The following is a 118,885-nucleotide window of genomic DNA, read 5'->3' as shown; positions in this document are numbered from 1 at the left end:
AACAGGCTCCAAACCATTTTGGACCCGTGATACTTTTTTTAACAGGCAGACCATGTGTCAGGGGCGTACCCAGGATCAAAACTAGGGGGGAGGACCCCCTCCCCCGTCTGGTTGCAATCCCAGAACTTTTCTCACGTGCAGATCTCGCCAGGAACGTTTCCTCGGGTGTACGCCGGCCCAGTCCACCCGCAAGTGGCACAGGTCAGCCGCGCAGGCTGCGCGCCCACGTGGTTCTCAAGCCCTTTTCCTGCGCGTGCTTCCTCGGAAGTAAAAGACCCCCCCCTTCGATCTCCAGAGTTCAGCAGAGCCTCCTTCCCAGGAAAAGGCTCCCGCACCCTCCACTCTCGCCTCGCCACCAGCCGGCGGGCAGCGGCACTGTCCCAGCTACATCCCCTTCGCCCCTCCCCGCCTTCAAGACGGCTTTGTCGGAGGCGCAGCGATCTGCGCCCCGAGAAGCGCACGGGGTCGGGCAGCTGGGCTGGCTGAGCGGGTACTGTCCTCCCCTCCCTGGCTCGTGTGCTCAGCCCTCAGAGCGCAACAGGGTCCTAGCACCTCCAGAGGGGCGCTGGAGGCGCGAAGGCACCAAGCCCCTGCTCCGCCTCACTTACCTCCCATTTCTCCCCTCCCCGGACTCTGCCTCTAGGGGGGGGCAGCTGCCCCCCCCCTGCGTACGCCCATGCCCTGTGGGGAATGTAGCAAGGCTTTGGGTTGCACAGGATGGATCCTTTAAAAAAGGAAGAAAAACGAAATGCCCATAAATAATCATGCCTATGTTACATATTCTGTACACCGCCCCGGTATGTTTCTGACGAAGGGCGGTATAAAAACGTGGAACAAACAAATGATACTCCCAAGCAAAACATTCGGCGTGCACAAGGAGGGAGGGGATTCTTCCCTTGTTTTTTTGGGTTCTCATGCGCAGCACACCACGCCGCCAGGATGTAGAAATCGGAGGGGGCGAAAGGAACACCAGGGGGTGGAGTTGGGGAAAGTTCAGGCATGTGACTCGGAGGCTGCTGCTGCTGCTCTTGCTGACATTACATCACAGCAACTCGCGCGGAGCGGCTGTCGCCAGCCCGAAGTCAATAGTGCGCCGCTGAGCTTCGTGCGCTCGGCGCTGATCGCACCCTCGCCCGCTTGCCGTGGGCCTTCCTGGGGGGCCGGAACTCGCTGCCTGCTCCCGACCTGCCCCTCTTTCTCCCGAGAGGGGGGCTTCTGGTTGCCCTGTCGCCTCCCCTTCCGGGGCTGCCGGCGCGCCTGGAGCTGCTGTTGCTGACGCGGGTAACTTCTTTCTTTACGCGATCGCCCTGGGCAACCGGGGAGTTTGGTGGCGCCCGCTCGAGAGAGCGCATTTTCACCCACCGAGGGGCGTCCCGCCGCCGCTCTGCGCTCCCCTTCGTGGCGGCGCCAAACTCGAGGAACCGGCGTCAAGCCACCTGTTGGCGCTCGGGCAGCGTACACACGTGCGCCTAGATGCGTGGCGATAAGAGAGGGCGCTTGGTGCTTTTCTTTCCCCGGATTGCTTTTTGATTGCAGTGTTACGGAAGCACAAGTAAAGAACGGCTTTATTTGTCCGATTTGCGGAAAGAAACATTTTCAAAAAATGGCTTTGAAAGAGATAAATGAATGTGCACATTCGGATACCCCATTTTTGGATGTATATTTAAAAAAGGGAGGGAGATTGGTTAAAAGGAGTGTATGGAACGCTGGCACTAGTGATTGTACAAAACACATGCCTTTGAGTTGCTGTATGATTTACACTGCAGTTGGAAATACATGCACTTACCTGGGAGTAAACCTTTTTTTTTTTTTTAACACAGTGGCTCTTCTGAGTGAACATTGGGTGAACATTGGGTGTTGGAGAAAACACTTATCCAGCAACATCTTATCACATGACATGTGCAGGAAGATGTCTGTTCCCTTGTATTTGTCTTCTTGTAGAACGGCCAGCTGCTTTGCATCCAGAAGGTCCTGGCATAGGGCTGGGAGAGACTCGCTGTCTGAAACCCTGGAGAGTTGCTGCTAGTTACGGTAGCATATTGACAGTACTGAGCTAGATGGATCAGTAGTCCAGTCTCAGCATCAGGCAGATTTCTGTTTTCCTATACAGTATATACCGTAGTAGTCATCACGATTTGCAATTTTAAAACTTTGACACTTCTGACACTAGGGAGCTCACAAGACCTGGAGAGATGTGCCTTTGTGCAGTCAGCTTCTTGTCTATATGAGTTTTTAGGAGGTTTGTGTGAAAAGCCCCATCAGGAATTTGTTGTTCAGTCATGTCTGACTCTTCGTGACCCCATGGACCAGAGCACGCCAGGCCCGCCTATCCTTCACTGCCTCCCGCAGTTTGGCCAAACTCATGTTAGTAGCTTCGAGAACACTGTCCAACCATCTCATCCTCTGTCGTCCCCTTCTCCTTGTGCCCTCCATCTTTCCCAACATCAGGGTCTTTTCTAGGGAGTCTTCTCTTCTCATGAGGTGGCCAAAGTACTGGAGCCTCAACTTCAGGATATGTCCTTCTAGTGAGCACTCAGGGCTAATTTCTTTAAGAATGGATAGGTTTGATCTTCTTGCAGTCCATGGGACTCTCAAGAGTCTCCTCCAGCACCATAATTCAAAAGCATCAATTCTTCGGCAATCAGCCTTCTTTATGGTCCAGCTCTCACTTCCGTACATTACTACTGGGAAAACCATAGCTTTAACTATATGGACCTTTGTCGGCAAGGTGATGTCTTTGCTTTTTAAGATGCTGTCTAGGTTTGTCATTGCTTTTCTCCCAAGAAGCAGGCGTCTTTTAATTTCGTGACTGTTGTCACCATCTACAGTGATCATGGAATCCAAGAAAGTGAAATCTCTCACTGCCTCCATTTCTTCCCCTTCTATTTGCCAGGAGGTGATGGGACCAGTGACCATGATCTTAGTTTTTTTGATGTTGAGCTTCAGACCATATTTTGCGCTCTCCTCTTTCACCCTCATTAAAAGGTTCTTTAATTCCTCCCCACTTTCTGCCATCAAGGTTGTGTCATCAGCCTATCTGAGGTTGTTGATATTTTTTCCGGCAATCTTAATTCCGGTTTGGGATTCATCCAGCCCAGCCTTTCGCATGATGAATTCTGCATATAAGTTAAATAAGCAGGGAGACAATATACAGCCTTGTCGTACTCCTTTCCCAATTTTGAACCAATCAGTTGTTCCATATCCAGTTCTAACTGTAGCTTCTTGTCCCACATAGAGCTTTCTCAGGAGACGGATGAGGTGATCAGGCACTCCCATTTCTTTAAGAACTTGCCATACATGGTGATGGTCTTTTGCTCAGGACCCACCAAAACCTGCACCACACGGCTTCTGCTTCAGCCTGGGAAACCAGTCGTGAACTCTTTGCTCAGTCGTGAACTCAGTAGGTGGCCTTATCTGTCTATCTCCCTGGAGTTGTACAGTAATTGCGTTGCACTTTACTCACCAAGAAATGGCAGAGAAGAAATTAATATTTAAGCGGAGAGGCAAGGTTAAATATGGAAGATTGTAAGATGCAGATATTAACCAGCTATCAATGTGTGGATGCTAGCTGGAGGCCTGGTCTTTGTATTTGGGAGGCTTAAATAGGGGACAATGGCTAGTAGCCATAATGGCTAAATGGAAATTTCATCTTCAGAGGCAGTATTTCTTAGAATATCAGTTTCTTTGAGTGGGGGGGCAACAGTAGGGGAAGGCTACTGGACAGACATAGCCTAATGTTTGTTATCTGTGCCCTGGTAACGTCCGGGTTAGATTACTGCAATGAGTTATAAGCGGGGCTGCCTTTGAAGACAGTTCAGAAATGGCAGCTGGTGCAGAATTCAGTGGTCAAGTTTCTCACCAGGGGAAGACAATCTGAGCAAAATCTTGTCAAAACTGTATCAGCTACCAATCAGTTTCTGGGATCAAGTGAAAGTGCTGGTTTTGACCTATATAGCCCCAGGACCCCAATACCTCAAGGACTGCCTCTCCCCACATGAAACAATTTGGATCCTGCATGCTCTTTTCTGTCGGAGGTAAAAAGGGTGGCAACATGAGGATGGGACTTCTCAGTGGTGGCTCCTCATTTATGGAATGCTTTCCTCAGGGAGGTATGCCTGGCCCCATCACTATCTGTTTTAACGGGCCTGGGAAAAACATTGTTATTCATCTGGATCACACACACACACATGCACACACACACACACACACACACTTTAGGTTGTTTTCAATCCATGTTTTATTACTCATTTTTGTAAGTCACTTTGAGTTTCACTTTTCTGGAAAAAAACAAATAACAATAATTTGTTTCAGGGTTTCCCAGAGACATTTGTTAGACCACTGTGGGATGCAGGATTCTGGACCTTTGGTCTGATCCAGCAGGGTTCTCTTCTTACATTAAGTGGTGACCAACCTTTGTTTGGCATGTGCTGTGTACCGAAATCAATTCCATGTACATTATGGTAGCTGACTCTAGTTGAACAAGCTGTGGAACAAGCAGCAGTGCTCTGAATGAACCTAGACACTTGGAGCTCCATGAAACCACCTGCTTATTCAGCATCCAGAGGATCATAGAATTGTAGAGTTGGAAGGGGTCCCAAGGGTAATCTAGTCCAACCCCCTACAATGCAGGAATCTCAACTGGATCATACATGACAGATGGCCATCCAACCTCTGCTTTAAAACCTCCAATGAAGGAGAGTCCACCACCTCCTTCCTTGTAACTTGAAGCCACTGGTTTGTGTCCTAGCATCTGGAGCAGAAGAAAACAAGCTTGCTCCATTCTCCATGTGACTGCACTTTAGATATTTGTAGATGGCTCTCATATCTCCTCTCAGTCTCCTGTTTTCCAGGCCCAAAATACGCAACTCCCTCAACTGTTCTTCATAAGGCTAGATTTCCAGACATCTGATCATCTTGGTCACCCTCTGCACACGTTTCAGCTTGTTAATAGCCTTCTTACATTGTGGTGCCCACACTCTTACCTGATTTTCTTGCACCAGACTTAAACTGATGTTAGGCGATGTCTGGTCTTCACTGAGTATTCATTTTGAGTTGCTTGCAGAGTGATTAAATGTCTTCCCATTAATCCTACACTTTTTAGTGCATTTCCCCATCTTTGCATTTCCCCCTCATTTTACTGACTGCAAAAGTCTGTTGTTCTTAAAGTGGATTTGTTGCACCAGAGCACTTTAAATCAACTTTAGTTGCGCAAACCTAAATTTCCAGTATGCAATTAGTTTCCTTCCATAAACTAGGTTATCTGATGTGCATTTGATGGGAATTTGAGAAAGGCCTCCTCAGGGGCTGTAACCAGACTTTGGAACTCCTTACTGAGGAAGTGTCACTTATCTATTTATCTTGTTAGTGACCTTCCACCAGCAGACAACCCCCTTTTTATTTAAACAGACATTTTGGTTTATCTCCAGCTCTTTGTTTAACCTGTACTGTATTTTGATTGTGTTTCAGCTGGCTTAAAAAAAAAAATACGCCCATTTGGTGACAAACAGTGGGAAAGGGATTTTGCTTTCATATCACACTTGTCTGCTTTTCAAAAGCATCAGGCTGACCACTGCTAGAACCCTGGACCAGATGGACCTTTGGTCTGATCCAGCCCTTCCTAAGGTCATTCTCCCTTCCATTTAGTAGATCCGTATGTTGGGCAGATCTGTACTTTATGCAACAGGGGTAAGAACAGCTGGTCTGCAAGCAGGATATGGCCTATGGGAGCTTCCCCATCTGGCCTGTGCAGTAATTAGACTTTAAAAAAGGTTTCCATTAGTGCCAATGGGAGCTATTTTTTAAGCCTAATTGCTGCTCAGTGGGAATTTTTTGGTTTGTGAGGGTTGCAGCTAGAGGCAGGAGAGTTAACCCTCCTCCCGTGTACTTCCGCTATGCCCTTGCTGAAAATTGTCGTTAGACTTGAAAACCTGCTTCCAGGTTTTCCTAACCCTGTGGCTGACCTTGTATCAGAGATGTCATTAGGAGATGGCCTGAGGCTGCTGAACCTACTGGGCCCCAAATCTCTTGCCCCTCTTCTCAAACTGTTTTAATACCTTTGCTTACATGCTCCTGAGCATGCTGCAAAGCACAGTGCCATTCCAGCCTCCCAACATCTTAATTTGCATCTGTACATACAATTCAACATATATAACGTATATATGGTAAATATGCGTTGGGGCTTGCGTTCTGAATCTTTTTAGTATCTAGCAAAGTATGTTGCTATACAGCGGGGATGGGGAACCTATGGCCCTCCAAATCCTGCTGAACTTCAACTCCCGTCAGCCCCAGCCAGCATCCCCAGGGATGGTGGGAACTGTAGTTCAGCAACATCTGGAGGCCACTGGTTCCCATCCCTACTGCACAGAGGTAGCCACAGGGTTAGGAATGCCTGAAAACAGGACTACTCTGTTTTTGTCTTTGGGTCCTCCTGTGATTTTGAGCTGCCTTCCTATCTCTCCACCAACTTTCCTGTTGCTCCTGGGTGTTATTACTGCTCCTTTCCTGCTGGAAATGGGTAGGTGTGTCTTGTAATTCTTAAACAACAGCAGGGTGCCATTTCAAACCACTCTTCTTTCAATATGAAGATCATTCAGGTATTTTCTTTTCTGATTGCCTAGCAGTTCTGTGACACTCATCCTCCACACGCACAGGCCCGGACTCAGTTTGTTCACATCCTTCTCCCTCACCTCCACTTTTATTGGCTCCATTTTTGCCACCTCCAGGCTCCCATGGAGGAAGAAGGCCCTCCAGGGCCTTCTGGGTAGTGGTGCCCTCCCTGTGGAACAGGGGTATAATAAAATGATGATGATTATGTTTAATCCTGTCTTTGTACTGGTGTGACTATTGCGGCTATTCTAATTAGGCAGACCAATAATTGTGTGTGTGTGTTTCTATTCCTTGGTCCAGACGGCATGAAGCAGTCAGCTGAGGACCCCAGTGTCCATCCTCCATAGGAAAAGCTAGTAGTTGTAGCAAGATAACTAATATGCAAGGCCCATTCCCAAATATATCCTCCTAGTCAGCAACTGACGTAATGTCTTGTGGAAGAGAGGAGATACTCTTGCTAGGCCTTGAAACCTCCCCTGCTGGATCCTCCCAGCACTGCATCTGTCTTTTATGTTTGAATGAGCCCCCAACTCAAGTGTGCTGTTCCTCGCATGTTAGACGCTTCTGATCACTTCATAATGAAGAATACGTCTCCCCACACATGCAGGCTTTTATATCCTTGGACACTGTCAGATTAGCAGGTTCTCTATTTGTACATCCTGTCTATATTTTGATTCTGTAATTTTAATAACGTAGTATTTAAAAATAAATCATTTGACTCAGGGCTTTGTCCAGAGGTAAGGGCTTGAGCCTACCTCCAAAATAAGTGTGTGTGTGTGGGGGGGGGGACAACGACGATGACATTTAAGGGGAGGGGAGGGAAACCGCGCACGGGGGGGGGGGTAGATTCTGCTAGAGCCCACATAGCAGACAGATCACACAGGTCTAGATTTCAAAGGGGAGTCTCATCTTATTAAGATGCACTTGACACTTCTTAAGTCTTAATTATCCAGTTTAAGTGGAAGGAGATGATATATCCTTCCATTGTTTATTATTCTCATGTTTCCTTCATCCACATGCGGCTTTCAGTGTTATGAGGTGTGCAGGACATAAAGGAAAAACTTAGCACATATTATTTCTAGCTTTTGTGAAAGCAATACAATGATGTGGTTATTTGATTTTAGTTTCCATTTTATTACACTAGAGATGGGGAACCTGTGGCCTTCCAGATGTTTTGAGGCAACAGCTCCCATTATCCCTAACCATTGGGCCTGCTGATTGTGACTGATGGGGCTTGGGAGTCCAACAACATCTGGAGGGCTACTGGTTCCCCATTTCTATGGCTGCTGCAATGCAACAGTGTTTTACACCAGCAAGGGCTGGTGATCTACCAGAGCTATGGAAATAAAAGAAGTTGTTTTAACCTGCTGTGGCAACTTGCTGGATGAAGTAGGTAAAGCCTTATCATACACGAGACATCAGGAAGGGCAGGGCATTGAGAGAAACAGAGCAACGCTCCAAGTAATTGAAGCCATCCTGGAGAAATTCAAGGCTCTTGTTTCTCGTCTGGTGGGTGTGTCTTGAGTGCAGCCCTGTCACTGGCTGGCTTGGAGCCAAGGACACTCAGCTTGACTTGCGGGACTGTTTTCTAGCAGGCAGTTTGTTGTGATGTCAGATGTTGTGAGAAGGGAACGCAACTTGGCCGGGCAAAGTCTGCAGAAAGTTCTTCTTCACATTTGGCCTTGTGCCACTGGCAATTAGGACTATGCACATTCCCTGGCTCACAGATGGGCTTCTCCCACTTTCTAGCCATCATTCTCCTTATACCTAATATGGAACTTTTAAAGTTCTCATATTTTTGTTCCTTCACCCCCCACCTCCTCCACTAACTTCTCTTATGGACTTCAGCAGCCAGGCTAGTTTTTCCCCCCATGTCCCTCTCTTCAGTGTTCAGTCAGTAGACCAAATGAGCAGCCCCATGTAGAGTGTATTGTAGTAATCTAACCTGGAAGCATCTAGGGCATGGTTGACAAAGGTTAGTTTGCGTGGTGCTTCCCAAACACCCAACAATCAGCTGGGTGGCACTGGGACACGGTGTGCAATGTGCTTTGCAAGCTCTATGCTAGGCACTTCCCAAGCGCCAAGCTTAGGGCTTGCAAAGCCCTTTGCACAGTGCTTCCCAATTGCCCGGCAACCACCTGATTGGAGGCACTCATAACTGGCAATGCCCGCAAAGCCCCTTTGGGCCAGACCCCACTGCTACCTCCAAATCTGTGAACTGGAGGTCCCCCACACCTGCACAACATCATTAATCATCCACTCTACTCAATTCATTGCAAGTGGACCCTCATCCAATAAATATTTACAAGCAGAACCGTAGTGTAGCAAACACCCAGTCTCCCACAAAGCAGTCCTATATAGACGTATATTTGTGGGCAACAGCCCTATCCCCACCCAGGCTGCCCTCCACCCTATTTAAGCTCTCACATGTCCCCATGTATAAGAACATAAGCGCATCACACAGGAAGACCTCACTCACTCACATGCAGTCTTTCTCTCTCACACACAGATACGCTCATCCCACGCTCATCCCTATCACTGTGCTGGGCTTGAGGGAAGAGTTTAAACCTCTCTTGCCAGCCCAGGGCTGTGGTGGGTGAATTCTCCATTGCAGCACTTGCTGGATTTCCCCATGTGCTGGCCTTGGTGGGGAGGTTTAAACTGCCTCCAGGACCAGATTAAATATATGCCTCTCGGGTTTGGAGCTTTTGCACCCGCTTGTGGGCTTTCCCTCAACATCTGGTTAGCCATTGCAAGAGCAGAATGCAGGACTATTGAGGTCTTTGCCCTGATCCAGCAGGTTTTTAACATTTACAGGTTGTCCCAGGGCAAATGGTACAAGAGTGCACTGATGGCAGAACAGCTGAGTTCACATGGATCAGCGTTGAGGCTTGCTTCTAGCTTTTTCCGCAGCCCGGCGTTTTCCCTGACTTATTATTTCCCCGACTATTGGCTGTCCTTGTCAACATGCCTCAAGCTGCTTTGTGGAGGATGGGAGGAGGTAGGGACCATTCTTGGGTGTCCCAGCCCACACCCCTGCTTTTCTCTCAAGGGAAGAGCACTAATGTGATTTTTCCTGTTTGAATCCCTTGACAAAGTTGTCAAAGTCATGATTGCATTTCCTGCTGTCCGTCCAAAGGTCAGCGCTGATAGTGGAGTCGGACCTGGCTCTGAGCTGAGCCAAGAACCTAAGGTTACTACAGTTCACTTTCAAAAGTGCAGACCCTCCTCTTCTCTCTCTGGGCCCCCTTAGCTACCTAAGCAGCAAATGAGCTTTGTCAACCAGATGAAGGGAAACATGCATCTGTGTGAGCATTTGTGACTTTGTATTTCATGGTTTTGGAGTGGGAGAGGCAGCCCTTGTATCCTAACTGTGGGAGCAAAGGGTGGAGCAGAGAAAGGGAGATGGAAACAGTCCGCAGAAGACACTTAAGTTACACAGTTAATTTGACAATAAGGTATTCTTAAATTTCCAGAGTTGCAGTTGTGGTTATGTTTCATAAGGCTCTTAATTTTAAGATATTTTTGAAACTGAAACAAACACTAAACTGGTGAGCTTTTATAAAAATAGCAACATCCTCATTTGTTAATTTATTGAAGTGCTTTTTCTGCAGCAGCTGATTATACCTGATTTAAGCTTATAGTTCCCTGCTTTTAAACGGTGTCTTTACTGCAAGCCTTTTCTCCTCCATTTTGGTAGCTGTTAAAAGAGTCTTGCTGGGTTAAACCAAAAACCCATAAGGTCCAGCATTTTCTTTCTAACCAGTTATCTGCCTCTGGAAAACTCACAAGCAAGACATGAAGACAGCAGTCTTCTTTTGATCTTTTATCGCCATGTCTAATATTCAGATGTATGCTGTCCTTGAATATGGAAGCTTGAGTTAGCTATGATTAATAGCTCCTCACAGGTATATCTTCCATAAACAAGGAGCCGTACATTGTACTACTTTCCTGCCCTGTGCTTCAAGCTCTTAAAGTCCTTGTGCTTTGTATTATAGTTGATTGAAGTGGCTGGGCTACATCTCCTTCTCCTGCCAGCAGCCCCTGCCAGACTGTGCCAGGAGAACCAGGAAGAGGCCTCACAACAAGCCTGTGACTGGGGCTGATCCATGCACCACTGTGCCACAACCCTTTCCTGCAAGATGTTGCTGGAGCTGTGACATGCATGCAGAGACATTGTTGTTATTATTATAATTTATTATATCCATTGGTCACTTTATAAAAGCAAAGGTCTCAAAATGATTTAACAAGATAAAATGTGTACAGATGAAAACAAACACTGGGGGGGGGATGTAAGATTAAAAATTGCCCATCCTAAAATATATTCTTCTGTCACAGGTGCATCCAAGTCTTGCAGACCAGCCAGCCAGAAACAATCTGCCCAGCCTATGGCAGTTTTCTAGAGTGCGTTCCCCTAAACCCAGCAAGAAAATAACAGAAAAGGACACAAGAGTTGGGGGAGAGGTGGTATTTAGCAAGGGTGGGGAACCTCGGGCCCAGAGGCCACATATGGCCCTCCAAGTCTCCCTGTCTGGCCCTTGCTCTCCTGCAAATCCCCTCTCTTATAACATGCCGGTTACTGGCCCTGCTTTTAGTTCTCCTTAAATGTTTTTGACTGGTGGGAATGTGTCCTTGAAGCCTGATAATGTCTCTTCCTTGCCTGGATGGAGGATAGAGAGGCATGCGTCTTAGTGTTCACTGAAACTAGCTTTCTGTACAGAGGTAAAATTTACCTCAGTTGCTCCACCCTCTTTTGCCTGTGCCCCCACCTGGTACTGTCATGTGGCCCCAGAAGGGAGTGTGGTTCTGGGGCTGAAGAAGGTTCCCTGGCCCTGGTGTATGGGGTTTTGCAATATTAAGGGCAGTGGAAGCAGAAGACTTAGAGGGCACATAGAGGTGGAGGGAAAGCAATATGGAGCGGGGACATAGGGGTCCTGCAGTGTCAGGGAGAAGGTCTAAAGGGTCTGGCCAGCTAAAGATTGTGGATGTCTGGCCTTCTAGGGGTCTCTTGTAGTTGTGGAGCAGGAAGAGTTTTGTTGACAGGTGCAGCTGTTCCTGACCCATGTGACACCGCAGGAAAACACTTCTGCTGTTGCATGTGACCCTGTCTTACAAACATTAAAAGCACTTTAAAACCCCTTTAGGTCAGGAATAACAATGTTGACTGGAGTTGGGTGATGGAGCCAGTATCTTGCCCTCAGATGAGCTTACAGTTGGAGCCTGTGCAACAAAATAAGAGGCAGTCAAGCTCAAGTGCTGGCAATTGTGGTTGTGCCACATTTTGGCTCCTGAGGTGGATCACAAAATAGCTCCCACCTCCCCACCAGGGAAGAAGCAGTGAATGAAGGTCTATATCAGGGACAAGGAGGGAAGAAAGATCTGCATTGGGATCTGTTGCTCCCATGGATCCTGCCGCCTGAGGCAGTTGCCTCACCTTGCCTCTGCAGGCAAGTAAGCCATCCGCTACAAGCACTGGCTGGGATTCAGGGAATTCCTGTTTGAGAAACAGCCAGAAAGATTACCACAAGAACAATCCCTTCTTTTCCCTCTCTTTCTGTCCATTGGAGGACTAAGTAAATCCTGCAGGCAGAGAGGGGAGGAAATACTGTCTGTTCTAGGATCTGCTTGTGACTGTGTACACCCAATACCTTAAAAGCACCTGCGAAACACATTTCCCTCAGAATATTCTGGGCACTGTACTGTAGTTTATTAAGGGTTGATGGGACATGGAGCTTTGTGAGAGGTAAACTCCAGTTCCCAGAATTCTTTGAGGGTGGAAATGTGATATGAATGTGCTTTGAAGGTGTAGTAGTATATATGCAGCATCTATCTACTATAAAATTACCAATTGTCACCTCTCTTTTAGCTCCTTTGAGTTTCTGCCCAGGACACATATGCAGTGAGGGGCAGAAGAGGAGGTGACCCATTGATTGAAAGAGTCACAAGCAGCAGGTTTTTGTTTAAGGATGAGGTGAAAAGAACTAAATGTTGGTTCTGGATTTCTGCTGTAAAACGGGCTTATCTCCTTTTACTGGAAGGTGTGGGATGAGGATTGCTTTTACTCTGGGGGGGGAAAGTGTTTTCAGTCAAAAGGTGCCTTTCAGCTCCTGTGAATCTCATGTCATGTTCAGCTAGGGGAAAGTTGACTTTTGTGTTCTGTGAAACAACTGAAAGAATAGCACTGACATTTGCTTCAATCTTTCTTTCCTGATGGAAGTTAGCAAGGAACTTGGCTGCTGCTGTTATTTTTATAGGCCTCAGATCTGCATAGCAGTTTGCAAAGTACAAGCCGAAAGATCCTTGCCCCACAGAACTTAAAATCTAAAATTCAACATGGGAAACAACATAGGAAGGGGAAGCAGGAGTAAATGGAGAACTTCCTTCCTTCCTTCCTTCCTTCCTTCCTTCCTTCTCTTCAAGAATAAAAATCGCCCCAAGGCTGTTTGCATAAAATACAACAATAAAACTCAATGGGAAACCTTTAAAAACATCTCAACTAAACAATCCCATTTTATTAAAACTAGCAATTCCAAAATAAAATAATAATAATACATGCAATTATTTCAGTTGCATGTGCAATGTGTAAGTGAAAAAATTAGCTGTGCAATAAGCCACAAATGGAACCTTCTGCAGCAGGATATAATGAATAGAGTATGGTAGCTATCTGGCTGTTAGTTCTCATCTCTGTGTTATGAAGTATGTTTCCCAGTCATTCCTAGAGAAGACTTCCTAGCTTTTTAAAGAAAGATTACTGTTAAGGCTGCAATTTTGTGTACTCTCAATTGTGGGTAAGCACAGCTGAAATACTGTAAGTGAAATTTACTTCTGAGTAAATATGCTTAGTGTTCGACTGTGTATCTGTTAGGAAATGAACAAAAATGTTCTTAATCATGTACAGTTCTTCCTAACTTTACTCCTACTTCCCCCTTGAAATTATCTGTAATCTTGAAACTTCCTTTCTTTAAATAGGATTCCTTGTGTTTATCCAGTGACAGCTCTTGCAGGAAATGATTTGGTTTCTATTAAAATCTTGGTGTGTGTCAAGTAGAAACCCTCTTATCAAGGGGTTGGCTACTAAAATGTTTCCATTTTGCTTTGCATCTCTTAGGTAGGGAACCAGAGGCCCTAAAGATGTTGCTGGACTACAGTTCCCATCATCCTTGGAGGTGACACCCAGCAACATCTTGAGAGACACAGGTCACATTTTCGAGGAATTTCTTAAGAAGTAGCTGCCTTGTGGGATCAACTTTAAATGTCTCCCACGGGTGGCGGCTGCTTCCAAGTGGCAGGTATTTGCAGTGGTGAGGAGAAAATGGCCCCTTCTGTGTGAGCTGCTGCACATGCATTCCTTGCTGCAAAAAGCTGTGAAGAGCAGTAGAGCAGCATCTGTGCAGTGTCTGTTCCATGTGCATAGGACATCACCCCTAACGGTACTGTTTTATTAAAAATGTGAATAAGGCTAACGTGTCGCGAGGCCATAGCATGGGAGCAGCCTTTAAAAAATAGTAATAATACTTTTAAAAGTTGTTGTTCAGTCGTTCAGTCGTGTCCGACTCTTCGTGACCCCATGGACCAGAGCACGCCAGGCACCCCTATCCTCCACTGCCTCCCGCAGTTTGGCCAAACTCATGCTAGTTGCTTCGAGAACACTGTCCAACCATCTCATCCTCTGTCGTCCCCTTCTCCTTGTGCCCTCCATCTTTCCCAACATCAGGGTCTTTTCCAGGGAGTCTTCTCTTCTCATGAGGTGGCCCAAAGTACTTCCCCCCAAAACCCAGAATTGTTTCTGTTGGGGATAATTCATACTGAAATTCCCAGGTGTCAAAACAAGGTTATTTATGTATGCCACTACTGCGGCCTGTGTTTTGTTAGCCCCAAAATGGAAAAGGAGCGAGGTCCCAACCAAAGAAGAACGGCAACTTAAGCTGACGGGATGTGCACAGCTTGCAGATCTAACATGCAGAATAAGAGAACAAGAAAAACATGTACGTTTAGGGAAGATTGGAAAATGTTTATTGAATATATGGGGGGAAATTGTGTACACTTGAAAACATTGGTAGCATTAAGATAAATTCAACAGTGTAAATAAGTTTTGATGGATGTAATAATGCAATACTGAATGGTTTGGTTTATGTAGAATATGCAGGGATTTAAGATATGCAAAATGAACCATGGAAAGAGAAGAAGGGGAGTCATTGATATTTTAAGGATGTTTAAATGAGTATTTTAAATTGTAAAACAGAAAATGTAATAAAAAATATGTGTGTGTGTGCGTGTGTGTATGTGAGAGAGAGTGTGAGTGTAATAATAATAATAATAATAATAATAATATGTTGCTGAATTTTGAATTAGAAATGAAGCAAAGCTTTAAGTTTTGAGAGATAAAGCAATTAATAGTGCAACACGTGAAAAATAATCCCTGCATGGAATGCACTATGATTTCAATGGGGCCAGGATCTTTTTCTACTGAATACTTGTTAAAGACTTTTTATAATTTGTCCTGAGTCTGTTGGGATGGGGAACCCTTTCAAGCTAGGGGATTCAGAAACAGCCTCTGCTCCAGCTTTGCATGCTATACAGAGGATGTTTGGGAGATTCATAGAATCATAGTGTCTCCAGAGTTAACTTCTCTCCCCAGTATTCTACCACCGCAAGTTTGGGTCACAAATATTTAAAAGTAGTACATTGTTACTTCTGAATAGTTTGAGGGTGGTGGATTAGAACAGTTCCAAAAAAGTTTTGAGGAAAAAAGGGGAGAGATCAAGAGGAACAAATTGACAGAGAGCCGTGTGAGAACATTTAGCTTCCCTATGGTAGATCCTCAAGAGGAAGTGAGGAAGTCTTTTAGGAAGCTTGTGAAAATTTTTGCTGGGTGGCATAAAAATAAGAGAAATTGTCCAGAGCAAAATGAAAATGTTTGTGACTATGTCTTCTGCTATGCATCCTTAACCTCATATTTTCCTCCATTAGCATTCGCCTCTGCCAGTAGCATTTCAGTAATTACTATGGATGGGCAATATATTGATATATCATCCAAAACTGTTTGAAGACCATATCATGCTCTCAGTTGCAGTGGGGGACCATTGTCTCATTGGCAGTGTTGAAATAAGCAGTTCATTCACAGTTGGCTTTGGTACATGGAGTGGAGGGGGAAGCCATCTTGTTCTTTGCATTAGGCCGCAAAATGCCTTTGGCTTGTCCTGTCTTACAGTCCTGTTAGGATTGCTTCCATCAGTACAAGAGATTCTGAGACCAGCAGGAGCAGAGGAATGAAGTGCAGGAAGAGGAATGTTGGCTGAGACAAAACTAGCCTGTGGGGAGATTTTCTATGGGGAAAGGCAAAATCCAGGGCAAAATTGCACAAACTCCATTGCATTTTACTTTTCTCCCTGACAGTTTTCTCTAAAGTTGAAAAGCAGCTTTTAAAAATGAAGGACAGGTGGGAGACTGTCCTGCACAACAAAAAGAGACATGGGAGCTATTTACTTTTCTCCTTTGTGCTATTTTTTTCCCAGTCAGGGAAGCCCAACATAAGCTGTTTTTCTCCTTATGGCGGTGGGGAACAAATGGGGGCCTGTTCTTTTTCACCTGTGTGATGTAAAGCAGCTGGGAGGCAAATTTATGGCATGGGGAACAGCCCCAAAGGGAATGAACAGCTTCTCAATCAATCATTTTATTTGTATGCCACCTTTCCAAAGTTAAAACCATGCTCAAGGTGGCTTAACAACATATAAAAAATCACATAACTGCAAACAGAAGTCATCAACAATAAACCCAACAAACAAAGCTGATGCTCTGCTCAAAACTGTAGTCTCCTGTAGATCTCTTTCAGTTAAAACAAAACATCAGAGGAGAGATTATATACGGCTGCTTGTTGACTTGTCATTTGGTCCTTAAGAGAATTAGCTATGAGAACAAACCCCAAGTCTATATTGAAAATAAATAATGAAGGAATAGATCCAACTCTGTTCACCCCCAGCTAGCATGGACCATGGTCAAGCATGATGGGAGCTGTAGTCCAGCAACATTTGAGGAGCCACAAGTTAGCCACTCGCGAACATAACCTTTTCTCTGAAGGGAAGAGGAGTCATTTTGTGGCTAGGGTTGTGGATGGTGGCCACAGGATGAAACATATTGGGTTGTTTTGGTAGCACCATGTGCCTGAAGCAACAAAATTTGCTGTACTTAGGACTTTTGCTCTCTGAGTTGTTCCGCTGTATCTAGGAGGGGTTGGGGCTGGTGCCAACATAACTTGGAAGTACTTGGCGCCTGAGCTGAGACACAAATGTGACCACAGACCAAGGGATATATGCTTCCCTCAGCCTTTCACCTACATTTACTTCCCCATGGGGCTATGCTTTTCATTCTAGTTGCGCTTTTGAGAGGAAGGCTTCCTAACATTCTGTACATTTTGCCTCTGGGGCTGGCACTGTCAACAACTTGGCAAGGCAGTGGTCACCAACTTTCCAGTTTACAGGTACTCTTAATGCAACAGTACTGAACTGCAGTAAATGTAATTAAATTAAATCTGATTGCTGCAAATGTACATAGAGCTCTACATATTTTAACTGGATTCCAATAATATATTTTAGCAAAAAGCTGGTGGAATTCTCAACAGCAGGGTGGGAAGCATTAGTGTTGCATATTCTTATTCTATTGCTCTCAGTGTGACACGTTGCATCTCTTGGTAGGACCTGGCAACTCTCCTGTAGGATGAGCCAACTGCTGCCATCTGAGATCTGCGCCCAAGTGAGAGACTTGAGAGATCCTGATTTGTCCTGGTTGGGCAGTTAGATATTGATTAGATGAAAATGGTTTGAATCTTCTGCAAGCTTTTTGACCCCTACAATAGGGTGTATGCTGTTGTCGTTGTCAAAGTTATTGATAATTTAGAATAAAAGAATCATACTTAAGGGCTGTTCTATATCCAGATGTGCTGATTTTAAACCCATTAGTGGCCTGCCTAAAATAGCAAAACAAATCCTTTCTGTTCATTTGATTTGACTCTGAGAATTGCAGATTTCAGGCAAAGTAAACAGTAAAACATTTTAGTTAGGCATTGGTCTCTGTTGCTAAATGCTTTAAATTTTAAAATTAATTGTATATTTTCATTTTCAGTGTATGTTGGACTAGTCTAACTCTGGTCATTGTTTTACAGATAAAAATATGAAAAGGGGTCTCTAACATGGATTCTATAGCTCAAGAACAACCTTACACAACCTGGTACCCTCCAGTCATTTTGGACTACAATTCCCATCAGCCCCAACCTCCATGGCTGTGCTGACTAGGACTGGTGGGAGTTATAGTCCAAAACATCTGAAGGCCACCAGGTTAAGCAAAGCTGCTCCAGCAATACAGCAATACATTATTATTTTTGCATTGCCTTCCCATCTCTGTGAGCTGGATTTTCTGTGTACTCTGTTTCTGAACCAGCAAGAACATTGTGCAGGTTTTGCATTTGTCTATTGCGCATCACGGCCTCACTGTCAGGCTGCACATTAGATCTGCCAGCACCATGCCACACATCTCTGCACTGAAGAAGTGTCATGCTACTACAAGTGCATGGAACATGGGATGTGGGGTGCTAAGTAACACTTGATTTTTCCCCCTTCTTATTTCACGACAGTGCCTTCCAATTGAAATAACAAATACCTTTTGTTTCAGATACGACAGCTGCGGAGCACTCCAAATTTTGGAAATTTGGGGCTGGCAACCCTAGATACGCATCAACAAACTGCAACTGCTTGTGGATCCACAAAGGTAAAATGAGAATGCAGCATTTTGAAAAAAAAAATTCAGTACTGTACCCAGTTATTTTTTTCTAGGTGCCAGTACTCACCATGAAGTTGTTACAGTAAGTGTCACACTTTTTAACGATGAAAAAAAGAGGTCCCGGTACAGCGTACACTTGAGTACCTCCTAAAAAAAAAAGCACTGGCTGTACATAACTTCTTAGCAACAAGTTCCTTGAAACTGTAGCCAGTTTCCTCTGCAGCAGCAAAAAGACACTTCTAGGTTAGACCAATCACAGACCTGGTGTATCCTTTAAGAAGGCTGCAGATGGAGAGCCAGTGTGGTGTAGTGGTTAAGAGCGGTAGACTCATAATCTGGAGAACCGGGTTCGCGTCTCCACTCCTCCACATGCAGCTGCTGGGTGACCTTGGGCTAGTCACACTTCTCTGAAGTCTCTCAGCCCCACTCACCTCACAGAGTGTTTGTTGTGGGGGAGGAAGGGAAAGGAGAACGTTAGCCGCTTTGAGACTCCTTCGCGTAGTGTTAAAGCGGGATATCAAATCCAAACTCTTCTTCTTCTTTTTTTAAAAAAAGAAGGCTGCAGATGCTTCTTAGTCAGCTCTTCAGACATATAGAATTGTGCAGATCCTCTCAGGTGTTTAGATCAGTAGAAGGGACCAGGAAGGAAAGAATTTTAATTTACCTCTCACAGAGGAAGTCTGGCCATTTTCGCTCCAAAGTATTGACAGGCATTTAAGGTTGATTGAACAGCTATGAACTAGGCAGGAAAGTGAATCAGACTGGACTGGCTTACAGACAGGGAAATAAACCAAATAAGACCAGCTAGATTTGTTAGCACTCAAAGTGGAATTTGGACACTTTTAAAATGGAGGTCAGAAATGTCGGATCGGCTGCCATAAGCCAGGCTAACCACTTCATTTGGGCAAGAATCCCTCTTTCAGCCTGTGTTCGGGGCTGTGAAAATGCAGTGGAATATCTACAGCCTCAGAGACTTTTTACATCTCTTTCCCAATGGTGCCTTATCTGGCTACCCAAGTCAATCAAGGACTTGAAGCCCTCCTGCTGCCAAAAACTGCTCTTGTGGGTTAAAATGACCATTTAGCAGTGAGTTTCTCTTTGACTGTTTGAGTTGGCCTCCTTGGTTGATTGATGACATGTCAGTTTTGAAATCTCACTAGGCAAGCATCTTTGCCCTTCTCTTTGGCTCCACTTGTCTGGCCCTCCTCCGTGTTTACTGGAACATATTAGTTGGCCCCAAAGTTGCTTAATTTCTGTGCTGATGCCAGCAGAAGACCAAATTATGTGGTTCAGATTTTTAGGTGCAGAAATTAAAACCTTTCTCTATTTTAATATATCTAGTATCTATATTTTATTCCAACAGCACTTTGGGAACTACTACTACTACTACTACTAATAATAATAATAATAATAATAAATTTTATTTATATCCTGCCCTCCCCAGCCAAGACCGGGCTCAGGACGGCTAACACTAGGTGTAAAAACAATTGATTAAAATACAACTTAAAAACAAGATTAAGATACAACATTAAAATGCATCCTAATTTCAGTAGAAACTCAAATCAAAAACTGTTTGGGGAAGAAAACTGACAGTTTTTAAAGGGAAGAGCTTTAATAGTGCCATCCTGGTTTTATTAATATTGTTTTAATTCTATTAGAGTTTAATTACCGGTACTTTTAAACCATTATCTTTTATATGTTTTTAGCTTTTTGGATTTCCCCCCTGTGTTTTAATTTGTGTAGGAATACAAATAAATATAATCGGGGCTTTTTTCCAGCTGGAATTCTAAGAGAACGAGGGAGGCATTCATGGTATGGCCTGGCATCTCTTTTTCTAGAAAAATAGCACTGAATATAATACAGTCAAACCTCGGAACTCTAATGTAATCCGTTCCGGAAGACCATTTGAGTTCCGAAATGTTCGAGTTCCGAGGAATGTTTGAAAACCGGAACACCTACTTCCAGTTTTCAGAGTTCGGGAACTGAAACGTTCGGCAACGGAGCCACTTGAGTTCTGAGGTTTGACTGTAATAATAATAATAATAATAATAATAATAATAATAATAATAATACTTTTACAATATGGGAGGCTTTTCTTTAAAACAGGGACATTTTGGTTAAATGATCCACAAAATACTTTTCACATTGGATCTCTGAAGCAAGCATGCAGGGGTCAGTGCCTCTTGACCAGAAGGCCAGTTTGCTTCACTGGACAGAACTGGACTAGAAACAATGGTTTTATTTAACATCCTGTGCTCATCAAGGCCTATTTTAATTACTTTGCAGGGATATAAGACATTTTGCAATCTTTGTCTAACAAACTCTGTTCTTCAGTTATTCACCTTACTTGCCGTTTCAGAAGCCTCCATGAAAATGAAATTGTCATACACAGGAAGCTTGCCTGACCCCTTTGCTTTTTCACTGGTTTACCATCTGGTTAAATTTGCCCTCCTTGGATGGTCTTTTTATTAGCAGCATTGATTTACACTGTTTTAATCACCTGCTTTAGTGTCTCTTTTTGTTCTGACCAGTTTATAATTGTTCTAGTTTTGTTGTTTTTTTTAAAGAGAATTTATTGTTAGCTGCCTTGAGTGCTATATTTCTAGTGGAAAGTGGAATATAAATTATGCCACTCAATAATATGTAAAATAATCAAACTGAACAGAACAAAAAAGTAGTTTGAGAAATCAGATGTCAAAGGAGGCAAATCACCTTTTAAATCAGATGCCTCCTCTTTGAAAGGGGGATGGTGGCAATTGTGAAGGAACAGCTATTAGAGTGGGTGGCAGTCTTGGCTGGTACTGTTGCACAGGAATAGTGTAAAAATGTCTGGCTGGTATCTCTGGTAATTGTGTTTTTCTTTTCTTCTGCTTCCAGTTTCCTCCAGGGCCTTCTCCATTTTGTGAGGCTATTGTAACAATGGATTCACGTGTCTTAAGCTTCGCTATAATCATGCTTTAGAGACAAGAAGGACATGAGGAGCCCCACAAGGGCAACCATCATGGGTCCCACACAGCTCGTGGCACAGAATCATGGGAAGAAGGCATGTGCTTTTGGCATGGAGGAGAAAGGATTTGCACTTTTCCATGGTTCAGAGATTCCACCTGAGCACATAGGTGAGACCCAGACCCTTGTTTCAGCCACTCAGCGCAAATGTTTTGAGCAGAGTTTAAACTTGGAAATTTATATATTACACCAAACAAGGTGACAGACGGAAGTACTGTAGTGGAATTAATCTGCACTGTACCACCTCAGATTGAAAGTGTGTGTGTGTGTGTGTGTGTGTGTGTGTGTGTCATTTCTTTAAATGCTTCCTCACAATTTTTGTTTAAGTGCACAACTACCTGCAGGAAGTAAATGATGGAGAGAAAAGTTTAGCTGTGAATAGGGCCTACTCTTGAGTCAATGCACTCTTTGTGTCTAGGTTTGAGAAAGTGATGGGGAACTGTGTGGGAGGCAGAAAAAGAGGGAAGCTGGAGACATGCTCGTTCCCCATTTACTTCTTTTTTGTTGTTTCAAAAGCCTGCATAAACTCTTTGCCCAGAGGAACAACAACAAAAAAATGTGTGCAGCATAGGAAGCAATGGGTGGGAGTCAACGCTACACTATTACGAGTGTTTCATCTGCACAAACATTTCAGCTTCTTAGATGGAACAAGCCCTTGTCTCCTTCCCTCACACACTCTTCTGGGGATTCTCCCGACCCCATTCCCAGCCAATTTCGGGGCAGACAGGGCAGGAAGGTGGTGGGATATGTTATGCAAACAGAAGTCCTTGCTCAGGGCTTCTGCTGACAGGATTCCTTAGGTGAATCCCACCCAATGTATTTCTCAACCAATCATAAAAGCTATAGCTAACTTCAGCTAGGGAGGAAAAGCTATAGCTGACTTCAGCTAAGGAGGAAGGAACAATGCTGCCCTCTGGTGACTGGCCTACTGAAAGAAACTCTGAACCATGTTAGGAGAGCAAACCTTTTAAAGTGTAGTTAGTCTAAAATTCCAACGTATTTTGCCCTTCCTCACACTCCACACTTAGCTTGGGGACCCCCAGAGTCCTAAGACCGTATGGTATTAACTGTCAGTTTCTGGCAAGTCCTTTATTCCTGAAAGAGGAAGTTCGGGACGCTTCTTGTCACAGGGTTTGTTTGCATGCTTATACAATTGTACCTTGTTTTGCGACCGGGATTCCGGAGCCCCGGCCGCTAGCCGAAAAGGACGCAGGGCAAAGTGTGCAAAGCGGTTTGTGCTTCTGTGCATGTGCGAAGCATGATTTAGCGCTTCTGCGCATGCATGAGCGGCAAACCCGGAAGTAACCCATTCCGGTACTTCAGGGTTTGCCGCAGACGTTCGCTGGAATGGATGTTAGATGAGGTGGACGTTCGTGGAGGTATTACACATCCTTTTTAATTGTTATGTTTTATTGTTTGAATTGACTCTGAGAAATATTAGTGTAACCCTATGGCTCTGGAACTGTGTGAGAAAGACTTTGCTAAACTAGAGGAGTAGGAATCTGCACCCTTTTTCGGCCTAGGCCCTTACGTGCTTTTATTGGACTGAGATGTGAAGTTTGAGGTTTCTCTGTGCTCAGACTTTTGTGAGGAAGGACTGCTGTAATTTACCTTACGAGGCATGGTCTTCCTTTGTTTTCTGGATGTAATCTTACAGCCTCTCTTTCCCCACCCCTTTCATCCTTCTCTGTGTTTACAGAAACCCCCCCTCTGAAACGGAAGAAGGGGCCAGCCCCCAAGATGCTTGGCAATGAGGTGTGCAGAGTGTGTGGGGACAAGGCCTCAGGCTTCCACTACAATGTCCTCAGCTGCGAGGGCTGCAAGGGCTTTTTCCGACGCAGCGTCATCAAGGGTGCCCAGTATGTTTGCAAGAACGGCGGCAGGTGTGAGATGGACATGTACATGCGGCGGAAGTGTCAGGAGTGCCGGTTGCGCAAATGCCACGAGGCAGGCATGCGAGAGCAATGTAGGTGACAAGAGCAGGGATATGAGGGCAGAGAATGTGTAGGAGCAATAAGGTGCTCCTTATTGCAATATTCCATCTTATGCATAAAAAAATTCAGTGACTATTTGTTAATAGAATCCAGTGTATGCTCATAAAAGGTGTAAATATGTATAATAATATATGCTTAAGTTGAAAATATAATACAGTATTCCAATTTTCACTGAGTTCAGAGGGTGGTATTCAACTAAGTTTGACTCACGAGACTCATTAAAACAAACAGGACTAAGTTAGGTATATTAGGCAAGTTGAAAGATGGGCAATCTCAAGAAGGGTGAGGGGATGAGCAGGTAAATGTAAGGAAATATGAAGAGGGATAGATTTAGGAAGGGCACAATAAGGATAGCCTTTTAATGCCTTTAGGCAGCTGTACATACACAATGGGGGGAATCTTTCACAGCCATGAGATCTAGAAAGTTGTATTTAAAAGGGGGGGTGCGGAGAGCAGAAAGTCTCAGGAGACCTGATTTTTGCCCTGATGAGGTGGATGACAACCCCAAGTCTAGGAAACAATAAATGTTGAAACAAAATAGGAAATTCTTTCCAGTAGCACCTTAGAGACCAACTGAGTTTGTTCTTGGTATGAGCTTTCGTGTGCACACGAAAGCTCATATCAAGAACAAACTCAGTTGGTCTCTAAGGTGCTACTGGAAAGAATTTCCTATTTTGTTTCGACTATGGCAGACCAACACGGCTACCCATTGCGTAGGTGTCCAAAGCTTTCACTAATTTAGTGATTGCGCACTTCGTGTAACCAGCTGTCGCCTCACTGCTTTCTTTCTGTGCTGTATTTTAAGGTGTTCTCTCTGAAGAACAAATCCAGCTGAAGAAGCTTAAGAAGCAGGAAGACGATCAGTCTCGGATGGTAGTTGTGCGCCAGAGCTCATTATCCCCCCCGAACACCCCTCCTAAAATGACACCGGAGCAGCTTGACATGATAGAAAAGCTTGTGGCAGCTCAGCAGCAGTGTAATCAGCGCTCCTTCACAGACAGGCTCAAAGTGACGGTAAAAGCACAGTTTAGGTGGGGCTCTAAACTAGAGGGGGAAAACAGACATCGTCTACCTTCAGTAAAGCTCCCCTTTGAATAACTTAAGTTGGCATGTTCATCAAATTTTATGTAGGGGTGTGGTGGGGGTTATATCCCATACTCAACTGGGATGGTGTCATTTTCTGATATAGTTGTACTTTGGCTCCCAAACACCTTGGGAGTCGAACATTCCGGCTTCCGAAAACTGGAAGTGAGTGTTCTGGTTTTTGAGCATTCTTTTGGAAGCTGAACATCCGACGGGACTTCCATGGCTTCTGATTGGCTGCAGGAGCTTCCTGCAGCCAATCAGAAGCCACGCTTTGGAAGTCGAACATTTCGGAAGTCGAACGGACTTCCGGAACTGATTCTGTTCGACTTCCGAGGTGCGACTGTACTTCTTATTGATTCTTGAATTGCAGGGGGTTGGACTAGATGACCCTTGTATCCCTTCCAACTCTACGATTCTATGATTCTCATGGATCCCAAAGGGTCCTGCATATCCCAGGTATTAAGGCCCAAGCTTGTAGACCCTTGGAGGAGCTTGTTTTCAGCTTAGAGCAGATGGGGTCAGAATGCTGGTGCCCAATGGAATTGTGGATTTAAGGTGCTGACCATGCATCATGTGGCTTTTGGGGTTCTGGAATAACTATCCATAGACTGCTGAACAGGGTTAGGGTTTGGATTGGGTCTATATAAGAGATGTGAGGTGATGTAGAAGAAGTGGGATATTTCTCATTCATTTCAGGAGACTTTTTGCTTTTTCCTCCCAACCTTTATCAGACTCTTTCTTCCTTTTCTCCCTATGGCTTTCCCATGAAAACTTCAGCCATGGCCTCAGATTTCAGATCCTCTTCACCGCGAAGCACGACAGCAGCGTTTTGCTCATTTTACGGAGCTGGCAATCATTTCTGTACAGGAGATTGTGGACTTTGCAAAGCAGTTGCCAGGTTTCCTGGAGCTCACCAGGGAAGATCAGATTGCTCTTCTGAAAACATCTACAATAGAGGTAGGACCTACACCCTACCGCTCTCATCAAAAGGAATGGCAGCTGTCACTGCAGTCATAAACAATGGTGACACCTGGCTGGGGAAAGCTTGTCAGGGCAGGGCAGAATGTGCCCAGCTAACGTGCTGCCCTACAGACTCCCGTTGTGCCCTACAGCCCCCACCCCACTCATGCCTAGCTACGCTACTGGCATCTGCCCCCAACTGAATGGCAGGTACCTGGATTGCCACTTCAAGTAGAGAGGCAGCTACAGGGGACAACTTTGGCAGGTGTTACTATTGAGGTGGATGGGTTTGGTGTCATACCCATTTCCTGTAACAATGGCATTAAACTGTGAGTAAATTTGATTAATCAAATGTAGGAATTGCTCACCAAATTGTAATTTAGATAATAAAGGTTTTCAAAATGCTCAGGAGCATTTTTAAGTCTTCATGTGACACCTGGTTCTTTGCTGAGACAATACTCTTCTACAGCAGCTCTTTTGGAGCTGTCCATGGTCCTGGTTGCTGTTTACTGGAACCTACCATGACGCGGGTGGTGCTGTGGGTTAAACCACAGAGCCTAGGGCTTGCTGATCAGAAGGTCTGCGGTTCGACGGGGTGAGCTCCTGTTGCTCTGTCCCAGCTCCTGCCCACCTAGCAGTTCGAAAGCACGTCAAAGTGCAAGTAGAGAAATAGGTACCGCACCAGCGGGAAGGAAAATAGCATTTCCTTGCGCTGCTCTGGTTCACCAGAAGTGGCTTAGTCATGCTGGCCACATGACCCAGAAGCTGTACGCCGGCTCCCTCGGCCAGTAATGCGAGATGAGCGCCGCAACCCCAGAGTCGGACACGACTGGACCTAATGGTCAGGGGTCCCTTTACCTTTACCATGACTAAGTTAGTAGTAAATTGATTTGTCTTGAACTGACTGACTTTGGACTGACCTACTTAACTGGACGCAATTTACTGTAACCCGACCTGCCTTGTAATTTGATCTACTTAACTGGACCTGACTTTTGCCTGCCTCTTCCCTTGAAGGCCACAAATCTTGAAAATTCCCTTCTGTGAGCACTTAATAGGATCCAGGCCACTGTGTACTATCTTACTGAGGGCTATTGGTGCAGGGATGTGTCCTGCTAGTTTATTGCCAGACATTTAATGACTTCTGTTTTCTACATGTAAGGTGATGCTATTGGAGACATCTCGGCGCTACAGTCCAGAAACAGAATGCATCACTTTTTTGAAGGACTTGAGTTATAATCGGGATGACTTTGCCAAAGCTGGTGAGCTAAACACAGTTTAGAGTATCAAGGAGATCTTTTTTTCTTCACTGTGGGCAGCCTTTTTTTAATGCTGAAAAAACAAAGTCCAGACTCTGCTCCAAAAGAAGTTAGGCTCTAAGTGATTGAACTTGGCATTTTTACTCTCAGCTGCACCTTTTAATATGGAAATTTCCACTATGGTTCATTCTATCCTGCTTTTGGAATTCCTGAGTGATTCCAGTGGGGTTGGAGTTCTCTTGTACTTGAAAATAATTTTTTTTTTAAGGCTTAAAGGACTCCGTTTCGCTATTTTATTTATTTAATATATTAAATTTATTTAATTTATTTATGTACCACTTGATTGTTAGAAACCTCAAAGCAATTTACAAGAAGATAAAACAAGAAAATCAATAAAAAAATTACAACTGTACTTTAAAACATACAAACGTTAAAATACAAAAGTTAGGACTCCTAGTGGTGCAGCAATAAAACTGTTAGCACATTTGCAAAGCGAAGCAAGGTCTGGTATGGTTTCAAATGGGATGGAGAACCACTTGGGGGTTAGACTACATGACTTGGGTGCCTTCCAACTCTACGATTCTATGACTCTACTAAAACTCATTAAAATTAAGCAGCACTGGGTAGCCTTTACAGTTATTCTAATTGGAACTAGTGTCACAGTGCCAGGAATATAAGGTAGCAACTACTGAACAAAAACATGGGAAAGAATAGATCACCATTAAGATTCAAAATGCCTTCAATTTTTTTTAAAAAATGTTTCGCAATACATTAAGGCAATGTCAACTTTTAACTTCCTGCTTCCCCCCCCCCCCAGGCCTCCAGTTTGAGTTCATCAACCCCATCTTTGGATTTTCAAAGGGAATGAATGAACTGCAGCTCAATGATGCCGAATATGCACTTTTAATTGCTATCAGCATTTTTTCTGCAGGTAATAAGCCTGGGAGCTCATGTTGCTGAATCAAAAAATAAGAGTTTGTATGTGGGAGCTTAATACCTTTTTTCTTACGAAGAAACATGCATAGATATAGCATAGAATAAGATTCTAATGATGCTGCTGAAGGATAATTTGTGCTGTGAATTAATGTTCTGGATCATCTGTCTTTGAAACATACCAAGAACCAGATGGAAGTCTTGACATGTATAACTTGTCAACCTCCTGAGTCTCCGAGAGCTGAAGTAACTCACGAAAGAGTCCACTGTGACAATATGATAGAAAAATAACCCACTTAATATAATTGTTCTTATGGGGACTATACACGTGTTCCTAAAAGTGGGTTGAGAAGTAAAAGATGCTCATAAAGCCTCTGATGAAAAATAGGGAATGTGGAAGACATAGTAATCACTTTATGGCTTGGGAGTATTCCTATTTCTTGGGTACCCAGTGCAATAGCCTCCAGATGTTGTTGAATTATAACTCCTATAGCTGCTGAGCACTGTAGTCCATCAGCATTTGGAGGGAACTATGCTGGTGACTCTTGTCCTAAATTGTGGTGGGGGCAGGGAAGTAAGTTGTCTTGACATGGATGTGTGAAGTGGCTTAGCTTTGGTTCACTTTCTGGAGATACAGAATTTGGCCCATTGATTCTGTGCCGCCCCCCCAAGACACAAACACCTAAGCCCCAGTTGTGTGAAAGTGTATGGAAATGTATGAGTTGGGTGAGGATATCACAGTGGAATTGCTTCTCCTGTTTTGTTTTCTGGATGCTTTGATACAGAGAAAAGTATAGCTGCAAGTAATAAATAAATAAAAATCTAGCCAAAGTTCAGCACTTACCCTCATTGATAAACATAACTTAAAGCAGGGTTAGGCAACCTTTGGCCCTCCACATGATGCTAAGCTACATTTACCTTCAACCCCATAGCCCTATGGCCAATAGTCAAAACTGATGAGAGTTATGATCCAAAACATCTGGAAGGCCCTCTCCATGTTTCATTGAACTTCAGAATGTTCATATATATTATCTCAACCTTTTCAGCTCTTGGGTTTTATTTTCTATTGATATTTTAGTTTTGTTTTTTTAAAAAATATTTTTATTAAAGAATTTCTTGATTTACAAAGGTATTGCAATGTCTCTCTCGTATTTTTCCGTATAACATTTTTACAAAGCAGTTTTTGTTGTTGAGGCATTAGGAAGAAAAGGGGGAAAAGTGTGGGTGGGATGGGGGGATAGGTGGGGTGGGGTGACAATGTTTCTATTTTACTTAATATGAGTAGCGTTTGGTGTCAGCGTTGTTTGTGTGGGTTCTCTGTTGTTCGCTTATGCTCCATTGGCAGTGAGAGAGGTCGGGGTTGGCGTAGGGTGTGATTGTTCATTTGTGCTTGGCTGTGGTTATCTTTGATTTCCTGTGTGAGTGGGGTTGGTGGGTGTTTTGGATCAGGTTAGCCATATTGATTTGTATGCTGTCGGCAAATTTTTGTCATGGTCTTGTTGGGCTGTGTGTGTGATGAAGGGGAACAATACCGGGGTGAAGGTGTCTTCTTCTGTTAGTCCCCGTGTCAGTTTCAGGTTACTGGTTAGTTTTTCTAGTAGGGCATATTTAAGTTTTGTTAGGTTGAAATAAAACTTGCTGCTACAACAACAATAACCTTATAAGGCAGAGGCAACCTAGCTCACAAAATTTGCTTCTTCCATTGACACAGGTGGGAGTTAAATACTTGTTCTTAATGAATGTGAATAAAACCCAGCAGGTGTGAGAGAATGGTTCATGTGACAGGAACCTGTGCATGTCTAAGCTGTAAGACACATGGACAGTTGTGGAGCCAGACTTTGGGAAGGGGCTTGGTGGATTTGAGTATTTGGATTTTAGCCTCAGTCTGACTAGTCTGCATTCAGCTACCTATGAACCCTTTGTCTTGTTTATTGGCAGACCGGCCAAACGTTCAAGACCAGACCCTGGTGGAAAGGTTGCAGCATACCTACGTAGAAGCCCTTCATTCTTATATTTGCATCCACAGACCAAACGTAAGTGTCTGGCTGAGCTCTGAGAAGGATTGTATGGCCAAAAATATGTGTGCAGAATAATGTTGTGATTAAAGTACTCAGGTTTTTTTAAGTTGTATTGATTAGTCTTATCCTGAATCAGACCATTGGTTTGTCTAATTCAGTAATAATAATAATAATAATAATAATAATAATGCCTACTCTGACTGGCAGCTGCTCTGCAAGCTCACAGGCAAACATCTTTCCCAGCCCTGTTAGCTGAAATCCTTTTATCTGGAGATGCCAAGCATTGCACCTGTGACTTTCTGTATGTAGTGCTGCTTTTGAACTTTGGTTCCTCTCCTGCTATCTAATATTCATTAAAAGAAACAGAAAAGGGGCAAACATTGCAGATCTAATAGGGGCTTACTCAAAGAGTACCCATTTCTTTAAGAGCTTCAGGAGAGAAAGCAAATATGTAGTGGAGATGCTTTCAGCTCCATTGTCACAGTAATCATCATCATCATCATCAATAATAATAATTATTTATACCCCACCCATCTGGTTGGGTTTCCCCAGCCACTCTGGGCGACTCCCAACAGAACACTAAAAACATCAAACATTAAAACCTTCCCTAAACAGGGCTGCCTTCAGATGTCTTCTAAAAGTCAGATAGTTGTTTATTTCCTTGACATCTGATGGGAGGGCGCTCCACAGGTGGGAGAAGGCCCTCTGCCTTTTCAGCCACCATATGCTTCTGCTTTCTATAACAAATTAATCTTTACATGTGCAGAAAATGAAGGTGGCCTAAAGGAACTGTAGTTTAGGAGATGCAGCTACTGCACATTCTGTGACAACTTAGACTCCCTTAGAAATGGACAATCCTATATACATTATGCAGCTTTATACAACCTCTACCTGCCTCCTGTTTATATGGAACTACCTATAGTCAGTTACATTTGCTAGCACTGTCAACAGCTTCCCAAGATCTTGGGGAACCTTCCCTATGTGGAACTGTCCAGCTGTCTTTTAGGCCAGGGGTGGGGTAGCCTTCCAGATGTTGCTGAACTACAATTCCCATCATTCCTGGCTATTGACCATGCTGACCTGGGCTCATGGGCATCCAACAACATCTGGACAGCCCACAAGTTGGACATTCTTGTTTTGGGAGATAATACAGTTCTGATTCTAAACTGAAGTTGCTGGGGGATGGGGAGAAAGAATTGGTTGAAATGTGCTGCTTGAAGGTCTGGAAGCTAAGACCTTGAACAGAATTTTTAGCACACAGAACAGAATACTGTTTCTTGTCCAAGCTTCCTAGTTCACAATATAATTGCTCCTAGTTCTATTTTCTCAGCTTTCTGCCCTGTAGTCCTTTGATTTTTTGCTTTGTCATTTAACTCCCCAGTTCTTGATGGTACCACCCCCCAAAAAAAACCCAATACTAAGATTTAAATTCATTATGCAAAGAGTGCAAAGCAGTTCATGCAAGTGCCCATGATTTGCATAATTTGTTCTGAGCAGGGAGCATAGAACTTGTAGTTCTTTTGTACAGTGCATTGCAATCCATGAGGTTGCCGAGACATTTTACAATTGAACTGATTGGCATAGGGTTTGATTTAACATTATTAATTACACTGATATCTAAAATGCCTTGCAATATTATTACCATGGGGAAAAGTCATTAGTAGTTCTGCTTTGCTGATGAGAAGCTGAGACTGAAGCAGGATTTTGGCTCTGACTGATATCATTGTCCTTTTGCATATGACCTTGCAGGATCATCTAATGTTCCCACGGATGTTAATGAAACTGGTCAGTCTTCGGACTCTAAGTAGCGTCCATTCTGAACAGGTGTTTGCTCTTCGGCTACAGGACAAGAAACTGCCACCCCTTCTTTCAGAGATCTGGGATGTCAATGAATGACCACAACTGTCCCCGTACACCAGACTAGCTGAAGCAACCCCACCCTTGACTGTTGCTAACAAGAAGCTGTCCTCCCCTCTCCGAAACACTGAAGCTCAGTGCAGAGGGCTATGATCTTTGGTATCTTTGTTCTGAAACAATGCAGAAGGCAATTGAGATGGACCAGTTAATGCTTGAGTCTTTGATTTCAGTGCCTTCCAGAAATGAAACAACTGAAGCACCTCAACATAGTAGAGATGACGAACCCACCCTAATAATTTCTCCAGTGGCTCTCCTTCTTCAGGCACTTATCCTGTGTTTAATTTTAAGGACCTGTCATACACCCACCCACACCCCTCAGGAGTTTCAGAGGCATACCCCCATCATGTATCCAGTTTGTTTCGTTTACTGGGAGTTGTCTGGACTGAATATTCTAAATACATTTTCTCATTCATATAGACATTTCTGGCAATCTCATGAATAGTTTTTGGTTCTTGGTGGATTTTTTTTCTCTGCAGCCTGTAACCATAATGCAATTTTGTTTAGTTTTTTAAAGGGGCTCTGAAAGTTGGAAGGGTAGCTGTATCATAGAAAACTCAATGATATTTCCTTTCCCAACTGCTGCCCCCCCTCAAATACCACCACTGATATTTTAGGGCCAATCATGTGTACATCAAAAATGCACAGGGAGTCATGCCCAGTACAGTGGTACCTCAGGTTAAGAACTTAATTCGTTCTGGAGGTCCGTTCTTAACCTGAAAATGTTCTTAACCTGAAGCACCACTTTAGCTAATGGGACCTCCCTCTGCCGCTGCACCGCCAGAACACAATTTCTGTTCTTATCCTGAAGCAAAGTTCTTAACCTGAAATGTTATTTCTGGGTTAGCGAAGTATGTAACCTGAAGCGTCTGTAACCTGAGGTACCACTGTAATCCCTGCTATGCAGTTGCTTCTAATGTGAAGGTGTACATCACATGTACACACAACATGCATTTGTGCAGCCCCATCCTGTATACGAATACTAAAAAGTAAGAACTGCTGAGTTCAGTGTGGCTTGCATTCAGTTGATTACATATATGCAGTATCTGCAGTATCAATGAGCAATCTGTGAAGTGGCCCTTAAAAAGTTTGTGAACTTGCAGATTAGCACAGTTTCAAGATGGGACACATCTTACACATAGAATCTGCACTGAGCAGCATGCTTGCTTTATAACTATCAACCCTCTTGCCCACAGTCGGGCATGGTCTTGGCATAGTGGAGATCAGTGCTGTCCCTTGCCATACTGTTTCTGTGTAGATAACATTTGTTGCACCTGTATTCCTTTTGGGTTTCATAAACATGAAAACATGACAAATGATTTCATAGAAGGTTGTGTCTATATGAACATGTCTAGTTCATTATTTTTTGGCTTGCGGGGAACGACTTGTAAGAACCAAGGAATGCATATTGTGCCAGGTGGATCAGAGGAACATTCCAAGGAGGATGCCAGCTGTAAGTTTTGTCATGTCTTGTACTACTTCTTCAGTCATGTGGACAGGAAAGATCTGTGTGAGAAGCTGTCTCTATGCCTGGACTCCAGGGATCAAGAATGTTCCCTGTCCTTGTATTTTGAGCTATCTGCATGAGCTTACAGTGGGTGTGTATGTTTGTTGTAATAGTATCAAACATTACTTGGGTATCTGTGTAATGTGGGTACTGATGTCTATTTTTGTAAGAGAAGAGACACTTTGAAGCAGGCAATTTGAAACAGAATTGGTAGAGTGGTGCTTAACCCTTATCCTTCCCACTGATTTTCAGCTGCAACTCCCCTCCCTACCAGCCATTTCCTCTATAGAGTTCCAGACATAATGTTTATAAGGGTAAAATATGTCTCTGGACCCCATGTGAGGAAAAAAGCAACTGGAGAACTGTTGCATCAAAAAAATGGCAGATATGCAAAGAGTTAAGAACTTTCTCCCCTCCAACCTGGTTCTTCATTCCAAATTTGTCTTACAAAACAATCTTTTCCTCTGCTGCCCTAAGATATCTTCAGGAAGAAAAATAACAGTTTGCTTGTGTGATCCAAGTTTATGCTGAGAAAATAAAGGGGCCTGAATCTATTTTGAGGTGTATGTTTGTAATCCTTCCTTCTCGTCTTTGAACGTGTCAAGTTTTTATCTAAGGACTTTCCTTTAAGGTTGATACCCATTATAAATAGTTTTGTATTTTTAGCCTGGTCCTGTGCAGAGTTAGGCACACACAATCAATGTGCTTAAGCATACCTAAGTTTGCATAGAGGATTAACTTACTTGAAGAAAAACACCCATCCTTCTGTTTGCTAGAAGAAACAAATTGATGCCGGGACTTAAATCTGCGATTCCCTGGCACTGCAGTAGTATGTGCTTCCTTTGTTGGGATTTAAATCGCTTGCCCTGCAACCATCCTAAGAGCCTGGGCCCATGAACCAATGTGATTGTTGACTGTAGCAAGTGTCACACCTATGGTGTCGGCCTTGTGTCTGTTTTGCACTTGAGGTTGGTCTCTTTCCACTGGCCTTCACTCACTCTATAAAGCACTTGTAACAATTTGTAATATCTGTTTTTTTAATATAACTTTGCTGTTGCAATATCCTTTACGTTTAATTCTGTATTTTTGACTGTTTGCAAAATGCTAATGTTTATGCAAAAAATTAAAATCTAATACATAATGTTCACTGTTAGTAAACGACTGTTGTTAAATCTGTGCATCTTTGGGTAGCGGGTTTTTGCTTTTGGGGGGGAGGAGAACAGATGTGGCATCTTTTTTAGATTGGAATGGTTCTTTGGTTGCCCTGCTCCTGCTCATTATAACGCCTCTTTTAACAGCCCTTGTCCCACACAGTGGGGTGGGGGAGTTTGTTGCTTAACGCTGCTCCTCCGGCCCGCTTTTCGACCCCCTCCTGCAGGGCCGGCCGGGAGCCGCTGCGCTCTCAAAGCCCTCAGCAGCGAGCGACTCCACAGCGCCTCTTCCCGCCGCTTTTGGGTCTCGCGCCGCTTTCCCTTGTTCCGTTCCGCCCCGCCCACCCCCTGCGAGCGGCTGAATGGTTTGGCTCTCCCACCTCCCGCTCCCCGCCCTCCTCCGGCTTGTTGGTTCGCTCCTCCCTGGGCTGTTGATGCGGAACTGGAGCCAGGCGGCTTTTAGGTTGGGGCTGAGCTGAGCTGCGCGGTCCGCGAAGAGGAGAAGGAGGCGGCCTCAGCTGACAGGTAAAGGCGAGCAGGCCTCGCGCCAACGGCTGGGAAGCGGATAATGGGGCGCTGCACGGCCTCCTGTCTGTGACATATGCGGGGCTGAGAGGCGGCGCGGGTTTGTGGGGAAGGCAGAGGAGGCGCGCTCGCTTGCGTCGGGGTGGCGGCGGCGAAGGCGAAGAGAGAACCGGACCTGCCGGCTGAGGCGGAGGCGGCGGGATACGCAGCTACTGGCCCCTGGGCTGAGGGGCTGCTCGGTGGAGAGCAGGTGGGCGCGCGGAGCTCGCGTGGGCCGGGAGGAGAGGCCGGAGGAGTGCGCGGGTGTTGGGAGGGCAGCAGCAGGCACGAGGGGGGGGGGCTCGGAACGGAAAGGCGTCCGGGCGGGGGGTGCCGACGGCTGACGCAGAGAAGGTGGTGTATGTGTGTGGGGTGGGGGTGGGGGGAGAAATATTGGCAGGCGCTGGATGAGGCGCAGCCGCGTGAGGAAATGGGAGGGCAGCTGGCGGGGGTGGGGCAGGGAGGGATAAAGCTTAGGGCATTAGCGGGATGCAGCAGGTACTGTGTGTGTGTTTATGTGGGTATAAATGGGTTTAGGCGAGCAGGTACTGAAGCAGAGTGTGTGTGTGTGTGTGTGTGTGTGTACACGTACACTGCTCCAGTACCTGCCCGTCTAAACCCATTTATACGCACATAAACACACACACACACACACTCTGTATGTGTGTGTTTATGTGCGTATAGATGGGTTTAGGAGGGCGACTGCCTGATGTTTGTGTGATTTGTGTGGCTTAACGCCCCCCTCCCATCCCATCTCTGGGCTGAGCTTGCAACGCGAAGATGCCCCGTCCTCCTTGCTCTGTGGATCCATCTCTCCCATCATTCGGGGATGCGATACCGTTGCAGCTGCTCTCCTGGACTCGCTCCGGGTGGATGCTTGTCCAAGGTCACGAGAGAGAGAGAGAGAGAGAGAGAAGAGATTAAATGCAGTTTGCGGCTCTCGTTGCTGTGACCAAACTCAGCAGAGATATTCCTCGGCCCAAAAACACCCGCGAAGGGGTTGTACTGTATGTCGTTCCCAAGGCTCCGGGGGTCGGCTTTGCATTCCACACGGAAATGAAGAGTCTGTCTTTGCTGTCTGTGCCTTGCAAAATAAGGTGTTGGAGATCGATCTTGCTTGCTTCTGACTTGCATTTTTTGGGGTCGAGTTTGGCCAGCTGGAAAATTACAGCATCTATTAAGGGACTGTGGTTTTTGAAGCAGCTGGCCTCCCAGTGTGGAAACAATCTGAAAGAGGAGAATGTGTGCTTTAAAGAATGATAGGTTGTGTGGTGACACATTGTGAGTTCAACTAATAGAGTAGCATCTATTCTGTACACATGAGCTCCTCAGATAGATGTCATTTCTTGGTGATCATTTCTGCATTGCTTTTGGGCCCAAAGCACCCCAAAGTGGTGAACAACATTAGCACATATTACAAAAGAAATACACAATATAAGTAACATACTGTAGATCAATCAAAACAATATAAAATAGGATCAGAATTAATTTAAGAATACCATTTATCTGTTAGGATCTGATCATCACTAGGTGTGATGCCTTGGAGGTGGCAGGAACCGTCCATTCTTCATGGTTTCTTTGCAGAAGCAAGGAACTCATCAGAACCATCTAGTTGGCATTTTTTCCCCTTACACAGCATGCTGTTTATGTGTTTCTGATATACAGTGAATAGTTATTGTCTTTAGTTATCTGATGGAGCCATTCACTTACTAGCCTGTTCTCAATAATTCTGACCAGAATAATGCACCCCCATCAAGTGTCTCCTTTTGTATATTAAACATGATGGGAATGTTGATAGGAAATTCTGCCAAGGATTTGCTTGCTAATGTTGTTGAGATCTTTAAAGCATATTTATTTAGATTTCTGTCCCATCTGTCTACTTGACATAAAGTGAATGACAGCATTTGTGAAAGACAGGCCAGAGCAGACAAAACTCTACCCCCTACTGGCTTAAGGACATTTTCACATGTGAGCCTTGGTAGTTTTTGTAATTGTAACACAAATGCAAAATACAACACTGGTCAAAATGTTCAATTTTTAAAATTTGTATTAAGTGTTTATTGTGTATGTAAAATAGTTCACAAAGAGGCCCTGTAGTATGTAAAAATATTCTGAGACTTCTGTCGTGTCAAAAACATTCTCACAGCACAATCGTAAACATGTCTACTGGGAAGCAAGTTTTATTGAATTCAGTGGAGCTTACTGCTTTGCTGCATGTTTTGTCATTTTAAATATCTGCTGAGGCTCTTTCACCAAGAGAGTATTTACTCCAATCCTGGATCTAGGCATCTGGGGAATTCTCATTTTATCCTTTTAAACTAATTACAAACATTACCGTAAATACCAACATGGTTTACTGCCTAAAGTGATTTGTATTTGACTTTCATACAAGAAGCTTAAATGGTTGTTCTTTGTCTCATGTGGAAGAAATAATACTTGAAAACATTAAGTACACCTTTTAGTGTGCTGTGTGAAAATAATCTAGGATCCTTAGGCTTTTGTGAGTCTCGAAGAGAAGTTCTGTGGCTGTAGGACGGTTGCTGAGAAAATTCCTATAGATGCCCTTGCTAGAGCACTGGACTGATAGTAATTTAAGGTATAGAAGGACAAAATAAAAACCTGAATTCTACCTGCAAGCATTAATGGCTAGCACTGGAGCCCAGCACTAACACCATTCTTATTAGTTCAGTTTGTATGCCAGTTTCCCACATAAATGCATCTCAAAAATGTGGCTTGCAATGCAACCATAAAAATACCTATCAATACCTCATTACAATAAGCAGTGTAATACATATTATGATAATTCAAAATGAATAATTTATTTTGATAGAGCCAACATTATGCCACCTAAAATTATCATTGAAAAAAATCAAGTGATATTTATTTATGATAAAATATATAAACCAGAGTCAGATATGAGATGATGATTTTCCAGCACAGTCAGGTGTTAATACTTATTTTCTTAATACTTTGTAGAGTGGTTGACATATTCTAAATCACCTTTGTTACCTTTGTGAGTAGAGAAGTTGTACCAGTGCTTCCGTTACTACCTGGAACTAGTTACAGGCATTTAATGTATAATTAATAATTTGTTAATGGTGTGTGTATGTGACTTAATTCTAGTAAAGGAATTCATTGGTGGAATATTTATTAAGGTAATAAGTAGCTTAGGAGTGGCTTTTCATGGATTGTCTATACTATTGTACAAATATGCACTGTGTGGTTGGATCAGAGCACTTGGCCCACTTTAGTATCTGGCCATCCACACGTTTGTTTATCTGCAGCCTAATAATAACTGAGATCTGCCTTTATACAACAACTACCATTCTGTATCAGGAAACCTATCTCCCCACCCCCTGCAGCAAAAAAGTTTTGTTGGCATTAATTTATTTTCCTAGTCCAGCTGGCAGTTGTTTTCATCATATGTATGTTATATTCTATGTACATATGTTATATTAATGTCATGAGGAATTGCACAAAGCTTAGATAAATCACATAGAGAAATGCACAAACCTTCCTTGCAAATCAGGTAGAAAATGTCTGTCACAGTATCTAAAATGTGATTTCTTTAGAGCCATGGGGTAGAGAAACTGGCAAGCATAAACAGTACAAGGATAAACAAGCTTGGCCTATACATGGCTGCCATGAATCCCAAGTATGGAGTATGCTTGGACATTTCCAAACTGTTTTGTACTTTACTAATATTTATTTGGAACATTTGCATATATTCAAAATGATATGGTTTTAACTCATGTAAACAGTTCCTGGTTGTGTCTTTGAGGGTTTCTAATTAAATAAACTTTCTCACATATGTTAAGTTCTTACTATAGGCATTTTTTTCTTGTTCAGTGGGGAAATGTCAGAATAGCAAGGCAAAACTGAGAAAATAACTAATGCATTATGATTGATTCGTCTTCTCAGAGATGTGATTAAAAAGTGATGTTTTATCTGTTTTACATAGTCTTTTTCCTTTGGTTACAAGTTTGAATAGGCTTATCTCTTGATTCCCAGTACTTTGAAGAAAAATGCTATGTATATTTGTACATAAAGAAAACTTTACTTTTCTTAAATATTTTTGGTATTCAGCTGCTTTTATAAAATTTCTTATTGTTTGTCCCCCCCCCCAGTTTTTATTAAAATTTGGGCAGGGTATAAATAATAATTACTTATAACAAAAATTACTTAAAAATAAAGCAAAATAATGAAAAAAGCAAAACACTAAATCATACCGGTATGTAACATCAGACCCAGCAGGAGAAGGCAAAAAACAATTACAGTGGTACCTCCATTTACGAACTTAATTCGTTCCGGAGGTCTGTTTTTAACTCGAAACCATTCTTAACCTGAGGCGTGCTTTTGCTAATGGGGCCTGCCACTGCCAACACGCGACTTCTGCTCGCATCCTGGGGCAAAGTTCGCTACCAGGAGCATCTACTTCCGGGTTAGCGGAGCTTGTTACCCGAAGTGTTTGTAAGGAGGACGGTATGTAACCCGAGGTTCCACTGTACAGTATTTTCTGTGCAAGCAGGCATTTGTGTAAACTAAAAAATTCACAAACATACTTGCCAAATTAAAAAGAAGAAGATTGCTTCTCAGCCTTTTGGCTAAGATCAGGTGTAGTTTATAAATTATTTCTATGCAGCATCAGTGCTTACATAAATGCAGGCTAACAAATTGGCAGATAACTATTGTACAAAGACTGCATTACAAAATCTGTACTGGTGAAGCCAATTTGGCACTCTTACAGGGGCATCTGCATAGCCCTGAACTCATTGCCGCCCAGCCCCTTCCAGGTAAACTACAGTGATTCTGGAGTCAGGGCAGCTCCACAGTGCCATCTCACAACACTGGCTGCTATGTTTCAAACACAGATGATATATCTACACCCAGTTTTTGGTGTTTTGCCTTAATCTGCATTCGTACTTCTGGGATATAAATTACATAGCCAAGTGATCAGTTCCCTTGTCTCTAGTTCCAAATGTGTGTTTGTGTGTGTGGGAGAATTTTCAGTGATGTGATAGTATGTGTGGGAAAGGGTTAAATACCTTCTCTGCTCTCTAGATCAATTCTACCCACCTCACGGCAATACGGTCGTACCTAGGTTTTAGAACAGCTTAGTTCACGAACAACTTGGAACTCGAACACCACAAACCCAAAAGTAGGTGTTCCAGTTTGCGAACTTTGCCTCGGAAGCAGAATGTCCGGCACGGCTTCCGCGCCTTGGTTTCCATACGTTCCAAAAGTCAAATGGACTTCCAGAACACATTCTGTTCGAAAACCAAGGTACGACTGTAAAGGTAATGCTATTTGAAAGAGAAGGGTTGACGAGATAGTGAGAATTCCTAGAGAGGAGACACAGACCATAAAGAAGAAAACGGCTAGAACACATTATATGCAGGCCATAACCAGTCAGTTATGCTGGAATGGCTGTGCCATGGGTCAGCTACACCTCAGAAAATTGTGCAACTTTTAATACACATAATACATTTCTGAGGGGCAGGTAGCAGAAGCTGAACAGGGAAAGCATGGGAGGAGGATATTTATTTTCTGTGTAATGCAGGTGTCGTACATAAAGTGAGTGAACAAAGTATAGCTGTTTCATGGTAGCTGCTCAACATGGAAGCAGCCTAGGGCTCATGTGATTAATTTGTAATTTATTTTTGCAGTGAATTGTGTATAAAGCTGCTGTTGAAAAGTCTCCAGAGCTTCAGCTTGTGTAGAATGCAGCAGCTCAGTTCCTTTCAAGGATAAGGGAAACATTAGAGAGAGCATATAGGACCAGTATTAACTAATTGTGCTGGTTACTATTATTCTAATGGGCCATGTTGAAGACACTAGTCATTTTTATTCTGCCATCTGTGGACAGGCCACATCCTACTTTAGTTTTCACCGAATCATTGGATGGAATCTGTAAGGGAATAGAGCTGGTCCTTTTCAGTTATGGTGTCTTATTTTTGAACTCTCCTTTCAGCTTAACATTTAGGGGAAAATATTAAGACCTTTCTATTTTTTCAGGGTTTTATGAAATAGCTTGCATCCTCATTACAAATGAGATTTTGAAACATTTTATAGTGTGATTTATCTTTTGGATGGGCCTTCTCAGTGGCTGCTTCTAGACTTTGAAACTCTCTTCCTAGAGAAATTAGACTGGTTCCTCTTTGTTGGCCTTTTTGCTGGCAGGTGAATAATTTCTTGTTCTAGCAGGCTTTTGGGAACTGATTGTTTTTAATGAAAGGGCTGGTACTGTAATACTTTTGTCATGATCTGTATGTTTCTATTTTAGTTGTAAGTTGCCTTGATTCCTTGTTGGGGGAAAAGGTAGGATATAAAGAAATATAATAATAATAATAATAATAATAATAATAATAATAATAATAATAATAATAATTGTATGAGTGTGCTTATATATTTAATGTAATATGCTTTGGAAATTTAGAAAGACATGAAAAAGCAGGATATAAACTTTATGCATAAAGAATTCCTTTCTTTCCTTGTTATACCTGTATTAGACATATAACTATACTGTATAGGCCTTAGCTCAGTTGGTTAGAGTGTGGTGCTGATAATACCAGGGTTGCAGGTTTGTTTCCTGCATGGGACAGCTGCATATTCCTGCATTGCAGGAGGGTGGACCAGATGTTCCTCAGGGTCCCTTCCAACTCTACAATTCTATGATTATTTGGTTCTACCAATCACATCATTTAAATAAAAATTCCTTTTTCTTTTGAAGTCAAATGTGACTGCTGAACTTTCTTGGCAGATGTTTACTTTCACATACTGTATGTTGAATTTGATAGGTCTATGGAAACTGTTCCAAATTGATGCAACTTAACATCTAGCATCAGATCCTGGGCACCATTTAAGTTTATGTCAAGGTTCACCTCCTTTCTGATTGGGTCCATGACCCAAATTTTTTAGACACAGTTATTTTAGGGTATCTAGAGCTGATAGGGTATCTGATTAGATACAAGATAAACACATAATAAAATATAAGACTATATATTATGTGCACATGCTGCATGCAGTTACATAACTAACAGTTTCTATAGCACCCAGTAGATGAATCATTTTAGTTCTCTTACATAAAATTCTGTGCAGACATATCCACTGTGTGACAAGAAATACTGGTAATGTGTTGTGACAACTTAACCTTGAACATGTTCATAAAGAATCTTAATTGAATATTTTTCAACATTTATGGAAACAAAGTAATAGATAGCAAGGAAATTAGAGGAAAATATGTTGCCTTCATACTCCTTAATATCTTTCATAATTCTTTAATGTTGGCAGAAAATCACATGCTAATGAAATATTCAGATGGTTTTGAATAGAAATGTAACAAATGGAGAGAACCTGAATGTACTTGAAATGCAGGGAACTTTAATATGGAAATTCAGGAACTTTAATCTTGACAATGACACTAATACATTAGAAGTACTGTATGAGTTTATGAGGACAATCTAAAATGTTCAATAGAATAAGGAAAAGTAAAAATTCAGGGAGTGGACAAGTGAGCAAAAATAGGTAAAAATTTGATATGATTTCAAACTATTTTTCCATTGTCATGTTGCATAGAAATTTTGGAGCCTGGATGTGGGTTACAATATTATGATGAAGGACTGGGAAAGATTGTGGGGAAATGGTATGAAATTTACTGTGTGTAATGTTTTGAAAGAGAACATACTAAAAATGATGTATAGATGGTATTTAACATCTGTGAAATTGGCAAAAATGCATTACACAGCTGATAATAAGTGTTGGAAATGTAAAAAAAAAAAAGAAGGCACCTTTTTCCACATGTGGTGGACATGCCCCAAGATAAAAGACTTCTGGGGGAAAATTTACAATGAACTGAAAAAAGTGTTTAAAAACACTTTTACGAAAAAGCCAGAAGCCTTTTTGCTTGGAATTGTAGGAGATGAGATCCCAATGAAGGATGTACATTCTTTTTGTATGCCACAACAGCAGCCAGATTATTAATAGCCAACTACTGGAAAATGCAAGATATTCCTACGATAAACGAATGGCAAATGAAAAGACTTGAATATATGGAACTCACAGAGATGACGGAGGATCTGTGACCAGAAAGAGGAGAAAGTAGAAGAAGATTGGAAGAAATTTAAAGAGTATTTGAAGAAATATTGCAACATATAGAATACCCTTATAGAAGTACAGTTAGGTTATCAGTAACTTATATAGTTTGATGTTTTGCAAAGTATTGTTTTTATTATTATTTACAATTTAAATGTCTAGAAAAAGAACCTGCTACAGGAGAGAAATTCACAATGAAGCTCAGAAGTGGGGGAAGTCACCATACAATGGAAAATTTCATTGTAATGATTTGTGAAATTTATGTGTTTTGCTTGTATGTTTTGTTTTTCTTTTTGATGTTCTGTTGTTCTTTTATAAAAAATATAAAAATTATTTACAAAAAAAAGAATTTTTGTAGCCTATATACACTTTTTAAAAAGTGTGCATACTAATGCATCATCCTGTTATCATGGGGTCATCCAGTTACCTATGGGATGATAGTGAAGGTAGACCATAGCCATAAAATTAGCCATGTGTATTTAGTAGGATGACTCAGTGAAATGTGCAATATTAGTATCCTGATCTTTCTCTTAGTATTCTGTCTGTGATAATGGCCAGTGTTTCACTTAAGATTCCTGCAGCAAAGCCCAAACAAATTATTGCAGTTCACTGCATGGAACAATAATAGAATTAAAGCATGTGTGATTGGCATGGAACAATCATAGAACAATCATAGAACTGTAGATTTGGAAAGGACCCACAAGGGTAATCCAGCCCAGAGATTCCTGCAATTCAGGAATCACAGCTTCGGCCAGGGTCACTTTTTTTCCTTGCCAGGCCAGGTTCTTCTCTGGACTTCCTCAGGTTATTTCCTTGGCAGAGTTTGGGGCTGCAGTGCGCCCTGCTGTGTCTCTTGCCGGCGGCATCTCTTCTACAGCTTCGGGGGTGGGATGGGGGCCCTCTCCCTGGTCGCGGAGGCCCCAGTGCTGCCCCACAGCCAGCTGGGCGAGCTATGGACTGTTGGCAAGGCCTCTGTTCGTATCTAGAGGAAAGTTCATACGTCAAAGCACCTACTGAAGGTCATAACTGGAATCGTATGTAAGTAGAACCGTACGTAAGTTGAGGTTCCACTGTATGGCCCTCATGAGTAGCAGTATTACTAAGTCTTTATGTACTACCTGCCTCCTTTGTTTCAGAGGGATCAATAAAAGGTCCAGAGTGGAGTCCAAAGTGACTAGTGATGTGATGTTTGATATGGTCCCAAAGACCATTTTCCAAAACACTTAGTGCATTTCTTTGAGTTAAGAACTGGATCATAAATTTTGGAGAAGTGTGAAATCCCAAGGATAATTGTGTTCTGGTCTGTGTATGTCCAGGAGATGGGAATTGAGTCAGTTCACTTTAAAATGAGGAATGAACAAAATGCTCATCCATGTAGTAGGTGTCAAGTTAACATAATATTTGAACATGAGATTACCCCATGATTGAATTTTGGATTATATAGCTGTTAGTTTAAGAAGATGTGAACTGTGCTTCTTGGCACTGATGAATAAAGAAAAGCCATTTTTGATTATGCCTAATTTCAGTTGCTCTCCTTTGGCTGCATGGTTGTTGTTTTTGGTGCAGTCAGCTCAAAGAATTTGAAGGTCAGATTCTTCACTGACTGTCTTTCAGTATTTGGCAAGATTGTTTTGCTCTGTGTATTCTTAGAAGCCTGCGGCCAAGGAAGTAGCTGGCTATTCAATCAGCATCCATCCTCCTCTGCTTCTTAGCCCTTGTTGGTCCTTTAAGGCTTCTCAGATCACAATGCTGCAGTGACAGTAGAAGCCAAAATTGACACAGCTTCATCTTTATGCAATTGTTAAAAGAATAGCCGCTCTGCTAGGACTCTAGAACAAGGATAACCAATATGGTATCTTCCAGGTGTTGAATTAAAACTTCCATCATCCCTGACCATTGACCATGCTGACTGGGTTGATGAGAATTGTAGCCCAATGACTTGGGCTAAAGGAGCCAAGGACATTATCTTGGCTACCTTTGCTCTAGACTATAGATGTGGCAATTGTTTGACCCCTTGGCTCACAGGCCTACAGTCTCCAGACCTCCAATCTTCCCCTGCCTCTCACATTCTTCCTCCTGCTTCTAGGTTCTTTGAGGAAAAATAAGTATTTACTCAGGACAGGCATTCAGGTTTACTTACTGTAAGCCATATTTTCTTGACCAATTTCCCCCCTTCATTCTATTCTACTAGTTCTGTGATGCATGGAGATTTGCCTCCACCCCCAGTTGAGCTCAGAAAATGTAGCCTAGTTCACAATAAGAGATAATTAATCTGATTTCTATCCTCCACAGGGAGAGGGGGAAAGCTCTTGTGACTTGCAAATTGAAGTCCATAGTGAAAATGTCACACTGTCATATGCAACTCATGATCCTGTGAAAGTGATGTATAATTGCTAGCTAAAGGCAGCTATTGTGCCTAAGTGAATCTTGTTTGTAATGTGGGTGGTGCTGAGAGATTTGTGTGTGCATGGTGTGTGGGGGGCGGGGAGATTGCAATTGCTCTATAAATAGTTCCAATGGGCTGTGATCTAGGGACAAGAGACTGAGTTGCTATGGAGACTGATCTGAATCAGATTACCTGAGGCTCCTGTTATCCAGTCTCTGTATGCATGGAATTGAAGGTTGTATGGCCAGGGCACTTGCTGATGAAAACACAGTAATCGTACTCTACTCTGAAAGGGGGGGGGGGGGAAACTATATAAGAAAGCTGAAACCTTGTACTATGTGTGGTAATATTAGACCAAACAATTACTACACCAGTGATAACCATGCTATGTACAGCAGTGAAACAAGAATGATAGCTTTCCTCAGTGTGTGACACTTATAATTGATTTAGGTATTTGTTTCCCAGCTGAATGGGACATTGCTGTGGGCATCTTGAGGAAGTACCATCCACCTTGGGCCTCACCATAAAAAGTGGAAGACTAGGGTGATACCTGCTGTTTCCAGGAACTCTTTTCATTGTGAGACTTTTGTGTATGAGGTGGGAGTTTGTTTGGACACTGGGTGAGAACCCAGAGGCTGAGAGGGAGGTTGTGTCAGAAGGAAAATGAATTGATATGATTTGTATATATTAATAACTTTGTATTAATGCAACATTTTTATATGTAACTTTGTGTTTTTGTAATTTTTTAACAAGTTGTCTGTTGTTGCTTCAGTTTTTTGTACACTACTTAGAGAGATTTTTAATATATTAAGCAGTATAGAAAATAAATAATCATTCAATCATTGCTTATTGACTCTGTCTACGTGAGAGTGTTGTTGAGGAACACAACTGCCTATTTTGCTCTGCACACTGCTAAGCAGTACTTTTTTCTATAAAAATAGGTGCCAGTACTCATTTTTTTATTTTTTTATTGCATAATTTTAATTTACAAAAAAATAAGAAAAATCAAATTAACAAATGTCAAATGAATAAGTATCTTATCCAGCCATGTACCCAAACCTATTCAAACCTATACAGAAATTTAATAAAATTACACACAATACTATTTGGTTATTTGTGTCTTGCTTTAACCCTTTTAGACCGATTACAGAGAGAGAGGAAAAAAAGAGAGAGCAAATAATAATAATAATAATAATAATAATAATAGGGGGAAAATAATAAAAGAAAAAAAGAAAAAATAATGATAAAAAGAAAAAGAAAAAGAAACAGTCTGTTCTGTTTGGTCTTCACACTTATTGTTTCTAAATCTTCTAATCCAACTTCCTGACAAATCCCTTTGCTTCTACCAAGATTCACTTGAATGTTTACAACACAGCAAATTGTCCTATACATACTCTCCAGTACATTCTTCAGAAATTAGTTACTCCACCTTCTTTCCTTCATCTTGCTTCCCTTCCCTTTATCCCTCAAATGCTGGCATGGTAACAAAACTTTTATTATATTTTAACACATATCTTTTATAGACTTCCCATTTTCCAACAAATTTTTGCTTTGTATTTCCTCTAATGTTATTTGTTAGTAGAGCCATCTCAGCTAGTTCCTGTAATTTAATTTGCCAGTCAGTGACTTTTGGTGCTTCTTGCTGTTTCCATCCTTTTGCCACTACTAATCGGGCCACTGCAATTGCATATAAAAAGACTTATTTGAATTTATTTGGTATCTCTTTATCAATCATGCTTAGAAGAAACGTCTCTGGTCTTTTGGTAAAAGAAATTGTCATCATCTTTTTCAATTCATCGTATACCTCCCCCCAAAATAATTTAATTTTTTGACACCGCCACCACATATGCATCAAATCCCCGTTTTCCGCTCCACATCTCCAACAAACATTTGCAAGACTTTTATACATTTTTGAGAGTCTGGCTGGTGTGATATACCACCTGTGGGCCATTTTCAACATGTTCTCTCTTATGTTGTAGTTTGCTGTAAATCTTAAGTTGACCTGCCATAATCTTTCCCAGTCTTCAAACATAATTGGATGACCCAGGTCTTGGGCCCACTTGGTCATTGAGGCCGTTATCATTTCATCCATTACTTCATATTCTAACAAGATCTTATACATTCGGGAAATTAGTTTATTGTTACTATTTAATAATTTTTCAAATTTGGAGGGTTCTTTTTCAAACCCAACCATCTTATCTTGTTTGTACATTTCATTGATTTAAAAATAGTCCAACCAATTTGAGAGATGATCTTCTTAATCTCATCATATTTTTTCAATTCTAATATCCCTTCTCTTTCTGTTAGAAGAAGATTATATGTAATCCACTCTTCTTTTCCATTGTTCTTTCTTTTAAGCGCTACTGCCTCGAAAGGGGAGATCCATCTTGGTGTTTTCATTTCCATATATTTTTGTATTTATCCCAGACCCTGTATATAGTGTTCCTTATTATATGATTTAAGAAGCTTCTATGTACTTTTGCTTTGCCATAATTAAAGTAAGCGTGCCAACTGAAACGGATATCATGGCCTTCTAGATCCAGAACTTTCCAATTTTTTAGTATACACCAATCTTTTAGCCACAAAAAACAAGCAGTTTCATAATAGATCTTGAGGTCCGGTAGACCAAAACCACCTCTGTCTATAGTGTTTATCAATATCTTATGTTTTATTCGAGGTCTTTTGCCTTTCCACAAAATTTTGAAATTTCTTTTTGCCACTTGTTTATATTATTGGTTTTTCCTATGATTGGCATCGTTTGGAACAGAAAAAGAAACTTTGGCAAAACGTTCATTTTTATTGCCGCAATACGACCCAAAAAGGAAAGGTTTAATTTGTTCCATGTCTCCAATTGTACTCACTTTAAAGTTGTTACGGTAACTGCCACACTTTTTAACAACAACAAAAAGAGGTGCTAGTACTGCGTACCCTTGAGAACCCCCTGGAAAAAATCACTACTGCTGAGCATCTCTTGTAGAAGGGGCAATGATATGGATTATAGAACTGAATACGGTACATGCTGGAGAGAGAGTGTTTCTGTCACCATGTCACTGCTTTTGCAAAGGCAATATATTTTTAATATCACTAGAAATGAAGTTGGAGCATCTGTGCCCTTTCATATCTGGCCTTCTTAACTGTCTTGTACACTCATGAAATTTCCGAAGGCTTTATTTATTTTTGATGATCCCTGTTCCCCTTCCCCATTCTGAGTGGGAAGAGAGCTACCGGTAGCTATCATTTACCTAACTAGAATAAAACCTTTTTCATTATTTCAAAAAGAATCCAGCACTTAAAATGCAGATCTTAATGCTTGATGTTTTTAACCGTTTGCAGTCTTAAGGCTTTTGCCAGACACTTGGGTTGCTTAAAAGATGCTCAGGTTTCCTGTTAGATATTGTGCCTATAGATTACAGTACCTGTATATTCTAGCCAACCTATTTTGATATGTATGAATTTGGTATTTAATATGTTTAAATGTTGATACCAGTACTCTTGTCCTTACAGAATAATATGCAGCATATCTCAACAAGCTGAATCTGTGACTTAACTCATATAAAAAAACTTGATAAGTGGATAAAAGTATTTTTACTGCCAGCAGTAGCCCTTTTTGGACAGAGATAATTTTGCCATAGTAGAATGTGCTCCGGTAACCTTTCTGTTAGATTACTGGAAAATGATGTATGTGGGGCTGCCCCTGAAGATGATGTAGAAGTTGCAACTGGTGCAAAATGTGATAGATAGATTACTGTCAGGAGCACCATACAGGAGCCATATGAAACAGCATCTTTTTTGCTTTTAAGTTTTTTGAGCAGAGCCAAGTATATTATTATTTTTTTCTTGTCTAAGACAAAATGCTTTCTCTTCATCTCCCACTTACCTGCATATCAGGAAAGTTTCTGAATGTGCAAGTTGCAGCCATTGTATAGTAAGTACAGCTAGATCCATTGTGAAATTAAATGTTCCATTAAAGATTTTTGGTTTTTTTTTGCATGGAAAAACTAATATTCCTGCTTCAGAAGGCAGGGATATTAAAAAAAACCTAGACATTAGATTAATTGCATGATTTCAATAAACATACGTAGTTTTAAATAGGAACTGCAAGGGGGAGTATTGTTGGAGTTGTGACTATGGTGCATGGGGAAAGGTTAGTCCCTTCCCATGAACTATGGTTGTGAACCTGATTGGTGTCTCCTAGTGGCTGCTATTTAAATGGCTAGATATGTTAACTGCAATGACATTGTTAATTTCACATCTAGTTTGTTCATCAGATCATGTTGTTTAGTGTAAAAAAGTTGTTATAAACATGCAAGAGTATCCCTAATTTATTTGTTTGAAATTATGGAGGCTATGGAATTATGACATGTGACATATGGATGAATATATTGTTTTCAGTTCTTTTTGAAAGTAACTGAATGCACATAATATAAAATCAGAAGAGTAAGCAGTTGCTTTTTTATGTATCAGTGGAAGCTACTGAAATGAGAATGTAGTGAGGTGAAAGTGAAAAGATAAATATTCTCCCTGAGTGAAGTAATAGTCTCCAGCAATAAATGTTGAATGCCAAATGCTGTTCTGAGCAATGACTTGTACTTTTCTCCGTTCTGTGTTATTTAATGGTCACTTTTGTGTGTTTGTTACTTAATAATAAAAATGATTTTTTTCTTCTAAAAAATGTGTTTCTAACACCTGCAGTGCTCAGTTGCTGCAGTATATCTGTGGATAGAACTGGGGTTCAGGAACTTGCTGCAGTGGACTGGCAGTAAATGAGAGCCTTCTTGAGCTGAAAAGGATTTGCTTATATAAATGCATAATCAGATTAACCAGACCATATTTGTGTACTACTATACAGTATGTGTTATCTAGGCTTTATAGGGTAAGTGGTTTTAGCTAAGTTTTATGAAAATAGAATTTAACCATGTTTCATCTCATTTGGGCTTGGCAAGAGTATCTAAAGTACCTAGCTGATCCAAGGTTCTTCTGATTACATTTGGTCTTGAGACACAATCTTCCCTCCTTCCAACTAATAAAGTACGATTAAGCTATGATTATATTGCTGTGTGGACTGTGATTATTTGAAAACCACACACATTCTGTCCCCAAGACTTGCTAAAGTGTTGCTTTGTAGATGGTATCACAATAGAGATTTACTTTTTTGTTTTTGTAGAAATGTTATAATATTTTTGGTGTCCAAGATAAGATTGCTTCCACATCTGAGCCTGTTTTGTTTTTCAGCTGAGGCATTTCTTTTTCACTATTAGCCAGAAGTGGAATTAAAATGGAGGCTGCACAAACACTTATAATGTATATACAATAGCAACAAAAAAGTGTTAAAATCTATCATATCACACTTGTAAAAAACATTTTTCCTCCAGTTGCTGAATAGAGATAGCCTGGTCATGGTTACTCATGCATTGGTAAACCTCTAAGCTTGACTATTATAATACGCTCTATGTGGGGCTGCCCTTGAAGGTGGCCCAAAAATCGCAGGTAGCACAAAATGCTACAGCAAGAATGCTGGAAGGAGCAACCATATTATTCATTTCTTGAAACAGTTGCAGCAGTTGCAAATTGTTTCAGGGCCAAATTCAAGGTGCTCACTTTGATATTAAAAGCTCTAAACTTCTTGGTACCCAAAAATCTGCAAGAACACCTTCCATATCAGTCTGTCCATGCTTTGAGATCAGCATATGATGCCCTGTTAGTGTTTCCCAAGCAGGATGTGTTGGAGCCCAAAGATCGATCTTTTCATTGGTAGCTCTTTGCATGTTGAACTCTCTCTGTACTGAGGTGCATCTGGCTTCATCTCTTTATAGCTTTAGGTGGCTGGTTAAGATACACTGTTTTTGGCAGCCTTTAGGGAGGGAGAGACCTGATCAGATAAAAGGATTATTGCTGCTACTGCTATTAGTAAATGGCCTTTTAGTGAATTGTTATGAATTGTGTATTTTAAGAATTGTGTTGCTTTATCAATTTTATATGTTCCTTTTATCTTATTCAACAATAATTTTACAATCTTTGTCTTGGTTGATTATGGTTAATACAGTTTAAAAAATTGTCATCAAGGTTGTTATCCTAGCAATGTAGGCAGATATGCTGGGATAGCCCACACTTGAAATTTGCATTGCAAAAAAATGGTCTCATGTGGCCCAATATGGACCAGGATAACAGCAGGAGGCAAAGTCTTAAAGCCCTTCCACCCGCTAAGATCCCAACCCAGGTTAAGTCCCCTCACAGCAGCAATTTGAGGGAAACCCTGTACTCAAGGGCAGAAGTATAGTTAAAGTCACATGTAATTTGTGCTTTAGACCAAATTTTGTTTTTAAAGTCCTAATTTGAATATAGTGAATAATTGGATCTAATTTGTATGAGAGAAAAGCAGAGTTTCAGATATATCCATCCTCATTAATTGATGATAACCCCCCCCCCAATCCATTTAAACTAACAACCAGAGTTCCACCCAGAGACAGTGGACTCTGCAAGTTAATTCTAAGTTGTGTGAAGGCAACTGCTACTATGTTAGTAGCACATGGTGCCAGTCACAATACAGTGGAAATTGGGACAGCTGTATGTATATCACTCACGTATTGGTGTCAGTTCACAAAACCCCATTTCCTGTGCAAGCCTAGTCCGGCTGTGGTTCTAGCAAGTGACCCCTTTTGAAATGATTTCATGGAGGCTGTCTTATGTGAACAAGACTTCCCTGTTGTTTACCCTTCACAAGTACTTTTCATACTAAGAGATGGAAGTGTGGATATTTTGCTTGAACAGCCTGCCCTGTGACAAATATGCTGCTTATACCGAAAGTGCTGCATTTGATCAGAGCATTGTTATTGATGAATGTGAGTCTGACCTTGAATTGAATATCTTTTGTTGTAGGTTGATGTCACAATTTCCATGAGCATTCTGTTTTCTGAGGCAGCTATCAGAAACCAACTGGTCCAGTGAGGGAAGAATTTACTGAGATGACATAGTGAAGGAGGAAAGACAATGGTGCAGAAGAAGAGGAGCTGTCCTCGCTTACTTGATTACCTTGTGATTATTGGGGCCAGGTACAGTAGCAACCTAGATGGAATTTACACAGTAATGACCCTTGTCACATATATATTCATAAACTTCTTCAGGCCCAATGTCAACCCTCTGGGTGCAAAAGTGGGTGTGGGCAAAAAGCAAAAGTGGACATGGCCTTTTATATTAAGTAATGAATTTTAGATGGCTTGGGTAGTACAAAAGCCCTTTGGCACCACAGGGGGGTACTTAAGGGAGCAATGAGCAAAAAATTAAAATAATTTTAAAATTACTTTTTTAATGACAGATTGTAGTGGGGGTAGAGTGTTAGGGAACTACAAAAAAAACCTTAGGTGGCCAGATGCAGCCCACAGGTTAGCCACCTCATACATGGAGTTTTGTTTTGGCCAGTGATGCCTAGTGAGGTGGAGTAGCTATGGGAGAGGGCATCCTACAGCTTTACCAGTGAACATCCATTGGAAGCATCTAAGGCCGTGGTGCATTCATGAAGCACTTGGTAGACGATGGCCACAAGTGCCAGGTGTATGTATGTGGGATTGTTGTTGTTTTTGTGTGTGTGTGTATGTATATATATAGAGAGAGAGAGAGAAAGAGAGAGATAAAGAGAGAAAAATGCTAATTGAGGAGAGGGAAAAAGAACACTGTTGTGCTCTTGTTTGAAAACATGTCCACCTGTGTGTACAGACCACACAGATAGTAACTGCCACTTTAGAAGATGTTATCAAGCTCCTCTGACAATTGCCACTTCACTCTTTGTGAAGGCAGGGGCCTACGTCTCAATATCCTTTCTTCTTGGTGTCAGCTTTCCCATCCAGCAAGCTGTGCCTACCTTCACACGTTGCTTTTTGATTGGGTTGAGTACCCTGGCCACCCCGTCAGAGCCTCGCCAAGTACAAATTTGCTTTCATTTGTTCCTGATGCAGATCTTACTATTCATTGCCCTAATTACGTTGCAACCCAGAGTCATGGTGCCTACGGCTCCCACTTACAGAAATAGGCCCTCTCGTATTTCCACTGTTCAAATGGGTAACCAGTGTGGCGTTTCAGTATGAAGTAATTTTGCATTTGCTTTGCTTGTAGGCAACCAAGCAGTGATAGTGTGGCACAGACACCTGAACTACTGCGCCGCTACCCTCTAGAAGATCACACTGATTTTCCACTTCCTCCTGATGTAGTGTTCTTCTGCCAGCCAGAGGGATGTTTAAGTGTGCGGCAGAAACGGATGAGCCTGCGAGATGATACTTCTTTTGTATTTACACTCACTGATAAAGATTCTGGTATCACTCGCTATGGGATATGCGTCAACTTCTACCGTTCTTTCCAAAAGCGTGTGCCCAAGGAGAAGGGAGAAGGCAGTGGCAGACATCGTTCCCAAGATGGGCAGAAAGCACCCAAGTCTGGGGATACATCCACTACCCAAGAAGAGAGGGGTAATGAGAGTTCAGAGAGCGGTGGTTCTCTGCAACCACCAAGCACAGAGTCTGCACCAGATGTTACCCGATCACCTCGTAGTAAACGTTCTGCAAAAGGCACCCACCGTTCTCGTAACAGCACCCTGACCTCACTTTGCATCATTAGTCACTATCCTTTTTTTTCTACTTTTCGTGAATGTCTGTATACCCTGAAGAGATTGGTGGACTGCTGCAGTGAGAGACTCTTGGGCAAGAAGCTTGGGATCCCTCGAGGCGTGCAGAGGTACATGAAGGGATGCAAACATCCCTTTTAATACCATATCTAGATGATGCAGTTCATTTTCTGCTGTGGCTTGATGAAGTGTGCTTATTTTCCAAGAAGAAGGGTGTAGACACAGAATCACTGTTTCTTCATAAGGCACATGAGAGGACTTGCAGGCTGTACACAGGCCACAGAGTTAGTGCAAAGGAATAGTCACTGCAGGCATGAAACATATCATACCATGCTGTCCTTTCCCACACACCCTACCTAGTGGTACTGCTTTCCTTACTTTTGGTAGTGTGCCAAAACTTGACACCCATTGCAGAAGATATGTACTATGTGCTTACACATTTTAGCCAGCCTAGGATGTCATTTTTTGGCTGAGGAAAGAATCCTCAGTGGGTCTCCCTATACCTCTTAGTGGACCAGGTTCCCAGTTTGCATTTGTGCCTTAAGTTGAACCAATAATGTCTCTAATCAGCTCAGTTTTGTAGTTGTTCCCTATGTTCTAGTTACTTTGTGGTTTTGAAAGTGACTACTTCCCCTGCTCTTATATCTGCTTGGTTGGATCAGCTTCAGTTGGTTTGGTAGACTCTGCTGGGAGCATTGTTGCTTTGTCTCATGTTCTGTGCACAAATGCATCATGAAAAGAGAACTACATGTAGTTGTAGTTGTAGCATTCTAATACAAAACTACACAGGAAAGTGAATTTGTGATTCCTTTTTAAAAAAACAATTTCTGTTCTCAGTAACTCTACACCCCTCATTTTATGCTGTTAAAACTGCTAGAGCCTTCTAAAAATATACATTATAGATTGACTATATGTGTGATACAGTGGAGGAATTATGTGCTATATACTACCCTTTAAATATCTTTGGGGACTATCAACCTGACTGTTCTGTCTTGCACAACAGTATAACAATTCCTGGGGTACTTGTTTGGAGTCAAAGAAGCATCTGAGTTATTTGGAGTTTGTTTGCTTTCTTATCTTACTATATAATATAATAAAAATGTAAGAGTGTCATCATTCTGCAGTTTACTTGGTGGGCAACAGGTGGCTTTATGGTGTGACAAGAAGTGGTGGATTGGCAGTTCAGGAAGGCTGTGGAGAGACATCCAGTGCAGGGTGTGGCAGCCCAAAGCTCTGTAAGGGACAGAGTGGGCGGCTTTGGCAAGCATGGGTAGATGGGATTGGTGAGCAAACTGAGCAGGGCTACAGCCTCTAGTAGTGACATAGGTGCAAAGATAGATCCTTACATTGCAAGGGAATTTTATGATTCCAACAAGATGCAATTAAGGCTCTGCCATACTTCTTTTCACCTAGGTCTGCGTCGTACATTAGCTTAAAGGTTTTACTACAGTCAAATGGTATATGCATTTTGTTAACAAAATAAAATAATAGGACATGCATATACCCCCTAGTCTGACTTCTTAAGGAAGAACTCACATAGCCTGAATATTTTGACAGGTTTCTTAGTAGAACTACCAAGTATATGTGTTTGGGGTTAATCTTGTTGCTTTTACACAGGGACACAATATGGCGGATTTTCACAGGTTCACTTCTAGTGGAGGAGAAATCCAGTGCATTGCTACATGATTTGCGTGAAATTGAGGCGTGGATTTACCGGCTGCTTCGCTCACCTGTGCCTGTTGCTGGCCAGAAGCGAGTGGATGTGGAGGTCTTACCACATGAATTGCAGCCAGCCTTGACGTTTGCCCTTCCTGACCCATCCCGCTTCTCTCTGGTGGATTTCCCCCTGCATCTGCCCTTGGAGCTGTTAGGTGTGGATGCATGTTTGCAGGTGCTATCCTGTATTCTTCTGGAACATAAGGTGAGAGGGACATGTGTCAATATATTTGTAGACATTTCAGACAGAGGTTGCATTTCAACAGAAACTTAACAAAGACCATGTGAAAGGACGAATGTATGCTTTTATCACAATGTTCAATTTCCTATTCACAGAAGCAATAAAGATTCTGATAATAATAATAATAATAATAATAATAATAATAATAATAATAATAATAATAATTTATTTATTTATACCTGCCCATCTGGCTGGGTTTCCCCAGCCACTCTGGGCGGCCTCCAACAGAACATTAAAATGCAATAAACTATTAAACATTAAAAGCCTCCCTAAACAGGGCTGCCTTCAGATGTCTTCTAAAAGTCTGGTAGTTGTTTTTCTCTTTGACATCTGAGGCTTCTGCATGAAATAGTATTTGATTAGGGAAAACTTTTTCCAGTATTAGAATACATATATATATGAAGGCCCATGGGAAGAAGCCTTCAGAGCTTATTATCATGACAAAATAATTGTGTGGTTGTATTGACAAGAGTTTCCTTGGTTGCAGGTGGTGTTGCAGTCCCGGGATTATAATGCGCTCTCCATGTCTGTCATGGCATTTGTGGCTATGATCTACCCACTGGAGTACATGTTCCCAGTGATTCCACTTCTTCCTACCTGTATGGCTTCTGCAGAGCAGGTATGCCATCATTTCAGTAAAGGATGTACCGCTGTGACACTGCTGAAACCTTTTATCAGGAGAGCAGTCAAATTTTTGTTGGGTTTTGTCCTCCTGTCTAAATTAAAATGCATTTTTTTCAATGTGCCTGGCAACTACTGAGATGTTCCTACAAATAACAGTGAAGTTTAATGATAGAATATACTTTGAGACGTTCCATATTTTATCTATAGTTATATGGTATATTTCTTTCCAAAGCTGTTGATGCCATATAGGCAATTTGGTCCACGGTTACTTTAGAAGATTGAAGGGTCATGTTACTCCTGCAGGGAACCTGTGATTCTAGAAATGTAATGCCTCTAAGAGCCAATAATTATAAAACAGGGAAAACAATTTCTAGCAACACTTACTTGCTGCTGAAGCTTTAGGCTTATTCCTTTTACAAGAATGTAGAATGTTTGCAAAGGACATATTTCAGGTTTCTTAGCAAGGCCTATTTTGTCAAACATTTTCTTTTGCAGCTTTCCACAAAGCCTCTTATTTCCTCTGCAGTTTGTGCTGTTCCAAACACAGTATCATTTTGATTGCCATTTTTACCACAGGCTGCCTTTTCAAGCACCAGTTTTCTTCCATTTATAATCTGGTCCTTTGATGAAAAGTTCATTTTCTACCTGTTCAAGGAGGCCTTCCCAAATTTAGATGTTTTTCTCAGCTTCTGCTGTCCTCAGTGTTTGATAAATTCATTTTAAAAAATACTCATTTATGTGAATATATTGCTCTTTCATGCACAGTGGTCTCCTATCCAGATTACTATTCAGATGTGCACCTGTTTTGTCTCAGTAATGTTACAGAATCTATTGTTTTCACAGTAATTTACTGAGCCCAAAGTTTAATGAATTCTTGTAGCAACATTTGCTTATGCTTTTAAGTCTTGTCATCTATCCAGTAGTTTGCTTTTAGTGATTGTGGATGGATTGTTATCAGGAAAGCTGTAAGGATTCAGATTTTTTTTTCCTTATTAATATTTTCTGCCTGCTACAGCTGCTTCTGGCCCCAACACCCTATCTCATTGGAGTCCCAGCCAGCTTCTTTCTTTACAAACTAGACTTTAAAATGCCAGATGATGTATGGCTAGTTGATCTGGATACTAATAAGGTAGGTAACTCCTGTTCATAAAGCAGAATTTATATATAATTCCTCTTGATGGGGACTGTGTGGGTGTTATGATTTTATTTCCTAATCCCACCCCCTTCTCTTAATTAACACAAAATAGATGTTGCCTTGTTTGTTTATGTATTAAAGGGTTTTAACAGCTGTTCATTTTTTAAATTGCAGATTTGCTTGAAGTTGTTTTGTAATAACCTACTGAAATGGTTCTGGTTAGGCTTTTAAGTCACTGTCCTTTGTAACTGTTTGATTACTGATTTTTAATATATTTTATATTGTGTTATGTAGGCCACATTGGAAATGCAAGAACCTAAAACACAGCTTAAAAACACGTTTATAATTTAGCAAATACACATTTTGGATAGCCACACCCATAGAGCCTTTGTTAAATGTTTCTTGATGTGCAAGACGAATTGAAATACGTTTATTGGTTTAATATATTTATAGACCTTTTATGTTAAAACAATATTTAAAAGAACAATTTAAAATTATAATTAAATGGGGATTGTTTCTGACACTTAAGAAAATTATTCCATTGAAAGGGCAAGGAAATGTTTTCTAAAACAACTGTTACCAAGGAGCAAAGTGACATAATTAGGTCACATTTTAATTTGTTGACAGATTAGAAAAAGCAATCATCTGCTTGACAGTTCTGAATTCATCTTAGAGCACAGCCAATAATGCATAAGCAATAGGGGAAATTAGTTCAATTTCAAGGGTTCCTGCCCCTAATTCTGTCTTGTTTCCAAGAAGTCATAAAAGATTGTCCACTCCAAGAGTTTTTGTAAACGCAATTTTATCTATAAATTTTTATTCCAGGTGATAGTTCCTACAAATGCTGAGTCATTACCTGTTTTGCCGGAACCAGAATCTTTAGAATTGAAAAAGCACTTAAAGCAGGTATGTAAGGATTCTAGCGAATGTGGCTTGGAGAAATTCCACTACTAGTATATTAGATAACTAAGGATGCTGTGACTGTTTGCAGCATCATAATGGGACAACTTATTACTAAAGTTCAGACTCAAAGTGGACTCTCTAATGTAAATATGACTATTTCAACTTCTATGAGGAAACATTTCTAAAATATGAGAAATGTGGTTAAAGAGAGTTATTTCAGGTAGCTGATAGTGGGTACATTAGTGATGCTTTATTCAATGCAGGGAATTCTGTCCAATTGGGCTTCTGTAGCTCTGTGCCATTAAAAAAAAATCTTTGCAAGGGCTCCTTTGGAACACAGTCAGTCATGGTTAGAGGATGACTAGGGAAAGCTGGTGTGTGTTTAGCTGCAGATTCTGTCCAGTTATACTATTGAACAAAGGTCCAATAAGTATACTTTCCCTTGAGGAGACACTGTGATTTCCCCCTCAGTCCATTCTCTTTTAAGTGACACAAAGTAGAAGTTGTATTCTTGTTTTCAAAGTACATTGTAAATCTTGCCTAATAACAAAAATTGCCTTTCTATATTCTTTTAGGTTGACTTATTTTTTCATTTGACTTGGCTTGTAAAACTGCAGGACCTGCCATTTACATTTTTCAGCTGTTTTTCTTGAATAATAATCTTTTCGTGGCACGCTATTTACAATTTGATCCGCCTTTCTTACTTTTCTGTCCTCTGTTTCTGTTTCTACTTTAGAGAAGCTCACATAAAAATGCCTAGGAGCCTCTAGAGATAAAAAAAATGTAAGAAAGGCTTTGGATCAGATTTGTAAATAGCTAATAGCCTTAACCAGTGCTCCCCCCCCTAAAAATGTTTAGGGTTACTCTCATTTCCCTACTTATATTGAAATTCTGCCCCTCAATGAGGCCAAACTTAGATTCACAAAATGTTTGGGGGTATGCGTACCCCTGTGTCCCCCCCGAAAAAAAGCACTGGCCTTAACACTTGGCACAAGGAACAACTGTATATTAAGCTGAAATAGTGTTGAGCCCCATCTTTCAGGATGCCAGTGTGCCACATAGTGAACAGTCAAGCTTGTTAAAAAAAAAGTTCTGATCTAGTAACATTCCTGAATTTGTTCCAAAGTTCTGTTAGATTTGCCTTTCTACCTGTTCAGATTCTTTACAATGCTATGCTACACATGTTTATGCAGAAGTAAGTCCTGCTGTATTTTATAATAGGACTTACTCCTAGGCAAGTATGTAGTTTAGAATTATGACAGCGAGCCTCAGGCTTGTGGCCCCTCCTCTGGTGTCACTTTCAGGTGGGAAACTGAAGGTTCTGCTTCTGTTGTAGATCCACCAGAGTTTAGTGGGTTGTCCAATCCCTAAACTATGGTTCATTGTAACTACAATTAATTGAAACAAGCTGTATGAATTTGGCTTGTTTCAGCTGATCATAGTTAAAATGAGCCACACATTCTCCAGGTTTGAATGACACAGTAAGCTGCAGTTACTCTAACATGGAAGAGAAAGCTTCTGAGCTCCTTGCAGCCCTGACAGAAGGAAAAGGGGGAACATGTGAGTCTAACACTGACCTATGATTTAGTGTTACATCCAAACCAGGTCACTTTGTTATGTTTTGGGATCCTGGGTGTGATTCAACTAATTGGTTCTGTTAGCAGAAGCCGTGTGCAAGGACCTCTGCTTGCACAACAGGGCTTCCCCCAGTTGGCTCTGAGGGATTGGGAGACACCCCCCCCCCAAAAAAAACCACCCCAGGGTGTTTTCATATGAGCATTTTGGTGTGGTCATGAAACATTGAAATCAGCAGGTGTTATTACTGTGTATTGTTAACAGTCATTTTTTTAATATTTGACGCTGTGGTAGGCTGTGGTTTATCTCATCCATCAACCCCCATTTAAAACCCGTGGTATTGTAAGATAATCATACATGTCAGAGCTTCATGGCGTATTGGGCACTACATAAAACGCTTCATCATTACATTTAAAATGGTCATCTAAACCAGTACTTTATATCTACAAACAAATCTGCTTCCCGCATGATACACCCCTTAGAATCTCTGGGCTTTCAGTTGTCTTGCCTTCCCTTTTCTTAATCATCATTTTCTCCATTTTCATATTGCTGCCTATGAGGCCCATATTTGTTCTCTTTCTCTAATCCTGTGAAGTTATTTATTGGTTTTAGTCAGATTGAATGAGTCTGTCAAAATAGGTTTTATGATTTTATTTCTTTTCTTCCCCCACACCTCCTTGCATGCTGCATGCAGTATTTAAAGGTAAAGTGTTAAGAGTAGCAGTACAAAAGCTGCTGTTTCTGGCTCCCATAGAAGAGCAGAACTACACATTTAACCTTTTGTGATTTCCTGTGTAACCTGTTGCAGTGAACAGCCATAGACCCTTACAGTAGAATCCCCAGCTGCTCTTTCAGAATCTGTTTGCTTTTCTCTCTCCACAGTTTAGAGGCTATTCAGCAAAACTCCCACACATTTGAGTAGTGTGAAGTGAATTAACAAAAGAATAATAACCATTCCTTTCATTCAATGATGCAAGACACAAAACCTTACTATCCACAGGGTAAAGCAAAGGAAATGTGGGTGACATCATGAAGGTGACTGCCTTGTGACAAAACATGGTTATGGTAGTGGGAAATATTGGCGCAACAGTATTATGCATGCATAAATACTTAACAAATATATACGGGCTTATTATTGCCCTTTCAGATCAGTCTCATTATAAATATTTATATTGAAAACAGCTGGCTAGTAGTCAGTTTAAAAAAAAGTGTGTGCAAGCAGATGTGTGGGGTGAAAGCAGTCTGGCCTTGCTCAGGAACTGTGACAATTTATGATCCCTTTTTATTTCCTTTCTCATCTGTGGTATTAGTAGTAATAGTTTTTTCTCCATCTGTCTCTCTGTGATCATGTGTTCGTCTTGCCTCTGATTGTCCGCTGGTGTTGTCATGTGATCTTCCATCTTGCCTCCAGTGTCTGGTTAGCATGACTGCAATCACTCAGAAACAGCTGCTCACGCCTGACAAAAAGGTGTCTTTATTTTACTCTATTCTGCCTCAAGTTTCCATTGGATTATTTTTTAACCTGTTTTGATTTATTTGCTGGGGGAGGGGGGGAATGAGCTTTGCAGGAGGACAAGGAGGTTTAGAGAGAGATTAGATGCAGACATTGAGATAAACGGGGAGGTAAAAAAAAAAAAGGTAAGGTAAAGGACCCCTGGATGGTTAAGTCCAGTCAAAGACAACTATGGGATGTGGCACTCATCTCACTTTTCAGGCCGAGGGGAAAGGCACAAGGTTTGTAGGATGGCCACAACTGTTAAGAAGTTGAGGACGAGACAAAATTAAATTGATGAGATTGTGTACTATGTGCGAAGTGAAATCTTTAACTCTTATATGCTTCATGTTTTGGGTGATGTTGTCAGACCATGAGATGTTAGTTCTGTGAAAATACTAGCCCTGCCATGTGAGCTGCAGAAAACTGTAGAGTTTTAAAACAGTGCACTGTCCTAGAAATCTGAGCTTCCCTGACTTAGCTGTTATGAGAAAGGGCACAGTGACCCTGCACCTTTATTTGGATTGAAAAGATTGATGGAGTTGGGATCTCAGTGCAGAGAATAATACTGAGTGGATTGTTATGAAGGGTGGCATAAAAATATCTTAAATAAATAAATAAATAAAAATTATCACAGGGTGGTTTACAATGCAATTAAAAATCCAAAAAAGTAATAAAATATGCACGAAGGCATTAAACATAAAAACAACAGTGGAAATTTGTAAAACAACCAGTACTTAACAAATGTGAAATTATTAATACTGTATAAAGCTAAAGGGACCCCTGACCATTAGGTCCAGTCATGTCCGACTCTGGGGTTGCGGCGCTCTTCTCATGTTACTTGCTGAGGGAGCCGGCATACAGCTTCCGGGTCATGGGGCCAACATGACAAAGCCGCTTCTGGCAAACCAGAGCAGCGCACAGAAATGCTGTTTACCTTCCCACTGGAGCAGTACTTATTTATCTACTTGCACTTTTTGGTGTGCTTTCGAACTGCTAGGTTGGCAGGAGCAGGGACCGAGCAACGGGAGCTCACCCCATTGCGGGGATTCGAACCACCAACCTTCTGATCAGAAAGCCCTAGGCTCTGTGATTTAACCCACAGCACCACCCGCGTCCCACTGTATACCTTGGGGCATAACCTTGTGTCTACAGGATAACAAAGTGGATTACTACAGGTGGAAAAAAGTCCTTTCTTGTGCCACCATCTGCCTTATCTCTGGTGTTTGGAGTACTCTGTAGAGTGCCTCAGTTTATTAATTTTTAATACACCCATCCTCTGGTTTTATACAGTTGAGCTACTGAAAGGGTGGATTTCACCTTCCTCATGGTAGTTTCCAGTATATTTAGGGGAGCATTGTTTTTTTAAAAATATATATATTTATAAATCTTGTTTTACTCACCTGCCTTCCTCCGAATACTAGTTAGCCTGGGGGATTTTGGGTTGCTTTGGGTTGCTTTGGGCAAGATAAAGTGACTAAATCAGTCAACCAATAAGTCATTAGATTTACCATTCAGCATTCTAAATTTGTTATGTAAAATGGTTGCAAGGTCTTCTCTCTTTCTCTGCTTGGAGCAGGCAAAGGTAGTCAAAGAGTGATTAAAAATTTACTGATCTGCTGAAAGAGGTGTATTTTGTTTCTGGGGAACTAGAACATTGTACGGTTGTGATTGTTGATGAGTTTAAGCAGCTTTGACAATGCCATTCTTATTATCCTTGTGACCTATTGCTCTTCAGGCTTTGGCTAGCATGAGCTTGAATACCCAGCCTATTCTTAACCTAGAGAAGTTTCATGAAAGCCAGGAGATCCCACTGCTTATGGGGAAACCTCAGAATGACATGCAGTCCACACCTTCTACAGAGTTCAACCCCCTGATCTATGGCAATGATGTAGACTCTGTGGATGTGGCCACTCGGTGAGTCTGAGCAATGTATTTTTGTTAAATTTCCAAATACACTGGAAGGTCTGCTGCTCTGTCCTGCAGAAAATGTTAGCTGAAATGCCCTTCCAGTAAAAAAGCAAATGTTTTTTCATTTTCTTTTTCATGAACATTTATTGTTATAAACTAGAACACCCTCTATGTGAGCTACCATCAGTTTTTAACAATATTTTCTACTGCTGAGGCTGCATAAGACTAGAGGATGAGATTCTCTTGTGTATATACAGATTCCACACAGTCCATTGCAGGGGCAGCCAGTGTGATGTCCTCCAGATATTTTGGACAACAACTAACATTGGCCCAAGCCCAGCATGATCAGTGGGTCATGGATTATGAAAGTTGTGGTTTACACCATTTGGAGAGCATCCTGTTGGCTATCGCTAGTCTTTTGTTTTGAGATATATATTCTGTTAAATCTGATTATGTTTTCTAACTGAAATTTTAAAATAGAAAAAAATGTGTTACCTCTACATGAAACCATTGAGTAGGTTTATACAGAGTTCTATAGCTCATTGTCCTCAGTATGCTGATGACAAGCAGCTCCATTTCTCCTTTTCATCTTCTGCAGGCAAGACAGTGAATGTACTGTTAGGTTGTAGTACAGTATGATTAACTCTTGTGTGGGGGTTACGTTCTGGGAATGACATGTTCATGGAAAAATGCATATACACTTGGAACCACACCTGTGTGGTTGTCTTTCTTTTCAAGGAAGGCAGAGAGCTTTTAAGCTCTCAGACTTGCTTACTGGGCTCTGGGATGCTCATGTGAGATCTTGTGGGGCAATCCGAGTTTCCACAAGATCTTTCAAGAGTGTTCCAGAGCACAGTTAGCAGGTCTGAGAGCTTAAAAGCTCTTTCCATGTTGGGAAAACCCAAAGCAAAAGGAGCTTCTAAGCTCTCTGCCTTGCGAGCAATCAATTTGCGGGATTTCAACCAGCCAGATTTCAACTGTGTAAAGTTGAAACATAATCCAACGAGACTGAGATACGGTTAGTGGATGGTTCCTCTATCCAGCTTCAATGTCCAGCCTGCTCTAGAAGGGGTCACTCTACCTCTGAAAGAGTGGGATCATAGTTTGGGACTTCTCCTGGTTCCATTGCTGCCGCCACTTGAAGCAGAGGTGGCTTCGGTGTTGTGGAGTGCCTTCCATTGACTTAGGCTGTTTGGCCCAACTACTGTAAAAGAGATTATTTGCCTTCAGAGTTGATAACTGAACTCAAGATCATCTTTGTACCCTAGGCTTGCTGCAAAGAAAGTGAGAATATAAGCCAAATATATTTTTCCTTGGTCCCAGCACAATAGCGGCACTGATGTTTCTTTTATTTTGTAGGGCATATTTTGTCTCGAGGCTGCAGTTGATATTAGCTATGAATGGGAACTTATTCCTCTGTCCCTCCCTTACTAGAGACAAATGTAGAATTTGCTTTTCATGATATGTGAATGTACTGTGTCCTTCAGACTTGTTATGTTGAATATATTACCAACCTTTTGGATTTTTTTAGGGTTGCCATGGTGAGATTCTTCAATTCACCAAATGTTTTACAAGGATTCCAGATGCATACTCGCACACTTCGCCTCTTCCCCCGGCCAGTGGTTGCATTTCAGGCCAATTCGTTTTTAGCCTCAAGACCAAAACAGACACCTTTTGCAGATAAATTGTCCAAGACACAGGCAGTGGAATACTTTGGGGAATGGTCACTCAACCCAACTAATTATGCTTTCCAAAGAATCCACAACAGTAAGTCTTGGCCTTGTGTTTATTGCTACCTCTTGATTAATGCTGAATCTTCTAATACAAAAGTAGTGTCAGGAAATAGTGTCTCCTGCATCCTATCTGACCATCTTGGCTGTGAGACATGAAAGGTCTTTTTTCACCTGACCTGGAAGGGTAGGGCCCTAACTGACTCCAGCTACAAAAAGCTGAGGCTGCTGGTGTGTTTGGGTTGGGGACTGTTGTTATTTTAAATCTTATTTCAGATGTGAGGAATTGTTGTGGTTTATGTTTGGTTATGTATTTTTATTGTTTTATTTATTGCTCATGACTACTTTTGTTATGTTGTAGTTATGTATTTTTTTCATGCTGTAAGCCACCTTGAGCATGGTTTGAACTGTGAAAAGTTGGCATACAAATAAAATTATGTATGTATCTGTTCTATGGAGGGGCAGCTCTACATTAAGGTTAATTTCAAAACCCATGAAGCAAATATCTTTCTATGGACTGATGATTTGCCTAACCATTTACAATGTAATTTCTGTAGGGCAGCTTTAGCCCCACTTGATTGAGAATTTGGGGGACTACATCATGGAAATAACTTCATTTTTCTTGCTATTTCTACAGACATGTTTGACCCTGCTCTGATTGGTGATAAGCCAAAGTGGTATGCTCATCAGTTGCAGCCAATTCATTACCGTGTCTATGACAGCAATTCTCAACTAGCTGAAGCACTGAGTGTCCCAATAGAGAGAGAAACAGATTCTGAACCTACTGATGATAGGTTAGTGGGGAGAGCAACTTTATGTAGCTGGTTCTAAGTGGCCTTTGTCTTTCTGTCCCCCCCCCCATTTCCCCCTGAAAAATGTCAATACTGCTTCCAGCACTGGTTTCCAAAGCAGTCGATAATCTGACAAAACCTTAACAATACAAAATAAAAAAATACAGTCAAATCAGAAGTTCAGGGTATCATAAAATCCAAATCTAAAGGTTCTTAGAAGCATTTTTAAAAGACTGGCAGAAGAAAAAAGGTTTAGGCTAGTGCTGAAAAGATAAAGTATAGGCACCAGTCTCTGTTGCTGCAGTATTCTTACTCGTAACACCTCCTTATTAACCTTCCATCTTCTGCACCCATTAAAAATGCTTCTGGTAGAGTAAAAATCAATTGTCCCCTTTCTTTTTAAAAATTATATTTCCAAACACAGAGCTATACAGTATATATGATGATCTACTACTTAAGAGAAGCTGTTCATTTAACAAAACCTATTCCACCATAGCATTGTAGTGTAAAATATTCCATTTAGTCGCTTCTCTTTCTATTGCTGGTCTGTTCTCATTCTCTCTTGCTATATATATTTCTTTCCTTTTTTGCCACTTCTAATTGTTTCTCACCCTTCCCCCCTTAAAATAGTGGCAGTGACAGTGTGGATTTTGATGACTCCAGCTCTTCATATTCATCCCTTGGTGATTTTGTTAGTGAAATGATGAAGTGTGACATCAACGGTGACACTCCAAGTGAGTAACTTTGAGTTAATAATTTAATTAGCTCTACGTGCATGCTTTGGTCTGATGTAATTGCTTTGAGAGAGAAAGAACCAGATAATTGTGAATGACTTGGGAAGATATGTTGTGTTTAGGTAAACAGGTATATTTACTTTTCACATTTTGTGCCACCTAGCCAAAAGTTTAACTGTTTACTATAATCATATCACTCTTGAAGACTGTAGAAGAGAGTTTTCAATACAGTATAGGTAAAAAGGCTGCTTTTTTGGTTAAATTTACATTTTCTTACCTGGCCAGGGATCTTCAGTTGCGACTAGAATTTCAGTCAATTTATTACAGTCAGTTTATTGCAGCGTTGTGACTAGAATGTCATTTGCAACTAGAATGGGCTTTTTTGTGGTGGCTCTCTGCTTTTGCTATGCTCTCTTCAAGGAGGCTTGCCAGGCATCTTCATTACATATCTTTAGGCACCAGGCAAAAACATCCATCTTCTCCCAGGCTTTTGGCTAATTTTACAATCTATGGCCTTTTAAACAGTGGGGTGGTGGTGGTATTGTTTTCGTTTGTTACTATGTTATGTGTTTTTGTGTTTCTATATTGTAAACAGCTTTGTGACTGGCGGTGTGAAGGGCAGTATAGAAATAATTTTTTTTTTTTTTTTTAAAAAGCCATACTGGAGAAACAACTTTTGTTTTATTGAGGTTTCTGGTCAGTTACTTATATTGTAAATGTCATATTTTGTCATCAAGTAAATGGACTTGGACACTACTTCCCTTTATTTTTACATTGTAAAGCTGGAGTGGTTAATTCCTGACCCAGGCACATGATGACGTGGTCCTTGAGCATTTCCCGCCCCCCCAACTCAGACCCCTGTAGTTTTTTGCAAGGGTGGCAAAAAAGTAGAATATAGTGCTGGGATGCCCTGTGGCCGCTGCCCTAATGTGGATGCAAATAGCTCCCTTCACACTCATCAGATCAATCATATGATAAGCAAGGAGGGCTTGTGTATGAGAGTGTAGGTGGCCACATCCACATCTGGTTGCTTTCACCACTGGCATATGGCCCCTACAGAGTTGGACAAGGGTGAATGCTGCCTGCAGGCAAAAAATAGTTAGCTACCCCTATAGTAAAAAATTATAAAGCTACATTTTGAATAGCTTGCATATTTTGCTGTTTAGAGTTAGATTTTGATCCAGTTTTCAAATGGCAAATTAGCAAATGTGAAAGTTCCCAGCTGCTCCCCACCACTGGTCCTACTGCCACCTTGCTTTGTAGGCTAAGTCATGGTTTGGCATAGAGTTGTGCCTTATCTGGGGCCATGGCTTTTCTTGCTCCAGACAAACCACAACCTGTAACTAAGGTTTGGTATTGTGTCTACTGTTCAAGGTTTGTCTGAAGGAGACAAACCATGAGCCTGGGTTCAGACGTAATGTTAAGCCGTACCATCACTTAGCCTAGGCAGCATGGCAGCAGCAGGATCAGGGAGCAGCACATGCTAAGCCATAGTTTGCCTTAGTGTTACATGCAGACTGGGCCTTTGTGATTTTTGTTGACCCTATGAACTTTGTGTATAATATCTATTTCCAGATGTGGATCCTCTAACTCATGCAGCTCTGGGTGATGCAAGTGAAGTGGAATTTGATGACTTCCAGGAGTACTCGGGTGATATGGATGAACAAGCCCCTGATAGTGAAAACTCCCAAGACAACAATCAGCCTCGGTCAAGTTCAAGCACTACAGCCAGCAGCAGCCCCAGCACTGTCATCCATGGGGTGAATCATGTGTGTAATGGGGCTTATTGTTTAAGTAAGGGAGGCAAGAGATGCAGGAATGATAGGAAGGACTCTGAATATGATTGGAGTTTCACTACTTTGGTCTTAATCAAAGGCTGGATTTGTTTGGGACATTCCCCCCCCCCCTCATGAACCATTTATTATCAGCCTGAGACATAAAGCTCCTTGAAGCTTCGGGATGGAAAGGATTTCTTAGCTACTTTGGACTTCTTTTTGGAAGAAACATGGAGAATAAATAATTTAAAAACTCTTGTCATTTTGTTTTCTTAATATTTATTGGTCTGATATGCACATCACAGTAAACCATGGTTATTAGTTTACAATGAATGGGCTCTTTTGTTTTCCCTGCTAGTGCATGGAGGAAACAAACTATGATCCATAACACTAAGCCAAGGATTGTGCTTTCCCCCCCCTCCCTAGCTCTTGTGGGGAGAAGCAAACTGGGCATGATTGGCTCATGTATGGGAAGCCATGGTTTATGACTTACTGTGATGTGAAAACATGGCCAATGTTACTAGAGAAAAAGTAGATGACAGTGAATTTATGTCACTATTATGTATCTGAGATATGTCACAATTATGTATTTGATATAAAACTATGGTGAACAGCGGTCATATGGTTCATGCCTCCCTAATAAAAGAGAGGTGCTCACATATTCATATTCTCCAAGCCAATAAGAATGCTTAAAAAAATTAAAATCTGAGAGCGGGGAAGTAGACTGATTATGATATATAATTATTGGATTTTATGTGAAATAAGTATTATACAGGTACATAGATCTGTATGGAGGCCCTGTGAGCAACACTGTACCTAGGACGAAATATTTCAAGTGAGCAGCCATGTTTATTTAGAGGTAGTAATGAGCTAGTACAGTGCTGAAATCATGAGTGTAAATATTTGAGACAATTTAAGAAGTGTTAGAAAATGGATGAACATTTAATATTAATACAGCTTATTATACAGTATAGAAAACAGCTGGTCTAATGCGGCAAATAAATTATGAAATGTTAGACATGGGAGACAAAATTGCGGAGAGATGATGTAAGCTCATTTAGTATAGGCAATGTTAGAAATAAAGGTAACAATTGGCCTTCAGAATCTTAGGGCCCTCTTGGGCCTGACACCATATGTGGATATGTATCTGTAGACAAATTGGATTTTTGTTTGTTTTACAAAGGAGTCTGCTGATTCAGCAGAGATGGAGGAGAAGATGGTAGCTGGATTTTCAAATCACCTTCCCAGTTTGCCTTTACAACCAAGCTTTCCCAAAATGAGTGTTGAACGTCGTGATAGTGAGAATCCAGCAAACAGTTTGAGTTCCGTGGATGGAATGGTGAAGAAAAGAGAGTATGATAACCCATACTTTGAACCACAGTATGGGTTCCCAGCAGAGGAAGAAGAGGATGAACAGGAAGAAAGCTATACACCAAAGTTCAATCAGAACCTCAATGGCAATCGGTGAGATATCACTAAATTCAGGACTCCATGAGGGCCACACTGGAATTTTACTAATCTTGTTACTTTGTGCTTAGTACCATGCATTATCCTCAGGAAATCCCCTTGCAGTTCAGATATCTTCTAATGATTTTCTTAGGTCTTTATCGTATTCCCTCGGACCTAGAGGAATATATATTAAACACACCAGCATTTCAGGATCCACAGTATCAAGGAAGCTTCTTTTCTCTGGTGCAGTCCTGCACCACTTGGGGGAACACATGAAGGAAGGATCTATGTGGGTTTTCCCCATGTGACAGCCAGCTGCGATAGACAATGACAACTTGGAGGGAAAAGCCATATGATTTGGCCACATAGTTCCAGTATTCACAACTACATATGTAGCAGCTTGGGATCACAGCACTTTGATGAGTCCCTGTATTGAGTGGGACATCCAATTACTTGGGGAAGAGGCCTGTAATTATTCTCTTGGAAGTATTCCAAGATGTTTACTGTTCTGGTTGATGGCTGGTACTTGGAATCTGCAGAAGATTACTTCTCTGTTGCATTTGTTTTCATACTTGCTCTATTCTAAAATAGGCATCAGTTGACATGGCAACTGCCAAACTCACACCACAGCTAAATCAGATGTTTGTGTTATTGATATGAGATGGGTCCCAACAATCTTTTTAGTTACAGGATACAGAATGATGCCAAAAATGTAACACCATTGTCTTTTCTTTTAAAGGCCTCTGCAGCCTCTGCGCCCCAACAGCTTAAAGCTAGGCAACGAGTCTGATGCGGAATCGGATTCCCATGCCAGTTCCCCAAATTCTACAGTATCCAACAACAGCAGTGAAGGTTTTGGGGGCATTATGTCCTTTGCCAGTATGTATAATTGTTTCTTATTTGCAAACTTGAACAGCAGGTGGGAAGAAAGTGGGGAAGAGACCCACAGAAAGAAGAATACTTAATGGAAATAAAGTATTTGACCCAAAGGCACCAACCCTGTGAAAGTCATTGGCTATTGCTTAATACATGGCATTCATCTACTGCTTGCATCTTTTGCAAAAGCAGAAGGAAAGGGAAGCAACAGGAGTCTTGGCTTAGTAGAGAAGAATAGAGACTGGGTTTGGTTAAATGTTGGCACTAGGGAGCAGACCTTGGAATTGGGAACTAAAAATTAGCCTGGGTAGCCCAGAGAGCAACGTTGGTGTGCTTGGTGCCAAATTGAATGAATGAAGTGTACTAATCAGTACTAATAGTCGCTTACTCAGTACTAATAGTATGCTATGTCCTCTGTGACCCTTAATATTTACATTTTGCTTCCGGTTTCACAATTGCTGAGGTTTGCAGGTATAATAAACCATATGCAAAGGCTATAGTAGGAACAAGTGTGAAGAAGATGATGATTTTCATTTACATATTGCCCTTCCTTCTAAAGGAGCGCAGGGTGGTGAACAACATAAAAAATACAGTGGATAATTAAAAATAGTATAACAAAGCAGCAAGATAACAGTACTGTTCAATCTCAGAACCAATTTATTGCCAAAATGACCAAGTGGCAAAATATGTTTTATTATTGTCTAAATAGTAGCTATGTGGGGAACAACACAAATTCTATGGGAAGGGAGTTTGACAGTTGTGGATCTGCCACCGAGATGGCCCTATGAGGGAGGTGCTTTTCAATTTGCTTTGGCCTCAAGCTATTTGGGGCTTTATTACGTCAGTACAAACACCTAGAATTTGCCCTAGTAGCTCACAGGCAGTCAGTGCAGAGCTCTGATGATTGCTTTAAAATGATCCCATCTACTTGCCCTATTTAACAGCCTTGCTGTCACATTCTTCAGTTGCTGCTGCTTCTGGGCTGTCTTCAAGGGTAACCCCAGGTTAGGTATGGAAGAATCTGTCAATTTTGGTTCTCTCAGTTGTTCATTTTACCAATCTTCTCTTTACTTCTCCACATTTCTGCAGCCATTTGCAATAAATTAAGAAAAAAAGCCTTGTGAAAATGTTTCATGATTTTATTGTGAATTTCTTCTCATAAACACATATTTGTATGTACTTTTGATTGATGTTCACATTTCTGCAAGCAAATTATCCTAATAATATGCATTTTGTGTGTTATTTTCACTAATAGTCATTTCTATGCAATTTCCCCCCTAATACATGCATTTTTGTAAATGTTGGTTGGAGAACTGCATCACAAAATTCAGATAAGCACAAATTTTGAGGGAAGACTGTTTCCCATATTGTTTTGAAAAGTGCAAATTTGATACTTGCAGCTTTAAGTGTGAATTGAATCAAATTGCTCCCTTATCCCTACCCTACATTTGTGAGGTTATTAGTGGATGGGTTATTGATTTCAGGCTATTCTGGTCAAACAGCATCTGTATATGGTTAACCAGTCATAGTTGATCATTGAGGCCACCTGTATCTCCAGTGGCAGGTTTGAATCAAGAACATACATGCTATGTGCCTGTTCCTTCATGGGGAGTCTCCCTAATTCCTGGACTTGGACCACCTACCTATAGCACTACCACCTTGTAATGATTCATCTTCAGATTATTGGCTCTCACTGAGTCCATCACTGCCCCTAGGCACCAGTCCTGCACAACCTCTCCTGATTCAGATGGAATAGAGAGTGAGTGAGCTGAGTGTCTTAAGCACATTGATTGCACTGAGCCCTAAATTCCAGGATGAGTTGTTCCACTGGTTTCCATATACCTGTAGACATTAAAGAGCAAGGGGGTGGGTGGAAATGGAACTTTGCTGGATTCCACAGGACAGTGTCATGGAATTGAGCAGAAGCCCTACACTCATCTCATGACATCTGAAAAGTTAAGCCCTGTGTAGCTTTGGAATCAGCTTTGGGCATTTAGATCTTCTGGTGTGACGTGTTCCATGGGCTTTCTCCAACTGGGGTGAGTGAGGTTGACAGAAACTAGCAACAAGTCATGTAGTGCTTTTTTCTACAAGGTTTGTGTTGCTTGCTCCTTTTTGAAATTAATTCAGATAGGGCATAAACCCTCTTCAGGTGGTGTTCTCATGCAATAGAGGAATCACTGTAGCTGGGATGTGCTAGTTAACTTTGCACAGCCCCACTGCTTTCCTTGTATGGCAAACAACTGCAGTGTGCAGCCTACTGTATTTGTGTTAGATCTCCATGCACTTAAAAGTTCCCTGCTTGCAGATATTTGCCCTCCAGAACACCAACAATGGGGGGGGGGGGAGGAGATGAGAATGCAGTGGAAGGGAGAGAGCTAGCTCAGGTCTTCCCTCATTTGTTTCCAATCACGTCAGATGAGCAACATTGTCATAGGGCTACTAATTCTCCTGTTCAATAGTACGGCTGTCTCAAAAATAGTGGTTCACCTGTGTTTTGTGTGGGGTCCTGCTCCCTTTGAACAATCAGTTAGTGCACCAGTTGTACCTGTTCCTGGAGAAGGCAGATAATAGCCGAAGTTGTGAAAGCACTGGTTACATCAAGTTTGAACTATTATAATGTGCCTTAAGTGGATTGCCTGGGAAAAGTGTACAGAAGCTACAACTAGTGCAAAAACCAGCAACCAAAATTTAGGCATGACTCAGATTTTGGGGGAGAGTGAGGGCTCATCCACACTTACCTTTCTAATCACAGGTGCATGCTTTAAAGCTTCATGTCTGAGCACTTTTCTTTTCTCCAGAGCTTTCACCAGGAAAGCCCACTCTTTAATGCTGAATTTGAACAAATGGCAATTCCGATTTGCCGTTTGCTCCAGTTCAACGATAAAGAGTGGGTTTTCACAGGGAAAAGGCTGGGGTTAAAAAAAAAAAAAGAGTGCTTGGACACAGTGCCTTGAAGTGCAAACCTCTGCCTAGAAATATGGCACAAAGGAAGTCTGGATGAGCTCTTACTTTATCAATTTAACTGGCTTCTGGTCTGTTTCAGGGCCCAGAGCTGGTTACATAAAGCCTTGGGCCAATAAACTTGAATGAGCTACTCTGGTTACCAGTAATGTCATTTTTTCCACAATAGCACTCAGGCTGGGGTGATCTGAGTGGCTGCCTCCCTATTGACATTTATACATCAGCTAAAACAATTTTTGTTCCAGCTAGTCTGTGGTCTCACATGCTCTTGATCCTGCCTAACCATTGTGTTAGTTCCCAGTCTTTTTTAAAGCTGAATTTTATCTGCTGTGTCGATTTGATGTTTTAAATGATTTGAATGTTAACTGCCTTGCAGATTTTAAGAATGAGATAGTGGAATGTAAATGATGGAATGTCAAGATTTTGAATTAAATACATTCAATTCATTGAATAAACCAAATGGAGAAGTAGAGGAACAGGATAAACAAGTAACGTGTTTATTCTGCCTCCTCCTCCCCTTGTCTCATTTCAAAAATATCTTCATGAGTCGTAGCAGAAGTAAGGAACTATTCCATTTCTCATAGAGAGAGAAAGAGCCTGCTGTCGAGGGCAAAACTACACATGATGCTAAATGTGGTAACATGCAGGTCTTTGAAATTGAAATGGTATCAGGTGATGGGGGCTGCTAATTTTAGGGATCAAACCTCCTTCCTCCTCCTCAGACCTGTCATTTGCTGGGACCCACATGTCCCAGCAGAGCTCACTGGGACTCATGCCCAGGTTCCACCCCTGTACCTGCCATCCTTTGTCCACCTGGTGGTGGTGCTTCTGTGGCCACAGCCTTCACCTTGAGCACTTGCAAAGTGGTGGTGCCTGCCCTGAGGAACGCCCTTCCATCAGATGCCAAGGAAATAAACAACTTTCTGACTTTTAGAAGACACCTAAAGGCAGCACTCTTTAGGGAAGTTTTTAATGTTTGATGTTTTATTGTGTTTTTAATATTCTCTTGGGAGCCGCCCAGAGTGGCTGGGGAAACCCAGCCAGATGGGTGGGGTATAAATGTTGTTGTTGTTGTTGTTGTTGTTGTTGTTGTTGTTGTTGTTGTTGTTGTTGTTGTTTTCACAAGGGGAGGGGAGGCTGGCAGGCTGTCCCAGCCCTTCCCTCTGGGTGTTTGTGGGCTTACCTGGTAAGTGGTGCCATACATAAGAGGAAGGAGGAGGCTACTAGAAACTTCCCCTGACCTTCACTTGAAAGCTTACTTTATAGCCAATAGTACATAGTGACCTGGAAGCCAAGTAGCTGCCCAACCTGTGGCCTGTTACAGGGCTGCTTCCACTATGAATATGCCCATGGAAAAGCGCAAGGAGGATGACAGTACCGGCTTCTGCAGTAGCAATGCCATTGGAAGACCCAAGTGATGACAGGCACTGGGAAGGGCCCAGTAAGTGCTGAAGGGGCCATGAAGGGCAGCCCAGCAGGCCTATCTTTTCTACTGTGGTCCCGATGAAATCCCTCTTCTGAAACTGGAATTTCTTGGGTTGGGGGGAATTCCCCATTAGTGCCCACCAGCTGATGCTACCTGCATGTTTAAAAACCTTTATGCTGCATTTAAGGTCATGTCTACTTTATCCCAGAGTTCAGAAGGCTATTCAGATGTAAACTGCACAGTAAGTTTCTGAATGAGATAAGGGGATGATTAGATCACTTGATTTATTTTATTTTTGTTATAGGTAGCCTATACAAGAACCACAGCACAAGCTTTAGTCTGTCCAATTTAGCCCTTCCAACCAAAGCTGGGAGAGACAAAAACACTCCATTTCCTAGCCTGAAAGGTAATAACTTTTCCTTGCCTTTTACTGCTCTCAGAATCCCTTTGATTGCCAAGCAGTCACAGAATTACACCCAACCCTTAAAAAAAATAATTTTGGGAAACAAGGCATTCTAGAAGTAGGAATTCATTTTGGGCGATGCTTCAGATTTCTTGAAACAGAATTCTTCAAGTGACTATTAATTACACTTTTTTGTATGGAAGGGAGTATTATTTTTGGTCTGTCTTTATTTTAATGCACCGGCTGTATGAAATGCACTTTGGTGGAAAGAGATTTTGCATAAAGTGAATGCAAAGTCTCAATCCTCTGGATTGATTTAATTTCACAGACCCCACATGGAGGCTGCTGAAAAGGTTTTTCCCTGGCAACTGTCCATGTGGCAAGCATATCCTTAGTGTGTGTGTGTTGCCCCAGATGTATACAGCTGCGTATCACTGCTGTTGGCTCTCCTGGCACATGGACACTGTCAGCCCAGATACAGGGAGACCAACCTGGCAAGGATCTTTTCAACTTTTCACCAGTTACGTGAAACACTTTCATGGAAAAGGCTATCACGTTTAAATTGTCCCTTTAGATATTTCCTATAGCTAAAACTTACCTTAAGAGGAAAGTTATTGAAAGCCGTTCATTTGGAGCAATAGGACTTAGCTAAGGTAGACTTCTTAAATCTTGAAAAATATGGAGTAGAATCTGTAGAAATTACTCCAGGTTATCTGTAGTACAGTTGGTTTTAGTCATTGCTGTTGTTAAAGGAAAGATAATCTGTAATTTACCATTGTTTGATTTTGCATTGAATTTTTTTGGTTGCTCAGCTGGAAGAATGCTTTATTTTTAATAAGTTGTTTTTAATAAGTTGATTTTATTTATTTCTTCCCCCTCTCCATTTTCATCGGTAAAGATTACTTTAATCTGGAAGTGGGAAGGGATGTGGATGAAGGTTGGTATGATATTTGCTGACCTTTGACCTTTTAGTAATAAAGGCCAAAAGTTAGTTTTGTGTTGCTGCATTGGACTTTGCTTTGGATAAGAGTAACATTTTCTTAGGGGTGTGTGTGTGTGTGTGTGTGTGTGTGTGTAGAAAAACCAGAAACCAACGCAGAAGGACTGTGAGTAGTTTGGTGAAGACTCTGCATGGTCTCTGGGGATATTTCCATTTGGTCATATTCCTATATTTGTTTGTGCAGAGATCTTCTGTTAGCTAAACCTGTTATTGATAACACACATTGGAAGAAAACAGTGATGGGTTTTTCCATGTCTTTTCATGCTTTGTGTCTCATCTTCTGCAGTTTATTGTCATTTCTTGATGACTCTTGTTCCATGTGGCATCTCTAATTTTCTATAGGATAAAATTGTCAGTACTTTAGTCAGTTTCATATATAAAGAAAAAATTATAACCTGACTGACCAGACAGGTATCATACTAGTTGGGTGGTGGGGATGGCATGGTAGTAGATATTTGGACGAGATGACCCTTGGGGGACCATTCCAACTCTACAATTTAATGATTTGTGTATGCCAGGTAAATATTAATTTTCATAATGTTCAAATTCTTTGAGATACAAGATGGGTAGATGATATTTTTTCATTTCATTCATTGCCATTGTTTCATTACCCTTTTCAACTATTCATTAATGTTTTGTTTTATTTACCTTCAAGTTCTGAAGAGAGATAAGCTTTATTTTTTGCAGTTCCTATGAAATAAAAGATGGCATTATTAATTCCTAAAATAGAGAGAAGCATTATTTCTGAATTGAATGGGGTTCAGAGTAACCTTTGAGCCTTCAAGTGACCTTAAATCAGGTTAGGACACATCTACACTAGAAATGAGAGCTTGTGATTTTGTGTTTGGAAGCCATTAGGGTTGGGAAATTTGTTTCAAAATGTGCTTCTACAGAGATAATTGTTTTGAGTCTCTCTATCATACTGAATGAGCACAGCTAATGCTCACAAGGCATAAAGGGGCAGTGCTAATCCCAGTGCTATTATTACAGATCCAAGGACCAAATCAAGAACCATTACAGGTGGGCTAATAGAACAGGGAATGTAGTAAACCTCCCCTGCTACACTGGCTAGTTAATACCTCTTCCTTAAGTTTTCCTTCCACTTTTAGTTTATTCCTATTTAGCCATGGGGGAAGCTGTTATCTGGACCACCCCAGTATAGATGTTCCCCAACATTAATCTAGGGCTGTTTTTGAAAGAGAGGGGATTAATCAAGTAACTAATCAAATATAAAAATGGTGGTGATTTTGCAGTGCACTACTAATTGTTTATTTTGTGTCCCAGTATTTGGGCTAAATACTATAATGGAGATTATTACTGAAGCTGGGCCAGTAAGCAATGAAGGTGGGTTCCTTGCATTATGAACTGTGCATGACGTACCAACTCCCAGCAAGCATTCTTGTGCCTGTCTTTTGGGCAATTTTTCCACTGGAAGCCAGTATCATGTGATTTCTACTAGTCACACTCCCATAACACATTGCTTTTCCATATGGTGCCTAATCAGAAGATGGTTCTTGTGGCAGAAATGCATGCAGAGCAGCCAAACTCCTGCCTTTCACCTTCTGCTCTTGTTACCATCTTCTCTTTTGTCTCTGTCTCATTCCCATTACTGTTTTCTGCCGATGTATGATGCAATAATACAAAATATGCTGCTGCTTTTCCAAGTTTCTTTGTATGTCCATTTAATTAAGTGTTAGCTGACTTTTGTGTGTCTCATTGGTACTGTTCTTGGACTTGGGCATCCTTTTCAGTAACTGTTTTGTTGTTCTGCTTCCTCTCTTATTCAGGAAATAGACGAGCACTTGTGGATCAAAAGTCTTCTGTTATAAAGCACAGCCCAACAGTGAAAAGGGAGTCTCCTTCACCACAGGGACGAAGCAGTAATTCCAGGTAAAAGCGTCTGCTTAAGAGTTGCTGTACAATGCAAAATGAGCTTTATGTGGCATGCCCTAGGCAGTATGTCTGCTCTGAATATAAGAAGATCTGGTGATGCTTCTAAAAAGAAAACTTAAAGAAGGTGACCTACACTTTATCTTTGAATCTTACTGTAATGGATTACACAATTGATCAGCTCATGCAAGTTGCCTCCACTTAGTTTTGGCTGTTTCTGTCCCAGTAGATCTGCACCACACCCAACCCTATTCCAGTATATCTTGTGACTCTTGAAAGGTGCTTTTAAGGAGGGTAGGAGGGACAATATGGTGAGGAGAGACTAGGAAACCCACTTTCATAAAATGACTTCTTTTTGCACAAAGAAGAAACAGCCCAAATGCAGAAATAAAAGGAGGGTATTTATGGTTAGACATATTACTGAGAAAAGTATAGGGATTGTAATTCATAACAAATGGAACACATCAACAGTGTGATGCTAGGTTACAAGAATCTAGTTTAGATGGCCATCAGGAAACTTTGACACAAAATGATAGTTACAGGCTGTTTCTGCTTTGCCCAGCCCCATGTCTTCCTTTCTGCATGGTGCTACACATGACAGAAAGGGCTGGGGAAGTGTGATAGCCACAATTCTTACCCCAGCCTAGTTATTTCAGCTGCTCCACTTGAGTCAGTATAGAGATATATAGCAGGATCCAATGCAGATTGCATCAAGGATACCTAGCATATTATGGTTAGAGTTGAAGTCAGCATGGCTAAATACAGATAGATTTATGTTGTGTCAATATCCTCCTATTGTAAAGTGTAATATACCTATGGAAGTGTCCTGGAGGGTTATGCCCCCTATCGCTTGTGTATCCATATAATATAGTGAGAACCAGCAGTTCTTGAAAGAGGTGGTGCACAATGTCCTAGATGGACAAGGAGTTGGTTGGTTTCACATGAAGAGAGTCCGCCGTCTCCTGGAGAGTGAGCAGCTCCGTGTCTTTGTATTAAGCAAGCTTAATCGCACCATCCAATCAGAGGAAGATGCACGGCAGGATGTTGTCCAGGATGTGGTCAGTTCTCTGTTCCTCTTTCTTTTAAATGGTTCTATTTTGTCTTTCTGCTGCAGTGCTCACAGTAAAACCATTCCTAATAAATCATAGATTACAAAGCAACAATAAGTTAAAAAACTTAGAATAACAAAGGCCAATACTTAGAATAACAAAGGCCAAGTTAGACGAATGGTGTCTAGAATAAACATACCTTCGTCACCTCCCAAAAGGAAAGCATGCTGCAATGGAAAAGGTGCACCCTCCTAGGCAAGCTGTTTCTAAATCTAGGTGTCACAATAGAGAAACCTATTTCTCTCATGTCCATACAAAGGATGGGAAGGGAACGTGGAGAGGGCCTTTGAAGTGCAGCAGAGTTCCTGGGTTCACATGGGAAGAAGTGATTCTGAAACTATCTTGTTACCATACCATATAGGGCTTTAGAGCAAGGCAGAGAATTGAGCCTGGAAACCAACTGATAATCAGGGCAGTCGATGAAAGATCAGGGTGATATCATTCTCATCTCCCTTAATGGGAGTGGGTATATTGCCTCATTGGGATCAGCAAATGCAGGCGAGGTAGAGCGTAGTGTCATCTGGATAGGGATGATACCCAAGCCAAAAGCTCAGGATGACTTCAACCAGACATGTTAAGCAGCATGGAGGACAAGATGGGCCATTGAAGCACTCCATAAGCCAAAAGTCATGGGGCTGAGTAGTAGACCTTCTGGGACCCTTGAGAGGTGGGGTGGTGGTGGTGGTGAGGGAGACCAGAACCACTACAGAGCTGTGCCTTCCAACTCTATCTATCTCAGTGGCCAGATGGGTGCAATGGCTGACAATACTAAAAGCTGCTGAGGAGATCTAGGAGAATCAACAGGGTCAGATGCCTCCTGCCCATCTTTTGGTACAGATCATCTACCAAGTGACCAAGGCCATTTTGTTCCAAATACCAGGTCAGAAACTGGATTAGAAAGGATCCTAACAATCAGAAGGGTATCCAACCAAACAGTTCTACTAGCACAAGTACTTTCGGCTGTGTAATGGAACTTCCCTTTTCTCTCTTCTCCCCATTCACCTATGTGACCCCTAGATCTGCTGTGGAGGGTTGAGGGAAACCAAGAAGACCTAGAACTGATTACACTGAAGTAACTTACTGAAAAAGGCAAATTAAAAACAGGATGAAAGCTACTGAGATCAGTGGGATTGAGTGAGAATGAGTAATGGTTTTCTAGGGAGGCTTCACAAACAGTTTGCTAAGTGCTGTCAGAACCTTCCCCCTACTTGAAAGGGCATTTGTGCAGAGTTAGTTAACAGAGGTAATTCTATAAAGATAAATTCTCTTTTAGGTACAGAAGTAGCTCTGTAGTAGAGCACATGTTTGTATGCAAAAGGTCCCAGGTTCAGTCTCTGGTATCTTGAGGTGTGGTGTCTGAAACATTGGTGAGTTGCATAGAGAATACTAAGCTAGAGGAACTATTGGCTTGACTTGGTACAAAGCAGCTTCCTATGGTCCTAAGCTGAAGGAGGCGTCGTTAAACTACAGAAAATTAATTAGAATGCAAGGGAATTATGGCTTACTTTAGTGGAAGTTAATGAGCTGAAACAGGTTCCTAATAAATGACGCATCCTCACCCTTATGAATGTTTCCATTGTAGGAGATCAACCGCAAGGTTTATAAAGGGATGTTGGATTTGCTGAAATGTACTGTGTCAAGCCTTGAGCAGTCATATGCAAATGCTGGACTTGGGGGGATGGCAAGTGTCTTTGGTCTGCTGGAAATAGCTCATACTCACTACTATAACAAAGGTAAGAGAATAGGATAAACTAATGAATTATATAAAATAAATGAATGTCAATCTGTGAAATGCCCTACTTGTTGTAGAGCTGAGCTAGTCTGACTTTCTGGCACAACCAATAATCACATTTATTTTATCACAGCTTTAGGTTTTGAGTAATTACTGAACTATGTAAAGGAAATATATTGGAATAAGTATTTTGAATTGCATCTATAATTCTATAAGTACAAATAGTACAAATAGTTTCATGGAGAAAATGATTAATGTATTTTCAGTCAACTCCAGTACAGAATGCAGTTACTTTGTTTTCATTGGCACACCCAAATGTTTGTCTGAATTAATTTCATTTCAGCAGTTCAGCCGTGAGAAAAAGTGCAAATATTTAGCTGCTTAAGGAAAAGGCACATGCCCCAGTAGCACTTATTTATTGCTATTTATTTATTAAGCACGGTGGGGATGATACAGTTATATATAAGGGCCATGGTATGTATATAAATATCAGATGTGGAGAACCATTGGCCCTCCAGATATTGCTGAACTACAGCTCCTTTTAGTACATTACAGTTGAACTCTTGAACTCAGAAACATTGAATAGTAATTTGTAAGATTGCATATATATCTCCAAGATTGATTTGATACATATATTCTTTGAGTCTGTATTATATCGTGTTATATTATGCTTTGCATTGAGAAATTTAGTGTATAATATACTTTCATTTTGCATACAGAGCTGTGCTTGATGAGAACTACAGCTCCCATCACCACTGTGCCATGCTGGTAGTTCAGCCATTCCCCACTCCTGTTACCCAGCATCTTGCCCCACCAAGCTTATGATGGGGGGGGTGTGTGGAGGAAACATTATATACAGGGAGCTTCCGGCACCTATTCAAATTTTACTGGAGGTCAAGAAATTTAAAAGAGTACATCCTGTTGGTGGAGTGTTGGAGGTGAGAGGGTTGCAAAGATCAGTCTGCAGTATCATCTAAATCTAGTATCCATGTTGTGCCCCAGCACAATTGGTTTTTCTTTACGTTTTGAAACTTCCCATGACAACTAGAAAGACGGAGAGCTGGAATTATTAATAATTATTAGTAAGGTAAATATAAAGGACCCCTGGACAGTTAAGTCCAGTCAAAGGCAACTATGGGGTGCGGTGCTCATCTCACTTCAGGCTGTGGGAGTTGGCATTTGTCCACAGACAGCTTTCTGGGTCATGTGGCTAGCATGACTAAACTGCTTCTGGCACAATGGAACACTGTGTTGGAAACCAGAGCGCATGGAAACGCCGTTACCTTCCCACAGCAGCGGTACCTATTTATCTACTTGCACTGGTATGTTTTCGAACTGCTAGGTTGGCAGAAGCTTTTTTCTTTTTTGGCTGCTGATTTCTCTCTCCTCCTTTCTTTTAAAGAGCCAGAAAAAAGAAAACGAAGCCCAACAGATGGAGCAATCACTCCGGTTGGCAAGGACCCTATGTTAGCCACGAGGGTTGAACCGAAACCCAAGGTGCAACTGCCAGTACCCCAGCTCATGCCAAGGGCCCCAAGCCCTGCAGGGAAAGGGCCAAGGGAGTTTGACACAAGGAGTCTAAAGGAGGAAAATTTTGTAGCTTCTATTGGTGTGTATTTATGTGTATATGGAATGCAGGAAAGTAACTGTGCACTGCATTAGAATCTGATTGCATCTTTACCATTGAAACATTTGCCTTATCATTGCTGCAATAATGTGCTTCACTCTCACTCAGACTGCAAAGACTTATTCATATATGCTCTTCTCACAGCTTGGAGAAATATTTGCTAAGCATTTCTTGTGTTTCTATGCTTTTAGGAATTTTATGACTAGGCTAATGGAGATAGCCATATGATGCTGGCATAGGGAACTTTAATCATTGTTCACATAGGCTTACAGGCAGAATAGTCTGGTCTGTAATGGAAACAGTTTCTTGGGAGTGTGTGCACCAGGGACTAGTTGCCACAAAAACAAATTACCACCGAAAGGAAAATATTTGAGATGAATTCCCTTTAATGGATACAGTAGCCTTCTGTACCAATGTGCATAGGGAGCAAGCAGAATTGTGATGGATGGGGAAAGAAGGGCAGCCATGGTTTGTATACCATTAATAAATAATAGCACCAGGGAATGGAGGGAGCCTCCAGAAATCTCATTTTCAGTTTGAATGTGCTTATCGCTGTTGATTTATTTGGTGTTGTTCCATCAAATAAAGCATGGGGAAATTGATTAGGTTTTCTGGATAAATTATAATTAGCTGTCTTTCTCCTACTGCAGACAAATCCTGAATCTCTCTAAAGTGTTCTGAGCCTGTTTCCTCTCCCATTTCTATCTGTGCTTTCCCATGCCCTGTTTCCATAGCAGAACAGTAAAAAGAAACTTTCTGCACTACTGCTTATCTTTCTCTGCTCTTGTAAGAGCTGAGTTTACTTCTTACTTTGTAGCATTCCCAGCTTCTTCCTTCCTATTTGGGGAGGGAAAATGAATTGCAGTAATAGTACTTGAATTTCCATTAAGCTTATTATGATTCTGCCACTGGCCCATTGGGCCGGCACCTGGAATTATCTGAAGTTTTCTGCCACAGGGATGAAAATTTAGGGTATCATTTGAACAGAATGGTGTGTATTTCTTTTTTAGATTCCCTCCCTGATTTTTTGCTATTCTTTTTGCCCTGATGAAAATGATTTGGAGTCTGACATAGTTAACATACGTAAAGCTAGAAGAAGCCCAGTTGTTATTACAGGCATATTCAGACCCAAACTAATTGTTTTTTTTTACATAGTTTTTTAGTGTTTATAGAAATAGTTTTTCTTATCCCTTATTACACTTTGAATTGAGAATATATTTGGTGGTTTGGGGCGCAGTGATACATAAATTACATACTGTATTCTTTGTGTAACCCAATGATAAGAAACTTTAAATGTTGGACATAAAGAACCTGACACTGTCTCTTTTTAATCTGTCATTTATGTGAAGGCAAATGAGATCAGGTAGGTGAGTCTCACTTAGCTGTTCTACTCAGCCAGTTAATTATATATAGGTATTAATTTTGAAATCTTGTGAATGAAGGCGTTGGAAGTCTCTAATCTGATCTGACTGAAGATGTGATTAATTATTCACATGCCAGTTATCATTAATTTCTGCTTTGGTAGTGCAGGATTGGGTGGCTTATTTTTTATTTTTATTTTCCATTTCCGCCTCTGATCAGCATCTGACATTTTTTCTGTCTTTCTCTCCTGCTTACATTGCATCTTGAGTAGAATTGTGGAACAAGCACAACGAAGTGTCAAAGCAAAAAGCTTTGGAAAAACTGAGTAAGAATATGATAAAAGGACAGAAACTTGACACTCCTCAAAGCCTCCCCATAACTGCCAACTCTCTAAGCCTTTGATTGAACACCCATGCCACATGAGCCATAGGGCAGACAAAGGAGGTCACTATTTCTTAAAGAAATCTAGTGTTGGGGTTCACTGAATAGCCCTTTCTGTATCAGGAGAGGAGAGGGGGGAAATACAGTCTCTTCCAGCCAAGTTTCAAATCCTTCCTTACCACTGAATTATAAATTAAATTTTGGACAGGTTTCCCCCATGAAATTGTAATCCCTCTCTAGTGGTAAACCAGCGTTTTCTGCAATATGTGCATCATGGAGTGTTCTGTGTAAAGAAATGTTTGTCCAGAATTCTTAACCAATAGCAGACATAAAGTGTAAAGTTCTAATCAAATTTGAAAAGTCCACAATTATTGTTTGATGATTAATTATTTTGTAGGAGGTTGGGAGTAACCTTGGGGAATAATATGAAGAATGGTGATTGACTGGTAATGGAATGTGAAGTTCTCCATGCACAGAGATGATGTATTGTTTTCTAGGTGGTTGTTCTTTGATTACCACATTTGGGGCAAAAGAGTGGAATGTCCAGCTAAGCCCCAGTTCAACATTCTGCTTTTGTTGTTGTCAAATGCATAAAATTGATAGTGCTTAATAATGCACATAGTTAGAATAACAGAGTCATAGAATTGTAGACTTAGAAGTGACCCCAAGGATCATCTAGTCCCACCCCTGCAGTGAAGGAATCTCAGCTAAAGCATGCATGAGAGATGGCTATCCAGCCACTGGTTAAAAACCTCCAACAAAGGAGAGTCCACAACCTTCTGAGAGAGACCGTTCCATTGTTGAACATCTCTTACTGCTGGAAAGTTCTTCCTGATGTTTAGTTGGAATCTTATTTCTTCTAACTTGAACCCATTGGTTCAGGTTCTACTCCCCAGAGCAGGCACAAACAAGCTTGCTCCAGCTTCTGTGTGACAGTCCTTTAAATATTTGAAGATGGCTATCATATCTTCTCTCAGTCTTCCCTTTTCAAGGCTAAACATACCCAACTCCCTCAACAGTTCTTCATAAGCTTTGATTTCCAGACCCTTGATCACCTTGGTTACCCTCCTCTGCTGCACACATTTCAGCCTGTCAATATCCTTCTCAATTTTTCTTACATTCTTAAATTGCAACTTCTTAAATTTACAAACTGTATCTTCACTATACAGTGTGATTTTAAAAAATATATTGATATATCTATCTGATTCCTTTTCAGTAGCACCTGAATAAAGTAGAAAGTGATAGTAGATTGCTCCCTGCAGTTTCAGGTGAAAATAGGCTGTTGGGGAAGGGTTGAAACTCTCCCACCAGCTTTCCCATGTTCCTTCTCCTCCACTTCAAAGTGCCTACAGGCTCTTTGTAAAGAAGGAGAGGCAGTTGAATTTCTGCAGTATAACACATAGTTTATCCTAACTCTAGTGTAACATATAATTTATCCTATAGTATGCCACTTATTGAATATTTGGAAAAAAATATTGCTGACGTAACTACAGAAGCAACATTGTATAGTATTTCTATCTGTTTCTACTAATATATATATGGTAGTTTATCTTATAGCATCTATAGAAATCTTATTTTATAATGCTTTAGAGAAGACACTGAGAATACACAAAAAGGAGTATCACTACTTAAATACTGTGAATATAAAGTTTGTTGGATTGTATAGAGAAGATATAAATTCATATTAGAGTAGAATATGTGGACCTAACAGTCAGTGGTACCTTTACCTTTACCTTTATGTTACCAAGACGCCTTTTTGCTTCATAAAGTAAGCTGGCCAGATTTAGTCATTGCTGGTCCTAGGTTCTTTTAAAGAAGACTCCTTTTAAAAGAGAGGCCAGTGGGGAAACTTTCAAGGATGCTTTTATTATGTTGTATCCTATCTTATAAGTAATAGAAGATTATTCTAATAGACTGGGGATCTCTGAAGTCTGTGCCCATGTTTTTCGAAAACTTCCATATTTAGGTGGAGAAGTTACTTCCATACTTAACTGAAGAAGTAGAAGAGACTTGGAGGAACATTTGCCTCATTCTGATAGCAGAATGTTTTAAAACTAGACTTTGTAAAAGTGACCCTTGCACAGCAAAAATAACATATTAATTGGGCCAGTGATTGCTGAGAAGTCAAATAATTTAATCGTGTTATTTGAATGCTGTGCAGAGTAATCCAATGCATATCAACTCAGGCATTAGTCTCACAGGGGTTACTTCCAGACAAATGTGTGTAGAAATGAACTTTAACTTCCCTTGATTTCTGTGAAATTTAAGTGTTCCCTGTTCTCTGGAATATGGTCCTTATGCCCTTTTAGTCACTTAATCTTTGAAATGTAGTCATTCAAGTCAGATATAACTTTGTGTAGGGTTTTTTATTTAAAGAAATAGCTGTTTTCCATCTTTATGGACTTTTGCCTTAGACTGACCAAGTATTAAAGGTTTGTTTTTTTTCCTCCTCACTTAACTCTCTCTGTTGTGTGATCAATTAACTGAAATACAAAGGAACTTCTGAGTATGATTGATGAAGGTATATTTTTGGCTAATCCATACAGATAAGTCATCTTGAAGGAATTGCCTTCTCTGCATGTATAACTTTGTTTCCGGCAGTGCCCTGAACCGTGAATATTCATTCACAGTGCTTAACTGTGAATAACAGTCAGTCATAATCTTTAGTATGATTAAAAATCCACAGTTAAATTCTGTGCTTATTAAATTGATTGGAATAATATGTAAATTAACCAGGTAGTGTTTTCATACCACCTTTTAAAATCATGCTTTTGACTGATTAAAGGGATTTTTAAAAAAAGAATCTGTTGCTAATGTACCTTAGTTATGAACAGATTATCTGAAAACAAGTCCAATGAATGTCATGATTCCACTTTCTATTTACTTCTAGCATCCTAGTTAGAGGCATCTAAGTACTAACATAGTCTAGAAATGTATGTTAAAGCCAGGTTTACAAAGCAATGCCAGTTGATTTTGTGAATGTTCTATATGATACTCTCTCTTTAAATACAGGTATACTCCCTAGCTAGCACATATAACCTTTGGGATAAGCTGCCCATCTTTTTGACAAGTCTACCTTCATGAATAATATGGTCACCTCAAAAATGCACACCAATAGTCTTTTTTTCAAGCACACCATATATATAATTTTTCTTTCTCTCTTGCACATTGTTTCACTTTTTCCGATGTTGGCAGTATCTAGTGATAGACATCATACATCCCACTTGCACTCCTAACTATTAGTTCATCATATTTAGTGGTATGTAAGGTATTGCTGTATTGTGTACATAGAGTTGCCACACATCACTATTTGTACACATCCTAGATCTATAATAAAATGAAATCCTCCAGCTGCTGGTCATGTGTCCCTGTTAAGGAACGGTTGGCAGATATGGCTATGGCAGAAGGGTTGTACTCAGTCTCTTCTCCCTTCGAGCTCTTAATGGTGACCTGTGTAGTCTGCAGTGTATTCTTCTCCTGCCTCCTTACTTCCATTGCACACAGCTTTCCAAACCCTTCCCAATTCTGTCTCTCCTCTCATCCATTTTCTTTCTGTCTTTCTTCTCATCACGGGAGGGTTAAAAACATGAAGTTGCATGATCACGGCAGAAATCCCTTCACCATTTGTTTTCTTGATGGATAGGGTGGGATGATGAATGCATGTCTTCGTAGCAGCTGAAACTCACTGCTTGACCTTTGTTGTTACAAACTCTGGAGAGCCATGTGACACATCCCTACAGTGACTGTATAATATTGCTATTTTGCCCCAAAGTGTCCCATTTGAAGCTCTCATTTCTGGTATGCAGATTATTATTGCTGACTGTTTGGATGGTCACACCATGAGTCACTTGGTGAACATGAGAAAAATAAGAACTTCGGCTGTAGATGGTAGCATATTAGACTAAGTACCAAGTGTCCAGCAATAAGATCTGCCCCTCTCCAAAAAACAAACAGCAACAAAAGCAATATTGTATCTGTGACCTAAGGCTTTCCAGAGTCATGTGTCGACCGTTTGGCATGCCTTGTATTAACTGGAATCTGTCTGATGCCTGCTTTGTCTCTTTCCCCCTTTTCTTTTCTCCAATGGGTGACTGTTTAAGGCAGTTGGTCTGCTTCTCAGGTGCATTTATGTATTGGACAGAATGGTGGCTGCGACCAGCCAGGCTATATTTCTGGTTGATGCTATTTCAAGAGTAGAGGAGATGATCCTCTGGTTCCCCCTCTTGGTACTTCTCATGCACCAAAGCGATCATTTGCCTTCTGGTTCTTTCATTTTCTTGTTCACAGTAATGAAATACAACTTTCCCTCTCTTTAGGGTCAGAAGGTACAAAACGCTCTCATGATCTGGGGGAGACAGATGAGAAGAAATCCCAGATCAGTGCAGATAGTGGGTTGAGCTTAACTTCCACCTCTCATGTAAGTGTCTTGAACATTTTATTTATTATTTGAGAAATGCCTCAAGGAGATTGACATGGGGGTAGAAGGTAGTGAGAATTCCTTGTGTCCTTGTCCATAGATTCTGGTTTTCATGGGGGGGGGAATGTACTCTCTTTGGGGAAGCATTGATAATTATGTGAAGCTAGAAACATGAGGCATGAGATTTGCAGTTCCTTAGTAGTCTGGGCCCAAATAAAATGTGTGGTCCAAGTCTCCAAGCAGAAATAGTAATGACTAATGTGCATTATTTTTCTTCTTTGTTCATGATTTCAGAAGAGTGATTTGGATTCTGTGGCAAGTGTGGGACCTGCTGTTATGATCCGAAGCACCAGCCAAGACTCTGAAGTTAGCACAGTGGTAGGGCATGGCTGAAGTGGAATGTCTGTGCTTTACTTTAGTGGTGTTTTTAAGGCTTGATCATTTGCATGCACTTTCTTACTTAGCACCTGTGTAAATTGCCAGTGCCAAGTGCATCTCTGGGGCATATACTCTCCATCCTTCTCCAGTTTTACATTTAATCATGTCCCCCATTTGTACAGGTGAAACTCGAAAAATTAGAATATCGTGGAAAGGTCCATTTCTTTCAGTAATTCAACTTAAAAGGTGAAACTAATATATGAGATAGACTTATGACATGCAAAGCGAGATATGTCAAGCCTTTATTAGTTATAATTGTGATGATTATGGCATACAGCCGATGAGAACCCCAAATTAACAATTTCAACTTTGGGGTTTTCATCAGCTGTGCGCCATAATCATCACAATTATAACAAATAAAGGCTTGGCGTATCTCGCTTTGCATGTCATGAGTCTATCTCATATATTAAATTCCAGTAGCTAATGAAAACAATTGCTTACATAAATGGACTTTTCCACGATATTCTAATCTTTCGAGTTTCACCTGTACATAAAATGCTCTGGTGGGTATGGGGATCCTATCCACTGCTACTGTTTTGTAAACTTGCATATTTTCTTTGTGTTTATATTGTTAAATTGTGACATTTGTTTTAGGAAAATAGTTGTAAATTAATGATTGTGGCAATGTCTACAGTTATCTTAAATTGTCCTTTTGGGCCAAAGAGTAGACATTTATTAGTGTTCTTTTTCTTGAAAAAAATTGAATCTGATTTCCTCCTAATGTTAATTTAAAAGTTGAGGCCCAGCCTTTTATTTTTAATGGCTGAAGCTCTAAAAAAAGCACAAAAAAGCATTAAAAAACTAAACACAGTGCCCTGCAAATAGTCACTTTGCATTCTAAAGTATACTATGCTGGGTCCCAATGTAACATGGGTTAGCAGAAAACTGCCCCTTTACTTTTGGTTGGGATGCAGGAATTATCAAGATTTAGCTTTCTCTGCAGTGGCACTCTGAATATATCGTTGTCTCCACAGTAACTACTCATATTGAATAAAGGACTGACCATTTAAACAGTTTGTTTTCTTCTTCAGGTGAGCAACAGCTCTGGGGAGACATTAGGAGCAGATAGTGATTTGAGCAGCAATGCTGGTGATGGCCTTGGTGGAGAAAGCAGTGGAAATCTGACAGGCTCACGAGGCACCGTGTCAGACAGTGAGATTGAAACAAATTCAGCAACTAGCACTATCTTTGTAAGAACATGCTTTGATTTTGCTTAGTGATGGTGGATAGTGTAAAAGACCTATTACTTTATGGAAAGCGATCACATTAGAAAGGGTCCATCCTTAGTGAAGAAGTACCAGCAATTCTGAGCCAGCATATATATTTCAGGGTGTGTATGCACTGCAAACTCAATTATACATGTGGCAAGCACACTGACCATGTAAGTGTAAATTGGCTCAGAGTGATAGACCTCTTAAAGACCTTTGGAAATCTTAAAGGCCTCAAATGTCTTATCATGACAATGATAAGATCTTTGAACTGAGTTGAATTTGAGAAGTGGCTTAAGCTTTTTCTGCTGTCCACTTTTTACCTTCTGAATTATCTTTCTGTTTAAAAGGAATATATATTGCTTGCAGAATAATCTTGGTAGTTGAATACATAATACAGAGCAATAGAACATGCCTGATTAAAGTTACATTTTAAACATTTTTTTTAAGGGTAAATCTCATAGCTTGAAGCAGACCATGAAAGACAATAAATGCAGCAGTCCTGGGAGAGCACCAGAAGATGCAAGCCTACGAGTTTATCTCTATGAGGGTCTTCTGGGTATGTGTTGAAGCAAATTTGTTCAAAGTGAAATAGCATTTAACATGCTGATCTTCTTCGTAGTATTTTCTAAACAAAAAGAAATTAAAAGAACAATCTACTGAAGTGAAACCTCCATAGATGAGTTCTGAATTCTCTAACATACCATAGACAAAAAGGTAAAGGGTAAAGGGACCCCTGCCCATTAGGTCCAGTCGTGTCCGACTCTGGGGTTGCGACGCTCATCCCGCGTTACTGGCAGAGGGAGCCGGCATACAGCTTCTGGGTCATGTGGCCAGCATGACTAAGCCGCTTCTTGCGAACCAGAGCAGCGCACGGAAACGCTGTTTACCTTCCTGCCAGAGCGGTACCTATTTATCTACTTGCACTTTGACGTGCTTTTGAACTGCTAGGTTGGCAGGAGCAGGGACCGAGCAACGGGAGCTCACCCCATCGCAGGGATTCAAACCGCCGACCTTCTGATAATCAAGCCCTAGGCTCTGTGGTTTAACCCACAGGGCCACCCACATCCCTACCATAGACATACCATCAGTTAAAAACTCATAGTTTTCTTCAAAACATTTTATAAGAAGTGCTTGTCATTAGTATATACCATATTTTTCTGTGTATAAGACGCCATGTATAAGACGACCCCTATTTTTTTGAACCCAAAATTAAGAAAACAAAACTCTAAAACAGAAGTGAAAATCTGGACATTCGGTGGTGACGGTGGAAAGTTGTTGATTTGTGGGGGGGGAGGGGTGCGATCACCCTCAAAGTTTCCAGCATGAGGTGCATGTAGTCCACGGTGGTTCTTTCCCCACCCCTCGTTGCCCAGTTGATAAAAGTTTACAGCTCAGGAGCAGGGAAGAAGGAGCTCACTATACTTCTATGCTGTGTGGCAGGAATTTCTCCCTCCTGCCTCTTCCTTAGCTGTTAAGAGATTATAGCTCAGCAGCAAAAAAAAAAAAAAAAAAAAAGTGGTTGATGATGGGGGTGGGGTGGGGTTGAGGCCAGAAGGCTGCATGGGGAGGACATGTGGGCCACATTCAATCAGTGGGCTACAGATTTATCATATTAGGTACATGCTGTCAAATCAAGTGTATATTTAAAATGGCATCTTGATCAGGAAAGTTGTTTCATAACACAGTATGCTAAAGATCAGACTACAGTATATTGATGTATTAGAAGAGGCATGGCCTTCGACCACAATTGCAATATGTAGCATATTTTTCACTGCACTTTTTCCTCCTGAGTCTCATTATTCCAGAAAAGTTGCTCAGTCTTGTTATATGTCTCATTTCTCTTCTTTGCTGCCATGTTGCTGCTTGCTTGGAACTATAAAGGGAGGGATAAAGGATCTGTCTGGGACCAATTAGAGGATGCTGCCATGGAAACCTTCTCTATGAGTAATAATTCTTCTTTTTGCTTTTCTGTGTGTATTAAAAAGATTTCTCACATGTATTCCTATACACTCCACTGTTCTTTTCTTCATTTGGTGAATACTGATGTAGGAAAACAACAACACAGAACGCAATAAAGTTGGTGCACTGCTTTAGGCTAGGTAGCAAGATGGGACCATAAATGTTTGCAATATATGCAGTGAGTTAGGACAGGGAACCTTGCATCTCCTGGCTTGTTTTGATCTCAATTATGTTTTTAATAGAACTTATTTTGCTGTGATGGTACTATGATAATGATGGTGGTGATTACTTGGCAAGGTTTTTTCCTTGCAAAATTATTGGTCTTCTGGATTAATTTATTCTCTGCTATCTAGGCAAAGAGCGATCAACCCTGTGGGACCAGATGCAGTTCTGGGAAGATGCTTACCTAGATGCTGTGATGTTGGAAAGAGAAGGAATGGGAATGGATCAGGGGCCTCAAGAGATGATTGACAGGTAAATTACAAATTCTCTGCAATTTTTCTCTCCCTCTGCATTATTTAGTTTAACTACTTTCTGGGAATTCAGGATGTGATTTTATTCTGAGTAAATTTGTTGAAATAAATAATTACTTTATTATTAATTTATGTAATTTATGTCTACTGCGTAGAGTTTTTTTATTAAGCAGATTACAATTTTTCTAACTTTTTAAAAAACCATTTAAGACTTTATTCCAAATTTAATTTTCTTTATACACAAAGTCTGTCTTTTAAAATATTTATTTATTTATTTTGTTAAATTTGTATGCCACCCGTCTCTGAGTGGATATCAACATAAAATGAAGTATAAAAATGCAAAATACATGATAAAAGCAAGAACAAAAACCACAAACCAATAAAAAAACCTCCCACCACCTTGGAGCTCCCTGAACCTTTGCTTGTCTGTTAATGTTGGGCCTATAAAAGGAAATGTAACTCAAGGTTAAGTTTAATTTCTGGTCATCTGGTACTGGGTCTGTGGATAAATTTAATTCCGTTAAAAAAGATAAAAGAAGGAAGAGGATGCAGAACATTTTGCATCTTTCTTTGCAGTTAGTGACTAAAAGTCCATCAGAGACTCAAGTACATGTGTGTTCCTTTTGTAGGTATTTGTCTCTAGGAGAACATGACCGGAAGCGTTTAGAAGATGACGAAGACCGCTTATTGGCTACGCTGCTTCACAATATGATAGCCTACATGCTTATGTTGAAGGTGCCATTTTTTCAAATTTTAATTTAATTTTTGCACATTTTTGTGAGGCTTGTGGTAGGGTATGGGAGAAATATGGGTGTCCTGTGGCCACAAATTTTTAAACCCCCCCCCCACGCAAGAGCAATCCCATATTAATTGCAGAAATAATGAAATGTCATACAATACTTTGTTTTTGCTTTGTTTTTAGGTCAATGGGATGTATTTGAGCACTTCTTTCTTCCCAGTTACTTGATTTCTGCAGTTACTTGTTATTACACAGTGCCTTCTTTTGATTGACCTGTTTCTATGGTAGTTTAAACTCTTTGGAACACAGCAAATCAGTTCTTGTCTATGTACTGAAATATAAATATATATGCAAGTGCCTAGGGAGATGTCAATAACCAAATACTGTATTTTGCTGTGTAGGTGCACAAGAATGATATTAGGAAGAAAGTGCGCCGTTTGATGGGAAAATCTCACATTGGCCTAGTGCATAGTCAAGAAGTAAATGAAATACTCGACAAAATTGCCAATATAGTAAGTCTTTGACTACCTCTGTATCTATATCTCTGTTCTTTCGATAGGAGAGGAGGATTATCTTTCACTGCAGTTCAGATGGCAGTGTTGATTGCTACAAATCTGAAAAGAGTTATGTTCCTCTTTTATAATGTATTTCACAAATTGTGTACAAGATTAAAATACTGCAGATAGAAACATTCTGATATCTTGCCTTCTGCATGTACTTTTTTATGGCAAGAGCTAGTGGGACCCAGATCTTTGGATGGTATAGATTTACTCAGCAATACCTTGCTTGACAGAGAATCAGACTCCTCACCTGTTTTATTCAAGACAGTAGACACCGAGGTCAGATCTTTCTGAACTTTTTATAGTGTTGCTCTCAAGAGCTGTAGAAGGAAATTTTTGCTACAAGCTGCCTTTTCACTCTATTGCCTGGCCTGGGGTCTGCCAGTTTCCTACTGGACTGTAGGCACTAACTGCTGCTTCCTAAACTCCTCCTTAGAAGCTGAATGGGTAAGCAGCTTCTCTACGCTTAATCTCTTGTCGTTTTGTTACAAGCCTGGTAAGGAACTGAACCAGCTGCTTCTGGGAAAGTCCAGCTTTTTTATTGCTGTAGTTGCTGGCTGCTTCTCCAGGGTGGGTGTCTTTGGGGCTTTTTGAAGATGCTATATCCTGAGATTCAGTGAAAACTCTCAGAACAGCTGTGGGGGAGAGGGGGGAATCATTCCACCTGGCAAGCTGCAATGCTTGTACAGACAGAACAATTGGAAGAACACAGCACTGAATTCCATCTTTACTTCTCTAATAGTGCTGCTAAAAGAGAAATTAGTTGATGGGTTTCCCGTGTTCTTTTTGTTTGTTGTGCCTCCCCCACCATACACATGTTTTAAGAAAGCATAGTTGTTGCATGTGCATGTTACATTTTTTTATTGATGTGTAGATACATTGTGTTAAGTGTATGCTATAAAAACATAATTGGGGGCAAGCTAGCCAGATTCTCCTCTGACTCTGAAAACTTTGGGTGGAGGGTTATAGACAACTCCCCATTTGCACAGGGGTCTTGTTCTGGGTCATCGTGCACATCAGTGGAGCATGCACAAACCCATAAACCTGCCCCATTCCTCCCCCTTACGGGGCTGAAGACTGTGTGTGGATCGGCAGTCACTCGCCAATCAAACACACAGAAAATGGTTGCCACCTGTATATTACTGTGTCCCAACTTTCCTTCAAGAAGTTAAGAGTCTGAGGTTATTTCACTTTATCCTCGCAATAATCCTTGATCCTGTGGATAGCTCAGTTGGTAGAGCATGAAACTCTTAGTCTTAGGGTCATGGGTTCGAGCCCCATGTTAGGCAAAAAAATCCTGCACCGTTGTGGTCCCTTCCCACTCTACAGTTCTATGATTACACTGCTAAAATACTGCTCCCTAGTACTGAAAAAATACTTGGTGCTTTTCAGTGTTTTAATCCAATTTAACTTTTGTACAGGAGATGGGTGAGATCTGACTTGCTGGAACTGAAGTAAAGATTAAAGTGGAAGGTTTTTAATAGGATTTTTCCTTCTATTTAGAATGGCAGGGAGCTCCCACTCCGACCCAGTGGCAGTAGACATATCAAGAAGCAAACATTTGTTGTACATGCTGGCACAGACACAACAGGGGACATCTTCTTCATGGAGGTAGAGACCAGGTTAAAAGTTAACAAAATGATTGCTGTTAATTGGGTTGTATGGCGATTCCTCTCTAATATTATATACGTCTCCAGGTATGCGATGATTGCATTGTGCTGAGGAGTAACATTGGCACGGTGTATGAACGCTGGTGGTATGAGAAGCTCATCAACATGACATACTGTCCCAAAACAAAAGTGCTTTGTCTCTGGAGGAGGAATGGCCAGGAGACACAATTGAATAAGTTCTACACCAAAAAGGTACAGTTTCTACAGTGTTATGTTTACAATGACTTAGTATTTTACTGGACCATTTATGTTTTATCTGTCTTTGAATCTGCTGCAGAGTTTTGATGCTGAGATGATCAGCAGCTGACATACAATGTGAGAAGCTTTTTTAAGTGGTTTCACCAGATATTGTTTCCCTGATTTGAGTTGCACCACTCTTCACCCATAACAGCAATTTTAAGCATAGTTTCAAATGGAGAAATGTGGGTAGAACATTGCTATCGAAAAGCTCACATCCTAATCTTGGCCAAAAAAAAAAAAAAAAAAAAATCCTTCCAGTAGCACCTTAGAGACCAACTAAGTTTTTTCTTGGTATGAGCTTTCGGAAGTGTAGATAGCATTCATTTACACACACATACAGAGAATCTCAGAATCAGCTGATGCAAATTGTTTGTAAGGGAAACAGTTATGACATGAGATTCTATGACTAAAGAAAGATGGGATATAAATTTAATAAAATAATGAAAAAATAGAGCTATATATGTGGACCAAACATCACTGTTTGTTTGTTTATGAAAATACATAATATGATTGTCCCTCATATAAAATAATCAGTTCAATAAAATTTACAAATGCAAAAAGCATAAAATGCCATTAAAACAGAATTATCATAAAATGTCTTGCCTTTAAAGTTCCCCATCCTTTCATCCCAAAAATATTTCCAAATAATGCCGTGTTTTGAAATAACCACATTTTATTATTTTTAGCAAATATAAAAAAAACTGTTTTCCCCAAGTGTATAGTCTAAAATACCACTATTATTTCCTGTGCATTGTATCCCAACTTTCCTTCAAGAAGTTGAGCTGCTTGGAGGAAATGTGGCAGATAATGAATATGTACTTAGAAATGTTTGTTTGTATGCTTTATTTTTCTTTGTGCTGTTAAGTTCTCACCACTTTATTAACTCTGTGTTTTATGTATCTCCATTATGTATCTGCAGAAAACATATTTATTTATTTATTTATTTCCATTGTAGTGCCGGGAATTATATTATTGTGTAAAAGACAGCATGGAGCGAGCAGCGGCAAGACAACAAAGCACAAAACCTGGTAAGAGCCTTAATGGGCATAGATGAACTTTGGCAAGTGCCACAACTTTTTCAAAGAGTTTTTGGGTGTATGCTGTCCTTTATATTAAAGGGTCTGAGAATACTACCCCTCTTTTTCACTCTGGAAATGCTGATGCCCAAAAGGAATTTTACTTTCCTCCAAGGAATTGCCAGGGGAGAAATAAACATTATTTATTTCCCCTGATATTGCAGTAATATGGAATATTGAGCTTAGCAGCCATATGACTAGGACATGGTTGCTCTTGGAGGTGCTAAGAGATTTTGGGTCTTTAGGATATTTGTGGGGCTTGGTGGAAGAGAAGATTCAAGATACACATCTGATCCTTTGCAGAAGTCTTAAGCGCCACTAGCAAAATTGTACACAGCTACACATGTAGACATTTGCAGACAATTATTTTTAATCCACATTTGTTCACAACTCATAGGTGTGCAGATAGCTTATAAGGAAATGGAGGAAATGTCACTTATTTCCTGCTCACAGAGCCTTTCTCCTGCTAAAGACGGCAATGTGGCAGAAAGATTACCAAAATGATTGTGCAGACTAAAACCACTCCCAATTTCAAGTGTAACATTAGCACATCATTTGTCCACACTGAAAATAACAGTGCAAGAGACAGCAAAATTGTCGCCCACCAGGCCAGAACAAAACAGTACAAAGTTGCAGGAACATCAACAGATTGGCCCTTGTGTTGTGTGGCTTGTGAGTGAGGCATTATAGTAACATAATAAAATGCTAGGCTACTGCTTGAGGCCTGAGCTCTTTGGTTATCCTTCATAAGAATTTAATAGGCATAAATGACAAAACATATCACAATCTCTAAAGTACCAGTCTTTGCAGACATCTAGTTACGGTAGCTTCTCTATATTGCTTCTTGTTATCCATGCTATAGAAATCAGAAGTGCTATGGCACTGTTTTGAGGAAAGGGTTTGCTTCTGGGATCCTCCTCTAAATACAGTGTCCTATGTTTTTCTGTGTATGTAAATCACTTTGTATTGGGAAGCATTTTCCTCCTTTTTTCTGTTTTCCTTTTACATTGCAGGCCCTGAACTGGGTGGGGAATTCCCAGTGCAGGATATGAAAACTGGTGAAGGGGGGCTTCTCCAAGTCACACTGGAAGGGATTAATCTGAAATTCATGCACAGTCAGGTAGGAAAGAACCCTTCAACAAGAGTATTTGAGCATGGAGCTTCTTAAAGTGCACCAATAAATGTGTTTCCTCTTCCCTTGGGAAGGTGAAGGAGAAAGACAATTATTTTCCTCCACAGTTAAGAGAATCTCAGTGTTAGTATTAAAATTATGTAGTATCTGTCTCCGAATGAAATATTAACTCCATATATTAGTACGCAGAATCCATAAATTAACAACAAAAATAATGGTCCTAACCCAAATAATTCTTTAAATGAGCTTTAGTTTTTCTGCAACCAGCATATGGGGTTGTTTAGTCAATCTTAATGATGCTATAGATGTGTTTTGTTCTTTCAAACTGGAAAAGAAAATGCAATTCAGCTGATGGTGAGGTTTGCTTACATTGGATTTCCAGAACAATTTCTAACAACACTTAAGTCTTGGAACACTTAGGTAAATTGTATGGACGTAGCAAAAAACACTGGTTTTTTAATTAAAAAAAATAACTGTCCAGCCTTATGGAGCAATTTGCTCACCATTTAAGTTTGGTGGATTCGTGACAAATATTGTTGTGTGAAAAAATGAACTAAAATTGGCATTAGCAATTTTTTTTAAAAAGAAAGCTTGTTGCTCCTGCATCATGTGTAATTCATCTGCGGGGGCACCCAGTATATGGGGTGCAAGGGGCTTCAGCCCCCCAGTATTGAGGGGGCTGCTGCTGGGTGTCCTCTGCGTGCCCCAGCTCCAGCCTCCGCCCAGGAGCTGGGTTGGGGCTGGGATGAGCAAGCGCAAAGATCACCTTCTATGAGTCCTGCCCCTGCCGAGTGTACACCAGGTGGTGTCGCCTGACACGTCACGTGGCTGCCCCCCCTCAGTGGGTGGGGCAGGGCAGTGCCCTTGTTCATCTGTGGTTAAAAGCGGAGGCTGTTCAATAAATTGGACAGAAACAATTTTTCTCATAAAGATACAGGCATAATTATTTATTCCCTTTTTAAATCTAGCATTATCTCTGGGTATAGAGGAAACACAAATGGAATTGTGTGCCACTCTGTTCTTTTCTCTGGATGTGTTTTCTTTTTTGCTTCTCTTGATCATTGTTTTTCTTTTGCTTGGTGTTCATGTTTGTTTTGCATATGCTGTGGAATCAATTTTAGGGTTGGGTGTGTGTGTGTATGTGAGAGAGAGAGAGAGAGAAAGAAAGAGAGAGAGAGAGAGAGAGATGGGGAGAGAGTTAAATTTGTCAGTCAGTCTTTTGTGCAGTGTTCTGTTGTTGTTTTTCTAAGTTTTTTTCTAAGTTCTACTGGTGTCCCTAGGAGCCCTAGGCTGAGATTCAGCGAAGCTGTTCACATATGCTGGGGAGAAATATTACATACAGGTGGAGGTTTTTGTGTGTATGTGTTTTTTTAAACTTTCCAGTATAGCCACTTGCACTGCTCAAGAAGCAAGATGCTTTTCAGCAGAAATGGCTCTGTGGGATTGCATACTCAACTTTTCAACAATGATGGAGCATTTGCTACTTTGAATACATGGGCGGGGGGAGCGTAGCTAATGAAGCACAGAAAGTGGTGATCAGAAGTCATTGTGTATAAACCTGATTTCCATGAATTTCTAACCATTTGGGCTATCTCATCAAATGTGTCTACCCAAACCTGTGTTTGCCAGGGTGACACGACTGCATGAATTGGGACTTTTCTTGGGGAGAATCAGTGGGCAGCAGTGGTGTGTGTAAACCTTCTGGCACCTATTGATTCCCCCTGTAAATACCTCCCTCCACTAGCTGTTCCCCCCAGTTGGTCTGGCTTCTGGTCTTGGAATTGAACTGGGGGAAATTGGTTAACAACAGTAAGGCAGGGATTTTCAGGAGATAATACAGGGGCAGTGGAAGGATTTAACATCTCAATCTTACATGCTGGTTCTCCCTTGCAAATCTCCCTAGCACCCTGTTCAAGCACTATAATGCATGAGCGTAGCCAGGATTTTGTTAGGGGCAGGCTTTTGTTATATGGGGCAGAACCTCAGATTTGTAATGGTTGGTATTAATTTAGGGGAGCAGCTGCCCCCCTGCCCTCCCCTTGGCTACACCCATGTGATAATGCACAGAGTTTGGAATCCTATAGCTGACTCATAACTTGCCACTTGAGCCTTGGAATAAAGCAAGTCAATTCTATATAAATTTTCAAGTGTATTCTAACTCAGTGTTTTTCAACCACTGTTCCGCGGCACACTAGTGTGCCGCGAGATGTTGCCTGGTGTGCCGTGGGAAAAATTGAAAAAATCAAGAGAATTACTTTATATATAGTCAATATAGGCACAGAGTTAAATTTTTTAACATTTTCTAATGGTGGTGTGCCTCATGATTTTTTTCATGAAACAAGTGTGCCTTTGCTCAAAAAAGGTTGAAAAACACTGTTCTAACTCACCATTTATTCTAAGTGTATTCTAATTCACACTTCTCTGTGTATTTAAGCTGTTTGGGGGACTGTGTCAACTGAATTGTACATACCTTTCATGCCTTTATTCCATCATGGAAACAAGATAATTTACACAGGGTTCCCAGTGGTTTGCCAAAGAAGTACAGTAGCAGAATCATGAATACAGTATCCTTAAACCATGCTCTGGGGATATAATTTTGTCCACTGTTGCAATCTGTAGTCCCATGTGCAGCAGTAGATTCTCAAAGCACCACAAAACTGTAAACCCAAATGGACTCTAGCATGATAGGTATTCTGTCTTTTGCCCAAATAACAAGCCCTTTCTTGTGGTATTGCCCGGATTTAGAAACTTATTTCTCAAAGATTGACAACCTATTTTTTGCAGCCATACACAGGGTAAACACTGAGATTGCAGATTCTGGTAAAATAGAAAAGGATAGAGATAGGTGTAATCCTCCCTTGTAAGCTTTTTATTTATTTTTCTGATAAATGAATGATTCTAAGGACTTTGTCAGTTACACAATATACAACATAATAAACATATTGTTATTCAGTTAGTTGGGGAACATCTTTCCCTCAAGAAGCATTTCTGTTTCAGGGATGTTGCATCTTTTCCTAGGACTTAGTACTATACTTTTTAAAATGAGAAACTGCTAGATTTTTAAGTGCATTTTTTAAGGAACAAAGCAGGCTATCTTCCTTTAATAAAGCAGTCTCCTACTTATCTCTCCCATCCTATCCCTGTAAAGAGACTATCCTTCCATTCTTTGGGAATGGCATATCATAATATTGACACTTTATGTATGCTAGTGTAATTATAGTGCTAATAGAAAAACACCTGGGATTTTGCCATTGTTTGGAGAGATCTTAGTATAGAGATATTCTGATTTTCCTCCTGTACTTTTCCACATAGGCCATGTATTACCCCTCGTCCTGAATGAAACAGCTGTGATTGCACTTTCCAAGATGCGCATGGATGTTTGAGAAGCTACTTTGAGTGTTGAATGGACTATTGTAATAAGATAGCTTATTTGTTTTCACACACTTGGGTTTCTGAGTCAGAGAAGTGAAAACCTGCTGCTTCATTTTTTCTCAACCTCCCTTTGTTTTAGCACTTAGTGTAATCTGCAGTCTGTAAATCTTGAGCATCACCACGTGTGGAAATATAGAAGAAAAACCCTTGGTTTGGGTGGGAAGCATGGCACCTCTTGCCTGCCCTCTGTGCCGGAGGAGGATGCATGGAGAGGCAGACGTTTAATGGGATGGGGCAAGACCACAAATGACAGACCAAATCTGGAAACAGTCTGTGTCCCTCCTTTTGTTTCATTTCAAAGTGTGTTGGTTTTTCTTTTTGCTGTAACTCAGTTGAGTGCCTGAAGGGGGTAGCAATGTTGGATATGTCAAGAGTTACTAACTCTTTCGTTTCTCTTCCATGCTTTCTCCTCCTGCAAGGAGCGGAAGGTACTCCATCTTCTGCTGTCTTAGCTTCTTAGCCTTTTAAGTTGTTCCTTGATTTCTAGCATTGTGGCAATTTTTGGATTTTTATTTTCCAATTTCTCTTTCTTTTGATTTAAGTAGTAAACTATAGTTGAACTGGTAGTATGTGCTACAACATTCCAAGTTATAACTGCTGTGGTGTGCTTTTTGTTCTTGTTTTATTTTGACATTGCCTTCTTTATTCTAATCATGTGTCTTCCTCCTCTTTTCTTTCAGGTTTTCATAGAGCTGAATCACATTAAAAAGTGCAATACAGTGCGAGGAGTCTTTATCCTGGAAGAATTTGGTAATTACATTATTTTGATATTAGGTTTGTACTCACATGGCAGTAACTCAAATTTCTAATCCTCTCCATGAGGCAGAACTGTATCTTTTTGATAGATTTTTCTTGGGGGGGGGGCGGCAGGGAAAGTTCAGGGGAAGCAGCATAAATTGTGTCTAAACAGGTTATTAGAACTGGAGAAGACATGAGTCAACTTGAGGCATTCTTAAGCTTAGATAACAAGATTTTAAATCTGGAGTCACCAACCTTTTGGGTATGTGGGCATATTTAGGAATTTGAGCAACTCTTACAGGCCCCACCACAAAGCAGCTACTATGGGGATCTGCCTGGTCAAAAAGAACAAGTTACTTGCCCAAGAATCTGAGTACAATACATCACACCATGGCATATACGAAAGCCTTTTTAGTGTCCCCAGGATGAAGTATAATCCCCAGATTCCTTTCTTTTTTAAAGTACATTTCTAGCAATTTTAGAACCTGAGATATAAGGCAAAACTTCCCATTTTGGGGGAGAAATTGGCTGCTTCATCCTTTCAGTGCTTTACTTTGCCTCCCCCAATGGAAAAATTCCTGTGGACACCCATATCTGTGAGAGATGCACTTGGACAGAGAGACAGGGAGAAATGCAGGTATGAAGTGTATGAAGTGAAGTGTGTGTATGAGTGAGTGTGCGAGAGGGAGAGAGAGTTGCATGTACATCTGCGGTTTTTATGTGTGTGGTGAGTGTATGTGGGTACAAGAATGAGTGACTGCCTTGTATATTTTTCCTGTTACTGAGGAATGCTTCCTGTTGCTATCAGGAAGAAACGTGTGGGTGTGGGTGGGTGGGTGAGAGAGAGAGAGAGAGAGAGAGAGAGAGAGAGAGAGAGAGACCAGCAGGACATAGCGGACTTCCCTGAGGTTGTCCAGTGCAGATGGGGATGGGGACCAGCAATTAGTGTAGTGTGTTTTTGTTTTTAAACTAGGCTATCTTTCTATAGTAGTTAGGCTGTTACTGGATGTAACATTCAGAGAATATTGATGCATTGCATTGGTTTTGCTGAAGTGGGCTCTGGATCATGAATCTTAGGCCACAATAATTTGCTAGTTCAGTGTGTTAGAGGATTCTTGCTGTATGTTCTGCAACAGTCTATCATGTCTACACTTTGATTTGTATTTGATCTGAGGTGAAATGAGGCTAACATCTTAACTTTTTTGCTGCTTAAGAAAACTTTGATGAATACAGTAAATTCAGCATAGTGATTTGTTTTGTTTTGACAAGGAACTTATTCTGATGGGAAAAGAAGAGCTGGGAAAGGGATAGCTAGGTAAAGAACTTCTGCTACATGAAGTGAGTGTCAGGGCAATTTAAAGTTCCATATTTATGGATGTTCCAAATTTATTCCAATTTATGAAGTTCCATATATCAATAATCATTTTTCTTTTCAAATTCACTGAAATGTGGGGGCATGTTAACGTAAAAGTGAATTCCATCTTCTGAAGATGTTTCTCCAAGACATCTTTTGAGAGTATGTCAGCAGGTCAGGTACGCCAAACTCTATAGCAGTTTGTAAGCAGTCCATGCCATCTGCACTGCACCATAGGTCATTGCATGGGATTCACATAAATTCTCAACTGATACTCAGAGTGACTGATCAGAGAAATTGCTGGTCAATATTCCAGTTCATTTCGCTTTGGGAGACCCTTTCTGCTGTGAAAGTACTGTTTGGTTGCTTCCAGAGAGTAGCCTTATACCACAGAATTGGTCCTTCAGATTTGATTTGGTTGGTTGTGCATTTGACACAATAGCCACACATTTCCATTTGCAGTCATCAATGTTAATTCTATTCTGCCACTTGCCATCCACCACATTGGGCAGAGTTTGACAGAATGTATCTGAGCTGAGTTTCGTGCACTCCTCCCACCCTCTCCATTCTCCTTTTTCTAGTTTGAATATACGTGTATACAGTATGTGTGTATCTTTTTTATATATGATAAAAATCCCAGGAAGTACAGAAGAGTACAAGAGCACACATTACCAGTCGTATCCAGCCATTTATCTGGTTTCACAATGAGTAAAATAGAGGACTGTGCTTTTTGTGGTAGTGAGAGCCATATTCTTTTTCATTTGTTCACTTGGATTTTAATTTTTAGCACTGAGGTCTTGTGCAAGAGTGAAATTTACCATAAGACTTGGGCATGAATGATTAAAAAAGCCTGTATCTACTCCATTTAGTCTCAAAGGCAATCTCCCTCCATGATGTGATGGTACTGAGAAACTAGATTCTCTAAAACAGGCAAGCCTTCAGCATGCAGCAATCGGTGGAAATAGTATTCCAGTGGTACTGGGGACCACTGCAGGTGAAATGACTAGGGATGTGACAGAGACTACCTACCAAAATGCCACCACATAATAAACCACACACCAAAAGCTAATGAGCTTTCAGACCAGAAGTGCCTGAAGATGTATTTAGAGGTTAATTTTATGTATATTTTCTAGGTTAAGGGGAAATCTGTATTAAATATAAAAAAATGGGCTGAAAGTTTGATGACAATGCCATGAGGACACTCTAAAAAACTTGTGTTGGTGATCATCACCAATTCCACAATAAATTCGCCTGGAAAGAAATATGTTGTTGCAGTCTTGGCCTGTCCAAAGAAGGCTTTAATACAGGGGTCAGCAAACTTTTTCAGCAGGGGGCCGGTCCACTGTCCCTTAGACCTTGTGGGGGGCCGGACTATATTTTGAAAAAAAATATGAACGAATTCCTATGCCCCAGAAATAACCCAGAGATGCATTTTAAATAAAAGCACACATTCTACTCATGTAAAAACACCAGGCAGGCCCCACAAATAACCCAGAGATGCATTTTAAATAAAAGGACACATTCTACTCACGTAAAAACACGCTGAATCCCAGACCATCCGCGGGCCACATTTAGAAGGCGATTGGGCCCCACCCGACCCCTGGGCCTTAGTTTGGGGACCCCTGCTTTAATAGGTCCAGTAAACCACATAATCTTTTAAATATTTCTTCAAAATTGTTTGGCTTCCAAAAAAAAAAAAGATAGAAAAGGTGAAGAGCAACAGGCTTTCATGAAACTGTTCTTATGTGGCTTGCTTCTTCGCATTAATTTTCCTATAGCAAAACTACAGTATTAGAAAATATTCAGTTATGTCAAATGGCATGTATGAATTTAAACACTGAAAACTACTCTGTCTTTACAAAAAGCAGGATCTAGATCAAGGAAAAGGCACAGGAGAAAGGTTTCATCCCTTCTTCCCTATGATATGGCCCTGATCTGGATCAGGAGTCCTAGTGCTATGTGATTGTTTACTTAGTTAGAACAGGGTTGGCAGCCTCTGGTCCATGGGCCAGATGCATCCCATGAGGCTTCCCCATTTGGCCTGCAAGCTGATTTGTGCACACCAGGTCCACCTGGCCTACACCTGATGTCAATGGCAGGGCAAGTAGGGGTGGGACTTGGCTGATTTCAAAGCACCCAATCACCTGATATCATTTGTGACATCAGGTGATCAGCAGATGGGCAGCTTTGGCCACCTGTCAAATTTGGCCTGCGAGGAAGAACCTGATAAATGCGGCCAGGGTGAGAGACTATAAAGAGTTATGGTCCAGCAAAGAGCCACAGTTTCTCCATCTTTGTTTCAGTAAGTTTGTGTCTGATAGGCATTGAAGCCCAAATTACAATGACTATAGACAATAGACTCAAGACTTGTGTATAATACATAATTATCTCATGTTTTGATAATTTCAAAATAAGACATTATCAGCTGCATTTGAAAGTATGAAAGTAGTAGTACACAGAGTCCACAATTGCTATAGCAAATTTTCCTCCTTTCTCCTAATAGGAAGAGTTATAGTTTTTACTAGCCATCCAAAATAATTAGCTAACCAATGAGTAATAAGATTGTTCTGTAGGTCACACTGATTATACTTTACATTGCTTGATCTTCGTTTTGTCAGCTTGGTTGTTTTTATGTTTCTCATGTTATCCAAGACCACATTACAAAGGACAATGTAGAAGTTGGAGATCTTAGGGTGTATAGCTGGGTTATAGTGTGTTCCTGGAAGGCTTAGAGAAAGTAGGAAGCACCAGGCCTTGGCTCTGAGATTTGAGTTACTGCTATGTATTTGTGCTTAACTTTTTGGCGACCCCTTCACTGTTGCTGCTATGAAAACCTTCATCCTCCAGCAGGTAAAGTGTTGCCCATGGTCCCAATCCTTTGTTAGTACTTTGTATTCTTATTCACAGGGCAAGAAGAAGCAGGATGGCACTTGTGTACTTATTTCTTTCACCCTTCTAACTGTAAAAGCTTCAGAAATCAGATGCCCATATTGTAGCTTGTTTTTGGTTTGTTTGTTAATACTATGCAGTAAAGGTAAAGGTCCAGTTGCGGACGACTCTGGGGTTGTGGCGCTCATCTCGCTCTATAGGTCAAGGGAGCCGGTGTTTGTCCGCAGACAGCTTCCAGGTCATGTGGCCAGCATTACTAAGCTGCTTCTGGCAAACCAGAGCAGCGCACGGAAATGCCGTTTACCTTCCTGCCGGAGCAATACCTATTTATCTACTTGCTAGATGGGCAGGAGCTGGGACCGAACAATGGGAGCTCACCCCATAGTGGGGATTTGAACTGCCGACCTTCCGTTCGGCAAGCCCTAGGCTCTGTGGTTTAGTACTAATGTTTTATCCCCCTGCCCCCACCAAACTTTTTTTGGCCTTTGTAAACCACCCACCCTACGCCCAGTTCTCTTCCAATTTCCTTTCTAAAACATATTTTCATTTTTGGAGTTGGGGAACAGGGGGATTTAGTGAGCATGATGGTCCCCTTTCTAAAACCAGGGGCTTTGCAACTCCCCTTCTGTTTGGTCCAAGCTTCTTGACTTCAGTTCCTTCTGGCGGATATACTTGCCTTTCAAATGATCATACTAACTCCAAGCTCAGAAATGTGTTAATCCTTTTTTATTCCTTTTTGTGATGATATAGCAGGTTTTAGTTGTTTAAATTATTTTTATGGGGATACTGAGTTGGTATCAGAATTATTTGATACCAATAAGTAAAGTAGTTTAGAGTGAGATCTTGCTGTTCATCTAGTTCCTGGTGGCATGGAGTAGTGTCTTTTGGGCATGTACATATATTAAATATGTGGGATTTTCCTAAAAACTTTCCAGAAATGTTGATGCCACAATGCCCTGTGTTCTAGCTGCTGGCACATAGTTTTGTATCAGAGTTATGACTCATTGTAATATTGGTTAGTTTTTTATCCTTTTGTATTGACCTTCTCCTGGATAGCATTTGTTCTCGTGTATGAAAGGGTTTGTTTGAGTTATATTGTTTCCCCACATAAGCATTTATACGGCATTCATTTGTTCATAGATTGCCTATTCATTTATTCTGTCTTAGTAGGTGATATCAGGGTTTATATGATAAGATACTTTATCTTTCCCCATGATAAATACATGGATTCCTTTTGGGGGGAACGTGGTTCTTTCCTTCAGTTGTTTTATGTTGACCTAGAAAATCTGAGATGTTTTGCAAAGAAAAGATTCAAAATCATTCCATAATCATTTGACTTTAGAATATACATGCGTCTCCCCCCCCCCACTTACATTTGAGTTACGTTCTGGGGCCCCCGTGCGCATAAGCAAAAATCACATAAGTGGGGAATACTCCCTAAAACCTCTGAACGCCCATTTTTACCTGCTCACCAGCTCTCTCTGCACACAACTCTCTCTTAAACTAACGTTGAAGCTCTGGGGCCACTTGGAGGCTAGAGGATGCGCAGAAAAGCAGTGGTGACTTGCTACCATGTGTGTCAGCTGCTAGGCGGGGAGGCTGAGCAGCCTAAACAAAGCCCTGCTGTGTCTGTGGTCTCTTTGGGGCTTCCTCTGCCCTCACTGAAGTCCTCTTCAGTCCCTGGGAAGGGCCTCCTCGTGAGTTACGAGGACTCTCCAGCACAATCCTGCCATTTCCTGGTTTGAGTCTATTTATTTATTTCCCAGTGCTGCTCGCATATGTGGTCAATCGCGCGTAAGTTGGAGGGACGCCTGTAGTTGTTTAGTAGTGTTATTCAGGTCAGAAATTACTAATGCACAAGCTTTTGATGTGGTAAATTTGAATGTGATAAAAGTAGAGCAGTATTTCCTTGGTTGTTACTTTTGCTTCCTTATTGTAGAGGGAATAGAAGTTGGTCCTCCTGGCATTTACTTTTTAATATCCATAAGTAAATTTTGGCTTGTTTATATAAGAATGGAATATGTATCTGCTGTTGCTGATGTACAGGGAAAATCTGAAACCAAGTCTGCCACATTGACAAATGATTGAACCGAAGTATTTAGGCTCTTAAGATGGTGCCTGCCAAATGCATCTTCCTTTGGAACTTTCTCTAAAGCAAGAACTAATGGCACCAGCAAAGGTACAGGTCAATGTTTAATGGTAGAAAGAAAAAAGAATGAGTAAAGTTTAGTATTAGTAAAAAAGGATTGTTTAGTTGAGATTCCTGCATCGCAGGGGGTTGGACTAGATGACCCTTGGGGTCCCTTCCAGCTCTACAATTCTGTGATTCTGAGTGCTTTTTTCCCCTGCAGCTCATTGCACATTTCCTTTCCTCTTGCCTTTGGGAACATTGTACTATACCTCTCAATTTTCCCTGTCGTTTTTTGAACTCTTTGTTTTGTCTCTTGCCCGTCCGGTTTTAGTTCCTGAAACTAAAGAAGTGGTGAGCCACAAGTACAAGACGCCAATGGTGAGTCATCTGCTATGTCTTCTGGTTATTTCTCAAAGGTTTTCTTATCATGTCCACCCTGTGGCATTTCAGCATTCAGACTGCTCTCCATCTTGCTGATTTTCCAAGTTAGACAACATCACTTCAATGGAAGCTTCTGGGGAAGTATGGTTATGATCAGTTTCAAAATGAAGAGAATAAAAATTTAAGGACTGAAGGAATGTACAAGCCTACACTTTTTGTGTGTATTCTAATGATGCTTTTCAGCTTATTTTTGTGTTGAACTTCAGAAAGCAAACTAGGGCTTCTACAGAATTAAGTTTGCTGAGAGAGAAAGCGTAAGAGAGAGACTAACAAAATTTGATGGTTTACATTTTATCTGATTACTTCAACTATAAAGTATAAAATAATTGGTTTATTAAAGACCTCAATCAGCATCTAGAAAATGGGACAACTGCTAATTAATGTTTACCTTTCCAACCCAATTTCCCAGAAACTAGGAGGACTTGCTGTTTGAGCTAATAAAACATGATAATCTTAAATACAAGACTTTAAAGTTAATTATAGAGTTAAAAGATGCTACACGTACTGGCTTAGGATCACAGAGAACATAACTATATTAATGATTACCACTTGAGAGCTTTTGAATTAATCTGAAAACAAAAAATTTAATAACAATGTGGTTAACAATATGTTTGGGCTATGACCTAGAATAAGAAATAGACCTTCCACATACCATTTTCACTCTGTGTATAATATTGAACCTGTAGGTGGAATTTTAGTATCATTTCCTTTAAACATTGCCTCCATAGATCTCCTGATGCTTTGCTGCAAACTCAAACGAGTTTTTTTTAATTATTATTATTGCATAAAAGTCTTTTGCGGCCAGGCAGAGTCTGGATGGCACATAAAATGGTTGCACTCTTGTGTAACTAGTACTTTCACTTTGTGAAGTCATCTACTCAGGATGAAGACAGATTTAATATAGAAACATGATGTTTGTCAGGCACCTCAGTTGCAGTGCAAACCCAGCTTCCTCCTAGTTTTGCAGCACCCCTCCCAATATTTTCACTGAGTTTCCAGTTAATAGGTATTTATGATACAAGGGACCACAAAAGGCATAAGAAATTCAGGAGGGCATCATCCCTACTCAATTGTGATCTTACAGATGTGTAAGTGAAAGACTAAAAAGCAAAAGCAATTATTACCACAAACAAACAAACAATAAATATTTACTAGTTTTGCAGCTGAAATGATATATGTGCATTTCAGTGAATGGAATGCCAACCTTGCCCCTCTATAATGCTCCAAGCAAGCTGCTCCCTCCTCCCCTTTATCTTTTGTAAAGCACTGCATGGTTGTTCATTTAAGCACTGATTCATCTCTTGATTTTACTTTGCCTCCCTAGTAACAGTAGGGCAGTCTGACTTCTGAGAATGCACCCCCTTTTGGCAGCAGACAAGGTCTGACATCCAATTCTGTCATCTAGGAGGTGGAGCTTCCCACTATTTCCAGACCAACCTTATCTCAGTGGCATAAGGCAGGATCCCTCAGGAATGCTTGAAAAGGGCTTCCAAATTAGATGTCCTTCCTATCACAGAATTTAATAAGCTCCATGCATAAACAGTTTACACAGAGCCAGTCTTTTTAGAATTCAACCTTGAAGAGCAAAGGTATGTTTTAAATTAGGGCAGTCCAACTTTTCATACCAGCTTGGCCACAAGAATACTTTGACACAGAACTCTCAGGCTGCACACTGCCTTATTGCATGGGGCAGGGGGAGCAAGGGCATAATATGACACCCCACCCCCCCCCCCCCGGCACAGCCCTCACACTGCCTCCCCAAAGCTGGGGAAGCACAAACTAGGATTTGGGAATGAGGAAGGAGGACTCTAGGACTCTGTCACTCCACTTTGGGAAGGCAGCACCAGGGCTGGTAGTGGGGTGCTAAAAAAAGGCATTGAGGGCCACATATGACCCTTGGGTCACTCACTTGAATGCTCCATTTTAAATGCAAGTAAGGGCACTGCAGATAGTCTCCATAGCTGGAAAAACATTATACCTGTTATTGCCTTAATTTATTTGAGGCTGAAACAGTTGGCATTCTTTAGCCTTATATGAATGGATGAGATAGATGAATCACCAATTTCAAGGCATTACAATTTCTTTGGAGGTCTTTAAGCAGAGGCTTGACAGCCATCTGTCAGGAATGCTTTGATGGTGTTTCCTGCTTGGCAGGGGGTTGGACTGGATGGCCCTTGTGGTCTCATCCAACTCTATGATTCTACATCTCATCTATTGGAGCTTTCTATAATTGCTCTCGAAGTAAGGGAACTCTATGGTATGCAATAAATATAGTCCAGAGACATTTAATTACTCAAACCTTCACTGTTGTCTTTCCTAATGTCTTCTAGGCTCATGAGATCTGCTACTCCGTATTGTGTCTCTTCTCTTATGTGGCTGCAGTTCGTGGGAAAGAAGCAGAAAGCAAAAGCAAGCCACCTCGCCCAGTGTCCAGCTGATCAACACCATCACTGGAAATTCATTGGCCTGTAATACTCCCTTTTCTATGGCTGTTATTGGAGCTCACATAACCATCTCTTATGAAAACTTGTTTGTTTATCTATGGCCCTGCAAGTCCCCTTTACAAAAGTCAGACTTAACTATTCATTTGTGTGCTGAAGCTGTTCTTCTCCAGCACTTCTTGGCATCCTTTCTAGAACTGAGTGTGGTCTGCTCTGGCCATGCTCTTGGAATTAGCTGTCCCAGACGATTTGCTCACGTGAGGTTCAGCTTTCTTTATTTTACAGTGGTACCATTGTTTGACTTTTTATTTATTTATAGAATCAAGCCTATGTTTTCATATTTTCTGTTATGTATGCGATGAAAGCAACTCAGTGTTGCCTGGATCACCCGTTGTTGTTGCTGCTGCTGCTGCTGCTAATGTGCTTTACTGTACATTATTTTGTTCCTTGCTCTCCAGACTTAACTTTGTCAGCATGGAATTCCTTTCACACAGCCCTTTTTTGTCTGCAAGCTGCTTCAACCCATTCCACAGAAAGGCATGGTTCTTTGAGAGTGGAAGCAAAACTACACACATGTCTGGTCATTGTGTCTTCAGAGGAATGGGTGGAAATCAAGGCACAGGAAGGATGATGCTGTCCAGTGTGCATGTACTGTACATATTCTTTTAAACAGGAGACTAACATTTTGCTGACATTCCAGTTCAGTTCTGTAGTACATGCTCATAGTGATAGACCTCTTCATGGTAAACGTCTAGAATTAAGTGAAGAAAGGCAACTCTCCACCACCATCACCACCAAAATCAACACAGTGCTATTGATTAAATCATTACATACTCACATAAAGCTTCAGTATTTAGAGCACCCTATAATTCTGTTGTATATTGTTGGAAACACATCAAATCATAAAATGGTTGTGAGGATGCAAATGTTTGTCCATAGCACTGTTTATCCTCATTCCAAGTCTCCTTTTAGCCATTGCTTCTGTCAAATTGTACATGTATATTAAAGAATTTTGCAAACACCGTGCTACTGTGCAATGAAGCCTCCCTCCCAGGTAAAGTATCATTTGATTATTATTTTTATTTCTAAGTAAGCTGAAAAATGAATATTGAATATGCCTTTTATTTTTTCATGGACTGTACTGGACTCTAATGCAAACATGCACCAGGGTACTTGAAAGAGAGGATCTGCAGTATATAACAAACTGTAGAACACCTGACTGACTTCTCTGACTCATATTGGAGTACCATATGAGTTCACAAGGTTTATTGGCAATCTGCCTCCAGAAATCATTGGGATTGTTCCATGCAGCTTGGTTTGTGTGGCTGTTCAATGGACTGTGTATTATGAATGAGTTGCCAGGGAGGGAGCAAAGATGTACATATTTCAGCACCACATCTATTTATAGAAAAGTGTACAGTTGTGTGAATGTGAAAATAAACTACCATTAAACCACCATTGACTCTTGTGGTTTGAGCTGCATTAGTTTTGCTTACTGTTTAAATTTAGTGATTTAAGTTTCAAATAAAGCCAAAACATGTGACTGAGGAGGCCCTATATAATATGCTTATATACTAATTGATCTTATTATCTAGCCAAAAGAGCACTCTCCTTGCACAAGTGGGAGGAATAAGCAGGCTTGAGAGAAATCAGTCGTATGAAATGATTTCATTGTTAATTCAGTAGCTGGCAAATATTTTATACCTGCATACATTCCATATGATACTCTCAGTATAATTTTGTATAACAGTTTGTATTATGTATTCCATTGGCAGTTTGGGAGCTTCAGAGACAGAGAGAGAGAACTTCAGATCTGTATTGATTTTATTGATTTTTACTGATGCCCCCCCAGCTTCACCCATGGATTGTAAAGATGGATTCAGGGAACAAAAGCCATAACATACATAAAAAGAGTCTGTGTAGGAAGTTGATATATTGCTCCTGGTTTGGAGGTAACTCTCTCTACATACTTTCAAACATTTTTTTATCTATAACTGTGAAGGTTGCAAGCTTGATTTTTCCTTAAAACTTGAGATAGCTATGAAGCTGAATTTTGTTTCAGATTCCAGTTTGGGTCTGTTGTGAATTAAATAGTACAGTACTAGCCGTTTGTTAGTTTGAACTCCTAAAAAACTATTTCCCCTGAAATGTTGCTCCTTTATCTGAAAAGTATACAGAATATGTCATTCTGGGATTTTGGAATGGATGTTCTAGCAGCAACTAGGCTGCAAATCCTCCACATTTTGTCTGCATTCTATCCCATTCCCTTCGAAACAGGGTAGCCACAAAGAAGGACAGTACTTAAAGCTTATGGCCATGTTCTGAATTGTATTGTTGTGAATCTCTGGTTGTCTTTGATCATAGGAAAGGAAAGCTGCTTTCTGGCTTGCTCTTTTTCTTTGGACTGTTACATTTTCTGTCTTTTATTAAGCATGGGTTAGTTTACTTTCTTGGACACTAGTTGTCTCTATTTCCCTTCCTACCCTCCTGCAGTACATTATTCTCAGTAAGGTTTGTTGGTTATTTGCTGGCTGAGCATCTTAAGTAAGGGTTATTTTAAGACTTTCTCTATTGTCCGCCTCTTTGCTTGGGCATGCCAATTCAAGCTCAGGGATAACAGATGGAGGCTGCAATAGTTAGCACTTTCAATCTTTCACCACTTCAAGTCATTTTAGGATGTGGTCCTTATGTCACACAATGTATGGTCTTCAGAAATGGGATCCACTTACTTGACTGCTTTGCTGTCCTAAAATAGATGTCTCTGCTTTGAGTGGCGCTTCAACTATATCAGTAGGGCTTAAATGCATCTGGGTTTCCTCTTAAGAAATCACTGAGGATCATAATATGGAGTCCATGTTGGTATTGCATAACAGAAGTTGCAAAACAAGTGAGATGATGCCTGCTAGAACTGACTTCTGTGTGCTGGCCCCGGGGGTTCGTCGGTGAAGCAGGGTCTAAGTCCAGTCCTAGGTCCAGGAGTCCAACAGGGGGTCAGTCTGGCGGTGAGTAAGGCAGGGAGCAGGGCAAGGTACAGGGCAGGAGCAGGTACGAAGATACAGACAGACACACGTTAGCACCTATGTTGCTCATGCAACTTAGGGCTGGGGCTGGCTGGCTTTTATCTGCCCCAATGCTTAGGTCGGCCCCGATCCTCTGGTGACTCGCCTCTCCTTCTGGCCTGGAGGCGAGCACTCCTCCTGCAAGAACTTAGTTCCCTTCGCCTCTCTGCCCTGAGCCTCCGCAGCTCAGGAGAGGCTGGTGGGTTACTGGACCCAGGGGCTGCCTCAGCTTCCTCTGACGAGGCTGGGAGTGGAGCACCTGCAGGCAATGGGTCCTCCATCCCATCAGGAGCCAGAGCAGACTCCGCTGATGCCTGCACCTGAGGATCCAGCACAGGTGAGGGCCCTTCAGGCTCATGCCCTAGCCCCAGCTCAGCTGGTTCTGGAGGCAGGGAATCCTGTGCAGGCTGGGATCCCTCAGCTTCAGCATCTGAGTCTGAATCCCAGGCCATCACATTGTGAGTTTTGGCAACAAAACTCTTCCTCAGGCTGAATGTTCAAGAAAAGTAAAAGCAAAAAGGATGAATGAGAGATGTGCAAGGTACAGTACAGCATTATCCTGGCCCTTCTTGTCTGCAGACTTTTAAAGTCTTATGCTGGTAGAAAGAAGCAGATGGGTGGGGGGGGGACAGTGTGATATTTTCTGAGGAGGATTAAGATTTTAGCCTTAATCCAATTACAGTCAAGCCATCTAACCAGGGTTTCAATTTACACCAAGGCTGCAGGGATAAAGCACTAATGGAAGATTGGTTCTGTTTAAAAATAAAATAAAAAATACACAAACCATAAGGGGAGAAAAAGTGTGTTCAGAATAATGTGTGAGAACTATTTGAAAATAAATAAAAGGAACACACATTCCATTATACTTTGTTTCAGAGCCTTTGTGTGACTCGAAACTCTGTGATGTATTTTGAAAGCTGAATCATGTAAAAGCAATACACTCAGGGATTTAGAAGGTGATTGGGTCGGATTCAGGCCCTGAGGCTTAGTTTGCCTACTCATGCTCAGTAGCTTGCAAAAGCTGTATTTTAATATTCGTTGGTTGTAATAAAAGGGATTATCTCACTTGTTTGGTGACTAACGACTATGTTAGTAGCATTAACAACGGCTTGGAGTGGGGGAAAGATTTAGACTGGTGAGGAGAAAAGAGCCCATTCCTTATCCTCCATGTAATATATACTTTGCCTCTTGTTTTTATAAGTGTTCAACAGCCCTGATTTTTTCTGTTCACAGTTGAGTAGAGCAGCTAAATGTCCCCCCGATAAAATTCTTTGCCCTTTGTGCATATGTGTGTGGCTGGGAAAACCCAGCCAGATAGGCGGGGTTTACATAATAAACTATTATTAAAATTACCGGTATTATATGAAATTTCAAATACTTTATGGATCCTGGAGATTATCTAACCAATCTATCTACATAATATGAATGAACTGGTATGCTTCAAAGTTTCACTTCTTTCATGCAAATGGCAATGACTGTAAATAAATAGCTATCCAATTCTACAATTGAAAGGCTTCTGTGTTTGTTAAAATTTTTCCTAAGGCTATATAAAACTTTATCATTTTTAATTCTATGTAATTGATACGTAATTTTAAAAAATGTAATTAATACATTTTTTATAATTCTTTTGGTTTACCGTAAGTGATTATGTATTTAGGAAACAGAAGTGCAACATTCGGTTAGGGCAATACAGCAGCTTCTCTGTACAGTTGTTTAAAGAGTGTCCATGTAAGGAAGTGTTAACCAAGGGCTATTTCGCTTGTGCATGTAAAGTGAGCTAAAACTGGTGCAGGAATTGGCTGAGATGCAAAATGATTACCTTATCACTGTGCTATGGCCACAGCAAAATGGCATGTTAAGTGCCGAGCTGAGAAAAAGCTTTTTGAGTTCTGCCAAGAGCGGTTTTCTGTATATCAACATTTTGTAGGCATCACTAATCACTAACACCAGCCAAAGAGGAGAGGAGAAAAAATAAACCTAGGGGAGTTTCTCACAGGTCCTTTGAGTTATGCAACATGTTTGCACCTACAGCTGTGCGGGTACAAAAGATAACTGGCCAAGGATGAGTTTTCTGTACTTTTCCATTACCAGTAGGCATCTGCAGGGGCTGTTTAATGCAATAGGCTTTGCCCTAGTAACAATGTCTCTTTGTCGGTATCACATACACTCCCAATTCCGTAGTGCTATGACTTATTTAATGGCATATATAATTCCCATAATATAGGTGCTGATTCTGTCTGTGTTGCACCAGTGGAGCCTCAGAGGTCCTTCCTTACTCAGGTCCCCTTCTCAAAAATGAGACAAGTTGCGACTAGATAGGGTTTACTTTGTGGTGATGTCCCAGATTTTGGAATTCCCACATAATAATAATAATAATAATAATAATTAATAATTATTATTATTATTTATTATTTATATCCCACCCATCTGGCTGGGTTTCCCCAGCCACTCTGGGCGGCTCCCAACAGAGGACTAAAAACAGAATAAAACTTCAAACATTAAAAACTTCCCTAAACAGGGCTGCCTTCAGATGTCTTCTAAAAGTCAGATACTTTACCGGTATTTCCTTGACATCTGATGGGAGGCATTCCACAGGGCGGGCACCACTACTGAGAAGGTCTTCTGCCTGGTTCCCTGTAACCTCATTTCTCGTAGCGAGTAGTTAGTGTTGCCTGGAAAACTTTTTATTTTCTCGGGCACTTTAGATTTGTTGGCTAATGCTAACTTTTACTGTTTGTGCTGCGGCTGTGCTGTTCAAATGGTTTTTATTATGTTTTCAAATTCTATTGTAAGTTGCTCTGAGAATCCTTGTCATTGAAGAACTCAGTGACAAATCAAAGTGGGGGGATCCTAGGTTAAATGCTAAAATAATAAATAGATTTGCATTACTTTCCATAACTTTTTGTACAGTTAAAAATGTAACAACCCTGAAGAAAAACTTTTTCCTTCATAATCTCCAAAAAGATACCCTGGGGAGGTGGCGTCTTACAATATAAATTTTATATGAATGTAATCAATCAAGACCATTCATACAACTTACATGAAGGGTTATTGACCTAAATTAGAATGAATAATGTATAATATAAGCACAAAGGTGAATGTTTTATCAGCACAAGATTTCTGCTTGCTCAGTGGAATGTTCTCCTCCTCCATATACTCCCCCCAGTCTGCTTTGGTTGGGTTCCCCAAACCCTCTGGAGCAGAGGAGGAGGGCAGGAAGTCCCATTGTACAAGTGGAAATTCTTACTCTGATTGAACAGCTTTCTACTAATGAGGCCTATGTTGGATTGCAACCTTAAACATTTTGTTGCAATGTTATGATTTATTCTGGTAGAAACTAATGAGGTATAGCTGGATACACACCTATATCACCAAAAGCTCTTGTTTTAATGTTTGTCATTCTAAATCTATTTCTCATTGTTCTAGAATAAGGAAAATAGCTAACAGTGCAGATTTTCCTGTACCTTAAGGGAGGGATCTATGCAATCCTGTGTTGCAGAGAGTTGCTCTTTACTTCTGACTGCCGCTTTCTTGTTTTGCATTTTGTAGATTGAAACCAATTTTTTAAAATCAAAACATTGACAGCTAGTGAAAAGAACTCTAGAATAGAAGCTTGAGCGAAGCAGGAGACTTTCAGAAACAACCCACTCTGTTACTGGATGGAATTTGTTATTTATTTTTTATTTTATTTGGATTTTATTTGTTTCACTAAATTAAACTATAATGCTTAACTTAAATGAATAACAATAAGTAATGATACAATTATGTTTGGCATAATGTGGTG

General features: G+C 41.0%; 2 protein-coding genes across 52 annotated transcripts; both read left to right on the top strand.

The window, feature by feature from the left end:
* Positions 1–1,101: 1,101 nt before the first annotated feature.
* NR1H3 (nuclear receptor subfamily 1 group H member 3) lies at positions 1,102–32,029 on the top strand. Of its 3 annotated transcripts, none has more exons than XM_033148494.1 (10): positions 1,103–1,281; positions 18,271–18,366; positions 21,266–21,494; positions 23,084–23,350; positions 24,184–24,392; positions 25,242–25,421; positions 26,584–26,683; positions 27,498–27,611; positions 29,552–29,646; positions 31,381–32,025. In XM_033148494.1, exons 3-10 carry the CDS (start codon positions 21,353–21,355, stop codon positions 31,525–31,527), a joined length of 1,254 nt encoding a protein of 417 aa, XP_033004385.1. In that variant the 5' UTR covers positions 1,103–1,281; positions 18,271–18,366; positions 21,266–21,352; the 3' UTR covers positions 31,528–32,025. The 3 variants fall into 3 exon arrangements, with proteins under 3 accessions (XP_033004404.1, XP_033004385.1, XP_033004396.1); XM_033148505.1 differs by lacking the exon at positions 1,103–1,281 and adding an exon at positions 16,592–17,083; XM_033148513.1 differs by lacking the exon at positions 27,498–27,611 and having other exon boundaries at positions 1,102–1,281; positions 31,381–32,029.
* A 2,599-nt stretch (positions 32,030–34,628) lies between these two features.
* MADD (MAP kinase activating death domain) lies at positions 34,629–113,498 on the top strand. Of its 49 annotated transcripts, none has more exons than XM_033148100.1 (38): positions 34,629–34,728; positions 52,121–52,293; positions 53,351–53,965; positions 55,473–55,776; positions 56,300–56,431; positions 57,452–57,565; positions 58,397–58,477; positions 61,461–61,517; positions 63,280–63,458; positions 64,984–65,219; positions 65,820–65,976; positions 66,604–66,707; positions 68,283–68,476; positions 69,666–69,946; positions 70,671–70,810; positions 75,502–75,603; positions 77,885–77,944; positions 78,388–78,490; positions 79,362–79,548; positions 81,182–81,332; positions 82,734–82,940; positions 84,592–84,645; positions 89,018–89,118; positions 89,413–89,484; positions 90,588–90,746; positions 91,215–91,323; positions 92,649–92,711; positions 93,080–93,200; positions 93,829–93,934; positions 94,340–94,450; positions 96,002–96,109; positions 96,196–96,360; positions 97,364–97,436; positions 98,498–98,604; positions 102,468–102,476; positions 102,729–102,798; positions 109,492–109,538; positions 111,932–113,498. In XM_033148100.1, the coding sequence occupies exons 2-38, from the start codon at positions 52,232–52,234 to the stop codon at positions 112,037–112,039; spliced, it is 5,049 nt and encodes a 1,682-aa protein (XP_033003991.1). In that variant the 5' UTR covers positions 34,629–34,728; positions 52,121–52,231; the 3' UTR covers positions 112,040–113,498. The 49 variants fall into 49 exon arrangements, with proteins under 49 accessions (XP_033003991.1, XP_033003979.1, XP_033003998.1 ...); XM_033148088.1 differs by having other exon boundaries at positions 34,630–34,728; positions 89,413–89,496; XM_033148107.1 differs by lacking the exon at positions 77,885–77,944 and adding an exon at positions 76,499–76,537 and having other exon boundaries at positions 34,630–34,728; positions 89,413–89,496.
* Positions 113,499–118,885: the final 5,387 nt, after the last annotated feature.

The sequence above is a fragment of the Lacerta agilis genome, chromosome 1 (assembly GCF_009819535.1).
Source record: "Lacerta agilis isolate rLacAgi1 chromosome 1, rLacAgi1.pri, whole genome shotgun sequence".
Lineage (NCBI taxonomy): Eukaryota > Metazoa > Chordata > Lepidosauria > Squamata > Lacertidae > Lacerta > Lacerta agilis.
This window is presented reverse-complemented; position numbering and strand designations above follow the sequence as displayed.

What these genes read in the sequence shown, in the direction of transcription:
- NR1H3 (XM_033148494.1), top strand. Translation starts at nt 21,353, where the DNA reads ATGAGGAGCCCCACAAGGGCAACCATCATGGGTCCCACACAGCTCGTG. An exon ending in GGCAGGCATGCGAGAGCAAT is followed by an intron (nt 23,351 to 24,183) that starts GTAGGTGACAAG and finishes CTGTATTTTAAG; the next exon opens with GTGTTCTCTCTGAAGAACAA. An exon ending in TGAAAACATCTACAATAGAG is followed by an intron (nt 25,422 to 26,583) that starts GTAGGACCTACA and finishes TCTACATGTAAG; the next exon opens with GTGATGCTATTGGAGACATC.
- MADD (XM_033148088.1), top strand. Translation starts at nt 52,232, where the DNA reads ATGGTGCAGAAGAAGAGGAGCTGTCCTCGCTTACTTGATTACCTTGTG. An exon ending in TGCTCACGCCTGACAAAAAG is followed by an intron (nt 61,518 to 63,279) that starts GTGTCTTTATTT and finishes ATTGCTCTTCAG; the next exon opens with GCTTTGGCTAGCATGAGCTT. An exon ending in GGGACATCTTCTTCATGGAG is followed by an intron (nt 96,110 to 96,195) that starts GTAGAGACCAGG and finishes ATACGTCTCCAG; the next exon opens with GTATGCGATGATTGCATTGT.